The 144179-nt window shown below is 43.9% G+C and overlaps 1 protein-coding gene across 1 annotated transcript; it reads right to left on the reverse strand.

Moving 5' to 3' along the window:
- Nucleotides 1-3314: 3314 nt before the first annotated feature.
- On the reverse strand, nt 3315-115062 carry LOC144604274 (netrin-3-like). The gene is made up of 7 exons (XM_078418514.1): nt 114829-115062; nt 109716-110655; nt 59948-60136; nt 36233-36382; nt 31333-31386; nt 11430-11504; nt 3315-5959 (listed from the first exon to the last, which is right to left on the reverse strand). Exons 2-7 carry the CDS (start codon nt 110638-110640, stop codon nt 5628-5630), a joined length of 1725 nt encoding a protein of 574 aa, XP_078274640.1. The 5' UTR covers nt 110641-110655; nt 114829-115062; the 3' UTR covers nt 3315-5627.
- Nucleotides 115063-144179: the final 29117 nt, after the last annotated feature.

Here is a 144179-nt window from a genome sequence, read left to right on the forward strand (position 1 = left end):
ATGCAGCTGTACTGGTCATCGGTGAGACCACACTTGGAATTCTGTGTGTAGTCGCCCGGCTATTGGAAGCATGTTATTAAGTTGGAAACGATGCAGAAGAAACACCTGGGCTTGAGATATTGGAAAAAGTTGAATAGGCTGGGATCTTTTTCTTTGAAGCATAGGAGGCTGAGGGGGGATCTTACTGAGTTGCACAAGATCAAGGCGCATAAGATACAAGGGGCATGGATAAAATGAGTCCTCTGTCTTTTTCCAAGGCTAGAGGATTCTAAACCTAGAGGGCACAGGCTTAAGGTGAGAGTGGAGAGAATTAGCAGGGTCCTCAGGGGCAACCTTTTCACTTAGAGGGTAGTCCATATTTGGAATGAACTGCGAGAGAACTGAAGGTACTGAAGTGGATATAATTACGACCTTTAACAGAGATTTGGCCAGAGATAGGGATAGGAATGGTTTAGAGAGCACTGGGCCAAATGCAGACAAACGGGACTAGCCCAGTACACCAACTTCGTCGGCAAGGACAAGGTGAACCAAAGGGTATGTTTCCCTGCTGTACGAGTCAAATGAATGACTAGCTTTTACTATAGTAATAGTGCACAACCAATGCTTAACGGAAACGATTTGGTGAAGTTTTATTTTTTATATAAACAATAAAAAATATCATAAATAAGCTAAAATATTTTCATGCACATGTACACATTTCAGTTCTTGCAATACTGTTAAAAAAACACACATTGAAGCCATAAACTGGTTTCCTGGTGGTCTCGCAAGCCTTTAATTTTCTTAATGTTAACTGGGAATATTGAGGACTGCTCAATGTAAAACCAAAATTCGAGATATGGAAATACAAAATGCTAAAGTAAAGCCTTGCTCTCAAATCAAGATGTGGATTCCCAGGTGAAATTACATGCCAATCATGCACATCACAACCCTTTTGTAATGCTGATAGTGCACCCTGTGACCTTCTTAGCCGTTCTAATCACACTCTCCCTTCAGGGCAATATCACTTGAGCACACTAGGATCTCTGTGGCATCACATGCCCTCCATGCAGCATCTCCAAGGAAATGCCAATGTGCACACTAGGACCACCTTGGCATTGCTAATTGTGCACAGTGTGACTTCCATGGTAATGGCAAGGATTGATTTTATTCAGCAGGTTGTATTCTATTATCCTGGTCAAGCAAAAGATAAAATCCCGTTCTTTACTTTTGCACAACAGGTGGAAAGGATAAGAGTCCTACACAATTAAGTTATCTCAAATTTTGATTCAAGGTCATAATTCAGGTTACTGTCAAAGACAAACTATATGGACAGAACATCTACCTACAGTTCTTATTCATTAACAAATAACCTTCATAGATAGATAGATAGACCTGGTCAACGAATATGATGGAACGCCATAAAAAAAGCCATGGACCCAAAGTTAACACCTTCACTGATGGGGTTTTGGAACAACTCGCACGTCACTGCACAATCTTGTTGGTATATGTCTACTGAGATAGTGGTAAGATTGTACATCTTATTCTCCTGAACCAGATGACTATCATTAATTAAATCCCAGAATGGATAGTCAAAGGTTAGAGAAACAACAATTCCTCTTTATGAGGGTGGGTATATGGAACATCTGCCCGAAGAGTAGTTGAGGCAGGTACAAAAACAACATTGAAAATAAATTTGGACAGGCACGAAAGATTCAGAGAACTATGGGCCGAATTCAGGGAAATGGAACTAGCTTGGATAGGGAACATGGACAAGTAAGCTGAATGTTTTGTTTCCATGCTATAGGACTCTGATTTTATAGCGTCTGGTCAAATACTCTCAGGACATGGAATGCATGAGTTACACAGAGTAAACCTCTCTCTAGACTGAGTAAAATCTTGTCCTTCTGTTTATCTCTTAATCATGGTGTTCAAGTCACTCTTGGCTCAACACTAACACTGAGCAGGTCACCGGTTAATAGGTTGGCAAATTTAGTGAGATGGGAAGGTTCTACTGTAAATTGGGTTATTTGGAGAGTAGAGATCTCTTTGCATAGGGTTGCACACATTTCCAGGAGGGTCAACATTGGTTAGATGGAGTAAAACACTTTCTGCAGTGACCCGTCACATATTCTCAGGAGAGGGACCACATGGTTTGGATACAGAGTAAAGCTCCCTCCACACGGTCTCTTAGATGTGTCAGATTTAACTCAAGGAATTAATTCCTTACTGCCCCCAATAAATAGAGGACTGTGTAAATATTTTAATTACTTCAGAAATACACGTCTGCCTGAGAGAGAAACTTGATTTGTAAAGCGCAGGCTCCTAAAACCCAGATGTAAGAGGGAATGGGGGCAGAAGTCATTGGCACCTTTATCATTGGCACCAAAGTTACAAATTGACAGTGCAACTAGATGGTGTTTTGTTGCATTTGGTTGATCATGTACTGATTTTCAGTATACCATAGTTTTAGGATACAACACCAGCGATCAGCTGCAAGTAACAGAAATTGCAACCCATTTATATTAAAGCAGCACTAATACAGTTTATAATATCCCAGTTTTGCCTTTTTAATCGGTAAAACCAGTAGAAAATTAATATCTTAAGGATGTGTTTGACCTTTGAGCTATCCCCAACCTGTAATGTGTAGGGTTATGACACAGGTTTATCCTCTGCAAGGGCGCTGGATATATGGGACACATAATGAACATTCTCTGTCATGCAGCCTTCTGCACAAGTGCAAACAAATTAAAAAACCTGGGCAGCATTAAGATAATTGTGAAAATTTTCCAGAGGAAGGATCAAAAGAATCCAAAGAGCGAATGCACCTGCACTGTTTGTGTCAGCTATGCCTCAGTAGCTACCACTCATATCTGTGTTCAAGCATCACTCTAGGTATGTGGGTTGTTAATCCACTGCCATACTGAGGGATTGATCGCTGTCAGAGGGGCAGTACTGAGAAATGACTGCACAGTTGGCAGTCCATCACTCAGCCGTGAGAAGGACACTAGAGGAGGATCACTGCACTAACACATCAGCAGACTGGAGAAGCTGCTCCATTGTCAGAAAGGAACACATGTTCCACAGTCAGAAGGACTCTGTCGATGGGAAAGGTACGTTATTAAAGAACTGGTACTGTGGGTTATATTAGAACAATCTGTGTAGGAAGGAACTGCAGGTGCTGCTTTATACCAAAATTAGACATAAAGTGCTGGAGTACCTCAACAGGTCAGCCAGCATCTCTGGAGAGAAAGGATGGGTAACGATTCAGGTCGGAACCCTTCCTCAGTTTGAAGAAAACTTCCACCCCGAAACGTCCCCCATCCTTTCTCTCCAGAAATGCTGCCTGACCTGCTGAGTTACTCTCGCACTTGTGTCTATCTTCTTGTATTGGAACAATATTGACTCTTATACTCAATGCCCCAAACAATGAAGGCAAACATACCATATGCCTTTGTTACCATTAAAACTACTTGCATTGCCACTTTCTGCATTCTAAGGACTTGAATCCCAAGGTCTCTTTATACAGCAATGATGTTAAATGTCTTGCTATTAACTGTATACTTTCCCCTTACAATCGACCTCCCAAAGTGCAACACCTCACACTTGCTTGGATTCAACTCCATCTACCATGTCTCCGCTCATATCTGTAATTGATTTATATTTTGCTGTATCCTTTGACAGCATTCATCATTGTCCGAATCTCCATCAATTTTGGTATTGTCTGCAAACTTACTATCCAACCTATTTGCATTTTCATCCAAACCCTTGACATATATCATAAATGTAGGACATAAGGGCAGAGGTTGGCCATTCGGCCCATCGTGTCTGCCCTGCCACTCCACCTCTATCTTCCACCATGGGGGGAATCATCCACTCAGAATCCCAAGAGGCCAGATCTCCACTTGGTGAAATATACAACTTGGAGGCATAGCTTCAGAATAAGGCATCACCAATTTAAGTTGGAGATGAGGAGGAATTTCTTCTCCATGGTGAATCTCTGGAAAATCCTCTACCTAGAAATGGGTCGGGTTCTTGAACATATTCAAGGCAGAAATATATTATGTGAAGCAGGCACAAGAGTTCAAGACAAGATCAGGGAGGCCATGATAACGCTGAATTGAAGTCATGCTTGGTCGGCCCTATTGCCTACTATTTCAAAACAGAACTTCAATTATTCATAGGTTGCGAAAATGTAATAGTGAGATAGTGTTAGGATCGTATGTGAGTTGCTATTCATGATATACTCTGCAGTAACTGCACTGAACTGCTGTAGTGCATTTTGATAACGTGTTATGCTGAAGATGCAAGAAATGAACATGACCTTGAAGAATACAGGTGTGTTATTTTGAAGTACATTGAAATGACCTGCTCCTCCTCATCCAATGCTCTAGTTTGGTTCTTGGGGTACTGATTTCTTTGGGAAGCTTCAATGGCACTTTATTGTCACATGTACCCACCCAATCCCTAGCCCGAGGCCTCTCTCCGCTATGCCTCTACTCTCACCTTTGGGATTAGGGTCAAGAAAATATAGAGGAAAGGCCCTGCCTGCGTTAAACTTTCAAGGTCTGTAGTACTGTGTATGAAGTCGTGTTTGACAAAATTTTGCAGAGGTCATCCCTTGCACAAAACATACAAAACATACAAGGTAGGGCCGGAAACATGGCAACTTGTGTAATTTACTATTTAGACACTATTGTTCTTAAGTATGATTGTGCCTATGTATAGTAAGATTTTTACTGAACTGTACGCAAAAAAGAAATTTCACCATCCCTAGGTACATGTGACCTTGGTATTTACGGACCAGTTCACTGTAAATCATTTACTCTTTTGTGGATTCTGCATTTTAAGCGTGATACTTGCTCAAATCCATAGGTACTTTAATATTTTAAATTAAAATCATTAAAAAAAATACTCAGAGTTGATGGGTGCACTACTGAGACAAGGCTGATATCTTTGTAATTTGAGCATTTTGGGAGGTTGGTTTAGAGGTTCTCTGACAAAGTGACCAATGGTCATGGGAATGTCAGAAGCTGTTTAAAATGAAGGGTTGCATATTGACTAGAAGTTGTACGATACTGATGCATTTTGCAAAATCTAATTGAAACTGGATATTTTCAAATCACAGCTCAAAATACACAATGTTAACAATTAACTTGCTGCGTGCCAACAATCTGGCTGTAAAAATCTTGGAACCAGTCCATATTTACACTCTATGTTCAGCACAGCTGTCGGCCTCACATACACTACCACATTTTGTCTCGAATGTTAGTCATAACAGGCAAAAAAACTGATACTGTGTACTTCATTTGGGGTGAGGGGGTGGGGACAATGCACAGGACATGGAGGAAATGTCCTTCTGTCAGATACTAATGGCTCTGGGATCGGAGAACAACCCTTCTATGGCAGCCTGACCTTTGCTGTAGAAAGGAGTCAATGGGCACATTTAAAAAAGAAACATTCAATTTGCAAAGCATATTCAGCCAACAGTTTGTGTAACATGTGGTGAATATCGTGTCATTTACAGCCTCCTGTCTCCCCATCACAGTCTAATTCACCTTTCAGCAATGACTGAAAAGCATATTTTGAACCCAAAGTATGTTGGAATAGTGGCCCATGATGCTTCTTAAAGCTTTTCCAAAATTGATCAATCAAGCTTTCCCACATTTCCCTTTTTTCTCTTTGCGCTGGAATTTTCGAAGTCTTCTTGTCCACACATCTCGCCACTGGATGACAAGACTGTTTTTATCAGCCAGGAGACCTCCAAGCCTCTCAGACGTGCTGTCGAAGTTCCCCATCACCAGGTAGTTCTTGCTCATTTGGATTTTTGGGCACTTGCAAGCCAAGTCCTTCATATTGATCCACAAAGATTGGTCCGCCCGTTTGATCCTCTCGTCTCTGCTCTTATAAACTGATATGATATTCACAGTAAACTTTGCCCATTCACTCACTGTGTCCATATCCAGAACATTAACCTGAATGGCTGGGAAAGGTGAAAAAAGTCAGCTGTCAGATGTGACTCAGTCAGATTGTCAAGACATTAAGCAACTAATAACACGATTCACCAACATCTAAAAACAACTTCAGGAAAAATGTGGTATACAAGTGCATAGTTCCATTAAAATGGCAATGCAGATAGACAGATTGATGAAGAAGGTATATGGTAGAGGATTTGAGTACAGGAGCAAGGAAGTCCTTCTGCAGTTGTATAGGGTCCTGGTGAGACCACATCTGGAGTATTGTGTGCAGTTTTAGTCTCCTAATTTGAGGAAGGACGTCCTTGCTAATGAGGCAGTGCAGCATAGGTTCACGAGGTTAATCCCTGGGATGGAAGGACTGTCATCTGAGGAAAGATTGGAAAGACTAGGCTTGTATTCACTGGAGTTTAGAAAGATGAGAGGGGATCTTATAGAGACGTATAAAATCATAAAAGGACTAGACAAGCTAGATGCAGGAAAAATGTTCCCAATGTTGGGGGAGTCCAGAACCAGGGGACACAGTCTAAGAATAAAGGGGAGGCCATTTAAAACTGAGGTGAGAAGAAACTTATTCACCCAGAGAGTTGTGAATTTGTGGAATTCTCTGCCTCAGAAGGCGGCAGTGGAGGCAAATTCACTGGATGAGTTTAAAAGGGAGTTGGATAGAACTCGAGGGGCTACTGGAGTCATGGGATATGGAGAGAAGGCAGGCACAGGTTACTGTGTGTAGATGATCAGCCATGATCACAATGAATGGCGGTGCTGGCTCGAAGGGCCAAATGGCCTCCTCCTGCACCTATTTTCAATGTTTCAATGTATGCTTGCCTTCTTCTTCTTAGTGTGTGGGAATGTGTACGAGAGTTGGGATGTTATGTTAGATTGCACTTGGAATATTGTGTGCGGTTCTGGTCCCCATGCCAGAGAGGTGAAATCACCTAATCCATAACCATCCCTCGGGAATCACAGGAAATGATCGATACCCATCAATGGTCAGTCAAAGGGACTGATTGACATTCAGCTCTCTAATTCCATGGAATCACATGGACCAGTTGACACAGTGGTACATCAAAAGAGTTATAAGCCTATATCTTCTCACAGTGGGTCAGCAGCCTTCTGGAAATGTACACATCCAGGGTGTGAAATGAATATTTCTCAGCAGTGTTTGCCATGGAGAAAGACGTGGATGCAAAGAAATTTGGGGAAGTTAATAGTGATGTCTTGAAGAGAGTCCACATTGCAGGAGAGGAGGTGCTGGAAGTATTTAAATACATAAAGAAAGGTAGATAAATCCCTAGGAAATGATCAAGTGTACCCTGGGACATTGTGAAAAGCTAGAGAAGAAATTGTGGATCTGCTGGCAGAGATATTTGTATCATCGATTAGCATGGTCGAGCTGCTGGAATGCTGGAGGGAGGCTAATCGTGTGCCTCTATTGCGCAAAGGATAAGCCAAGGAACTACAGATCAGTGAGTCTAACATCAGTGATGGGAGTTATTGAAGTGAGTTTGAGACAAAGGACTACAGGGTACTTGGAATGACAAGGACTGATTGGGAATATTCTGCACAGCTTTGTGTGTGTGAAATCATGTCATAAATGTGAAATCGTTTTTTAAAGAAATGACCAAAAAGAGTGGTGATGGCAGTGTGGAACTTGTTGTCCACATGGACTTTAGTAAGGCCTTTGACAAGGTATGGCACACTAGGCTGGTTTCAGAAGGTTAGATCACATGGGATCCAGGGTGAGCTAGCCAAATGGATTTAAAAAAATAACGAAGGAGTCAGAGGGTGGTGGTTGAGGGTTGTTTTTCAGACCGGAGGCTTGCAAACAGTGTGTGCCACAGGGATCGGAGCTAGGATCACTGTTGTTTATCTACATTAATGAGTTGGTTAAGAAAGTAGGTGGGATGGTTGGTAATTTTGCAGATTAAACTAAAATTGGTGGTATAGTGAAAATGAAGAGGCTCATCTAAGATCACAATAGGTTCTTGCTCAACTGGACCAGAGGGCCAAGAAATAGCTGATGGAGTTTAATTCAGATGAATGCAAGATTTTGCACTTTGCTAAGACAGATTTGCTTAGAACTAACACAGTGAATGTTAGGGCACAGGGCACTGGAGAGTGTTGACGAACGGAGAGAATGAGGGTTGCCATAAAAGTGGCAGCACAGGTCGACAGAGTGATGAAGAAGGTGCTTGGCATGCTTGCTTTTATAAGTCAGTGTATCGAGTACAGGAGTTGGAATGTCACGTTACAGCTGTATTGGATAAGGCCACATTTGGAGTCTTGCAGGGAGTTCTGGTTACTCTGCTATAGGAAGGACGTCACTGTGGAACAGCATCCCTCTCCCCATCAGAACTGCCCCCTCCATCGACTCCTTTAAGTCCAGGCTCAAAACCTATTTCTACTCCCTAGCGTTTGAGGCTCATTGAGGAGGCGCTGTGAACTGTTTGCGTGCTACTGTATGTTTCATTTTTTTCCCTTAGTACCTAATCAGATGTACAGCACTTTGGTCAACGTGGGTTGTTTTTAAATGTGCTATACAAATAAAATTGACTTGACTTGACTTGACTTGATTAAACTGGAAAGGGTGATAAAATATTTATGAAAATGTTACCAGATCTAGTCTTGAGTTATAAAAAGTTATGTAAGGTGTTTTCTCCTTGGAGCATAGAAGTTGAGGGGTGACCTTGCAAAGCTTTATAACATCATGAGGGCACAGATAAGGTGAATAGCCACATTCTTTCCCCGCGGTAGAGGAGTCTAATACCACAGGGCATAGGTTTAAGGTTACTGGGGAAAGATTTAAAAAGGACTTGGGGAATATCTTTTTCACAGAGAGAAGTGTGTATATAGAAGAAAGTAATAGAAGCGGGTACACTTACAATATTTAAAAGACATTCAGATAGGTACTTGGATAGGGAAGGATTGGTGGAATATGGACCAGGTACAAGCAAATGGAATACTTTCAATTGGGCAGCTTTATAAGGAGGGTCAAGTTAGACCAAAGGCCCTGTTTCTCATGGAGTTATACAGTCAAACAGCGTGGAAACTTGCCCACACCGACCAACATGTCCCATCTACAGAAGTCCCACTTGCCTGCATCTAAACCAGTCCTATCCATGTACCTGTCGAATTGTTTCTTAAATGGCCTGATAGTCCCTGCCTCAACTACCGCCTCTGGCAGCTTGCTCCATAAACCCACCACCCTTTGTGTTTCTGTGTTGTGTAGTTCTATGATTCTGTGACTCTGAAGCACTTTTGAAGAATGATGAGCTTAGTCCCAAACCACTAATACCCTCGCAAATTTTCCCATCTACCAATTACTTCTCGATAAATAAAACCTAGGAATTTGCTTATAGAGAATCACAGGAACGATCATGGTCTATCTGTGGGCAATCGTAACAACTAACCCATGTCCACCGATGAGGAATCGCCTGATTCATATCCATCCCCGGTGTCATCAAAGGCATTCCTGGCGTCGTCAAAATTCATTCCATTGCAATGAAAGGTCCTGGCCCTGAAACTATTTCTCTTTTTACAGATGCTGTCTGGCCTGCTCATTGTTTCTGTAATTTTCTGTTTTATTTTATCTCTGGGGAATCATAGGAACTAATTGATATTATAGAGTATACAGCACAGAAACGGGCCCGTCGGACTAACTCATCCACGCCGACCAAGTTGCCTACCTGAGCTGGTCAATAGACAATAGGCAATAGACAATAGGTGCAGGAATAGGCCATTCAGCCCTTCGAGCCAGCACCGCCATTCAATGCGATCGTGGCTGATCACTCTCAATCAGTACCCCGTTCCTGCCTTCTCCCCATACCCCCTCACTCCGCTATCCTTAAGAGCTCTATCCAGCTCTCTCTTGAAAGCATCCAACGAACTGGCCTCCACTGCCTTCTGAGGCAGAGAATTCCACACCTTCACCACTCTCTGACTGAAAAAGTTCTTCCTCATCTCCGTTCTAAATGGCCTACCCCTTATTCTTAAACTGTGGCCCCTGGTTCTGGACTCCCCCAACATTGGGAACATGTTTCCTGCCTCTAATGTGTCCAATCCCCTAATTATCTTATATGTTTCAATAAGATCCCCCCTCATCCTTCTAAATTCCAGTGTATACAAGCCCAATCGCTCCAGCCTTTCAACATACGACAGTCCCGCCATTCCGGGAATTAACCTAGTGAACCTACGCTGCACGCCCTCAATAGCAAGAATATCCTTCCTCAAATTTGGAGACCAAAACTGCACACAGTACTCCAGGTGCGGTCTCACCAGGGCCCGGTACAACTGTAGAAGGACCTCTTTGCTCCTATACTCAACTCCTCTTGTTACGAAGGCCAACATTCCATTGGCTTTCTTCACTGCCTGCTGTACCTGCATGCTTCCTTTCATTGACTGATGCACTAGGACGCCCAGATGTCGTTGAACTCCCCCTCCTCCTAACTTGACACCATTCAGATAATAATCTGCCTTTCTATTCTTACTTCCAAAGTGAATAACCTCACACTTATCTACATTAAACTGCATCTGCCATGTATCCCGCCCACTCACACAACCTGTCCAAGTCACCCTGCAGCCTTATTGCATCTTCCTCACAATTCACACTACCCCCCAGCTTAGTATCATCTGCAAATTTGCTAATGGTACTTTTAATCCCTTCGTCTAAGTCATTAATGTATATCGTAAATAGCTGGGGTCCCAGCACCGAACCTTGCGGTACCCCACTGGTCACTGCCTGCCATTCCGAAAGGGACCCATTTATCCCCACTCTTTGCTTTCTGTCTGTCAACCAATTCATGTACCTGTCCAAACACTTTTTAAATGTTGTAATTGGACCCACCTCTCCGGCGTCCTCTAGCAGCTCTTTCCACACACCCACCACTAACATTTTCCTCGGCTGCAGTGTTTAGAACCAGAAAGCACAGGTTCTGTTAGGGGTTGGCTATTCATGACAAGGATGAAACTTAATTCCCCGAGGTAAGTGAATCTTCAAAATTTTCTCCAGAGCTGAATATTAAAGGCAGAAATGAATCGATATAGAATTCTGGGAGAATTAAAAGATATGGTGTTAATGCAGAAAAGAGGTGCTGAGGTAAAACATCAGGAACAAACTCATTGAATGTCAGATAGGCATCAGCTGTGGTTTTTACATTCAGTCGCAGAGGGAATTACCAGATTGGTATCCATCCCAGGGGTGTCACCTTAATCATAACCAAACAAGGAGAAATCACAAGTAATGATCTACGTGGATAGGAAAGGTTTAGAGGGATATGGGCCAAATATAGGCCGGTGTGACTAGCGGAGATCTTGGTTGGCATGGATGAGTTGAGCTGTGGAGCTTCTTTCCGTGTTGCATGGGTTTATGTCTTTATGACACTCCTTTAGTCTAGGATCCCAGAGAAAGTGGAGATCAGCCATTGTGCTAAGTGTTTTAATTTAGGATGTAAAAGTTTGTGGGAGATTTGAGATTACCGTAGTCTTTCTTGCAGTATTTTTTCATGTTAATCTTCAAGTTGCCTTTCACAGGTTTGCAGTATGATTCACAATCTGTGAATTAGAAAAAGGAATGTGATGATGAAACAATATACGATAAAAGGTAAGTTAGATAGCATATAGGGAGAGAATACTGGAGTCAAAATTACCGGCCAATGCCCTCTCATCATTATCCACTAATCAATAACCGTAACATTATTCCATTCCCATCATACAAACTTAAACAATGACGACACAGAGGTGGAAGGAGATGGATGATGTAAGATGATGTCCAGACATCAACATCCCTCGATGTCAGCAAAACAAAGAGCTAGTCATCAACTTCAGGAAGTAAGTTAAAGTACACAGCCCAGTCTACATCAATGGTACTGATGATAGTCAAGAGCTTCAAGTTCCTAGGTCTACATCTCACCAACAATTTGACCTGGTCCAACCACATCAATGCCAAGGCCAAGAAATTACACCAATGCCTTAACTTCAATACGAAATTTGCATGTCTCCAAGAACTCTTACCAATTTGCAGAGATGCAACATAGAAAGCATTCTGTCTGGATTTGGTTTGGCAACTGCTCTGCCTCCCTTTTGCAACTGGATCCTTGACTTCCAAAACGGCAGACCTCAATCAGTGAGGATAGGTAACAACATCTCCTCACTGACCATCAACACAGGTGAATCTCCTTGCTGTGTGCTTAGCCCCCTGCTCTACTCACTTGACACACATGATTTGTGGCTAGGTAGTGCTCCAAAGACAACTATAAATTCGCCAATGACACCACTGTGCTTGGCTGAATGAATTGCCAATGGTGGAAATGAGTCAGTGAAAAGGGGAGAGATAAAACTAGTGGTTGAGTGTTGCCACACCTCTCGCCCAAATTCAACAAGACCAAAGAACTAATTGTTGATTTTAGAAATGCGCTCGGAGGACCAAGTGCTAGATTTAATTGGTGGGTCGATAATGGAGATAAATCGCAACCTCAAATTCCTAGATTCAACATCTCAGTTTATCTGTCCTGGGCTCAGAACATAGATAGAATCACTAAGAAAGTGCACTATCTTCCTTGGAAGGCGTCCTGACTGGTTGCACCATGACCTTCCAGGGCGACAAAAGGCTGTAGGGTGTGGTGGACTCAGCATAGTCCATCTATGGCACAATCCTCCCCACCATCAAAAGCATCTACATGTGGTGCAGCTTCAAGACTTCACCTGCACTTCATGTTGCCTCAGCAACCTAATCAAGGAGTAGGAAAGAACTGCAGATACTGGTTTAAATGGAAGATAGACACAAAACTCAGCGGGACAGGCAGCATCTCTGGAGAGAAGGAATGGGTGACATTTCGGGTCGGGACTGAAGAAGGGTCTCGACCCGAAACGTCACCAATTCCTTCTCTCCCGAGATGCTGCCTGTCCTGCTGAGTTACTCCAGCATTTTGTGTTTATAATCAAGAAGTATAACTTGACTGGACAGCATGCAAATAAAATGTTTCACTATATCTTGGCACATGTAACAATAAATCATTCCCAATACCACGTGCATATCTGGTGTATCTAGAAATCTATTGATCAATTTCTTAGAAATATTCAGTAGCTTGGCCATTACAACTCTCTGTGATAACATTTCTATGCCCTCTGATGACAAAATTTCTCCTCATCTCATTGTAAATCTCTTGCACTGTAACTTTTTATTTTAGATAACTTAGTCAGGGGAAATATCCTTCTGGCTTGCAGTCTGTCTAGCCCTGTCAGAATTTTGTTTTGATTCGATGCCATGTCATTCTTCTGAAGTCCAGTGAAGGCAAACTGAGTTAACTTAAACTCTCCTCATAAGGCAGATCCTGCAAGCCAAGAATCCATTGGTAAATCTTCACATCCTCTATGCCAAATGTATATTTTCTTTGGTGAATAGACCAAAATCACACTCAATAGTACAATTATAGATTACCAAGGCCCCGTGTAATTCTAGCAAGATATCCCTGTTCCTGCATTCAAATCCTGTCGTCCTAGGGCCAACTTAACCACTTAATTTTCCTTTTTAACCACTTTCTTCACCTACATGTTTGTTTTCAGTGTACAAGAACACTCAAGTCTCTTTATACATCAATACTTCATAATCAACACAATTTGCTTTTCCCATTGAAGCTCAATCTGTCTACGTTGTCTTAGAAACCTCTGCATCTATCTTACATTTCTCAATTTCACCCAGTTTAATGTCACTGACAAACTTTGAAATCTCACATTGTTTCTTAAACCAAAACAGGCCAAGCATTGGTTCCCACAATCGTCCACTACATCACTGCTTGCCATATCAAAAAGGCCCCTTTTATCCCTACTCTATTTCATGTCTGCCAATCTATGTTTAATCCATGCCAATACTTGTCTCAATACCTTGAACTTTAACTTCACACACTGCGTGGGACTTCACAACAACATTCTGAAAATCGAAACACACCTCATTCACTGTTCCACCTGTCTGTTCTACCAGTAATACTCTCAAAAGTCTTATGGCTTTGATAAACTTGCTTTCCCTTACAGAAATCTGTGTTAGCATTATGCAGTTCTGTTGATATTTTCTGAGCGTCCTGTTATCTCTGTCTTTATAATAGGCTTTCTCTGAGGTTGAATTTATACTTCATCTCTGGCTTAGTGTTGAGAATATCACTGTATCATTGCTGCTCTGGTCACAAAGACACACTGCCCTAAACTCCCAGAGCTCACTATGTTCAACTCCTACTCCTGTATCTCCACCTGCCACATCATTCCTTTCCTGATTATTTCTCCCTGTTGTCAATAATACCTTGACCATCCCTCCATTAGAGCAGATAACAGTTGTAGCTCTTCACACTTGTTTTGCAGCTAGCAGTAATAACTGGTCTATAATTATTCTCAGTGAACATTTTTAAAAACAATATGCCGTTGTTATTTTTCTCCTCTGAAAAAGTTGCAGTTTCCTGGTGTACATTAGGCACTATAACTGCATCTTTTGTTTGAGGTTTTAGCACTGAGTCTGCAGATCTTTTCATGGCCATTTCACAATGTTTGCTAAGCTTTCGTCACTATTAATTACAGGACTTTTCGCTGATAATTTGTCATTAAGAAGGTCAATGCTGCATTAAGTGAAATGAGAGCAAGTGATTGATTACTTGACAGTTCCTTCTTTTACTGCTTGTAAGGCTGCAGGCTTCTGATGTGTGTGATGTGGCCCTACCATATCTTTCAGCTGAATCCAATTTGGCATCCATAATCCTTCAGAGAGTTCCACTGTTCATAAGTTTATAAGTCATGGGAGCAGAATGAATCCGTTCGGCCCATCAAGTCTACTCAGCCATTCAATTATGGCTGATCTATCTTTCCCTCTCAACCCCATTATCCTGTTTTCTCCCCATAACCCTTGATACCTTTACCAATCACAAAACTGTCAATCCCCATCTTAAAAATGCCCCATTTCTCAGCCTTCACAGCCATATGTGGCAATGAATTTTGTTCCTTCACAAGGTTGGCATTCTACCTCCACTTCTCTTGCAATGTGATTTCATTCTCTCCATGGACAGAGTTGAAATCTGAAGCTGGCCCATTTTTCTAATTATCTAAAGAATCTTCAAGTGAAAGAGAGCAGTCTGGTTGCCAACAGTGATGGAAGGTGAGGGAGGCATTGCATTGTAGTTCTAGGCCTTTATAGGGGGGACATAACAAAATTGTCTTTATACCTAAATATTGTGCATGCAATGTTCTATTTGAACTGTTTATTCATTATTTAATTTTAAATTAAAATTATGCTGGTAATTCAAATTCTTGCATGACTGAATTTAACATTGGCCAGGTTATGATGTTGCTCACACCAACAATGCAAAGGCAGATAAAACTTGTTGCAGTCGTTCAGATAATTCCCTTTCTAATGGCAAATGACTGCAGCCTATTGCATGCATTCATCCATTCTCTGCACTAATGTTGCTTGACTTATGCTATTGATCATGACCTTGGTGGGCTGTCTGCTGATATCTGGCAAAGTGAATCCCTAAGAATGAAGGAGAATGAGAGCTTTCAGGATACGTGACATTGACGACGAGGAAATTCTGAAACCTGTATCAAACTAAAGTGTGCTGCTGGGAGGGCTGCCTGCACGATTCTTCTTGAATACAGAGTCGAAGCAGCTTCTCTAATGTCACAGTGAACAGCAAACTGTGAGATTAGAAGACAACAAGAACTTTACAATGCATGGAAACAGCCTGAAGAGGGATTTAAAGTGGGCTGCTGTAGTTTCCTACTTTGAGTTGCGCTGCCTTATAATTGTCATACCATTGGAGCTCATGGCCTGATGGTGACATGCCTGCAAGATGATTAACATCACTGGGTACATGTCTGACATTGGAAACATGCCAGATGCACCCCTGTAGATCACGGCCAGGGGCACCCGATTGAATTTTGCAATGGAAGTGATCTGGAAATGCTCAAAATAGCAATTTACTCTGAATTAGATTGATTTTACCGCTAATAGTGCTGAAAAAGCTTGTGTTAAAATCTAACCTCGAGGTGTGCATTTCAACAATTTAAGAAAGATTACATTGCAGGGCTTCACTCTGCCTCTAACTGTGTGTCCTTGATCTTGGAGGTGTCATGTCAATGTCGTGGGTTGTGGCTGGTGGGTGCAGCACAAACAGGCTGTGTCTGGCCAGTGTACTGCAGCATGGCTGTGCTGGTCAGTGTGGTGTGCAGTGGGCTGTCCTTGGTCTGAGCAGCACTAAACGGCATGGTCAGTGCCGAACAGAAAGAGCTTTGCCTGGTCAGTGCAGCTGAGACATGTCAGGTATGAGCAGCCAGGATCACGAGACTCCCTTGAAACGTATCTGGATATAGGAGTACACTTAAATAGGAAATTAGGAGAGTAAAAATAAGCCATTAAATATCCCTACATACACAGGTTTGCATGCGCACGCACACACGAAAGAATACGGTATAATAATCCTTATATTCTTTGCAAATTATAGTACAATAAACCTCTGTACAATACAATATAATAAACCTCACATATTCTCTATGACACAAATAAATATTGCATTAACTATACATTATAGTATAATACATTTTGCTTATTTCTTATATATTACAGAATAATTTCACACATTTTTAGGTCACACATACAATAACATATGATATAATAGACCACATATTCTCTGAAAATAAGATACAAATAGAATCATTCTATATAAAGTACATGTTTTGCACACGTCCTGTGTAATAGTTTCATAACTCCCACAATACGGTATTATTATTTTAACATATATTCTGATCAATATAAGAGAAATCTTATGCAATCTATGTAATATGGAATAACCTTCACATTCTCCATATTATCATATGGTATAAAAATCAAACTATTTTCTGTATATGGTGACATTGCATAAACATCAGACTTTGCACATTACAGAATATGTTCACGCACAGAAAGATAATGGACAGTAGTAACCTGTTATGCACAATAAGCAAGGTATAATAGATCTTACATCCTCTGAAAAAGATATCATAAATCACAGATGCATAATTACTGACTGTACAATACAGTATAAGCCTCATATGCTCCCAATGCAATACACTTCTACAATTGCCATGACCACACAATGCAGTATAAATATTGCCTGTTTCTCACACAGACACAAAGACAAACTGAACAAAGCTATATAATCATGTGCATCCTATGTTCAATACATTATACTAGTGCAATATTGGGTAATAAACCTCATGCGTTGTGTACAGCACAGTATAATAAATCTCACAGCCTCAGTACAAAACTACACACAAAACTGAGAAAACTATCGATCTCAAACACATTCAGGAGTTGTACTTTGCCATGTCTACCTGGCCTTGAAATCTTTCACGAGTCACTTCTCGTAAATAGTTCTATCCCCCACAATAATATTATTCACTTCTCCCACAAAAAAGATTAAATATTTCAAACTCTTGGGTGCTGGTCATATCGTTAAATAAGAGAAATTTTTCTTGTCCGCCAAGCGTAAAGCAAAAAAATCATTTTTACTGTTTGTACTTTGTGCACAGTTTGACTTCATCTACAGAGTACAATGTGGTCATTCACACAGCTTTCTCTAGCCAGATATGGTGAGCAGGTGTACCTTAGGAATGTAGGCATAAAATAACAATAGTCTGGGCCAAGGTATGCTCCGAAATTGGGTAACTCTTTCTCTGAAACTTGAATAAGCGTATAGGAAATTATAAGAAATGCAACACATGTTGAACAGGTGCTGATCTACACAAGATTAAACACCTAAGAAGCTGTGGCAGTGTTGTGTCAATACATTCCTCACACACTCACTGAGAGTTAGTTGTGCTGTCCTCAGCTGTGCCTCAGAGTTAGAGATGTGAAATATTCTTCTTCAACAGGGTGAGGACTTGTTTTCACTCCAGCATTTTGATGAGTGGAAGACACCTTGCATGATGCCTTTTAAAGTGGGATGGCCACAACTTACCTGATGCTACATGGCCTCAGCAGAGTGAGATATTTTTCCAAAAGCAAGGGAAGATGATTGGAGACTACCCTGGACTACATGTGAATGCAGTCTCAAACTTGCACATCAACAAAATACTTTTGCCCAGAGCCCCCCTTAACTGCCCATGATAGTCCTTTCCCTACAGTAGATTTGTCAATCATGATTTCCCTTTGAAAAACTATGCTGACTGATCTTGCCACTCTCCCCTTGATGTTCTGCTTTAAATTTGACACAGAATATTTTTTGACTGTAGCATTGTCTTCACATCTCAGGTTAACCAGTCTATAACTTCCTGAAGATTGGGCAAAAATGCTGGAGTAATGCAGCATGTCAGGCAGCATGTCTTCAGAAAAGGAATGGGTGACGTTTCCGATCAAAGCTTGAGGTTAAATAAGTTGAGGCAGCATGTCTGGAGAAAAGGAATGGGTGATGTTTCCCGATCAAAGCTTGATCGTCTCCACATAAGATTGTCCCCACATAAGATTGTCCCCACATCTCAGGTTAACCAGTCTATAACTTCCTGAAGATAGACACAAAATGCTGGAGTAACGCAGCATGTCACGCAGCATGTCTTGAGAAAAGGAACGGGTGACGTTTCCGATCAAAGCTTGAGGTTAAATAAGTTGGGTCTCTATTCTTTGCAGTTTAAAGAATGGTGGTAGAATCTTCTTAAGGCATGTCATCGATGGCCATAAGGATATGGATTTGAGGCCTGGTAAGTCACAAGTCATGATCATACCGAATGGCAGCACAGGATGGAGTGCAGGTGACCTACTTTGGTCCCTATATCCTTGTGTCCTTTCCCAAAACCGGCTTTCATCAGAAATTACCAAACATTCTAATACTAATATATAATGATGTGTAACCAACTCCATAACCCTAACCAACGAGTCCCCCACAGATCTCATTCCCAGTGTCTTTACTTTGTCCCACTTTATCATTGCCACATTGCTTCCCACCTTCAATAAACTTTCCACAGTAGCGGAGTTGATACAAATGGGAAGCTGTTCAACTTTTGTATCATAATTTTTTCAACCTTTATACACCATACCAGAACAAAGATCACCCTAATCATCCTAATCATATGCCTCATAGGTGCACACACAATGGTCAAACTCCAAATCATCATTGACTCCTTCATTAAAACATATCAGAAAATGAGTCTTGCACTATACATTTGGGGCAGTCCCTCTACACACCTGCACTTCATTACACGATCCTGTTCGACAAATGATCCACAATGAGATCCTGCAATAGTTTACAAGTAATAATATATATATAGCAAAGAGCACCCAACAGAAACAATGATCCAGATGTGGCTATCAAGAGAAGTCATAGGTAGTATTACATCAAAGGAACAAGCATAATATTGCCAATAAAAGCAGGAAGCTTGAGCACTGGGAAAAGTTCAGAATTTACAAAGAAGAATCAAGACACTGACAATGAACGAGAAAGTAAAAACAAGATTATGCCAGTGAGAAAGCCAGAAAACAAATTATGAGAGCTTTTGTAATTATGTAACAATGAAATGATTAGCAAATTTAATGTGGATCTCACCCAAACTCCAACAGTTCAAATTATAATGCAGAATAAGGAAATAGCAGAAAAATGAAACAGGTTGGAGGCCAGTGTCTAGTGGAGTGCCCCAAGGATCTGTGTTGGGTCCACTGTTGTTTGTCATTTACATTAATGATCTGGATGATGGTGTGGCAAATTGGATTAGTAAATATGCAGATGATACTAAGATAGGTGGAGTAGTTGATAGTGAGGTAGATTTTCAAAGTCTACAGAGAGACTTGGGCCTTTTGGAAGGGTGGGCTGAAAGATGGCAGATGGAGTTTAATGCTGATAAGTGTGAGGTGCTGCATTTTGGTAGGACAAATCAAAATAGGACGTACAGGGTAAATGGTAGGGAATTGAGGAATGCAGTGGAACAGAGGGATCTGGGAATAACTGTGCATTGTTCCCTGAAGGTGGAATCTCATGTGGATAGGGTGGTGAAGAAGGCGTTTGGTATGCTTGCCTTTATAAATCAGAGCATCGAGTATAGAAGTTGGGATGTAATGTTGAAATTGTACAGGGCATTGGTGAGGCCAAATCTGGAGTATGGTGTGCAGTTCTGGTCGCCAAATTATAGGAAGGATGTCGACAAAATGGAGAGGGTACAGAGGAGATTTACTAGAATGTTGCCTGGGTTTCAGCACTTAGGCTACAGAGAGAGGTTGAACAGGTTGGGTCTTTATTCTTTGGAGCGTAGAAGGTTGAGGGGGGACTTGATAGAGGTTTTTAAAATTTTGAGAGGGACGGACAGAGTTGACGTGGGTAGGCTTTTCCCTTTGAGAGTGGGGAAGATTCCAACAAGGGGACATAGCTTCAGAATTGAGGGACAAAGGTTTAGGGGTAACATGAGGGGGAACTTCTTTACTCAGAGGGTTGTGGCTGTATGGAATGGGCTTCCGGTGGAAGTGGTGGAGGCTGGCTCGATTTTATTATTTAAGAGTAAATTGGATAGGTATATGGATAGGAGGGGATTGGAGGGTTATGGTCTGAGTGCAGGTAGATGAGACTAGGTCAGGGAGAATGGTCGGCGTGGACTGGTAGGGCCGGACAGGCCTGTTTCCATGCTGTAGTTGTTATATGTTATATGTTATATGTTATATGTAAGGGATCAGAGGAAGAAATCTTTTCACCAAGACATGGGTGCAATCTGCAACGCAGTGTCTAAGTGGGTGGTGGAAGCAAGTACTTCCACAACATTCAAGAAGTATCATGATGAGCACTTGAATTACTGAGGTATAGATTGAATGCTGGTAAATGGGATTAATATGGATGGGTAATTGATGGTTAGCATGGGCATGTTGGGCCAAAGGGCCTGTTTTCTAGCTTTGTGACTATATAACACTTTGACTCATATTATAACTGCAGATGCTGGTACAAATCGAAGGTATTTATTCACAAAATGCTGGAGTAACTCAGCAGGTCAGGCAGCATGACTCATTTTGACTCATATCTTTAGCTGAAGGCATCATTTGCCCAGTTCTATCTGATTAATTATTAACTAAGAGGGAAGCTGAATATTTCTGGTTGCAAATTGTCATGCATTGGTACTCATGGGAAGACATCAGTATAGCTTTTTTTTTAAAAAGAAGTGAAGCTGTGAAATGTTGATACATGTATTTGAAATTGAGAAGAAATACTATCAAAACTGAAAAAAAATCCAAAATATTTAGGTTTATAATACTAATTAATATTAATAATTCAAATTAAAGCTTCAAATGGGAGTGAACACTTTGCTGTGCTTGAAATTTTCAAATTTAATTGTAATTATTTTATGTAGGAAAAGAGCACATGTAGCATTGATAGTCCATTCCTAATTTTCTGCAAGGTGATGTTGAACCCCTTGGAAAGGTTATTTTTGAACTGCTACCATTATCTGGTGAAGCTACTCCCTTAAGGTATTCAACTAGATAGGGGGTGTCTGGTCAAGATAGGGAGTAACTTGCATGCGGAACTGTTCCCATGCATCTTGCCTTTCTTGGTTGTAGACCACAGATTTGGCAGGTGTTGGTGGAATTACTGTAGTTTCTGTTGGTTGTACACAGCCCTAAAGCAGCAGTGGCAGAGTGATTCGATGTTTGTAATGATTGAAGGGTTAACAATCAAAATAGCTGCTTTGTCCGGAGTAGTGTCAAGCTTTTTGAATGTATTTCAAACCACTCATCCGGACACGTAGACAAAGTACCATCACATTCCTGACTTTAGACTTTAGAAATATAGCGCGGAAACAGGCCCTTCAGCCCACTGAGTCCGATCCGCAATCACCCCGTACACCAACCTACACATGCTAGGGACAGTTTTACAACTTACCAAAGCCAACTAACCTATGTCTTCGGAGTGTGGGAGGAAACCGGAGCACCCAGAGAAAACCTAGGCCATCTTAGGGAAAACGTACAAACTTTGTACAGACAGTACTTGTAGTCAGGATCGAATCCGGGTCTCTGGTGCTGTAAGGCAGCAACTCTACCGTTGCTTACTGTGCCGCCCCTTGTGGTTTGGAGATTGTGGAAAGTCTTTCAGATCTCCAGAGTTGAGTCACTCACCGCAAGATATCCAGCCTCATGCCTGCACTTGTGGCTGCAGTAGTTATGTGGCTACTTCAGTAGACTTTCTGGTCAATGGTGGTGTCCCGCAGGATGTTGACGATGGGGGAGTTGGCAACAGTAATGCCACTGAATTTCAGTAGTAGATGGTTGGATTCTCTCTTATTGGAAATGGTCCAAAGAAAACCACTATCTGAGTGTTGCCCTCCAAGTCACACAATCCATATTGGAAACACATCAACCAGTGTACACTGTACACATAGGAGACTGCAGATGCTAGAATGTGGAGCAAAAAACAAACTGCTGCAGGAACCCAGCAGGGTAAGCAGCTTCTGTGGAGACAAACGGATATTCAAAGTTTTGGGTCGAGTACCCAGCATCACTTTCATCACACAGATTGCAGCAGATCAAAACCAGGCTTATTATTACCTTCTCCTGGGCAATTAATGATGGGCAATAAATGCTGGCTTTGTCATTGTACCTGTTGTTCTCAGAATTAATAAAAAATAAACATGTTTTCTGGTTCAATTTGTCATCTTTCATATTCATTTGCTTTTTAAACAGTAATTAGTTCCCTCAAAGCAGTTCAATATGTTTTTGAAGTTTAGATTAATGGTTAGAGCTGCACAAAGCTCCAAAAGCTCTAGTAAGAACGCGAAGGACGCCTGAATTTTCATAACAACACCGTCTTGACGCCAATGGATCACATGGGAAGGATCAAAATAAGCCCTGCCCACAAAATAGCTGAAATAACTCATGCCAAATGGCTATCAGCTTAGAATGCCCTTAACACACTGCATGTTGCTGTTTTCTGACACCAAAAATATTCAGGACCTATCAAAAACAATGAAGCATACCTTTAAAATCTTAAACGCACTAAATACCCTGAAATATTTAGGTACGCTTAAACATTAGAAAAAACATCAAAATTAATCCTTCATCTCAAATCAACTGCAAATCACTGGTCCAATCTTGCACAGGTTTCCTCACCGTAAGGAGTGAGGAGTAGCTGTAACTTGCATGGTCTGATTTTCACCTCTGGTTGCCTAGTTCAGTGAAGAGTCAATTGTCAGAAGAGCACTGAGAATCACTGAACATAACTTTAGGAGATGGAAATCCTGAAGATTCGTCCTGCAGCACAAAGAAATGTGTACAGTTCCAGGATCAAATACTGCCATTTCCTCAAAACTCTTGGATAGATTTATTGGTCTGCAGTTTAAGTAATTCCAAGTCATTTAAGGAACCTCTTTGCAGTTTAGCTAACATTCATCAATGATATTCTCGTGGCCTAATTTGGAACCACTTATGTATAGCTATTGGATTCTAATTTTCTTTTTTTCTACTATTGCTGCAGTACATCGTCTTAGACACCACTCTCTCCTTTTCCAAACCAGTACTCTGGCATGTTGTCAGTAACCTCACATTCAGTGCTTACTTTGGCACGTTCTGAATGTTTTCATCCACTTTCCCTGACTTGATGACTCTCTGAATTCTCCTGCCCACCAAACACTTGAATGTTTTAAAAGCTTTCTTCTTCTTCCTCATAATCCCCACTGAATCGCATTGGCTTCTGTTATTTTTAATGTGTTTTTGTTTTCAGATGTATGTCCACCATCACCTCCTCACATATTCCACTGGAGCTGAAGCAGCCTGCTACTCCCCGGAGCCTCCTCTGTCTATAACTCAGAACCCGCCCATTCAGCACCTCAGCTCCACTTCCCTACTTTAACTATATCTCTTGATATCGGAGACTAATAAAACTTTGCAAACTTATTTTTAAAACTCCAATTATCCCACCATCCACAGTCCTTTGGAGAGGAGGGGTTTAGGTTTCCAACACTTTCACCCCTACCCGACTCTAATTTTTCTGGATTTTCTACCTGGGAAATAGTTTCACTCTAATTATCCCATCAAATCCTGACATTCCCAATACTGCCAACATAGCACCCCTCAGTTTTCCATACCCAATTGAATACCAACAAAGTTCTCACAGTCTACCCTCACTCTCTAAAACTAGGGGTCATTCTGTGCTGCCCTCCAGCTTCAGATGCACTCTTCCTAATGAAACACTTTACCTCAGATGAGCTGTGGACAAGGCCCAGTGCAAGTGAAACATCACCTCCTGCTCTCGGTATTCCAGACCTACCACAGTCTCTATGTAGGGTAGGAGTCTGGAGTACAGAGAGCAGGGGGTGATGCTTCACTTGCACTGAGCCTTGACACATCTTGCCCAGATTAAAGAGTTGGGTAAATGCCTCCACTATAAAGCAATCTTGGTCTCATTTGTTAGCATTCCTATTGTATATTTTACCTGCACACAAACTTTGAAAGTTTCTTATATTCAGACTCCCAAATTTCTTTTCTTCTCTATTGGTCCTGGTTTTTCTTTCTTTAGCAACAATTTCAACTAGGTTTGGCTCCAAAGGAGATGACGCTTTCCCACAATGAATCCATGAACTGTGGTTTTCTATTCACCATCTCTCTCTCTATGTAGCTTAGTAGCTTTCCATTGCACATTCTCTGAGGGAGCTTAGGCTGAAAATTGTGTAGGCATTTACACAAAGCTACCTAATATCTATGGTGTCTGAGCACTGCAGAATTGAAAATGTTACCTCCTTGTTCAGAAAAGTAAGTAAGGTTAAACTTAACCTCAGTGGTGAGGAATATTTTAGAAATGGTAATTAGGGACAGAATGAGCAGTTATTGGAATAAGTATACAATGATTAGTGAAAGCCAGTAAAGCTAATTACTGCCCAATCAGTCTATTTATTGGTCATCGGTAAATTCAGACACACTGTCATTGACAATAGCTCCGACTTACCAGTAACTTGTTCATGTCATCCAAGTTATCCACTTGAGCTAGTCTTGCCTATATTTGGACCATTTTCTATCCATCCACAGTCCAAACGTCTTTTAAATGCTGTAATTTTCCCCACCGCCACTACGTTGGCAGCTTGTTAATAATAATAATAATATAATAATATAGTCCTTTATTCGTCCCACACCGGGGAAATTTACATAGACCCACCACTTTCTATATGAAAAAAATTCCCCCTCAGGTCCCCTTTAAATGTTTCCCCTTTCACCTAAACCTATGCCCTCTGGTTTTAGACTGCCTACACTAGGAAAAAGACTGTGACCCTAATGATTTTATATGACCATATAATGTCACTCCTGTGCCTCTTATGCTTCAAGAAAAAAGCCCCAACCTATCCAGTCTCTCCTTATAGCCCAAGGTTTCCAGTATGTCTTTGTGAATCTTCCCTGTATCCCTCCCTCTGGCTTTACATTTCACTCCTCTTCTCCTTATCTGACACCATTTTGTCTCCTTTTGTCTCATTTTCATCTCTAGCCTTTGTCTACTCATCCACCACTCAAACACATCCCTCACCTATATCCTCCTATCACTTGCCAGGCTTTATCCCGCCCCCATCTCTTTTCCAGCTTTCTTCCTCAATGATAATCAACTAATGAAAGGACCTGACCCAAAACTGCGTGTCCTGACCTGCGTGGGTTTTCTCCGAGATCTTCGGTTTCCTCCCACACTCCAAAGACGTACAGGTATGTAGGTTAATTGGCTGGGTAAATGTAAAAATTGTCCTTAGTGGGTGTAGGATAGTGTTAATGTGCGGGGATCGCTGGGCGGCACGGACTTGGAGGGCCGAAAAGGCCTGTTTCCGGCTGTATATATATGATATGATAAAACGCCACCTATCCATGTTCTCCAGAGATGCTGCCTGACCCGCCATTATTCCAGCACCTTGTGTTCTATGTAGGATTCCAGCATCTGCAGTTCCTTGTGTCTCCATCTAGTGCCTTACACTCATCAATCATCTTTGTCACTTCCTCAAAAAACATCAAGCAAATTTGTGAGACAGGACCTTCCCACACAAAGCCACACTGACTGTTCCAAATAAGTTTATGCTGATCCAAATGCGAGTAATTCCTATCCCAAGATATCTTCCTCAATAATTTCCACACCACCTATGTATTGCTCAGTTGCCATTAATTTCCTAATTTGTTCCTGTTGACATTTTTAAACAACGCAACGACACAAGAACAGAGTTCTCCAACTCTCTGGAATCTTCTAGAATCACAGAGAGTCATAGAAAGTCATCTTGCCCATGGCTAAAGAAGATACAAAGATCTCTGTTAAAGTCCCAGCAATTTCCTCACTTGCCTCCCTTAATCACTTGGGATAGATTCCTTCAGGCCCACAAAACATCCACCTTAATGTTTTTCAAGGCACCATAGTCATAGAGCGATACAGCACAGAAACAGATCCTATGGCCCAACTCATCCAAGCTGACCAAGATAACCATTAAAACTAATTTCATTTGCCCACATCTGGCCCATATCCCTCTGTATATCTCCTATCCCTTTAATATTCACACTAGATACCTCCTCCTCCTTAATATCAACATTCCCTGTGAATACCAACATACCTCACGCTTTCTGCAGCTTCGTCTATGTTCTTTCCCTTGCTGATAACTGGTACAAAGTACTTATTAAGACCCTCATCCTCTGGCTACAGGTATAAATTTCTTCCATTAGTCTTTGAGTGGACCTACCCTTTCCCTAGCGACCCTCTTGTTCCTGATATATATATATAAAATGCCTTGGGAATCTTAACAATTCTACATGCCAAGGGCATTTCATCGCCCCTTTTTTGCCCCTCCTAATTTCTTGTTTAAATTCTTTCCTATTTCCTTTATATTCCTCGAGGGCCTTGTCTTATTTTCAGCTTCCTAAACCTTACATATGCTTCCTTTTCTTGTTGACATTAGGGTACATGCGCATAAATCATTGAAAGTGGCTGGGTTTTAGAAACAGAAGCACAGAGTATAAGAACACTGGAGCAAAACAAAAACTGTTGCAGGAACTCAGCGGGTCAAGCAACATCTATGGAGCCAAAGGGAAAGTCAATGTTACGGGTCGAGACCCTGCATCAGGACTGAGTTAGGAAGAGACAATGATGTAAAGAGGTGAGAGCAATCTAGCAGGTGATAGATGAGATCAGGTGAGAAGGAAGCAGATGGAGCTCGGAGAGTAGGGGTGGAGCTGGGAGTCGGTAGCTAGTGAGTGATAGGTAGCGACAGATAATGAGAGAGAAGATGGAGTCAGGTGAGGGAAAGGAAGAGTGGAGGTGGAAGGTGACAAGCGATAAAGGAGGAAAGATGGAACCAATGGGGAGGGGAATGAGGGAGTTTTAGATTTTCGGAAGGGTGGGGGAGGGCAGAAGGAGAGAGGAAGCACTTGAGGTGTCCTGAGGTTGAAAAATTCAATGCTCATACAGAGCAAGGTGAGGAGTAAATGCTTTCCGATCCTGGCAGGCATAGTGAATTAACTCAGAACTTCAGAAGGTGTGGGCTCTCGCAGAGAGGCCATCTTGAAGCAGCCATTGTGAGAGAGGTAGTGTGTGGAAGTGGCTGTGAGGGTGAGAGGCAGTGAGGGAGGGAGGCAATGAGGGAGGGAGGCAATGAGGGAGAGAGGCAGTGAGGGAGAGAGGCAGTGAGGGAGAGAGGCAGTGAGGGAGAGAGGCAGTGAGGGAGAGAGGCAGTGAGTGTTTAAGTAGTACATGCTAAGGTTTTGGCTTGTGAGGCTTTGGTGAGGAGGCTGAAGAGAGGTACAGGTAAGAACAGGCAAGGTCTTTTAACTTTACCCGTTTAACTTTATTCAGCAAACTGAATGCAGCCAGGAAGGCAGTTTGAGCAGGTGCAGGATGTGGGAGATGAAACTACCAGTGTCCCTCTTCACTACACCTTTGTGAAGTATGTCCATCTGCAGCTCCTGACTGACCGCATAAGGAAACTGGAGTTGGAGGCACTCAGGATCATCCAGGATGCTAAGATCATTGTAGTTTAGTGATGTGGTCACACCTGAGGTGAGGGCAGCAGGTAGTTGGAGGGACTGGTCATTATTAGTCTGGATGGGTAAATAATTATCAGCATGAGTTATAAAGAGGGATTGGATAGACTTGGGCTGTTGTCTCTGGAGCGAAGGAGGCTGAGAGGTGACATGATAGTGGCTTATAAAATCAGCAGCGGCATAATTAGGATAGTTAGTCATAGTCTGTTTCATAATGCCTAGCTGTTGGAGGCAGGAACAGTAACAACACTAAAGAGGTTTCTGCACAGGAACCTAAATGAGGGATATGGAACTAATGCAGGCAAAGGGGATTGTAATAGATAGGCAGGGTGAATGGGTAGATGAGGTGGGCCGATGTTGCCTGTTTCTGTGCTCTATGACTAGTTGGCCGAAGGTCCTGATTCTGTATGACCCCATTAGTGGCTCAAATGAAGAGAAAGTTCGCAAGCAAGAGGCACAGGAGATTGGTTTGATGAAAATGATCAGAAAAACCAGCACACTAAGTTACTGGTCACACTATTCCACTGGTCATCAAGGGAAGAAATATCGCTTCAGGCACCTGAATGAAAATGTCCAACAGAAAATGCCATGACCGAAGGAACAGATGGGGAGAGAGCAGGAAGCTGAGTAAATTGAGTAAGCTGAGTCATCACATCAATAGGAAAATAAATCTCCTGGTTATGAACCACCATCATCACTTAACTGATGAATCGATTCTTCTTTATGATCAAAATTTGCAAAAAGCACCAAAGGTAACAAGTACTTTGCATCATGCCTGATGCTAGATGTACACATCACCAGATATCACACAACACACAGTAGTACAGTGCATAGTTCTATTGCCGCATCATACCACATAAGACAGAAATTATATTTTGAGCAAGAGAAACCAATTAGTCCCTTCCTTCGATTCGAGTGATACTTCACTGTTTGAATCAATCACTAAACTAAAGAAATTAGCATTTGTGAAAAAGTAATGTTAGAGAAATTCATGGATTGAAACGTGATAAATCTGTCACCTGATGACTGTCATCCTGAGGAAATTGTAATGGAAAACATTTTCAAAAATTCCATAAATTCTAGAATAGTTTCTCAAGGATGGAAAGTTTCTATAAAGTATAATCCCACTATTTCAGTAGGGAAACAAGAAACACCAGGCTAGTTATCCGAATATCAGTCATAAAGAACATGCTAGAACCTATTCAAAATGAAGTGGTAACAGAGCACTAAAAAAATAAACTACGATAAAATTGGATTAATATGAATTCATGACAACAAATCATATTTGACAAACCTGCTCGAGTATTTTGAGGTTGTAATTAGCAGAACACAGAACAGAAAAGTGGTGGATGTGGCACATTTGGACATTCACAAGCTCTTCAATAAGATACCTCATATGTTATTGGACAAAGCTGGAGTTCGGGGTAATGGTGGTAATATACTAATGTCGATTAAAGCTTGATTACAAGACAGGAAACAGGATATGGGTAAATGGGTCATTTTTGTACTGAGGCTGTGACCAGTCGTCTGCCATGGGAACTGACTGATGCTGGAACCCCAACTGTATCACTCATTTTGATGAGAGAATCAAGTGTAATATATCCAAGAGGCAGAGTGCCTTCAGGGTGATATAGACAGCTAGACGAATGGGTAGATCATGCAGAGAGCATATAATATGGAAAAAAATACAGTCATCCAATTTAGTGGAAAAAGTAGAAAGGCAAAGGATTTTTTAAATGGCAAAAGATTGAAAAGTGTTGGTGTTCCAAGGGAACTGGGTGTCCAGGTCTATGAATCAGTGAAAACTACAATGCAGATTCTACAAGCAATAAGACAGCAATTATTATGTTGGCCTTTATTGCAAGAGGTTTTGAGTACAATAATAAAAGGTACCTTACTTGAATTGTAGAAGGCTTTAGTAAGCCAGGTCTGGAATATTGTGTTATGTCTGATCTTCCGACTTCAGGAAAGATAGATTTGTGATATTGGAAGGACAACAAAGAGTCACTGTATAATTTCACCTGGGACAAGAGCTTTGCCCGTGAGGGAAAGTGATGCAGACCAGATTGATCTCTTTCGAGTTTTGAAGAATAGGATATGATCTCATTGAAATATACAACATTCTTCCAAATAGTTGATATTTCCCTGGTTGAGGCGGCTTTGGAAATGGGTCACAATTTTAAAATAAGGGGCCAATTCCATCACACGGAGAATAGTGAATCTTTAGAATTGTCTATGCAAAGGAGCTGTAGCGATTCCACCACCGAGTTAGTGGATGACAGAGACCGATAGAATGTTGGATGTTATGAGAATCAAGGAATATGGAACTAGAGCAGCATAGTGGTAAATGATTAGCCTTGCTCTAACCAAATAACAAAGCAGGTGCTTGGGCCAAAGATGCCTTCTTCTGATCCTATATCTTATGCACTTATCCTTTGTTTTAAACCATAACCTGGTTATAGAACTATTTGATCTGTTCATTAAATTGATGTAAAATCATTCTTCTGAGCTATGCTGAACCTGACAATCTGTTGCCCAAGATTTATTTCTCAATACCAGTTACGTGAATCACAGAGGTTACATCTTACATAGAAACATAGAAAATAAGTGCAGGAGTAGGCCATTTGGCCCTTTGAGCCAGCACCGCCATTCTGATCATGGCTGATCATCCAAAATCAGTACCCCATTCTGGCTTTTTCCCCATATCCCTTGATTCCCTTAGCCCCAAGAGCTAAATCTAACTCTCTCGAAAACATCCAGTGAATTGGCCTCCACTGCCTTCTGTGGCAGAGAATTCCACAGATTCACAACTCTCTGGGTGAAAAAGTTTTTCCTCATCTCAGTCCTAAATGCCCTACCCCTTATTCTTAAACTATGACCCCTGTTTCTGGACTCCCCAACATTGGGAACATTTTTCCTGTATCTACCCTGTCCTATCCTCTAAGAATTTTATATGTTTCTATAAGATTCCCTCTCATTCTTCTAAATTCCAGTGAATACAAGCCCAGTCGACCCATTCTTTCATCTTACGTCAGTCCCGCCATCCTAGGAATGAACCTGGTGAACCTACGCTGCACTCCCTCAATAGCAATAATGTCCTTCCTCAAATTAGGAGACCAAAATTGCACACAATACTCCAGGTGCGGTCTTACCAGGGCCCTGTACAACTGCAGTAGGACCTCCTTGCTCCTAAACTCAAATCCTCTCGCAATGAAGGCCAACATGCCATTAGCTTTCTTCACTGCCTGCTGTACCTGCATGCTTACTTTCAGTGACTGATGTACAAGCACACCCAGGTCTCGTTGCACCTCCCCTTCTCCTAATCTGACACCATTCAAATAATAATCTGCCTTCCTGTTCTTGAGGACAATCTCCTCACATAACTCAACGGTACAATTTCAACTGAACTGTGTCACTCACCCACAGGTTCCACAGTGCTGCTTGCCACCCACCTCGGCGATGCTGTTGGGATCTCTGTGAAAATGAACGTCAAGAATTGCTCAGCTGCACAACTGTGAGAACAACTTGGAATTAACTCATTGAAAGCCCCTGAATCTGACATGGCAGTTAAACGTCCAGAAACCACAGTGATTAGTTCAATCACCCATTAGATTCAATCTGTAGACTGTTCCACACATCTGAGCACCGGTGACTAACACTCCAAGAGAAAAACTGTGGTGAAGGGGGGAGGGTGTGATCACCCTGAGGGAGGAAGCAGGTGAGTAGGATGAGTGATAACAAGGATGGTGAAGGAAAGTGAAAGAGTAGGAGAGACGGAGAGTGAGTCTGATGAACCATGAAAATGGAAGATTAGAAAAATGAGAGTAAGTGACAGAACAAGTCTGAACAACAGAATATGAGTGTGAAAGACGGGAATGAGGGTATGAGGGACAAAGAGTTAGATCACAGATTAAATAGCAGAGACTCAACGGTTGAAATCTTGAAATTATTTCTGGTGTGACATGCTAGTAGGTAGAGGAACAAGATAGATCAAGTAAATGCAGGGGTGAGGGATGGGGTGAGAGTGTGAGGAACAGAGAGCAAGTGTGGAGAGAGTGAATGAGACAGGTGAGTGTGAAACACTGAGTTTGAGACACTGGAGGGATGCACATGATTATTCTTTTATTGTTCATAAATCTGCCTGTATGGCTGTTTGGCCGTGATCTGAAACAAATCCTTTCTCTTGCAAATGTTAATGAGAAGCCCAATGCTTGGTTGTTCCCTGTGCCTGGAACCAGCGGGTATCTACTGCACTTTATGTTTTTTTTCAGAAGGTTGCTCATTGCATGATGCATCAATTGGCTGTGGGAGGAGGTTGAGAGAATGGTTATAGACAATAGGTGCAGGAGTAGGCCATTCGGTCCTTCGAGCCAGCACCACCATTCAATGTGATCATGGCTGATCATTCTCAATCAGTACCCCGTTCCTGCCTTCTCTCCATACCCCATGACTCAGCTATCCTTCAGAGCTCTATCTAGCTCTCTCTTGAAAACATTCAGAGAATTGGCCTCCACTGCCTTCTGAGACAGAGAATTCCACAGATTTACAACTCTCTGACTGAAAAAGTTTTTCCTCATCTCCGTTCTAAATGGCCTTCCCCTTATTCTTAAACTGTGGCCCCTGGTTCTGGACTAAATTCCAGTGTATACAAGCCTAGTCGCTCCAATCTTTCAACATACGACAGTCCCGCCATTCCGAGAATTAACCGAGTAAACCTACGCTGCACGCCCTCAATAGCAAGAATATCCTTCCTCAAATTTGGAGACCAAAACTGCACACAGTACCCCAGGTGCGGTCTCACTAGGGGCCTGTACAACTGCAGAAGGACCTCTTTGCTCCTATACTCAACTTCTCTTGTTATGAAGGCCAACATTCCATTGGCTTTCTTCACTGCCTGCTGTACCTGCATGCTTCCTTTCAGTGACTGATGCACTAGGACACCCAGATCTTGTTGTACGTCCCCTTTTCCTAACTTGACACAATTCAGATAATAATCTGCCTTCCTATTCTTACCACCAAAGTGGATAACCTCACACTTATCCACATTAAACTGCATCTGCCATGCATCCGCCCACTCACACAACCTGTCCAAGTCACCCTGCAACTCATAGCAACTTCCTCACAGTTCACACTGCCACCCAGCTTTGTGTCATCTGCAAATTTGCTAATGTTACTTTTAATCCCTTCATCCAAGTCATTAATCTATATTGTAAATAACTGCAGTCCAAGCACCGAGCCTTGCGGTACCCCACTACGCCTGCCATTCTGAAAGGGACCCATTTATCCCCACTCTTTGCTTTCTGTCTGCCAACCAATTTTCTATCCATGTCAGTACCCTACCCCCAATACCATGTGCTCTAATTTTGCCCACTAATCTCCTATGTGGGACCTTGTCGAAGGCTTTCTGAAAGTCAAAGTACACTACATCCACCGGCTCTCCCCAGTCAATTTTCCTAGTTACGTCCTCAAAAACATTCCAGAGGGGTGGAAGGTCAGGAGGGATATAGGCCAAATGCAGGCAAATGAGACTAGTGCAGATGGAGCATCTTGGTCGATGTGAACAAGTTGAGCTGAAGGGCCTGTTTCCATGCTGTGTAACTCTATTACTCCATGCCTGGGACAGTTTCCATCGGCTGGGGATTACATAGGTGGTCTTTTGATTCTGTGACCGGGAAAGTTTCATTAGGCCGAGGGCCGAAATTCCTGGGATGAGAGGAAGGTTGTCCTACCAGGAGAGGCTAGATTAATTGGGTCTGTTGACTTTGGTGACAAGGTGTGAAATACAGTATCAGATCTCAATAGAAATTGACAACCTAGATGTTGAGATGTACTCGCCAGTGTGGAAGTCACCAACAAGGAGACATAGCTATACACAAGGGGCCAGTTAGTAAAAACCCAGGAGTCTAGAAACTTCAGAGGGTGGTAAATCTCTGAAATTCTCTTCCCCCAAGGATGGAAGGCTGGATTTAAGATGGATATTTAAGATGGAGTGAGAGAAATCTTTGAAAGAGCGAGGCATTGACAGTTATGAGGAATTGGCACAGAAGAGAAGTTGAGTCCATCATAAATTAGCCAAGATCATATTGAGTGGTTACACAGGCTTGAGGGGGCATGTGGCCACATCCTGCTCCAATTTCCTTGTGTTCTTGTGCTTTTCTAAAATTCAGTGGGTGATTGGAGCTGCTGTTTAGGGAATGCAACAAGGGCAGGGGCAAGGGCAGGAGATGGGTGGTTCATGTTGGCGACTGGGAGAATATCCATAGGCCGTGGAAGGAGCCTATGAGTGGGTAGATTGTATGACGGGGAGAGTGTCATTGGACTGGGAGAAAAGGTTCTGAATCTGTGAGTGGGGGGAGGGGTATTCTTGGATTGGGGAAAGCCTCAGCCCCTGCGTAGAGATGAGTCATTAAAATTGTATAGATATTGCTGCTTAATTAGTTCACCATTCAGAGATTAATGTTCCTCTCACTGCAAGCAATGATTTAGCGAGTGTAAAGTAATGCTTTGACATTTCAGCCTCAAATCAGAGCCAGTCAGAGCAATATGTCCAATGTATTGTCGGAAATCTTTGACAAAATACAAAGTGCAGCTGTGGCCTTGAACAACGCCAAGCATGGAAACGGTTCAGCAGAGTTCTGCATACGATTCCAAATGCAATGAAAGTGCAAGAAATGTTGGGAATGTTGGAAACTTTTGAAAAAGAATGTCATGTTGCTTTGATTTTTTGATGATTTTGAATCGTAGTCAAGGCTGGCTGAGACTGAGGAGATTTTGATTGTTGGAAAGAAATGGGAGTCCATTGGGAAGTGTGCTACGGTGAGGGACTGTCAGCATGCCCATTAAACAAAAACAGAGAACAGAGAAGGAAATTGCAAAGCACAGCTATGATGTGGAAAGCTGTTGGGCCAACAACTGGAAGTCGGGCAGCTGGGAGTGGGTGAAAATGACAAGTGAATTGTTTCAAGTTACAGAGTTGAGGTAGAGCCAATATACTAGGTAGAGCAGGAATGGTGTGGCTAAATTAATTAACAAAAAATACTCAAACTGTTGGAAACAATGGCTAGTCGTAGTATTATGGTTAAACATGCAGATTAAAGTAGCACCATCTGGAGCTATGTCTACCTGGTTCCAACATTGTGTACGGCCTAATCTTGCACTGGGCATTACATGTGATAAAACTGCCTCAGCGCCACTCAACAGTGAGGAGAATGGAGGTTCTTAGGCTTAGGTTTGGGTTTAATATTGTCATGTGTAACGAGGTACAATTAAAGGCTTTGTTTTGTATGTTATCCAATCAAATCAGATAACACTATACATAAACACAATCAAGCCAAACTCAAGTACAATAGGTAGAGCAAAGGGAAAGTTACAGATGAGGTAGAGGAGAATCGGACAGTACCCTAGCTTATGGAAGGACCTGAAGCCTGATAACAGAGGGGAAGAGGAGTTCTTGCAGGCAATGACTGGAGTTGTGAGGGAATGAGGTCAGAGAAGGAAACTGGGGAAGAAGAGAGGAAAGAGGAGGAGATGATTAGAGGTATGGGCAGTACTGTGGATGCAGATGCTGAAAGAAATGGAGAGTAATTGTTCAAGGACATGATTGGGAGTAGTCAGGGAGATGATTAGGGAGGAGTCCTGAGAACATTGCAGTGGAGTGATTATTAACAATAAAGAAGAAATCAACTTTCTGTTGGCACTATGACAAACAGTCCCGTGTATATTGGAAAATGTAAAATCCCCTACAATGACAACCATATTAGACTCTGCTTCTAGTTATCTTACACTGCATTCACCAATTACAACTCGTTTATTCATTTTATTAATGAGAACTGAGCAAAACATAACTCGTAAAATAAGTGTTGTGCAAATTTTGTTTGTTTATGACTCTGGTCTGATAGTTTAAAATTAAGACCTACCAAAGTCTAATGCTTTGCTCTTCTTCAGCCTTCTACAGAAAAGGTCATGAAATAATTGGAAGTGATTCTTAGCTCCTTCTCTGACCAAACCACCAACCAATTTGTCTCTGTATCTTGATACATTTAAATCATTGCCTTTATGAAATTTTATACATATATATATATATATATATATATATATATATAGTGTGTGGAAAAAAACTAAGAAGTTCCATACATAGATAATAAAATCCTGACTTTATTCTCATAATTATTTGTTATCTTCTGAAAATAGCTCAAAATGCAAAAGAAGACAAAGTGTGGTAGTTCCTATAGCTTGCTTGGAGTTCTGGATGCAGCTTTTTGACTTATTTCTAACCTAGATGAGGGGTCCGATTTAATAATGCAATAAAAGTGAAACTCACTGATACAAGGGGCAACAGGAGAACGGCTCTGCTGGTAACCCTTGGCACATCGGTTGCACGTGATGCCAGTCACGCCATCCTTGCAAGGACACTGTCCTGTTGTTTGATTGCATGTTTTACCCGCTGCTCCAACAGGGTGACAATCACAAGCTGTGGAGTAAAGGAAAAGCCACAAATTATTCAAAATCAGCCAAATACAAATGCTCCCCATCTTCCGATGCTTCAACTTACGATATTTTGACTGCGATGGTGCAAACGGCAGCGACCCTTAGCGAGCCGCAGCTCGCTGCCGGCCACGTGATCACGTGTATTCAATACATTTCAACTTACGATATTTTCGGTTTCTGATGGGTTTCTCGGAATGTAACCCCATCGTAAGTTGAGGAGCACCTGTACATTCATTTGGGAAGTCAGATAGTGTGACTGACCAAGGCAAACCCGTCCAATGGAACCTTTCTCGAAATATGCTTCTAAGTAAAATTATCAAAGAACTAAACTTAAAAACAGTCAAAGGGAGAACAGTTAAACTTTCTATTTATATTTTTGGTAAGAATAAGGATAGAAACTGCAGTTAGTTTCAAGACTCGAGCTCTTTCTCCACTGCCCCATCCAGCAGTCCATCAGGGGTCAAACGTGGAGTACACACAAAACAATAAAGCACATTGGCAGCACAGTGGAGTAGCAGTAGAGCTACTGCCTTACAGTGCCAGAGACCCGCGTTCAATCCCGGCTACTGGTGCTGTCTGTACGGAGTTTGTATGTTCTCCCTGTGACTGCGTGAGCTTTCTCTGAGTGCTCCGATTTGTCCCTAGTATGTTGGATATTGTCCCTAGTATGTTGGATAGTGTTAGTGCACGGGGTGATCGCTGGTCAATGCAGACGGTGCGCTGACATCCACGGTGCGCTGACATCCATGCTGTATTTCTAAAGTTTAAAGTCTAAAAAGTCACAAGTAAAGGCCCTTTGGCCCACCATGTCTGTGGTGAACATGATGCCAATTTAAACTAATCTCATCTGCCTCCACATGATCTGTATCCCTCCATCCCTGACACATTCACGTGTCTATCTAACTGTCTCTCAAATGTTGCAATTGTATCTGTTTCCACCACCTCCTCTGGCAGCACGTTCCAGACACCCACCACTCTGTGTAAAAAAACTGCCTCGTAAATGTCCTTTAAAATTACTTCCTCTCACCTTAAATTTATACCATCTAGTATTTGATAAATTTCACCCTAGGAAAAAGACTTTGAGTAGCTATGCCTATCTATGCCTCTCATAATTTTATAAATGTATATCAGGTTGTCTTTAGCATCCAACCATTCAGAAATAAACAATCCAAATTTGTCGAAAATCTAATACTCTAATCGAGCCAACAATCTGGTGAATCTCTTATACTCTCTCCAAAGCTCCCACATCCATCCTACAATGGGGTGCCCAGGACGGCACACAATACTCCAAATACAGTCTAACCCGTTTTATAAAGGTGCAACATGATTTCCTCTGAAACTCAATGCCCTGACCAATGAAGGCAAGCATTCCATAAACCCTTTTTTTATCACTCTATTTATTTGTGCTTTCATTCTCAGGGAGTTATGAAGTTTCACCCCAAGTTTCCTTTATGCATCAATGCACTGAGCCCTGCCACTTACTGAATACTGTCCTGCCATTCAACAAAAAATTGGGTTAGATTAAAGCTGACAGATTTGAGGTGACCAACAGAGTGGGAATGGGTCTACATTCGTCTGGAGAAGCCATAGTAGTTAGGAGCGTAGAGGCAGGCAGTAGCTTCACCATCAAGACTAAACTTCTCAGCAGTTCAATGGAATTAATGATGGGCTCATGGCTCTGTAACTCCCTTTGAAGGCTTCTCTGGTCAGTGTTTAAATTGTTCTGTGAAGATCTGGACTCAGGGGTCGCTGCTGTAACTAGGTCAGAGAAACTCCTCATTCTTGGAGTCTTCAATGCAAGAGCTGGAACAGACTACCAGGCCTGGAAGTGAACCACTGGCGAAAAACAGAGTTGGAAAGTATAACAGTAATAGCCTGCTGCTACTCAGACTGTTCAACATACATGAGTTACTCCAGCATTTTGTGAATAAACACCTTCGATTTGTACCAGCATCTGCAGTTATTTTCTTACATGACCTAATCATAGTCAATACCATCTTTTGTCAAACAAATCATCACAAAACTTATTGAATGCTTCCGTACTTTGAGGATTGACAGCTAATTAACTATCTTATTATCAGGAGCAATGACCAGGAAGTCGTGAGATTGACCAAGCCTTTGTATGGTGCAGAGTGCCAGACAGATTACAGGCCCACTATCTCCAAACTCAGTCTCTGCATCCACACTAAGAGGCAACCCCAGGGCATAAGTTTGAAACAACTCATTGTACACAAGCTCGAGGATGATGCGGTGAAGCCAAGTTTGTAGCAGAGCTTGAAGACCAGCTGTTTCATCTGAACCTTAATCCAATGATTGGAGGATGGCTGGGTCCTACTCAGAGACACCTCTACAGAACTGCCTGTGGAAAGCTTGGACCAAAGACATGGAAACAAACAACCAATTCATTGAAAATGATGAGGAAATTAAGTCTTTGCTTGGCAAGAAGCACAAACTTCACAGATCCTACCGACATCAAGTTCTAAAAAGAATGCCTTTTCCAACAATAGCAGTTCAAAAAAAGGTCCACAAGATGCAGGATCTGTGGTTCAATAAGAAGGCAGATGAAATACAGAGTGATGCTGATCAGAAAGACTTTAAACATTTCTATGTTTTTCCAAAATCTGTACATGGTCCTCATCCTCTGGTAGTTTATGCCTGCTGGGTGCACATGGAATGGACACTCATCACTGAAAAGGAGATCTTTGAGAGAAGGGATTACTATTTTAACACTGTCATAAACAGACCATCTACAAACCACTGCAAAAAAAACTTGCTCTTGCTGAACCCTCAGCCCTGTCAAAAGTTCAAAAGTCAGTGCCACAAATATTATGTAGTAAAGCTCCAGGAGCAGATCCTCTACCAGCAGAAATCTTCAAGGAAGGAGGGGTGACTGTTGATTGAGAAACTGACAGCTATTTCAGGTGCTGCAGAACAAGGAAAAAGCACCCCAGAACTTCAAGGACTCCTCAGTTACCCACCTATAAAAGTGCAAGAGGAACCATCAAGTCTGTGATAATCACAGAGGAATCCCTTTACTCTTAACCACAGATAAAATCCTTGCGAGAGTCTGTTAAACAGACTGATCATTCACCTTGCAGGAGGTCCACTCCAAAAAAAAATGTGGTTCCATGAAGGCCATGGAACAGTAGGCATGATCTTCACAGCAAGACAAATGTAAGGGAGGTGCCAAGAACAAAACTACAGCATGTTATCACCTTTGCCGATCTCACTAAAGCTTTCGAGGCTGCTTATCGTGAGGCCCTTTGGAAAGTCATGGCCAAGTATGACTGTCTTTGAAAGTGCACCATAATTACCTGACAGTTCCGTAACAATATGATGGCCAGAGAAATGGATGACAGAGAATCTTCAGACTTATTTCCGATCATCAATGTTGTGAAACAAGGCTGTATGCTTGCCCCACACTGCTTAATGATATTCTCTGCAGCACTGTTTGATGCCTACCCTGATGAAAAATATGGAATTTAATTTTGATACAGAACTGATGGTGTTCTTTTTAACTTAAGAAAACTCCCAGTCAAAACCAATGTAAGAGAAACTACCTTAAAGGTCTTCCTCTTTGCAGATGACTCTGCATTCAACGCAAGGCCATGCCTGTGTAGCCAGACACAGTTCCAACACCATTTTACATTCACCGATAATGCCATCGTTGTTGGAAGAATAATGGAAAATGATGTGTCAGAGTACAGGAGGGAGATTGCTAATCTGATTGAATGGTATCAGAACAGCAATCATGCTCTCAACATTAGTAAGAACAAGGAGAAGATGGTTGATTTCAGAATGGAAAGCCTGGGATCTATGGTCTTATCTTAATTGATGGAACGGCAGTGGAAAGAGCCAACAGTTTCAAATTCCTGGGCATGCACAGGAAGACTCTGTCCTGGATCCAGCACATTGATGCAATCATGAAGAAAGCTCATCAACGCCTCTACTTCCTGAAAAGATTGAGGAGATTTTGTATGTCGCCAAATTATTTAACTTCTTCAGTACGGTAGAGAGCATACTGACTGATTGCATCTCCGCCTGGTTCAGTAGCACGGATGCCCAGGAATGAAGGAGACTGGAGTGATAGACATTGCCTGGTGTATCATGGGTACTGGCCATTTACAGAAGTACTGCCTCAAAAAGGCAGCTGATATCATCAAAGACCCACACCACCCTGATCATTCTTATTTCACTAATACCATCGGGAAGAAGTTACAGGAGTATAAAAACTGTGACCTTCAGGTTCAAGAACAGCTTCTTCCCAGCACCTACCAGGCTCTTGAACACTGCATAACACCAACCATTATTTCAGCAACTAAGATCTTCTGTGGATTGTTATTCGGTTGCTCTACATACTTTGGCTTTCCACAATCATGGTCTGTTTCCCAGTATTATTGATTATTAATTTATTGTATTATTCATTATTGTATATTTACTGTGTTATTGTGTTGATGGGCCTGTGAAACTGCAGCAAGTAAGAATATAATTGTCCCATTGCTGGTACATATGACAATTAAACATTCTTGGCACTTGAAGCTCAGAAGTTGATATGCAGAAAAGCTGGACAAATTTAATAGTGGCAAATTTGGCCTCACAATTAGCACAAAGAGAACAGAAATTATGCATCAGCCTGCACCATACATCAATTGTTTTGTAAAGTTGCAACACAAAGTCCCAACTTATATATATTCTATGCCCTGACCTATGAAGGACATTATGCTAATTGCCTTCTTCACCACTACCTGTATACCTATCTCCCTGTGTTTCCAACTTCAAGGAACTATGGAGAATCCCAGATTCTCAGTTTATCAACATTCAATAGCACCCTACCATTAACTGAGTACATCCTACCTTTATTTGATTTACCAAAATACCTCTTCTCAAACTTAATGGAATTAAATTCCATCTGTCAAGACTCTGCCATGCTTTCCATTCTGATCTGTATCCTGTAGTAGCCTGAGAGAACCTTCCTTGTTATGCACAACAGCACCATCTTTGTCTCATCTGCCACGCTTGTTAATCATATTGCCTGCAATCCCATCCGTCATTAAAATGTATCACATAAGCCCTGGCACTGATCCCTGCAGAATACCACTGGTTTCAAATCTCCATTCAAAAAGCATCCTTTCATCACTGACTCAAAACGTCATCCATTTCTTCTCTCCAGAGATGCTGCCTGTCCTGCTGAGTTACTCCAGCATTTTGTGTCTACTTTCATCACTACACTCGGCCCTTCAGCAAGCCAATTTTGGATCCAATTAGCCATTGGATCCCTTGTGCTTTAGCTGAGGATGTAAATACCTCTGTTAGGACTCTAGCTATCTTCTCCCATGCTTCGCATAGCAACAGTACAATATGTCAGTGAGACCACGTGTGCAGTTCTGGAATCCTTATTAGGTAAAGAATGCAGTAGCGTTAGAGATTATCCATAAGAGATGCACCAGACTAATTCTTGGGATGAAAGGATTTCCCATCACAAACTCTACTGTACATTAACAATATTTCTCTATTTTTAACGTCAAGCTCTCAGCAATGAAGGTCAATATATTATTTGCATTCTTGATTACATTGCAACAATGGGATAATGTTTTTGTGTTTCTTGCGTAAGAGAACTTAAATCCCTCTGTACTTTAAAGAGATGTGCACGGCAAATTTTTGCACAGTGATGGGTGCCATGAACCTGCTGCCAGGGGAGGCAGTAGAAGCAGGTACATAGGGGCTTTTAAAAGATATTTAATCAGAAATATGAACATGCAGGGGATAGAGGGATACCTCTCATAATTGTAGATACTTCTACCAGGTCGTCCCTGTCCTTATAGTATTATTCCCTAATCTAGGGCAGCATCCTGGTTGACCTCTCCTGCATCCTCCACAGTCTCCACATCCTTACATTACCACATCCTCTGCTTCCACTGATGCGTTCTCTATTTGCACGCAAAATGGTTCTCCTCACTACTTAGTTATCCTCTCACTCTTTATGCCCTTACAAAAAAAGGGTTTTTCTTTGGTTTCACTTGCCAACTTCTGGGTATGTGGACTGTGAATTTGCACATGCATAATGTTGTAATGTGTAGGAAGGAACTGCAGATACTGGTTTAAACTGAAGATAGACACAAAATGCCTCGACCCAAAATGTTACCCATTCTTTCCCTCCAGAGATGCTGCCTGTCCCGCTGAGTTTCTCCAGCATTTTGTGTCTAACTTCTACATATGCTGTAAGGTACATTGTGCACTGTGTATACATTGCTACATGTATTATGTGCATCTGCTTCCCTCTTTTTTTTAACCAAATGTATGAATTCATCTGAAATTTATCAACTCACTAAATGATGCTCTGAACACCAGTGGATTCAATCTAAATATTCACCTCACGTTTGTATGAATTACTTTGGAAAATAGGAACACAGGACTTATATCTGCAAATCACATGGATATTTCTGGAAAGGATTTCTACGATACTGATGGGGAATTCATTAGTCCGAAACCCTTTCTCCATCTCACCATTGAGGAAAATAACATTATTATCAGAGAGATATACTGAGACTTTTAAGATTATATGATGGCTGAAACAAATCTTCACATTCATAAATTGATGTCAGATTCCTCAGAGAATGTTAACTAATTGCAAAACTATGGTGTTTGGCCAAAAAAACTTTTGTTTTAACCCACGGGTGAAGCATGGAGATTGGCATTGGAGCCATCTATCTTCTGCGACAGGTACACATCTCCTAACAGATGTTTTACCAACATCTTTGCCAGCTGATGGCTTTCCATAGACCTCTGGCAATCCTTTTATCTTTCTAAATATGTGCATTGCATTGACGAGCACATGACCTCACAGTTGGATGATTAACAACATGAGACTGCCTTTGAACAGGATTTCAAAGTAACTTGCAGACTGCTGCAGATCGAAGGTACTGAGGGAAACAGCAGGATTAGGGTAACCAGCTCTAGCACAGAACCACAGTGTGTGGGCAGGAACAGTTCACAACACTTTTCCAGATGAGTGCACGATTAAATGACTGTCGAAAGCTTATTTCATGGCCAACCAGATTGTTTTAATTTAGATTTTATGGGCATTAAATACATAAATTCTAATTTCTTTTCAAACTTTCTCCCTTTTGACATGGTAATATTGGCAAATTACATTTAGTCACACCCATCATAATACTCAGAGCTGCTGGCCAGGTAAAGTGGCTTGCGATGTAACATGAATTGGTGAGTAGGGCTTCACAGGTAAGAAGTGGGTGAATCGCACAGCGGTTGGTAGTGATTAGCAGGCTTCTGCGGCTGCAGTCACCATTACAAGCTACTTTACCCTGGCTACTGTCTAAAACTAAACTAAACTGTTCACAAACTTAGTAATATATTCTATCCTGAAATGAGCTTCACATCATTTATGAACAAGATCTCTCCTGGCAGGTTGACCACAAGATTAAGTCAAATGGAATGCATGACGAGTTGGTAAATTGGACCTAAAATTAGCTTCGTCACAGGAAAAAGAGGGTAGCAGTAGAGGGATGCTTTTCTGACTGGAGGTCTGTAACCTGCAGAGTTTTGCATGGTGGCTAATTTACCACGTGAGAATGTGAGGTCAAATGCAAGAGGAAACTATATATTAAACAGTAGGATCCTTAGAAACCACTGATGTACAGGAGGATTTCAGGGCAAAGGTTCATAGCACCCTGAAAGAGGTAACACAAATGGATAGGATGATAAAAAGGCATACAGTGTGCTTTCCTTCATTGGACAGGGTAATGAGTGCAAAAGGTAGAAAATTACTTTGCATCTTTATAAAACCTTGGTTAGGCCACATTTAGATTATTGCTTGCAGTTCTGCGCATCCTATTACAAGAAGGATGTGCAGAAGAGGTTTACCAGATTGCTGGCTGGACTAGAGTGTCTTAGCTAAAAGGAGAGGTTAGCCAAACTTGCATTATTTACACTGGAGCTTCGGGGTTGAGGGGAGAACTGATCACATTTATAAAGTTACGAGAGGCATAGATAGGGTAGTATTTTCCTTTGCAAATGTAAAATATTAGAGAGCATAGCTTTAAGTTGAAAGGGAAAAATTGTAAAGCAGATGTGCGAGGAAAATTTTGTTTTATGTAAAAGTAGTACATGCTTGGTACACATAGCCACGGGAGATAGTAGAAGCAGATATGATAGCAACGTTGGCATTTAAACAGACACATGAATAAACAGGGAAGAAAGAAATACGGACCATGTGCAGATGGAAGGCTTAGTTTAGATTAGCGGCATGTGTACAGATATGGTGGGTTGAAGAGCCTATTCCTGCACTGTTCTATATTGGGTGTTTTATGTATGTGCTATCACTAACACTGTCTACTTCCATTTAGTTAGTACGTTTGTTGTTGGTTTTGTGGTTGATAGTCTAGTTCCCAGTTAAAACTGTGAGATCTGAAGAAATAAGGGCAGAGGAGGTCATTCACATTCAGAGCATGTGCCACCATTCACTCTGATCATCATTCACTTCCCAGCTCTATCATTTGCTTCTATTAGCAGAGCTACAGCAAGATAGGGTGTAGTTCCAATCTTCCCCAATCAACCTCATTGTGGACACTGGACTTTCTGGAATTGTAACACTATTATGCAGCACTCTGGTATTTTTCTCTTTACACTACCTATTGTACCTGTTATGGTTTGATTGTATTCACGCATAGTATTATCTGATTTAACTAGATAGAAGGCAAACAAATGCTTTTCACTGTATCTCAGTGCACACAATAATAAAACAATTACATAAATGTACACGGCACAAGTGGTACTACATCGAGAGGGCTGTATTCAGTTTTTACCTTTAGACAAGATATAGTATCACTGGAGATAGTTCAGGAAAGGTACACTGAGATGATCCTGGGTAAGAGAGGGTCATCTTCTGAGGAAAGGCTGAACAGGTTTAGTCTGAACTCATATGATACAATATGATAGAACATTATTTATCCCAGGAGGGAAATTAGTCTGCCAATAGTCATAAAACACAACAAGATGCATGAAACATGAAATTAAAGTGACGAGTGGAAAGTTCGGGGGGGGGGGGGGGGGGGGGTAGGGGAGTCAGTCTACCCCATGGCAGAAGGGGGAGGAGTTGTACAGATTGATAGCACAGGGAAAAATGATCTCCTGTGGCATTCTGTGCTGCATCTTGGTGGAACCAGTCTGTTGCTGAAGGTATATAAGAAAATAACTGCAGATGCTGGTACAAATCGATTTATTCACAAAATGCTGGAGTAACTCAGCAGGTCAGGCAGAATCTCGGGAGAGAAGGAATGGGTGACGTTTCGGGTCGAGGCCCTTCTTCAGACTGAAGAAGGGTCTCGACCCGAAACGTCACCCATTCCTTCTCTCCCGAGATGCTGCCTGACCTGCTGAGTTACTCCAGCATTTTGTGAATAAATAAATCTGTTGCTGAAGGTGCTCCTCAGATTGACCAGTGTATCATGGAGGGGGTGAGCTGTATTGTCCAAGATACTCTGCAGTTTGAAGAGCATCCTCCCATCCAAGACCATCAGTGAATCCAACTCCACCTCCAGGAGCCTTCCTGATGAGCTTGTTAATACTGTTGGCGTCCGCGGCCTTCGCCTTGCCTCCCCAGCACACGACAGCGAAGTACATGGCACTGGCTACCATTGATTGAGAAAACATCTGCAGCATCTTACTGCAGACGTTGAAAGAGTGGAGCTTCCTCAGAAAGTTGTTTAGAAAAATGGGAGATCTTTTGACAAATATCAGATTCAAAGAGAGCTTGACAGGGTAAAGACTGAGAGGATTATGAGAGAGTTTGGAACCAGAGGGCATGGTCTCACAATTAAGGGATGGCCATTTAAAACTACGACGATAAAGAATTTCTCCTCTCAAAGGTTTGACATTTTGGAACTTACTGCCCCACAAGGGTATGGTGAGCACACAAAGTCAAAGAAAACATTAGATAAAAATAAATGGCTCACAATATTGCCAAAGTAACAGTGAACCTGAAGACTATGAAAACTTCAGAATTCAACAGGACAGGCTGAGATATCAAAAACATCAGAAACTTGTAAAAACATTTTCATTTATTTATTAGTTTTCCAGGATTTAGGTAGACTGGCATTTATTACCTGCCACTAATTGCTCTTGAAAAGGTAGGGGTGACCTGCTTTCTTGAATGGCTTCAGTCCTCATGAAGGTGATGCCACAGTGCTAATAGGAAAGTGCCCCCAGTGATGTGGAAGGAACAATTGTATCTGTACTGTACGCGTCCCTGAGGAAAACATGCAGATGGAGGTATTCCCATGCACCCAAAATCCTTGTCCTTGATGGTACAGACTGTGGGTATGGGAGATGTCAGCTTAACAACAGCCGCCCATTTTCTGTGGTACACACTACAGCTTCTGTGTGCTGTAAATCTTATCCGACTGTTCTTTGCCCCTGTTCCTTGTCAATAGTTGATACAGGTCTGCTTATGGAAAGTAAGCCTGCCATGTTCTGAGAATGAGTTTGGGTCACACATTTAATGCCCTTCTCCACCACTCCTGTTCATTCTTTCCTGATGCAAATTTTATCAATTTCATCTCCAACAGAAGTTCCAAAGCTTTGCTCTTTCTACAAAGATATGACAAGAATGATCAACCGTGATTGTTTAATCGAACATGTTTGTAGCTATTCTTCGAATTCCTGCCGTTTCACTTGATTGGCTATGGTTACTGATGTGGCTGATGAGCTGGGGGAGTGGAGGCTGCAACCACTTATTCTTATATAATACTATAAGCAGGTATGGTTCTCAGTTAAAGCTAGCAGTGTGGACAGATGGATTGCTTTTTCAGAGAGCTGTGTCTCGGCCTCAGCTGAAAAGCTGCCATTCCTGCAATCACAGCTGCTCCGTATTAAAGATAAATTATCACTGTATCAGTGAGAGTTTTGCCTCACTGCTGGGAATACTTTCAGATCTTGAACAAAACGGCAAGACTGCTCTGCAGCATAAATATTTTATAACAGATGACATCACAGAGCCCTTGCCATGGCTGGCCTGCTGTTCCAGGCTTGTCAGACACTTTGGAAAGTGTTTATCCTCCAATTTCACTTGGCCTCTAACGGCAACACAAAGATATCATTTCTGTCTGGGTTTAGCTCCATCTGCTGCAAAGCTTGTGACAGAGCGTGTGCTATATCCTGGACATAGGGTTCTATCTGTGAGACAGATAATGTCTCTGGTCACCGATCTGAAATCTAAACCAATAAGAGTGGGAATTGCCTGAGACTGGGAATTGTCTCATGGATGGACATCATTGAGCATGCAATATGCAATGCCACATTCAACTATCCATTAAAGGTGGACAAACATTCAGACAATTCAAATTTTGACCAAACCTGGACCAGGAAATGTGTGGAGTGGCAAGAGGGACAATCTTATGTTTGGCCTAGATTCACCATAAAAAATAAAAGCAAGAGAAAGCCATTTGGTTCCATTTTCCTAATCCACCATTCAATAAGATCATGGTGATGCTACACGAAAGCAATACCCCTTGATTTCCATGGTAACTAAATTGATTCCCAGGATCATGGGGTTGTCAACCTGAGTTATCTCAGGTTGCTGGTCTCTGACTGGGAGCTGAAAAGAGCAGCTGTAGTAGAAGATGTGACACCTGCTTCTCTATGCCCGATTCCAAAAGGTAAAGATTGAATGACAATGGTAAAGGAGAATGATAAAGAAGAGCATGCACTGACTTGTTGAAGGCAGATTATGGTCAACCAACCTGGCTGAAAATTTCTGATAGGTTAATAGACAAGGTCGATGAAGAAAATCTCGGGACGTAACTGTCATGGAGTCATACACCCAATCTGTAGGCCCTTTGGCCAACTCTTTCCATGCTGTCCATCAAGTAGGCATGGATACTAAATGTATGCTTACTTGATATCGACACAAGATGAAGCAAGGATGCAGTAATGGTGATTTCACGTGCACGATACAGTTTTGTTCCATTTACTTAATTTTGGTGTGTTCTTCCATCACTGGCAAGGCAAGGTCTATATTTAGAAATTGAATATCGAATAATACAGCACAGAAACATGCCATTCAGCCCACAATGTCTGTGCTGACCATCATACCGATTTAAACTAATCCTATCCGTCTGCACATGGTCTGTATCTTTCTATGCCACGACTGTTCATGTTTCACTTTTCAAATGCCTCGGAAACATCACTATCATATCAGCTTCCACCACCACCCTTGGCAGTGGATTTCAGGCACACAGCAATATCTGGTTTAAAAAAAGCTTGTCTTATAAATCTGCTTTAAATCCATCTTTCATCTTAAACTTGTTCTCTTTAGTATTTGATATTTCCACCTTGGGAAAAAGTTTGACTACCGTATATGTGCCACTCATAGTTTTATATACTTCTATCAAGTCTCATCTCAACCTTCGATGTTTCAGAGAAAACAATCCACGTTGGTCCAAACTTTCCTTACAAGTAATACTCTCTAATCCAGGCAGCATTCTGGTGAACCTCCTGTACCCTCTCCAAAGCTTCCACATCCTTCCTGGAATGGGACGATCAGAACTGTGCACATTACATCAGATGTGGTCTAACTAAATTTTATAAAGCTGCAACATGATTTCCTGACATAAACTGAATGCCCCAACTATTAAAGTCAAGCACACCATATGCCAACCTTACCACTCCATCAACTTGTATGGTTATTTTCAGGGAGCTATGGACACGCATCCTAAGATCCCTCTGTACATCAAGGGACCTGCCATTTGCAGAATACTTTCCTCTTAAATTTGGCTTCCTCAAGTGTAATGCCTCACATTTGGGGTGAAAAGCTGGAAAGATCAGAACCAATCAGGGCCAGCCACAAATGACCGCAGGCAGGGTGGTGCACTGGTAGGTCCATTGTAGGCTAGGGAAGGTGTAATCTCAAGAGGGATACAATGTAGTGAACTGTGGAACTGGTTACATGACTAGGGTGGGGGAAGGGGGCAAGGGGGGATGTGAGTGAAGGTAGAAGTCACTTAAAATAAGAGAATTCAATGTTCACACCACTGGGTTGTAAGCTACCCAAGCAAAATATGAGGTGCTGTTCCTCCTATTTGTCTGTGGCCTCACTCTGGCAATGGAAGCAGCCCATACAGAAAGGTCAGTATGGGAATGGGAAGGGGAGTTGAAATGGACAGGTGTTGCATCTCCTGCGGTTTAATTGCTGGAACTTATTTTCTCTAACATGCCTATTAACTCCCTTGCGATTCTTCTCTTGACTCTTCACAAGGGTAGTTTACAGCTGCTAATTAACCGACCAGCATAACCTTGGGTTGTGGAAGGAAACAGAAAGTTGCAGCTGAGACCTGCACACTCCACACGGACAGCACAGGTGAGGCACTAATTGTTGCACCATTGTGCCGTCTGTTGCTTTGGTGACTACACTGGGCTCTAAGTGCCTGGGATCTAAGTATCTAATATTGTTTGAGTGCCTGGTTCTTGGGTATCTGGAATCTGTTTCTCATTCCTGGATGTCTGGATACCCAATGTCTGGGTGGTTGTTGTCTGACCTCTTTGCCTGGTTGTGCGTGAAATGTTTCATTTTCTATGTGTATGTCCAGTGTCTGACACCTAACTCCTTATGTGCCTCAGGTATGTCCATGTGCCTGAATTTGTTTCCCCGATATCTGGGGTCCACGTGTCTGGATACCTGATGTCTGGATGTGTGATGACCCGAGTTCAGTGTCTATATTACTGTGTGCCTGGTACTTGGATGCCTGAGATCTACTGTGTATTTAATTTTCAGGTAGCCTATGTTGAGTATCTAGGTTACAAACATTGAATCTAAAACTGGAACAACATCAAATCCTCAGTATTATTTATTGGGCCAATTTAAATTTTTCTTGAATCTGCACTTTGTTCTTACTTGAAAGTTCTACAGTTTCAGTCCAAGGAATGTAGCAAAGTGAACAATTCTGACTAATTGTAGGTAACCTTTGCATTTCTCCTGGAGCTGAGACCCAGGGTAATCTGCAAGGCTGCCTGTGTGTTGGATGTCTGACGTCTGTCTGTGTGTGCCAGGATGTCTGAAATCTGTCTGCTTTATGTCTGGTGTCTGTGTCTGGATACTGCAGCCTGATTGTTTGAATGTCTGAGTGTCTTCACGTCTGGTGTTTGGGCATCTGGCCATCTGAGATCTCTACATGGGTGCTTGGTGGTTGCGTCTGGTGTTTGCTTCTCTAATATCTGACTGTCTGGGTACTCAGATGTCTGGTGCCTGGGTCCCTAATATCTGCCATCCAGGGATCGAGTATCTGATTCTCTACTATCTGGGTCAGTAATGTCTGGGTTTCTGGATGTCTGGTGTCTGGGGCGTGGATGTCTGGTGTCTAACTGTCTAATACCGGGTGTCTATAGATCCGCTGTTGAAGGGTCTTGGTGTCACGGGGTGCATTCCACCTTTGTATTTCTATTTCTTTCCTCATTGTGTCCTGGCATTACCTTGGTTAAATGTACAACTCTGATGATAAGATGAACCGAAGGGTTGATGTACAATTTTTTGGAAGGGGCTGATTGTTGGCAGTATGTTCAGTCTAGGCAGCCTCACACATTGTCCTGGATCTCAGCTCCAGGAGAGATTCAAAGGTTACCCTTCAGTCAGTCAGAATTGCTCAGTTTGCTCCATTTCTTGGACTGAAATTGTAGAACTTTCAAGTATGAACAAAGTACAGATTTAAGAAAACACTTAAATTAGTCCCATAAATAATACCAAGGATTTGATGTTGTTCCAGTTTTAGAATCAATGTTTGCAAACCAGAATCCTTCTACGAATTCCATTCCAACTCTCCATCTCAAATGTCAGTCTTTCCCTTTAATCAGTATTACAAATAAACGATTCCAAGAGGCACAGCTCTCGGTGTTGTTTGTCACTGAGGCTGCGATCCAGATATTAAACAAAGTGTGCACTACTTTGCCTTGGAGATACAGCATGTTCTACAAGCCTGAACAATCTTCACTGGTAAATCCCTTATGTCTGCCAGATTTTGGGTTGCATTCACTATCAAGCTTGGGCTTTTTAAAATTATTATTCTCTTGCATTTCCCTTTCCCCGTCTTGTTGGGGATGAAGCCCCAGGTGTACATTTTAACAATACAACAATGTCATAAGTTTATGTCATAGGAGCAGAGTTAGGCCATTCAGCCCCTAAAGTCTACTCCACAATTCAATCATGGCTGATCTATCTTTCCCTCAATCCCATTCTCCTGCCTTCTCCCCATAATCTTTGACACCCTTGCTAATCAACGAATGCACAAAACTAGACGGGCATAGGATATAACCCATGTTCCATGCCCATGGTCCAATGAGCTTTGTCACTCACAGTGAAATGTTTCAGCCACAGCTTGAAGGGACAAACTGATTGATGGAAGAGCAAGTGCCCAGTGCAGCTGCCCGGAATGGGTGTCGGCAGATCTTGTGAGTGGGCTAACCGCAGTCATCTGGAGTTACTCAATGGATCTTCTCAGGTCCCGTACAACAGGAGCCATCTCTCAGAAGTCCTCTCCGTGTTCTGCCTCATCAATTGTTTAGAGATACTTTGGCAGTTTATTCTGCCATCCAGCAGCAAGGGGGTGCCCAGTCTCTCTGCATGGGCATCCTCCCCCTTTACATCATGGACCTGGGGTGCAGAGTGTGGCATAGAGCAGTGGCGTCCAACACATTTCTAAGTTGGTTTACATACTCCCAGGGCGCCTGCCATTTCTGTGGCTCAGATTCTATGTCTGTATAGGCCATAAGAGGTAGCAGATCCGAATTTGGATTGTAAGAGGCTGTTCCTCAAATTCTGGTTGCATCTCAGCCCCACACCCCTGATCTTTGGTGACACAGAGTGATGGGATGTCAGTCGGAGGATCTCGTCAGTCTGCTCCTGGGTCTAGCCAAGACGGCCGCAGGGGCTGGAGTGGATCCTGGACAGGTACAGTCATGTGTTAAAGAAATCTACATACAAGTTCTAGTGAAAGTTATGTAAATTTGCAAAACATCTTTTAAAAATTTGGTATTACACTATAACATCCAATATGTTGACAGGAACAATCAAACAACAATTGGCACCTGGCTGGGTACAGAAGACTGGACCCAGTGACCAGATGATTACTCAAAGAACAAAGGTTCAGATTGGTAGTATAGGAGGAGGCCAGTGTAGAGTTTTTTTTAAGGGGGATTTCCAAAGCCAAATCCTTAGGCAATTAAGGCATATCTTTCAGTGGAATGAAGGAGTTGGATGCAAAAACAACAGAACAGTGCAAAGATCTTGGATATTTGTGGGAATGGAACAGCTTACAGAGACACAAAGTTAGGTACAAAGGTACAGAGACACCCGAAGGCCAACCATCCCCATCTGTTGTCCAGATCATTTGCTAACATTTCTTGACGACCACTGTAGGCTGCAACAATCCCGAGAGGTTCACTCCTCCAGGCGGTTTGCTGTTAATTCACTCAGACCTTCACTGTGCTAATGTAGTATATATAATGATATACTACACCTGGTGAATGGAATTGTAGAGTCTGTTTATCCAAGTTCCCCCAAAACACTTCTATTCCATTCTGCTCCCTGCTCACCTGCTCCCTGAGGGGATGAATTCACCATTAATGATGGAATGAATTAAAGGTGATTTTTATGTCTGAGTTCTTTTAAGGAGGAGAATAGGGAAATGATAAGGACAGAACTGTAGACAAGGCTAACATACACCAGTAAGACATTTGACAAAGTGCGGCATGGTAGGCTGGCCTACCATGAAAGTCAGCCACAAGGATCTGGCAGGTTCCAGGTTCCTTGGAGACAACAGGTTGGAAATCTGTAACAAGTTGTGTTCCAGAGACTGGTGCTGGAACTTCCATTGTTTGTAAGATATTGAAATGTTGAATGAGAATATAGGTGGCCTGATTCATAAGTTTGCAGATGACATTAATGTTGTGGAGTTGAAGATAACACAGGTGGTTAACCAAAGATATAGCAGGATATGGATCTGAGTCCAAGAACACGGAAACAGGCTCTTCGCTTCAATTTGCCCATGCCGACCAAAATGACCCATCTACACTAGCCCTACCTGCTTGCGTTTAGCCTATGTCCCTCTGAAACTTTCCGATCCATGTACCTGTCCAAATGTCTTTTAAATGTTGTCATCGTACCTGTCTCAACTACTTCATCTGGCAGCTTGTTCCATACACCTACCACCCTCTGATGAAAAAGAGGATCCCTCTCATCTAAAAACCTATGTTTCTTTATCCCCCAAAGCTACAGTTGGCATGGCTTAGATTCTGTGCTGTGTGGTTGCATCTTGAGTATGATATGAATAGAGCTGCATGGAACATGACATCAGTTTTTTTACCCCAAGTTCATCTTTGCTTAATACCTTTGCTTGTTATCAACATCACCTTGTTGTGGCTGAGAAAGAACATGGTTGCTTGGGCACTCCTTGCCACACGCATCCTCCCACTATCAACTTTTTTAAGGTTCAAAGATAAGTTGATAATTTTGCACAACTGCTCGCATAGACTAGAATATTCAGTTTGTCAAAAATGTGTTGCGGCACAGAGGGAATGTTGCCAGATGGGAATGATGAAATGGATCTCATAACATGTTGGCTGTTCTGCACTGCATTTCCTAATAAACAGCACTGCCAAAATTCCAGCCTATAACTCACTCCCGGGTATCTGTTTGTCTACTTAGAACACCCGACCCCCTCCCTGAGCCCCTCGATTAGATTCCAGCCTGCAATTCACTTCCCAGAGTCTCCCTCTGCCCTCTTCCTCTTGTAACATCTAACCTCCCCTGCCCTCCCTCAATATTACTAGTAATGTGGTATCAGCGCATCTACAGGCAAATGTCTACATCAGAGTTCATCAAGCTTGTTTACTACTAACTCTTGTTAACATGGAGATATTTAAAGCCATCTTCTCCAAGAAGGTTTTTTATGAATCCATCCAAAAATATGGTTGCAAATTTTTGAGAGAGGATGAAAGGTAAAGGAAATAAAATAAAAATCTTGAAACAGTCCTTCAAAAACATAGTAACAACATGCAAAGTTGGAAGTCTAAGAAACGTTCAGTTTATTTGAACACAAAATTTAATGAGAATATCTAAACCTCATCAGTGTTGCATTACTACCACAAAAGATAAGGGAATATGTTTTTGTTCAAATCAGACAAGTTCAGTGAAGGCTAATAAGAACTTCCAACAGTGACAAGCAACCTGGGGAAAGGACAATTGCAGCACAACCCGCACTGACCCCAAACATTGACAGCATTTGGTTAACATTGAGAGGAGATCAAGAGAGGCTAAAAGCAGGAGGCAAAACATGGAATTTGTGGGGTGAAGATGGAAGGGTATGATTTGGGAGGGAATTACAGGCTGGGACACGAAAGTAAAGGCTTTCATTATTTATAAATATAATAATTTATAGCAGAGGAATAACAAAATAATATTCAACAAGATGTGTAACAGACACCATTGGTGTCATAAACATGATGGGCCAAATAACCTCCTTCTGTGCTTAAAATGACTGATTCTATGATTTTATAACCAACCAAATTAATGGTACGGCACGATGGCGCAGAGGTACAGTTGCTGCTTCACAGCGCTAGAAACCCGGGTTCGATCCTGACTACGGGTGCTGTCTGTACGGAGTTTGTACGTTCTCCCCGTAACTGCGAGAGTTTTCTCCGAAACCTTCGGTTTCCTCCCACACTCCAAAGACGTACAGGTTTGTAGGTTAATTGGCTTGGTATAAATGTAAATTGTCCCTCGTGTGTGTAGAATAATATTAATATGTGGGGATCGCTTGTCAGCGCGGACTCATTGGGCCGAAGGGCCAGTTACTCTGTATCTCTAAACTAAACTAAATTTAATCAGAAGTTAATTAGGTCTGAAGAAGGGTCTCGACCCGAAACGTCACCCATTCCTTCTCCCCGGAGATGCAGCCCGTTCTGCTGAGTTACTCCAGCATTTTGTGTCTACCTTCGATATAAACCAGCATCTGCAGTTCTTTCCTACACACTTCCTAAACTTAATCAGAGCCTACTCTAAAACTAGACATAGAGCAGAGTTCAGCTCTTAAGAAAATGTTACTGCAATTGAGCTATTACAACATACATATGGCATAATGTCTTTGATGTTGCAGGAATAAACACTAACATTCTGAATTAATCTTTGTACTCTACCTAATCTTTATCGTACTCATATATTTCCAACTCAAGAGGGTGAGTAGCTTAGAATGGAACCTGCTAATGTCGCCCACCGCAGCCGACCTTGAGGGTGTGGGAGGCAAGCCCCTCGGTGCTTCTAACCGTCCTTTTGTTCTAACGTCCGCCGCCGTCACTGACTCCCTCCACCCTCCTCTCTGGTCCTCCGGGATGAACAGGGGCCAGGCTCGGCAGCTTCCCTCTCCAGGGGGGCTACTGGTTCGGCAGAGGGCAAGCTAGGCCTGCTGCTGGGGCATGGCAGAGGCCCACGGTCCATCGGGAGCTTCTGTCTAGGGTTGTTTATTGGAGTGCTAATCAGGAGGGTATCTCTGACCTGAACGTCATTGAACTTAGATCTTCACTCACCTGACTTCCTTTTGCAGACATGGTGTGAAATGGTTGACCAAGATGAGTTTCTGATCACAGATAACTTTCAGAATGTTAATGATGGAGGGCTTGGCGATGCTCACTGCATTAAACTTCACAAACTGATATTTAAAGACTTTCTGGTAAGAGAATGTAATTCCTTGCCACTTGTGCCAGGAATGTTATTGGTCACATGTCCGAATGCTGTTTATGTCTTGCTGCTTGTAGGCGTGACCGGCTTCCTTCACTGAGAAATTGTGAATGGAATTGAACATCGTGCAATCATTAGCAAACATCCCTACTTGTGACATTACAATGGAAGGAAGATCACTGATGTCCCATCACAACCTGTTTTGGCCTTGGACACGGCCCTAAAGACCTTCTACAATTATTTCCTGGGATTGTGATGATTGGTGTCCAACAACGCACAATCCTTTACCTTTGAGTGTGGTACAACACCAACAACTGCAGTGCTTAGTCCTTGAAATCCATTGACATCAGTTTTCCCAGGGTTGCCTGATGCCACTTTCATCAATAATGTCTTGATATCAAGGATATTGTTTATCGTATCGCTTCTGAAATCTTGGTCTTTGTTTTTTTTGGACTAATTCTTTAAATCATAGTCATAAAGCACAGAAACAGGAGTTATAGCCCAACTTGTCCATGCTAACCAGGTTGCCTAACTGAGATAGTCCTACTGGCCGGTCTCTGACCAATATCCTTCCAAACCGTACCTATCCATGTACCTGTCCAAACATCCTTTCAATGCTGTAATTGAACCTGCCTTTATCACTTCTTCTGCAAGCTCGTTCAATGTACCCACCATACTCTATGTGAACCCCACCTTTTAAATCTGTGCCCTCCAAGTTTAGATTTTCTACCTGTGGAATAGACGATGCCTGTTCACCTTATCGATGGGGGACTGAAACCCTGGTGGGGAAGTTTGCTAGTGCTACTGAGGAGGGTTTCAATTAGATTAGCAGGGAACAAAGATCCCAGATGAAAAGTTGCACCAAATATGGTAGTCAAAGAGAGCAAGATTAGTACACAGGACAGGCAAGAACACAGCAAAAAGGAAGGAATGACTGGTGGTTTAAATTTGATAAAATCCCTTGTGGGAGACTGCTCTAGAGGATTATGATGCATTGAATCCACAATTGGTAGTTTTGATTCAGACATGGCTTACTCATAGAAGACAAAGAGTAGTTATGGAAGGGTGTTTTACAGTCTAGAGGTCTGGGACCAGTGGTGTCATAAAGGAATCTTTAGGACCTAGGTGCTAGGACCACCATTGTTTGTCTGAAGAAGGGGCTCGACCCAAAACGTCACCCATTCCTTCTCTCCAGAGATGCTTCCTGTCATGCTGAATTACTCCAGCATTTTGTACACAATCTCCTCCATTGTTTGTGATATATAATCAACTTCTATGTAAATGTAGATGTGTCATATCATATCATATATATACAGCCGGAAACAGGCCTTCTCGGCCCACCAAGTCCGTGCCGCCCAGTGATCCCCGTACATTAACACTATCCTACACCCACTAGGGACAATTTTTACATTTACCCAGCCAATTAACCTACATACCTGTACGTGTCGGTTAGCAAGATAGCAGATGACACCAAAATTGGTTAAATTGTGGACGGTGAAGAAGTCTGTCTAACGGGATTGAGATCAGAAACAAAAATGGGCAGGGAAATGGAAGATGGAGTTAAATCTGAGCACGTGTGAGGTGCTGCACTGTGTGGAAGATCAAATGTGAGGGGAAAGTACACAGTTAATTGCAAGACCTTGAAGAGCATTAAGGTACAGAAAGATCTTGCAGTTCAAATTCATAGTTCCTTGAAAGTGGCAACGCAAGTAAATAGAATGTAAAGAAGCTGTTTGCCTTCATTGGTCGAGCTAATGAGAGTAAGAGTCATGAAGACGTTTAAAAACCTTATTAAACTTTGGTTAGGTCACATTTAGAATATTCTGCGATGGGTTGGAGAATAAGTTTGCAGATGACACCAAGATAGCTGGGGTCGCAGACTGTGGTGAAGGCTTTCCAAAGTGTACAGTGGATACAGATCGGCTAATGAAATGGGTGGAGAAATGATAGATGGAGTTTAATCTGAGCAAGTCTGAGGTGTTGCATTTTGGGAGGTCGAATGTAAGGGGAAAATATTCAATTAATGGCCTGACCCTTAACAGCAGTGATCTGGGGCTCCAAGTCCATAACGTCCAGATGCAGCTTGATCAGACTTTGGTTTAGCTGCATTTAGAGAATTGTGTGCAGTCTGGTGACCCCATTACAACAAGGATGTGGAGGCTTTGGAAAAGATGCAGAAGACGTTAACCAGAATGGTGCCGAGATCAAGGGGTATTTACTACAGGGCGAGGTTAACATTGTGGAGCTCGCGATCCCTGGTTAGAGACTGACTTCGGGAGCCCCACGCCGCAGGAGCTTCGATCGCTCCGACGCGGGGGCTTCGACCGTCAGATGCGGGAGCTTTGATCGCCCCGACTGCGGATGGTTCGACTGCCCCGACCGCGGGAAAATAAAGAGAGAAGTAGATTAGACTTTATTGCCTTCCATCACAGAGAGGAATGAGGGGAATCCGCTGTGGTGGATGTTTATGTTAACTTTTATGTAGTTGTGTGTCTTTTTGCTTTTTTTTAGTATGAATGTATGGTAATTCAAATATCACTGTACCTTAATTGGTACACATGACAATAAAAGACCTTTGAAACCTTTGAGGTTGGACAGACTTGGATTGTTTTCTCTGGAATGCCAAAGGTTGCAGGGGGACTGAGAGATGTATAAAGTTATGAGAGGCATAAATGGGGTAGACAGTCAGAACCTTTTTCCCAGGATGGAAAAATCAAATGCTTGACGGCATTGGTTTAAGTCGAGGGGTGCTTAGTTTAAGGAGATGCGTGGAGCCTGTTTTTTTACACTGTGGTGAGTGCCTAGAACTTGCTGCCAGTGGTGGTGGTTGAGGCAGATGAGACTGGCATTTAACAGGCTTTTGGATAGGCATATTAATATGTAGGGAATGGAGGGATGTGGAACCAAAAGTGGATCCATAATTGTTTGAATGAGAAAGCGAGGTCCCCAAACACCCAACTCCAATAGTGCTTCCAACTCAATGTGATGAACAACCTGATTCTGAGTTGAAAACTAACTTCAACGATGTGACACTTTCTTGGCAGACAAATAGCAACATTTCATATTCCATGAAGGCACTTGATCTAGATGTCTATTTAAAATATCCACGTCATGGCAGTTTAGAACTTGTCACATATTTGTTATGGTGAGTTTTATAGTGAGTCACACAGCGAGTACGATAAGCAAGCAAAATGCTCAACTCTTCTCACTTATTTATTATCTAATATAATCTGCAGAACATGTCTACCTTGAGAAGGCAAAAGAGACTCCAACAAACCGAACACTGGAAGAACTCAGCAGGTCAACAACAGGTGCTGATGCAAGACCTAGCACAAAATGTTGACCTACAACTTTTTCCTCCACAGATGCTACTTGACCTATCAAAATTTTCCATTGTTCATTATGCCTGAATCATAGTTATCTAAAAACCACAAAAAAGAATTGGGAAGCTCACTGTGGTTTATCAATGTGTCTCAACAAATATCTTTGTGTGACTGTCCATCTCACCCTCTAACTGTTCTCGTGCGTGCCTGAGTTGTGACAGTTTATCACTCTCCAATCAATATTAATAGCCATTTTTAATAACAAGGAACTACAGATGCTGATTTATATCAAAGATAGAAACAAAATGCAGGAGTAACTCAGTGGATCAGGCAGCATCTCTGAAGAAAATGGATAGGTGACATTTTGAGTGCGAGTCCATTTTCTCCAGAAATGCTGCCTGACCTGCTGAGTTTTGTGTTTATCTTTAATAGCTATCTGTCCCTTCATTCTGTTGCACATCCACATGGTTAGATTGTTCATTGCACATACCTCTGCAAGCTTTGCGGTGAGTAATAGCCTTGGTGAGGTCTCGATAGAATCCTTCCTTACAGTAGTGGCAATGTCGTCCTGCAGTATTATGCCGACAATTTAGGCAAACGCCACCGCTCTTTCGGCCGGAGAGCTTGTAAAGTTCCATGTTAAACCGGCATCGTCGAGCATGCAGATTGCAGCTACACGCTGAGGGAAACAAACACAAAATGTATCACACACAGTAGGCAGCTACATGGTCGAGCCCTTTAGTTGAAAGTATGAATTGGCCAATGATGTCCAACTTTGGAAGTGTGAAATGGGCAATGATCTAAAATGGCAATTATACAGAACCAGTATCTTACCATTCTCACACCTACGACAGGCCCAAAAATCTACCTGTTCTGAATACCCACTCAATCCTCATTCAACACAATTTCGTACGAACACAGACCTGGCTCTACCCCACTACCACTTTGCTTTATCCCCTGATGTCATGGATAGTGAGGAAGGCTGTCTTAACACTATTGGACCTTTTGCCCAAGACCCAGTATAAGTGTGATCAATAGAAATTTCCTTTAGGGAACTGTACATGTACACAAGGTTGAGAATTTCAGATTTATGCATATTAAATCTAGGCTTGTATACACTGGCTTGTATACACTAGGCTTGTATACACTGGAATTTAGAAGGATGAGAGGAGATCTTATCGAAACGTATAAGATTATTAAGGGGTTGGACACGTTAGAGGCAGGAAACATGTTCCCAATGTTGGGGGAGTCCAGAACAAGGGGCCACAGTTTAAGAATAAGGGGTAGGCCATTTAGAACTGAGATGAAGAAAAACTTTTTCAGTCAGAGAGTTGTGAATCTGTGGAATTCTCTGCCTCAGAAGGCAGTGGAGGCCAATTCTTTGAATGCATTTACGAGAGAGCTAGATAGAGCTCTTAAGGATAGCGGAGTCAGGGGGTATGGGGAGAAGGCAGGAACGGGGTACTGATTGAGAATGATCAGCCATGATCACATTGAATGGCGGTGCTGGCTCAAAGGGCCGAATGGCCTCCTCCTGCACCTATTGTCTATAAGTGTCTCGGGGATTAGGCATGAAAATGGAGCTGAGACCAATGGGCAGATCAACCATGACTGTATTTTAAAAATGGAAGAGGATCAAGGAGCTGTGCTACAAACAGCTACATCTTCATCACAGGAATTAAGCCAGTGACCCTTCTCTGCATTTCCTCCTTTCTAAATAACAGTTAAATTGTTTACTTCAGTCCAAGTGATCTTACAAATGGCCTGTGCACATATTTACATTTATGAACTCATCAATGCCTTGCCAATGTTATTCAAAGTGTGGTCTCATCAATGTCCTGTACATATTAAACTAAATATGGTCCCAGTAATGTCCTATACACATTACTTCAAGTCTGGCCTCACCAACGTATTATGCATGTTACTCCAAGCTTGGTTTCAAGAATGTATTGCACAATACTCGTGAACATAGAACATAGTACATGTACAGCACAAGAATGGAAATTTAAGAGTCAGGTGGCAGAAGTTAGTGGAGTTTCTATTATTAAGGAGAAGGAACTTGGGAGGCTGAAAGGTCTGAAGATAGATAAGTCACCTGGACCAGATGGACTACACCTTAGGATTCTGTATGAGGTAGCTTTAGAGATTGTGAAGGCATTAATAGTGATCTTTCAAGAATCAATAGTCAGAAGTGGGAAATTGCAAATGTTACTTCACTGTTCAAGAAGGGAGCAAGGCAAAAGAGAGCAAACGAAAAGCCGGTTAGCCTGACTTCAGTGGTTAGTAAGATTTTAGAGTCCATTATTGAATGGCAGAGTAGACTCGCTGGGCCGAATGGCCTAATTCTGCTCCTATGTCTGATGAACCACAACCCTTTCGACCCATGATGTCTTTGTCGAACATGATGCCAAATTAGACTAATCCTTTCTGCCTGCACGTGATCCATATCCCCCCCATTCCCTGCATATCAACGTGTCTATCTAAAAGCCTCGTAAATGTTACTATCATATCTGCCTCTACCACCACCCCTAGCAGTATCACAAATAAGAGGGCAAAGATTTAAGATGAGTGGAAGGGGTTTTAAAGAGGATCCGAGAGGAAAGTTTTTTTACATGGAATGATTAACTGGAATAAGTTGCCAGAGGAAGTGGTGCAATCAGTTACAATCTATAAATTTAAGAGGCATTTAAACTGATACTTAAATAGGCACACCATAGAAGGATAAAGGTTTAATGCAACCAAATGGGATTAGTGGTGGGCTGAAGACTATAACTCTGTGATCCCAATTATGCCTTGTACACATTTCAATAGACAATAGACAATAGACAATAGGTGCAGGAGTAGGCCATTCAGCCCTTCGAGCCAGCACCGCCATTCAATGCGATCATGGCTGATCACTATCAATCAGTACCCCGTTCCTGCCTTCTCCCCATACCCCCTCACTCCGCTATCCTTAAGAGCTCTATCCAGCTCTCTCTTGAAAGCATCCAACGAACTGGCCTCCACTGCCTTCTGAGGCAGAGAATTCCACACCTTCACCACCCTCTGACTGAAAAAGTTCTTCCTCATCTCCGTTCTAAATGGCCTACCCCTTATTCTCAAACTGTGGCCCCTTGTTCTGGACTCCCCCAACATTGGGAACATGTTATCTGCCTCTAATGTGTCCAATCCCCTAATTATCTTATATGTTTCAATAAGATCCCCCCTCATCCTTCTAAATTCCAGTGTATACAAGCCCAATCGCTCCAGCCTTTCAACATACGACAGTCCCGCCATTCCGGGAATTAATCTAGTGAACCTACGCTGCACGCCCTCCATAGCAAGAATATCCTTCCTCAAATTTGGAGACCAAAACTGCACACAGTACTCCAGGTGCGGTCTCACCAGGGCCCGGTACAACTGTAGAAGGACCTCTTTGCTCCTATACTCAACTCCTCTTGTTACGAAGGCCAACATTCCATTGGCTTTCTTCACTGCCTGCTGAACCTGCATGCTTCCTTTCATTGACTGATGCACTAGGACACCCAGATCTCGTTGAACTCCCCCTCCTCCTAACTTGACACCATTCAGATAATAATCTGCCTTTCTATTCTTACTTCCAAAGTGAATAACCTCACACTTATCTACATTAAACTGCATCTGCCATGTATCCGCCCACTCACACAACCTGTCCAGGTCACCCTGCAGCCTTATTGCATCTTCCTCACAATTCACACTACCCCCCAACTTAGTATCATCTGCAAATTTGTTAATGGTACTTTTAATCCCTTCGTCTAAGTCATTAATGTATATCGTAAATAGCTGGGGTCCCAGCACCGAACCTTGCGGTACCCCACTGGTCACTGCCTGCCATTCCGAAAGGGACCCATTTATCCCCACTCTTTGCTTTCTGTCTGTTAACCAATTTTCTATCCATGTCAGTACCCTACCCCCAATACCATGTGCCCTAATTTTGCCCACTAATCTCCTATGTGGGACCTTGTCGAAGGCTTTCTGAAAGTCGAGGTACACCACATCCACTGACTCTCCCTTGTCAATTTTCCTAGTTACATCCTCAAAAAATTCCAGTAGATTTGTCAAGCATGATTTCCCCTTCGTAAATCCATGCTGACTCGGAACGATCCCGTTACTGCTATCCAAATGTTCAGCAATTTCGTCTTTTATAATTGACTCCAGCATTTTCCCCACCACTGATGTCAGACTAACTGGTCTATAATTACCCGTTTTCTCTCTCCCTCCTTTCTTAAAAAGTGGGATAACATTTGCTATTCTCCAATCCACAGGAACTGATCCTGAATCTATAGAACATTGAAAAATGATCTCCAATGCTTCCACTATTTCTAGAGCCACCTCCTTAAGTACTCTGGGATGCAGACCATCAGGCCCTGGGGATTTATCAGCCTTCAGTCCCATCAGTCTACCCAAAACCATTTCCTGCCTAATGTGGATTTCCTTCAGTTCCTCCATCACCCTAGGTTCTCCAGCCCCTAGAACATTTGGGAGATTGTGTGTATCTTCCTCAGTGAAGACAGATCCAAAGAAACGGTTTAACTCGTCTGCCATTTCTTTGTTCCCCATAATAAATTCCCCTGCTTCTGTCTTCAAGGGACCCACATTTGCCTTGACTATTTTTTTCCTCTTCACGTACCTAAAAAAACTTTTGCTATCCTCCTTTATATTATTGGCTAGTTTACCCTCGTACCTCATCTTTTCTCCTCGTATTGCCTTTTTAGTTAACTTTTGTTGCTCTTTAAAAGAGTCCCAATCCTCTGTCTTCCCACTCTTCTTTGCTATGTTATACTTCCTCTCCTTAATTTTTATGCTGTCCCTGACTTCCCTTGTCAGCCACAGGTGTCTCTTACTCCCCTTAGTCTTTCCACCTCTTTGGAATAAATTGATCCTGCAACCTCTGCATTATTCCCAGGAATACCTGCCATTGCTGTTCTACCGTCTTCCCTGCTAGGGCCTCCTTCCAATCAATTTTGGCCAGCTCCCGCCTCATGCCTCTGTAATCCCCTTTGCTATACTGTAATACCGACACTTCCGATTTTCCCTTCTGCCTTTCCATTTGCAGAGTAAAACTTATCATGTTGTGATCACTGCCTCCTAATGGCTCTTTTACCTCTAGTCCCCTCTAGTCTATAAGTGTGGTCTCACCAATATGTACATATGTGACTAAATCGTGATCCCACCAATGCCCAAAGTACATTTCTCCAAGTGCGCATTCAGCAATGCAATGTACACACCATTGCAGTCAACAATGAGACTTTGCACAGGCTGGGTTCGTTGTCACTGGAACACTGAAGGCTGAGGAGTGACCTTATAGAGGTTTACAACATTATGAGGGTTACAGAACATAGTACAACAGAGGAACAGGCCCTTTGACCCACCATGTCTGCACCAACCACGATGCCAATCTAAACTAATCCCATCTGCTTGCATATGATCTGTATCCCTCAATTCTTTGCCTGCTCAAAGCTCAGTCTAAATATCTCTGAAGCAATGCTTTCATATATGCTTCCACTACTTCGTTCTCGGCACTCACCACTCTATGTACAAAGAATTTGCCTTGCATATCTCCTTTACACTTCCCCATCTCATCTTAATTCCTGGGGAAAAAATTATTTCCAACCACCCTATCCATGTAACAAAATTAAATCTACTTTTATCAGATCACACCTCAGCCTCCAATGCCTCAGAGAAAACAATCCAAGCTTGTCCAACCTTCCCTCAGATTCAGATAGGATTCAGATTATTATTCCTTCATCTTATTGTTATATACACCAGGGGGCAATTAAATTCTTAGTTGGCATGAAGCTCAGAGTTACGAGTAAAAACAATAAATAAAACAATAAATACAACTACGTTCTTCGGGCTGGATGTCTGAACTTTCAAGCTCCTGTACCTTCTCCCAGAAGGTAGAAGGAAGAAAAGGGAATGGCCATGGTGGAAAGCATCCTTGATGATACCTCTAGACTTCCTTAAGCAATGCACTGGGAATGTCGTCTGCAATCCTTCACTCTGTGACTGGAAGAGCTGGCAAAGTCATTAGCAAATTGGAAGCACCAGCCCCTACTCCCAGTGTACCTCCCCAATGTAATGTCTCTCACCTGACGCACATGGGAATTCTACTGCTCTGAGACCAAAAACTTAGTCTCAATCACTTTGTTTCCAGTCACTGCTCTTCATGCTCGTCACTGACCTCAAGGAATCAGAAAACCTGCTGAAACTTAATGCATTTGGTCTAATCTGTGCAACAGATGTTTCTGCACGCTCTGGGAAATACTACATGGGCAACACAGAGAGCATGTGCAGTTTGGGTCAACAGCACCGAGGCACTGGAGGGGAGGAGGTGATTATTCACAAATCACAGCCAGATGTTGGCTGTGCAGCCCAGCTCTGTTCACCAGCTCTGGTCCACGAACATAGGCCAGAACGCACACTGAGAGAATAATCACCTCCTGGTTTCTGTTATTAGAGTTAACAGAACAATGGGAGCAGGCAGACCAGGAGAAGCGTCCACAAATAATGTGAGAGGCTGGGTGAAAAATTAAGAGGGAGCAGTCAGTGGACAAGAGCCCTAAGTTATGGCAAAGGCAGTAAAGGGAATGTACCACCCAGCAGGTTAATAGTCTGTGATCAGTAAAACAGACACACTGACAGAATAAAGCTTCTTTTTCTTGATACCAAGACCGAATAAATATATATAACTGGGGTTTGGGTGCCTAGGATGGGTCATGGAGAAATCGGCCAATCCTTTCATTTACTTCCTCTGTATCCACACCATTAGTCAGATCCTCAAAAAAGTAATAAAAAACGAATGGAAAAATACTTATCTTTTATAAAGCCATTCTGTCAAATATGCTCTACTTTTCACTCTTTGGCTGCCCCTTCCTCAGTGATGGGACTCCATCATTTTCCTGACATCTGATGTTTGCCACCAGTTGTGGACCTCACTCTACTACATGCCATGCTGCACTCACTGTTCCTCAGTCCATTGGGACATTTCCAGTGCATTTGGAAAGGCGATCACCAATACATCCACTATTTCTGCAGATAACTCTTTCAGAAGCATTTCGTTAAACATGTAAATCAAATGTTACACATTTTAACCTGATGGAACTTCGCAACCCCAGTTTCCCCCTGATTCTAGAGCTATTTAAATTTGTCTCTTTTTTAACTTAATATGAAATACAATTATCTTATAGAAATCATACACATAAGACACAGAAGGTCACTCAGACCATGGTTTCAGTGCCAGTCAAAATAGAGTTACCCAAACTAAAACCTTCTTCCAGTCCTGGTCCATAGGCCCACAAACATGCCCCTTCAATAACTCAGGCGAGTAGTAATTCTGATGAGAGTTTCTGACTCTCCCACCTTTTTAGGCAATGAGTTCCAGATACTTACCACTCTCAGTGTGAATTCATCTTTCCTCATCTCCCCTCTAGTCTTCTTCTGGTTAGAGGTGGTTCTGCTGTAATGTGCATTTGCACAATGCAAAATTGGATGTAACACCATTCACGGTTTAGGGAGCACTATTTGCATTGCAGGGCCAAATCAGTTATGATTTTGATCGGGAATTATAGAACCATTTAAAAATTACTTTGGAAAGTGACAAACAGAAGAAAAAAGCTGTTTTGGTTTGTTTTTTTAAAGCAATCCAAGAGAAAAACGATTTCCATGTAATCATCCTTCAGTAATCTGACAATATTGTTTAAGAAATCAGACTGTCAGTTTCACTGCAGGTGGCTTTTGAAATTGACAAGCGAATGCCACTTGACACTTGTACAGTGATACTCTATTAAATAATGTAACATATACTTTTAGTACTTTGAACACATTGATAAAAATATAACACAGCAATTAAAAACACCTTTATGTCTTGCCGAGAAAATAACTTTTTTATTGCAAGTCTTCATCAGACTAATTGTGGGGGGGTTGATTGGCAGACAGTTGGACAAAGGCCAGAGATGCAAAGACAAAATGTGTGAGATAAGGATAGAGAGTTGTCAATTGTGAAGTCAGAGGAAGGAGTATACGTGGAAGGGGACGTGTGAAGGACAAAGGGGAGAAATGGATGCAAATCCAGGTGGGGCACAGGGGCGAAGATGGGGAGGGGGAGGTGGGAAAAGGGGGTTGTTTGCAGGATAGTTACCTAAAATTGTTCATTGTTCATACCATTATTGCAAACAACCCAAGTGGAATAAGAGGGGCTGTTCCTCCAGTTTGCGTGTGGCTTCATTCTGGCAATGGAACAGACCCAGGACAACACCTCATATTCAAAAACCCCCAACACCTGCATCCACATATCACTTGCCAGGATGTGTCCCTTCCCCACTTCTCTTCCAGCTAACCCCTTCCACCCCCACCCTCACCACAGCTCCTGATCTACCTCTGCCAGGTTCTCCCTTACACGATTAACTTGACTATTGACTATTGACGACTGTCAGCTAAAGCAGTCTTCAAAGAGATGATGAATGTTGTAAATCTGTGAAAATCTTTGTCATAGAAGACTGTGGAGGCCATCAATGGATATTTTTAAGGCATAATAGATAGATTCTTGATTAGTATGAGTGTTAGGAGTTATGGGGAGAAGGCAGGAGAATGGGGTTAGGAGGGAGAGATTGCTCAGCTATGATTGAATGGCAGAGTAGACTTGATGTTAAGCCATTGTTAAGCGCATCCAAGAAAGTTTTCTCAAAGAGTCCTCCTGGTGAAGGGGCAGTACCCAGCCTTACCTTAGGAAATGAAACTGGACAAGTTATGGAAGGATGGCTTAATTCTGCTCCTATCACTTATGACACTTATGACCTTATGACCAAATGCAAGACCTTAATTCGAGAACCAATCTTAACGCCTTCTACAATTACCCTTAATACTTATGGAATTATGGTCCCTATTCTCAAAGTGTTACCTGCGAACACTTCCATAACTTGTCCAGTTTCATTTCCTAAGGTAAGGCTGGGTACTGCCCCTTCACCAGGAGGACTCTTTGAGAAAACTTTCTTGGATGCGCTTAACAAATTCCACCCCATCTAAGTCCCTCGCACAAATCAACCTAGGTCAATATTGAGAGCAATAAAATCTCTCTTTTGCTCTTTCCTCATTGCATTTGCATGCATATCTATTCCTCTAATTCAAGTTGACGATTAGGAGGCTTGTAAAATAACAGCAGCAAAGTGATTATCCCTCTTTTACTTCTAAATTCCTCGATGGACAATACCTCCAGGGTATCCTACATTATGTTCTCCCTGATCAGTAGTGCAACTCTCGCTCCCCTTTCACATCTGAAACCTCTGCTCCCATAATAGAAAGGGCTAATTGATGATGAGTATTTAAGAGACAATTATAAAAAGATCGAATATTTATGTAAAGACTATAAATAATTTAGTTCAATCTGAAACTCGGGTCTTAAATTTGAATAAGACAATGTATGAAGTATGAACCATGACAGATTTAGAAACTATTAAAAGGTATGGCATAAACCAAAAATGGTAACATATTAAGATTTATTGTAAGATTTACAAGAAATATAGATCCCTATAGGACAAAAGAAATACTGGTATGGCTATGACCATCAAGCAGTTAAAGATTAAGATCAAAGGAATAGGCGTATAACCTTGCCAAATAAAATAGCTGTAAGTATGAGGATTGGGAAAAATTTAGAATTTAGCAGAGAACCAAAGACAGATATGGAAATGGTGAGTGGAATATAAGTGAAAGTTGGCAGAAAACACAAAAAGCTATTTATGAGCCTGGATAAGTATGTAACGAGAAAAAGATCAGCAAAAGTTAGCCTGTCATAATTAGGCAGATTCAAATCCTGATTAGTATATTGTCTTATAGACCAGGGTGCAATAAAATTCCTTGTTCACATGAAGCTCAAAGAGTAAACGGTATCTATACAGTAATGATAAATACAACAATAATTACAACAATAAGCTCTGTTATACCTGTTATAAAACAGGAGAATGGTGCACACTTGCAGTGGAATCAAAAATATTGGAAAATTGAAGTACAATAACAGAATAATTGAATGTTGTTAACATAGTGTTAAGAGTAAGAGTATGTGCAGCACCTCCGGGGCAGGGATGTGAAAGAGGTGATTGATTCCGGAGTTCAGAATGTTTGCCCCTCGATGTAACTATCAAAGACTTGAAAGCATAGCTATAAGGTGAGAGGGGCAAAATTTAAAGGAGATGTGCAGGAACATTTTTTTTTACACAGAGTGGTGGCTGCCTGGAACAAGGCCAGGGGTGGTGGAAGTAGATATGGTAGGGACATTTAAGAGGCTTTTAGATACGAACGTGGATATGAAGCACATGCAGGCAGAGGAGATTAGTTTAACCTGGCATCAGGTTCGGCATGGATATTGTGTACCGAATGACCTGTTCCTGTGCTGCACTATTCTGTGTTCTATATATCTGATGTCAGTGGGGAAGAAGTAGTTCTTAAGTTTGGACGTCCAAACTATCAAGCTCCAGTATGTTCTCCCAAAAGGTAGGAGAGGGAAGGGTATGACCAGGGCGGCAGGCATCCATGGCGATACTTCCAGCCTTCCAGATCCAATGCATCATGAAGATAAACTGGATGGAAGAAAATGACAAGCCTATGATGGACTGGTCTGTGTTCATAAGATCATAAGTGATGGGAGTAGAATTAGACCATACAGCCCACCGCCATTCAATCATGGCTGATCTATCTCTCCCTCCTAACCCCATTCTCCTGCCTTCTCCCCATAACCCCTGACACCAGTACAAATCAAGAATCTATCTATCCCTGCCTTAAAAATATCCATAGATTTGGCCTTCACAGCCTTCTGTGGCAAAGAATTCCATAGATTCACCACCCTCTGGCTAAAGAAATTCCTCCTCATCTTCATAAAGGAATGTCCTTTAATTCTGAGGTTATAGCCTCTAGTCCTAGATTCTCCCACTAGTGGAAAAATCCTTTCCCCATCCACTCTATCCAAGCCTTTCAATATTCGGTACGTTCCAATGAGGTCTCCCGTCATTCTTCTAAACTCCAGCGAGTACAGGCCCAGTGCCGTCAAATGCTCATCATATGTTAACCCATACATTGGTGATCATTTTCCAATATTCTATCGACTCTGGATCAGTTCCTGTGGACTGGAGGGTAGCCAATGTAACCCCACTTTTTAAGAAAGTAGGGAGAGAGAAAATGGGGAATGATAGACCAGCTAGCCTTACATCAGTAGTGGGGTAGATGCTTGAGTCGATTATTAAAGATGTAATAGCAGCGCATTTGGAAAGCCATGACAGATTTGGTCAAAGTCAGCATGGATTTATGAAGGTAAAATCATGCTTGACTAATCTTCTGGAATTTTTTGAGGATGTAAGAAGTAGAATGGATAAGGGAGAACCAGTGGATGTGATGTATCTGGACTGTCAAAAAGCCTTTGACAAGGTCCCACACAGATTAATGTGCAAAATTAGGGCACATGGTATTGGAGGTAGGGTATTGACATGGATAGAGAACTAGCAGACAGGAAGCAAAGAGTAGGAATTAACGGGTCCTTTTCAGGATGGCAGGCAGTGACCAGTGAAGTGCCGCAAGGCTCAGTGTTGGGACCCCAGGTATTTACTATATATTAATGATTTAAACTGCTTCTGCTGTCTCGGACATACCCCGCAAAGAGTGGGTCGCCCTGAACCGGCTCCGCACAGGGGTCGGCCGGTTCAACGTCAACATGCATCGTTGGGGGTTGCGTTCATCATCAGCCTGCGCGTGTGGAGCAGACCAGCAAACAGTGCAGCACGTCACTTTCGACTGCACTGTCTTCCGTCCCCCTGGTGGGGAGCTAGACCACACGGCCCTCGTTGCACTGGTTACAGCACCTGGAGGGCGTTACATAATTTCTGCTGCCTCAAACGCAAGAACGATTTAGACGAGGGAATTAAATGTAAAAGCTGGGTGGCAGTGTGAGCTGCGAGGAGGATGCGATGAGGCTGCAGGGTGACTTGGATAGGGTGGGTGAGTGGGCAGATGCATGGCAGATGCATGGCAGATGCAGGGCAGATGCAGTACAATGTGGATAAATGTGAGGTTATCCACTTTGGTGGCAAGAACAAGGAGGCAGATTATTATCTGAATGGTGTCAGATTAGGAAAAGGGGAGGTGCAACAAGACCTGGGTGTCCTTGTACATCAGTCACTGAAAGTAAGCATGCAAGTACAGCAGACAGTGAAGAAAGCTAATGGCATGTTGGCCTTCACTGCGAGAGGATTTGCGTTTCGGAGCAAGGAGGTCCTACTGCAGTTGTACAGGGCCCCGGTGAGACCACACCTGGGGTATTGTTTGGAGTTTTGGTCTCCTAATTTGAGGAAGGACATTATTGTTATTGAGGGAGTGCAGTGTAGGTTCACCAGGTTAATTCCTGGGATGGCGGGACTGACAGATGATGAAAGAATGGGTTGACTTGGCTTGTATTCACTGGAATTTAGAAGGATGAGAGGGGATCTTATAGAAACATATAAAATTCTTAAGGGATTGGACAGGCTAGATGCAGTAAAAATGTTCTCCATGTTGGTGGAGTCCAGAACCAGGGTTCACATTTTAAGAATAAGGGGTAGGACATTTTGGACTGAGATGAGGGAAACCTTTTTCAGTCAGAGAGTTGTGAATCTGTGGAATTCTCTGCCATAGAAGGCAGTGGAGGCCAATTCACTGAATGTTTTCAAGAGAGTTACATTTAGCTCTTAGGGCTAACGGAATTAAGGGATATGGGGAAAAAGCAAGTACGGGGTGCTGATTTTGGATCATATTAAATGGCTGTGATGGCTTGAAGGACCGAATGGCCTAGCGCTGCACCTATTTTCTGTGTTTCAAACACAGTCATTCCTGGGATCATTCTTGTAAACCTCCTCTGGACCCTCTCCAGGGCCAGCACATGCTTCCTCAGATATGGTGCCCAAAATTGCTCACAATGCACCAAATGTGACCTGACCAGTGCCTTATTGAGCCTCAGCATTACATCTCTGTTTTTGTGTAATAGTACTCTTGAAATAAATGCTAGCATTGAGTTTGCCTTCTTTCCATTCACCACTCTCTGCAGGCTCAGTTTGGTCAAAAGCAGAGTTGTTGCCTTGCCGGGTATTCATCTTATCAGAATACATCCAAGAGCACATCTGTGGAGGTTCCTTGTGAACTTGCTTTTTCAAATACCTAAGAAATGAAATACACTGGTGCATTCTTGATCATGGCATCGCAGGGAAGTGACCAGTTTGAAAACTATTGGACCCCATCATTGAGGAAGTCATAATTATAACAGAATTTTGGGAAATAATAATAATAGCATTGATTTATGAAAAAAATTATTGATAACATTTGTTCAAATGTTTGAGTTTATAATTAGTAGAAACTATAAGAGCAAGCAGGTCAAAATGGTGTAATTGAATTTTCAGAAGGTTTTCAAGAAGCTGCACAGAAGAGATTATTAAACAAAGTTTAGGAGAGTGAGGAATTTGACTGTCTCAGCAGAGCTTCTCCAGTCTAGTGAAATTTCATTGACCAAAAGGTTATCTCTCCTTTTCATTCTACAGATTGCCAAGAATCAAGAGAGTCAAAGTCAAAAGTGTTTAATTGTCAAATGTTCCGACAACGGAACAATGAAATTCATACTTGCAGCAGCTTAACAGGCTTTTAAACGTAATACACACAGATAATGTCTCACAATCAAAAATATTTTGCAGCTACTACAATCAGTCTGAAGTAGGGTCCTGGCCCAAAACGTCATCTATCCATTTTCTCCAGAGATGCTGCCTGACCCGCTGAGTTACTCCAGCATTTTGTGTCCATCTAAGGTATAAGGTTATGAGGAGTACATAGTGTAAATAGTTAAAAGTTGTTACCCATGTTAGGGATATAAAATACAAGATGGTATAATTTTAAGGTTAGAGATAGTTGTATTAAGCTGTGTCTAAGGCCAAAGCTTCTCAAACGGAGAGTGGTTGATATCTGAAATGCCCCACCAAACGAGGTAGTGGAATCAGATATAATTATCATGTCTGAAGCATTTAGAGCCCTACTTAAATAGGCATGGCATAGAAGGATATGGACTTTGTGAAGGCAAATAGGATTAGTGTAAATGGGCAAAACAGGTCAGCCTGGTTGCTGTGGGCTGCAGGGCCCAATTCCCCATTGTACATCGCTATGACAACAGGGCAATTGGACAAAATTATTCCAACTCGTCAGCGTGTTTGGGATCAGGGGCACAGTCCAAACATTCAAAGCCAGAGTACAGGAGTGAAGACATTTCCATACACACAACATGGAAGAAATTTGGAACTCTCTTCCATAAATTGCAATTGATGCTAGTTTAAATCTGGGAATAATAGATTTTTGTTAACTAAATATATTAAGATACATGGAGAAAAGGCACCTGTATGACATTAGGCCGTTATTAAGACTTGATCTCAGAATGACGGAATGCACTCAAGAGACGGAACGACTCCGGTGTTTCGTTCTTCTTAGTTTTAATTTAAAAGAAACAGGCCCATCGGCCCATCGAGTCTGCACCGACCAGTGGTCCCCGCACATTAACACTATCCTACACACACTAGGGACAATTTACATTTATACCAAGCCAATTAACCTACAAACCTGTATGTCTTTGGAGTGTGGGAGGAAACCGAAGATATCAGAAAAAACCCATGCCGTCACAGGGAGAACGTACAAACTACGTACAGACAACATCCGTAGTCAGGATCAAACCCAGGTCTCTGACACTACAAGCGCTGTAAGGCAGCAACTCTACCGCTGCGCCACCGTGCCGTCCCATGCCATGCCGTGTTCTTCGTTCTTTGAGACTTTAATGGGCAGAGAGAGATTTAGTTTGAATCTAACCCATATCTGCCCTGAGACTGCATGATAGGGTGGGAAGTGGGTATTTGTAGCTTACTTCTAACCTCCTGATATGGCTACTCTATTCCTGAAATGTAAATTGATACAATTCTTACCATTGCTGGCCCTCCTCATTTTTGAACAGGAATTGCTAATATCACATCAAAGTGTTGACTGTACCATGTGTAATAATGCTTAAAGAACCCAACCAGCAAACTGCTGTAACGAGCTACAATAGGACTCCTAACTTATTCACAGCTACCATTGGCTTCCACTTTACAAGCATCACAAAGACCTGCGCATGATTATCATCTGTTAAAATGCACGTTGAGCTGGCGCAACTACCTCTCAACAGGAGCCTGTCCATGGTGAGGGAGCTCCTAAAACTGTCGGCTGTTAAAATGGATTTATTTGAAGATTTTACGAGTTTCCTGAAAAAACGATTACTGTCGGACTCTAGAATTGAGACTGATTCTGTCAAATCCATTTTATAAGTTCTGTGTGCCTGGTCGGCTTTGCCTTGGCTGCCTCCTCTGATCCTTTAGCACGCAAGCATCTGCTTCCAGACTGCACGAGTGCAGACAAAGCTCATTCGCGGAATTTCAAACAGCTAATCATGGCACTGCTTTGGATTGTTGGGAGTCTGTTCCAGGGACACCACGCCTAACTCTCCCCACCCACCCCAGGGATCATATGAGACCCTGTGAGACCCTGTGAGTGCTTTAGCATAGTACTTATATTACTGAATTTGGAGACCAGCCCAGTCAAACTAGCAAAGTTCTTCTCATGAACATCTGGGAATGTGTAGCAGGAGATCTGACCTTCACAACAGCCAAGCAACAGCCTGACTCAGTTGTACTTGCAGAATCATACCTTTCAACCCACATCCAAATACGTCCATCATTACCCCTGGTATGCTCTGCTCCACCAGTAGGACAGAGCCACCAGCGCGTCTGGCATAGTGATATGCAGGCAGGAGGGAGTGGTGCTGTAAGGCCTCAACAGTGACACTGAATCATAAGCAGAAGGTTAAAGCACATGGGATCCAAGGCAAACTAGCTAAATGCGTCCAAAATGAGTTTTGATTGTATTGGTAATAGGAGGCAGACAGTGGTGGTGAAACAATGCCTCTGATTGAAAGCCGATGACCAGTGGAGTACCATAGGGATTGATTATGTGAATTTTGGTGTTTTTAATTGATATTAATGTATTGGATGTGAATGTCAGAGGTTTGATTAGTAGGTTTAGAAATAACACAAAAGATGTTGCTGTTGTGGGCAGCAGGGAAGGTTGTTCATGGGTACAGTACGATAGTAAGATATAGATCAGATGTAAAGTTGAATGGAGCATTGCTAGATGGAATTTAATCCTGACAAGTGTGACGTGATCCATTTTGGAAAGTCATATAGCCCAAACAGTCTTTCCAGGTGAAACAGTGATTCACTTCACTTGTAAAAATAGGAATAAAATGAAAATTCACCAAATTGATTCTGGGAAGGGGGTCTTTGTCCATTAGGGTAGATTGAGCACACTGGGCCTCCACTCTATTGAGTTTATAAGAACGAGGGATGCTCTTGTTGGAATTTAAAATTATTAAGGCAGACAGGGTTGATGCAGGGATGATGTTTTCTCTGACCAGGTGATGAAGAACCAGAGATCACAATCTCAAAATACGACAATGACTAAACAATACTGATTAAAAAATGTTTTTCACTCAGCGTATCTTTTGAATTCTTTACCCAAGCAGACTATGAAATCTGAGACCCTGAATATACTCAAGGTCAAGATGAATAAATTGTTAGATATTAAGGGAATAAAACAATAAAAGGTTATTGTGGGAGAGTACAAGAACAGTCTTAGTGAATGGTGGAGCAGGCACAAATGGCTATGGGGCATATTCCTGCTTCAATTTCTCACATCCTTATGTTCTTGCATGCTATCCGCCTTCCAAAAAAGACCATGTATTTTTTCCTTCCTCATTAATCGCATGCTAACTTTCTGTATTCACATAATCGTTGTACACACTAGGTGAATCAGGTAGCATCTCCAGAGGATATGGATAGGCAACGTTTCAGGTTGGGGCCATCTTTCTTCATGTCCTTCAAAGATGCTGCCCGACCATCTGAGTTACTCCAGCACTTTGTGTTCTACACTTTGTGGTGGATAATTTTTTTTTAAATCCATGGTGGGGGGCATAAAAACCAAAAGAACATAGTTTTAAGGTGTGAGATAGGAGTTTTAAAGGGGATCTGAGGGGAAAAAAAATTCTCACAGAGAGTTTTGATATCTGGAACTTGCTGCCAGATGAAAGATACGGATCTCATGCAGGTAAATACAATTCAGCACATATGTAAAATAGTAAGCACAGCCATTTTGGACCAAAGGGCCCAACTTGGTTCCGTACGATTCTATGACTCTACAGCTTTTACATTTGACATTTTGCAACACGAGGGCAGATGGCAAAACTTGCACAAGGAAATCAGAGTTTTATGGATGGGTTTCCAGAGGTTAGGAAGTCCAGGTCTAAATATGCCGTGAAAGGTTCATTTGAAATAACACTCAAGATGCTCAAGACCATCTCAGTCAAAGCAACCGCTTGATTCACACACCGTCCACCAATGCCATCACGACTGCAATGTGGTTGCACTGCGCTCTTCTTCTTAGGCAGTCCTTGAGGATCAAGGATGACTTGGTTCTACAATAATTTTGTGGGTTCTAAGATAACCAGAGGCCAATGTGAGAAACTGCAGCCACATTGACACTCCATTCTGAACTTTGTCACAGAAAGAGATTACTAGGCAGACAAAGCAACGATAATTTGATAGATCCTTCCAATCCTTTGTGGTTTTATGGCCAAGTTTGCGGATGATACGAAGAAAGGTGGAGGGGCAGGTAATGTTAAGGAAGCAGTGAGTGCGCAGAAGGATTTGGACGGGTTGAGAGAGTGGGCAAAGAAATGGCATATGTAATAAAGCATAGCAAAGTGCACTGTCATGCATTTTGATAGAAGATTGATTCTGATTGGAACAAGACCCGACACTGTCTTCTGGGCTCAATGTAACCTCTATAATATCAGTGAGTAGAAATGTGCCATGGATTATGAACAACAACTAGATTAAAATACTCCCATTTCCCTTTAAGTTAGTACTAAGGAAATGCTAACTACTCCACATGTGTGAGGCACGAGTGAATAGGCTTTTAAAATCGCTGCAGGTATTTCACTCAAATTGTACATATGCTCATTGTGTAAGTTGTAAAATTACACACTTAAACTGAGCATGCCCTCAGTACACATTTAGAACAGGTGCCCAGCAATAAACAGAGGCAAATGTTGGCTCACACACATCTAGCTATCAACTTACAATTAACAGCAGCACATTCATGTGGAAAATGCTGCAAACTTCAAAGCAGTGTTGAATGCAGGGGGAAATCGAAGCTTTCCCCTCCTTTGACCCGTTCAATTGGTGACTGGAGTTGCTGTTAACGATCACAGACTGCAATGTTGCCCTCAAACTCAGTCCCGTTAATTATTGCCCTTTTAAAACAGGAAGGTTTTGTGGTCCTTCAGTGCAGCAGAGTACATTCAAGCTGAGACAGAGAAAGACATTCTTAAAGATGGATTTTAGAAGGGTGAAGGGTGTTATGGTTTTGGGATGGGTCAACGCATTTGAACTGTAAAGGGAATGTGTAAGGGCAGAATCAGGGAATGATACCAATGGAGTGAGTTGCTCAGAATGCGTGGGAGTGTGGAGATCAAGATGGACATGTGCATGAGAACGTGTAGATATTGGAAAGGACAGGCGTGTGGGAGTGTACAGATATTGGGATGGACGGGCGTGTGGGAGTATATGGAGCATGTGGCACGGTGGGACAATAGTTAGTGTTCGTGCCTGCGCTGCCATTTTTGGTATCATTGGTTAATCATGGCCCCTGCATTCAAATTCATACCTTTTATATGTACCGTAAAAACTTAGGAAGTGATTAAGCACTATAGGACTCCTTCTCCAGGCATTCAGGCACGAAATGTTGCCTCAACTATCAAACCTTGCTTTCTCCAATTAAGACATTTTTAATCCAAAGTACATTTAACCTTGGATCTGATGCATGTTTACTTTCCTGATCAATTTCCCTGAATAACTCCTTCAAATGCGTTGCAAAAGTCCACGATCCAATGTGCCAACCTCATGATATCTCATCACTAGTCAAGCACTGGTGTTCCATAGTAAATCCCCGATTTACCCGTACCACTCTAAATGTTGATATACACTATTATACTGCATTTTTTGGAACTTCTTTGTCAGACTGACTGACCTGTGGCCAAAATGGTTTGGAAAAGGATGATCAGAGTCTGCATTATTTGAGCAAAACACAAAATGCTGGAGGAAGTCAGGCGGCATCTGGGGGGGCCAGGGTGGTGGATGGACTGCCGATGTTTCTGCTTGTGACCCTTCTTCAGACTGTTTCAATCAGTATCACCTGTCCCCCTGGAACCCTATACCACCGCACATTCTGAGCATCTCAATCCACTGATAACATTCCCCGATACCAATTATTTCTTCCCTGTTTCACTTAAGGATTCCAGATATGTTTTATTCTTCATATAAGATGCAGGAATCACCACCAATGCAAGCATTTATTGTCCATTTCTGCTTGTTGCTGAACTGAGGCATTTAAAAATCATCCACATTGTCAGGCCTACAAATAGCCAACACTTGGCAATAACCAAAGATTTCAAGCAATTGGGAGTATGATTGAGGGCTAATGAGGAAAGTATCTATTCCATTCCAATGTTCGTGAGGATCCAAAACTCACTGCACAAAACAAAACAAAATTGGATACAACAACTCTGAACAGTACTTTCTGCTACATACACTAAACTCTCACCCTCAGCCAAACCTTCTTTAGCCAGCAAGGCAATCATTTATTACAACTAATCACAATCCCAAATCAAGCGTTACTGAATTTGAGTTTTTTTAACTAAATTTCATTGAAGATTATGTTAGTGGAATACTTGGCACTAGTTTTTAGTTTTCTGCTACTCTGAGGCAGAGATTATTCAGGTAACACTATGAAAAGTGTAACATTTTGTGTTTATATTAAATACAACTTCTGGCAAAATCACTCATGCGAGAACGAATCTTGTTCAACAACAGATGACTTCACTGGGAATAATATGCTTCTCAAGATGCCAAGGAGGAAGCTGCCTCCATAAGTTTACCCTAATAACGACGTTTGCAGGGAATTCTTTCTTTTCCAATGTTGAATGTCTGTTTGCGCAAGCAGCGATTCCCATGTTCCAAGACAGGATTCAACAAACTGGATGACATATGGCTGGTTCTGTGGTTGGCCAGATATCAGTCTGGGCTGCAGTTTACAGTTTATAAAATTATGAGAGGCATAGATATGGTAGACAGTAAGAATCCCTCTCCCAGGGTGGAAATGTAAAAGACTAGAGGGCATGGCTTAAAGGAGATGTGCTGGGTAGGATTTTTACACAGTCAGAGGGGGCAGGCCCAGCAGTATGGAACATTGGCTTCTCTAACTTTAGATAGTTCCTCTCTCCCTCTCTTCCCCTCCCCCTTCCTAGTTCTCCTACTGTCTTCCTGTCTCCACCTATATCCTTTCTTTGTCCCGCCCCCCCGACATCAGTCTGAAGAAGGGTCTCAACCTGAAACATCACCCATTCCTTCTCTCCAGAGATGCTGCCTGACCTGCTGAGTTACTCCAGCATTTTGTGATACCTTTAATTTGTACCAGCATCTGCAGTTATTTTCCTACACAGTAGTCTTGATGGTGTGTTTAGTGTTCATGAGCCTGATGGTTGTTGGGAAGAAGCAGTTCCTGAACTTTGAGGTCAGTTTTCAGACTTCTATACCTTCCTCCCGATGGCAGGAGTGAAATGAGAGCTTGGTCAGGGTGATGTGGGTCCTTGATGATGCTGGCTGCCCTTTTGAGGCAGCGCCCCTATAGATCCCTTCAATGGTGGGGAGGTCAGTATATCATGATGGGCAGGCAGTGTCCACCACCTTTTGTAATCTCCTTCATTCCTAGGCATTCAAGTTGCCAAACCAGGCCATGATGCAACCAGTTAATATGTTCTACACCATACATCTGAAAAAGTTCAAGAAAGCATTTGTCAACCTACCAAATCTCCTCAATCTTCTAAGAAAATAGTGGCGTTGATGGTTTTTTATAATGCTGGGCCCAGGGATGATCTTCAGAGATTTGCACGCCCTAGGAACTTGAAGTTGTAACCATCTCCACCACCAATCTGCCGATGAAGACAGGTTTGTGGATCCTCGGTGTTCCTCTTTTAAAGTCAACAATCAGCTCCTTGGTCTTCCTGACGTTGAGAGCAAGATCGGTGTTCTGGCACCATTCAATCAGGCAATTGATCTCTCTCCTATACTCTAACTCGTTATTATCTGTAATTCGTCCAATAATGGTGTAATCGGAAAAATTTGAAGATGGGAGTGTTATTGATTATTCATTGATTTTATTATTGATTAAAGCTGCAGCAACTAAGAACTCCATTGTGCCATTGTAGATACTTTTGACACTCCAAGTTATACACTCTAGACAATCCAAGTATGTTACCTGGAAAAGATGTTCACTCAACTCGTTCCTCCCACAAACATTCAAATAATTTAATTGTCAGATGCAAATTGAATGTCAGCACATCTCACTTTGTGGTGAACAACAATGTACACATAAACCTGTTGAACATCCTAATCATCTGTAACTCTGCTTATTTCCAGTGTTTTGTAAAAATACCAGAATAGTAGCAATTCCTCTGTGATGTGGCAAGAGAGTATTGAGAGTGAAGGATTTGCAATCCTGAGTGAATGCTGGATGAGGCCATGAAGTTGGGAAAAACCTTCAGTAGATGTTGAATGGGATGCATTCAACTTCCCAACTGTCACCTCGTCACCTTGTTATCAGCCTGCTACATTCCACATACCTGACTTTAATGAGCTTACGGTATTTATAACAGACCGCAGATGGATTTTTTTTCTGCTGTTTAAAACTTTCATCAGCTAGGTTGAAGCCCTGCACCTGTGCCATCCTCTACAGAGCAAACATCATTCAGCAAAGGTATCTGTCAGTGCAATTTCAAATGATTTCATCTGAGTGACTGCCGCACACACCGAGCTGCTTTGTTACTCTGTCACTGGTGCAGAGCTGCTTCAGGCTACAGCCTCTCCCTGGGATGCAAAAGCCCCAAGGATTCACCCTGAAACACTGACGGTGCCGATCACACCTCTCACTGTGGGCGATGCAATGAAAGAGAAATCTTTCAGCGGTATCCCAACTCATTTGTAATGTACTGCCCGAATCACATGCAAACTCCAACAGAGGAAATCGCATTTTACCTCCAGTAAAAATCCACTCTGTTCTGCAGCCTGGAGGTTGCAACCAGTTGAATTTTAGAAAAATTAAGATACAAAAACAAATCAATTAATTTCTGCATATATCTTGCCAGTAGATAGGCAGCCTCCAGAGTGATGGGTTGATACAGGGCAGCTGCCTAATTCAGGCAACTGATGATTTGTCAGTAACTTGTCAGTGACTGTGACTTTGCAGGAACATTCCTGCTTTAAATCTGCAGGATCAATTCTATATTCCTGGTGTAGGAAGGAACTGCAGATGCTGGTTTACACTGAAGGTTTACACGGAACACACAAAATGCTGGAATAACTCAGCGGGCCAGGCAGCATCTCTGGAGAGAAGAAATGGATCTCTATATTCCTTGTGTCTGGAGTAATAAAAGGGCAGAGCTGTCAACGACAACATACTACAACTGCCAGGAGAAAGGGCAGTGAGTGGGTGATGTTACAGCAGACCAGGAAGCTGTTTTCCTCCCTCAGCTAAAGGATCAGCAGCATCACACACAGAGCATGTCCAGGACCAAAGATACATAACCTCAGTGGATAATATATCTCCAGCAATTTTCTCAATTCCATTCATAATCTTATATATCATTTAGATCACCCAAAGATTAACCAGTTCCTTGGAAATCAAGCCAATCTTTAATCACCAAACATCTTAAATAAACCCTGAAATTTAGAAACCAGGAAAAATGCTTGCTCGACTCCACCTTCAGAAATTTACAACAAAACATCTTAAAAGCAGCACACAAAGTCAAAAGTCAGTCAAAGAAAAGCACGAACATCTCCATTTCCCACTTCCTCTCTCTCATTCTCGAACCGCCCCTCTCTCAATCGGCCATCCCTCTCTTTAATTTCCTCACTTACTCTACTCTCCCCCTCCTGCTGTCTCTGTTCTCTCCCCTCTCTCTTATCCACCCTTTCTTCCTCCCTCTTTTCCACACCCATCCTTCCTCTTTCCCCCATTCTCCCATCCATCAAAATTGACTCTGCGGTGCAGCTCACGGCTCCAGCTCCAGGGCTTCATTTCTAATCTCCCCATATTAATTGTGTGGAGTTTCCTTGAGACCGCATTGCCCCCCCCCCCCCCCCCCCCCTCCCAGGAGCTCTGGCTTCTTCCCACATCCCAAATATGTAAATATATGTACGTTGGTAGTATAATTGGCCGCTGTAAGCGCCCCTAGAGTGCAAGTGTGAGATAGAATCTGGGAAGAACTGATGGGAATGTGAGGAGAAAGGAGTTAGTGTAAACTGTTTTTTAAATGTTCTTATGGACTTAAAGGGCTGAATTTCTGATTCTAGGGCTACATCTCTACTCTTACAATCCAACACCCTGTAACAGGGTCCAAAGAAGGTTTGTGACCTAAACGTCGTCTGTCCATCCCCTCCACATATGCTGCCTGACACACTGAGTTCTGCCAGCACTCCGTGTTTTACTCAAGGTTCCACCATCTGCAGTTTCTTGTGTCTCCATAACACTTGCTTCCTCACTACTTGCTGTAATTGTCTGACTCAGAAACAGCACACAATCCTACTGAGAGCAAATGTTTATTAGATTTTACACTCAGCCTCCCATAATTTTATAAACATTTATACGGCTTCATTCCCTTCAGGGAAAACCGTCTCAATTTCTCCTTATAAGTTGACGCAATGATAACCAAAAACACTAGGAAATTGCAATGACATGACTGGACTAAAATGTTCTATACAATATATTTACATTTTTATGAACTAGTTATATTCTGAAATTTTAAAAGATCACGGGATTCTTACATTGATCTGAGGACAACATGCAGCAGTCACTGACCCTTCCTCCTCCTGCATGTATGCCAGTGGAATGGGATTACTTGTGGTTTGGGATGGTACAGGCCCACTTCCCACTGGTGTCCGGAGACAGAGGGGACCATTGTGCTAATCCTCTGCCAGCTTCCTCCCTCACTCCTATGGAACCTTTCCCACAGCTGCTCTGTGGCTGTCTATAGAGTGCTCTCCAAGTGCTGACTCACTTCCAAACAGTCATCACCCAATCAAAAAGCAATAAACTGCTGGTGCTGAAAACCTCACAGAAAAAAATGAAAATGCTGGAAATACTCACTATATCAGGTAGCACCCAAGGTGTACAAGATCATGAGGGGCATGAATCAAGTGACTGCTCACACTTTTTTCCCAGGGAAGAGGATTCTAAAACTAGACATAGGCCAAGGTGAAAGGGGAGATATTTAAGAGGAACCTCAGGGACCTCTTTTTCACTCAGAGGGTAGTCCGTATCCAGCATGAGCCACCAAAACATAGAACATTAAATAGTACAGCAGAGGAACAGGCCCTTCAGCCCACAATTCCTGTGCTGAACATGATGATGAGACCAACTTTTTTCTGCCTGCACATAATACATATATCTTCATTTCCTGCATATCCATGTGCCTACCCAAAGGCCTCAAATACCACTATCATATCTCCCTCATTCATCACCCCTGGCAGCGCGTTGCAGACACTCACCAACCTGTGTAAAAAACATGCCCCGCATAGCTCATTTAAAATTTGCTCCTCTCACTTTAAAGCTATGCCATCTAGTACTTGATTTTTCCCATCATGTGAATTTTATATACTTCCATCAGGTCGTCCCTCAACTTCCAGAGTTCCAGAGAAAACAATCAAAGTCTGTCCAACCTCTCCATGTAGCTAATATCCCCTAATCCAGGCATCATTCTAGTCAACCTCCTCTGCACACTTTCCAAAGCCCCCACATCCTTCCGGAACTGCACACAATATTCCAAACGCAACCTAACCAAAGTCCTATAAATCTGCGTTATGTCTTCCTGCCTATTAAACAATGCCCAGCGAGTGAAGGCAAGCATACCATACGTCTTCTTTACCACTCCATCTGCTTGCGTTGCCACTTTCAGGGAGTTATAGACTTGGACTCAAAGATCTGTCTGTAGAAGAAGCTATAGAAGCAGATACAAATGTGACATTCATGATATTTGGACAGATACATGTAGCAAAGGTTTAAGAGTGATAATGGACACATGCAGGCAAATGGGACTAACACAGAACGCCAACTAGGCTGGAATGGACAAGGTGGGCCAAAGGGCCTGTTTCTGTGCTGTATAGATTTATGACACTGTGACTCTATTTCCAGAGGATCAATGCTACATTAAGGACAATATAACATTCTGGATCCTAGGACCTGCGTTCTAAGATTGTGGAAGAGATGGCTACAGAGTTAGTCAATGCATTTATTGGTAGCTGGAATATGTGCAGATTCTGGAAAGGTTCCAGTTGATTAATATACATTCAAGAAAGGAGGGAGTTGGGAACTATCAACCCTGAACATCAGTTCAGAATATTGAAAGGGACATTAGTGGGTATAATCAATGTTATTTTATAACATATAACATATAACAACTACAGCATGGAAACAGGCCTGTCCGGCCCTACCAGTCCACGCCGACCATTCTCCCTGACCTAGTCTCATCTACCTGCACTCAGACCATAACCCTCCAATCCCCTCCTATCCATATACCTATCCAATTTACTCTTAAATAATAAAATCGAGCCAGCCTCCACCACTTCCACCGGAAGCCCATTCCATACAGCCACAACCCTCTGAGTAAAGAAGTTCCCCCTCATGTTACCCCTAAACCTTTGTCCCTCAATTCTGAAGCTATGTCCCCTTGTTGGAATCTTCCCCACTCTCAAAGGGAAAAGCCTACCCACGTCAACTCTGTCCGTCCCTCTCAAAATTTTAAAAACCTCTATCAAGTCCCCCCTCAACCTTCTACGCTCCAAAGACCCAACCTGTTCAACCTCTCTCTGTAGCCTAAGTGCTGAAACCCAGGCAACATTCTAGTAAATCTCCTCTGTACCCTCTCTATTTTGTCGACATCCTTCCTATAATTTGGCGACCAGAACTGCACACCATACTCCAGATTCGGCCTCACCAATGCCCTGTACAATTTCAACATTACATCCCAACTTCTATACTCGATGCTCTGATTTATAAAGGCAAGCATACCAAACGCCTTCTTCACCACCCTATCCACATGAGATTCCACCTTCAGGGAACAATGCACAGTTATTCCCAGATCCCTCTGTTCCACTGCATTCCTCAATTCCCTACCATTTACCCTGTACGTCCTATTTTGATTTGTCCTACCAAAATGCAGCACCTCACACTTATCAGCATTAAACTCCATCTGCCATCTTTCAGCCCACCCTTCCAAAAGGCCCAAGTCTCTCTGTAGACTTTGAAAATCTACCTCACTATCAACTACTCCACCTATCTTAGTATCATCTGCATATTTACTAATCCAATTTGCCACACCATCATCCAGATCATTAATGTAAATGACAAACAACAGTGGACCCAACACAGATCCTTGGGGCACTCCACTAGACACTGGCCTCCAACCTGACATACAATTGTCAACCGTTACCCTCTGGTATCTCCCATTCAGCCATTGTTGAATCCATCTTGCAACCTCACTATTAATACCCAACGATTTAACCTTCTTAATCAACCTTCCATGTGGAACCTTGTCAAATGCCTTACTGAAGTCCATATAGACAACATCCACAGCCTTGCCCTTATCAATTTCCCTGGTAACCTCTTCAAAAAATTCAAGAAGATTAGTCAAACATGACCTTCCAGGCACAAATCCATGTTGACTGTTTCTAATCAGGCCTTGATTATCCAAATAATTATATATATTGTCCCTAAGTATCTTTTCCATTAATTTTCCCACCACAGACGTCAAACTAATAGGTCTATAATTGCTAGGTTTACTTTTAGAACCTTTTTTAAACAAAGGCACAACATGCGCAATGCGCCAATCTTCCGGCACCATCCCTGTTTCTAATGACGTTTGAAATATTTCCGTCATAGCCCCTGCTATTTCTGCACTAACTTCCCTCAATGTCCTAGGGAATATCCTATCAGGACCTGGAGACTTATCCACTTTTATATTCTTCAAAAGTGTCCGTACCTCCTCTTCTTTAATCCTCCTAATTTCCATCACTACTCTACTTGTTTCGCTTACCTCACATAATTCAATATCCTTCTCCTCGGTAAATACCGAAGAAAAGAAATTGTTTAATATCTCCCCCATTTCTTCCGGCTCAGCACATAGCTGTCCACTCTGACTCTCTAATGGAACAATTTTACCCCTCACTATCCTTTTGCTATTGACATATCTGTAGAACCCCTTGGGGTTTACTTTTACATTACTTGCCAAAGCAGCCTCATATCTTTTTTTCGCTTTTCTAATTTCCTTTTTAAGATTCCTTTTACATTCTTTATATTCCTCAAGAACCTCATTTACTCCCTGCCGCTTATATTTATTGTATATCTCCCTCTTTTTCCGAACCAAGTGTCCAATTTCCCTGGAAAACCACGGCTCTTTCAAATTATTATTCTTTCCTTTCCACCGAACAGGGACATAAAGACTCTGTACTCTCAAAATTTCACCTTTAAATATCCTCCATTTCTCTATTATATCCTTTTCATAAAACAACAATTTCCATTTCACTCCTTTTAAATCCTTTCTCATCTCCTCAAAATTAGCCTTTCTCCAATCCAAAATCTCAACCCTTGGTCCAGATTTGACCTTCTCCATAATGATATTGAAACTAATGGCATTATGATCACTAGACCCAAAGTGCTCCTCAACACATACCTCCGTCACCTGACCCATCTCATTTCCTAACAGGAGGTCCAACACTGCCCCTTCTCTGGTAGGCACCTCTACGTATTGCTGCAAAAAACTATCCTGCACACATTTTACAAACTCCAAACCATCCAGCCCTTTAACAGAATGTGATTCCCAGTCTATATACGGAAAATTGAAATCACCCACAATCACCACTCTGTGCTTACTACTAATATCTGCTATCTCCTTACATATTTGCTCTTCCAATTCTCGTTCCCTATTTGGCGGTCTATAATACACCCCTATAAGTGTTGCTAAACCTTTCTCATTTCTGAGTTCCACCCAAACAGCCTCCTTAATTGAGCCTTCTAGTCTGTCCTGCAAAGCACTGCTGTGATATCCTCCCTGACAAGCAATGCAACACCCCCACCTCTTGCCCCTCCGATTCTATCACATCTGAAACAATGAAATCCTGGAATATTTAATTGCCAATCGCAACCCTCCTGCAACCATGTTTCACTGATCGCCACAACATCATACTTCCAGATGTCAATCCAGGCTCTAAGCTCATCCACCTTTCTTACAATGCTCCTAGCATTAAAATATACACATTTAAGGGACCCATCATTTCTTATTCTCAGTTTATTTCTTTTCCCTTCTTTCTCTCCTACATATTGGGTCTGAGTGTTTCCCTTTTCTGCCTCCTGCCTCACACACTGCCTATTAGCTATCTGTGTTTGAGTCCCTCCCCCCAACCGTACTAGTTTAAAGTCTCCGCAGTTATTTTAGCAAATCTCCCCGCCAGGATATTGGTTCCCCTCGGGTTCAGATGCAACCCGTCCTTTTTGTACAGGTCATACTTCCCCCAGAAGAGGTCCCAATGATCCAGAAACTTGAAACCCTGCTCCCTGCACCAGTTCCTCAGCCACGTATTTATCCTCCACCTCACTCCATTCCTATTCTCACTATCGCGTGGCACAGGCAGTAAGCCTGAGATTATTACTTTGGAAGTCCTTTTTTTTAACTCTCTTCCTAGCCCCCTGAATTCTCCTTTCAGGACCTCTTCCCTTATCCTACCTATATTGTTGGTACCTATATGTACCACGACCTCTGGCTCCTCTCCCTCCCCTTTCAGGATATCCTGGACACGCTCAGACACATCCCGGACACCGGCACCAGGGAGGCAAACCACCATCCCGGTCTCCCGACTGCGTCCACAGAAACGCCTATCTGACCCCCTCACTATAGAGTCCCCTATTACTACTGCTCTCCTCTTCCTTTCCCTACCCTTCTGAGCAACAGGGCCGGACTCCTTGCCAGAGGCCCGGGCACCGTCGTTGCCCCCAGGTAGGCTGTCCCCCCCAACAGTACTTAAACAGGAGTACTTATTTCCAAGGGGTACAGCCACCGGGGTACTCCCTAGTCCCTGCCTCTGTTCCTTGCCCCCCCTAACAGTGACCCACTTGTCTACCTCCCGTGGTCTAGGAGTGACCACCTCCCTGTAACTCCTATCTATAACCTCCTCACTCTCCCTGATCAGACGGAGGTCATCAATCTGCCGCTCCAGGTTCCTAATACGGTCCCTTAGGAGCCCCATCTCGTCACACCTGGCGCAGATGTGGATGTCTGGAAGACTATCAGACTCCCAGATTCCCCACATCTGACACCCAGAACAAAAAACTGCCCTGGCAGTCATACTCTCCAAACAAAGCCCCGCGCTCGGTTACTAAACCTACCGCCCGGCCGCTACTCCAACCGCTCCAACCGCCCACCCAAAAGAACTGAGTGATCTCCTGGGAGAGGCGAAAAACCGGATAAAAAACCCAGGCCAATTTGGGGAAAAATCCGGGAAATTCCTCTCCGACCCCAAGCTAGGCGATCGAAACTAGTCCGGGAGATCACACAGGTCTTACTCCTTACTATCCCCACACAATCCCCACACAATCCCCACACACTACTTCCCAAGCAACACAGCTTGGTGCTGCTTGCTGCTGCTGCTGATTGCTGCTGCTGCTACTGCTGATTGCTGCTGCTGCTACTGCTGATTGCTGCTGCTGCTACTGCTGATTGCTGCTGCTGCTACTGCTGATTGCTGCTGCTGCTACTGCTGATTGCTGCTGCTGCTGCTACTGCTGATTGCTGCTGCTGCTACTGCTGATTGCTGCTGCTGCTACTGCTGATTGCTGCTGCTGCTACTGCAACAAATCAAATTTAACAGACTTGAAAGAGAAATCAAATTTAACAGACTTCTTTGAGGATGTAACCAATAGCTAAGCAGTGGATGTGGTGTGTTTTGGATTTCCACAAGACATTTGATTAGGGGCCATATAAAAGGTTCCTGCACAGGTTTACTGTGTTAAAGGGAGCATATCACTTTGGAAACGTAATATGTTACACAGAAAGCTGAGAACAAAAATAAACAAGTCATTTTCATGTTGGCAAGTGGGAACGAATGGGGAGGCTCAGAGGTCAGTTGTGGGGCCTCAGCTATTTATAATTAATATTAATGACAGAAAAAGGGACTGACTGATGTATACAAATCTGCTGCTTATACAAAGATAGGAAGGCAAGTTGTGAGAAGATGGTAAGATGTCTGGTTGGAAAAATGATGACAGATGGAGTGTGATGAGGGTAAAAGCAAGGTTATTCTGCAGGGACTGGCACAGGCGTATGCTCACTTTACGTCAGAAGAATGACTGGTATAAGGTTCTAAAAGGGAATGACAGAATTAGTGCCGAGATGCTATTTCCTCAGAATGGAGAATTTGTATGATGGGTACAGTCTGATGATAAGGAGTTACCATTTAGATCTAAGATTAGGTGGAATTTCTTCCCAGAGGGCTGTGAATCCTTGGAATTCTCCAACTCCAGTATAAGATTCCAAATGAAACAGGACAAGTTCTTCTTAGAACGAATGAGGCTATGAAGAGATCTGATGAATCTACTGTATTTAAAATTATGAAAAGTGTGAAGAAGAGTTGGAGAACAAGTTCCCTTTGGTGAAGGGGTCAAGAATGATGGGACATAGAAAGTATGTGATTGGCAAAAGAACCACAAGTGACATGGGAAAACGTATTTAGAAGAGTGGTTCAGCGCTGCTGGTGGATGCAAGGGAGAAGATTCAATTGCAGAGTGCAGCAGAGATCTGGATGAGTATCTGAGGGAAAATAATACCTAGGCCTGTGAAAGAGATCAGAGGAGTGGGACTAGCTGGATCATAGAGTTGTACAGGGTGGAAACAGGCCCTTCAGCCCACCTGTCCATGTCGACCATCTATACTAATTCCATTAGCCTACATTAGACCCATATCTTTCTTACCCAAGTACTTGCCGAAAAGTTTACAATTGCACCTGATTTCATCATCTCCTCTGGCAGCTTGTCAATATATTCACCAACCACTGTGTTGAAAACATTACCCTTAATTTTTCCTTAAAGTGATCCCATCCCACCTTAGATCTTACCTAGAGCTGATGGACTTAATGGGGTGAATAGCTTCTTTTTGCATTGTAACCATTCTAAGAGGAATCACACAATCCGAGTAGAAGCCAGAAGCAGTAACACGCATTGTAGTCAACCCATGGGGATGCATTGGCTACAGGGGAGGAGGAGAGTGTGCCCACATTCATTTGCAGGGGCATCCAGGTAATGACCAGTGAGATAAGTGACAGGAGGGAGTCAGCTTACTAAGAGGCAAGGAAACCTCCCCAGTCAGACTTTATGTACAGCCTGGTAGAGGTAGCTACAGCAGTCTCCTCGGAAATAAAGCAATAGGAAATGGAGCATTAAAGCAGAGATGCAAAGATCCAAAAACAAACAGAAAATGCGGGAAGTATTCAGCAGGTCATGCAGCAACTGTGGAGCAAGATCCCGCCTGATCTTTTAATGTCAGATTTCCAACATTTTCTGCATTTTCCATCTCCCACTGATTTTTTTCCCTGTCCACTGGCCTCATTCATCTCCATCCAGACAGATGGGCCAGGCAAGCTTCTCAGAAGTGGCATCAAAACCATAAGTGTCGGTCTCACTCAGTAGCTATCACTGACAAACCCCCGCCTCTCTGCAACTTGAAAACTGCTTGTTTTTCACTTTTCCCACTTCCGATAAAAGGCCAATGACTTGAAACATCAATTCTGCTTCACTTTCCGCAGATGCTGTCTGACCCAATTGCCTCAGCAGTAACTCCGTCGAGTTACTCCAGCCGACACAAGGAACTGGCTTACAAATAAAACCACAAAGTGGTGAGTAACTTAGCGAGTCAGGCAGCATCTCTGGAGAATATGGATAGACAATGTTTTGGGTCAGGACCCTTCTTCACATTGACTAAGCTGAAAGAGGAGGGGAACAACATAGCCTGATAGGTGGACACAGGTGAGGATGGTTTTGAAAGGCAGATGGTTGGTCAGAGGCCAAAGATAAAAGACAAAAGGTGTGAGATACGGATAGAAAAGGTGAGAAATTGTGAAGCCAGAGGAAGGAGTATAGGTGGAAGGGGAGAAATTGATGCGAGTCCAAGTGGGGCACAGGGACTTGAGTAGCACTCTGAGTTCTATGCAAGATTCCAGCACCTGCAGTTCCTTATGTTTGCCTGCAGTATTTTATGTTTTAACTGCAGGCGTTTATTTAACTTCAGCGGAAGGTAATTTTGTTATAATTCATTATAAAGCACGTCATTAACCTTCATCAATTAAAATGAGACAGTCAAGATGGATTTAGAACATTTTCATAACATACAGAACAGGATTGCACAGACCGTTTGTCCCATAATGCTAATCTAACTAATCTAGTCTGCCTGCACGTGATCCATATCCCTCCATTCCCTGCCTATTAATGTGCTGTAAATGCTGCTTGCACATTACTATTGGATCGGCTTCCACCACTTTTCGTGGCACTTAATGCTCTGTGTGTAAAAAAAAAAACTTGCCTCATAAGCCTTGTAAATTTAATAGGGAAAGTCATGCCCTATTCCATTTGTCTGAAGAAGGGTACCAACCCAAAATGTCATGACTATTTCTCTCCACAGATGCTGCCTGACCCATTGAGTTCCTCCAACACTTTTTATTCTCAAGACTCCAGTTCTTCGTGTCTCCTACGTGTCAGCTGCAAGTTGCCAGCTATTTGCTCATTGGGTTGTCAGTTCAGCTGACAGCAGTCTCCTGTCACCTATCAATCACAAGCTTTCACAGAGATGACTGGCTGATGACCAGAAAGAGAATGCGGTGGTACCTCCTCACTTACCCTCTGACGTAACCACAGCAGCGGCAAAAATTATCCAACATAATTATCCCCAGATCTTCGGCAGATATCAGTGCTGGAGGAGGTGGAGGTTTACTTAATGAAACAAAGCAGCTTGAGCAGTCCCAAGTTCTACATTTCTGTGTGAGCGGGGTTTGAGAGGGGTTTGAATTGTGCTTTGAACAACACTGGCTCAGTGTGAACAAGGGGGTTGTGCCAGGTGCCACTGACTGATGAATCTAGCCCAACTCACAATAACATTCAAGACCTTGAATTGAAACTCTGAAGCAGTAACACAATAGTAATCTGAGCAGCTGCAGAAGTCATTAACAACCACCGCTTCCTTTCAATCTGCCCTCTGTCTCAGAACAATTGGTAAAAAAAATGAAAAATAAGGCTACTTTGAAAGTGGGTGTAATAGGTTGTCTGAACAGTAAGAATTCTGATCAAGCACGGTGTTTATGGACATACAGCGTTTTTTTCAAGAACTGCATGGAAATGTGTATTCCCTTGTGGCATGGAGCAATGGTCAATGTCTGGCACTGTCCTCACTCAGAAAACAGTCAAGGTTTGGGGGATTGTGCTGGAGGGTGGCAGGGAGGGAGAAGGAATTGAAATCATAAAATAGCACAAACAAAATTCCCAAAACTCTGAGGCAGGACATCAATGCCAAAAATGAGGCCCCAATCATTTGTTTAATGTCTGCGTAAAGCAGGAATAGATGACGATGCCTTAGTCAAAAAATGTGCATCATAAGACCAGTGCTTTTTCGTACAAAGAAAGGTGCCGGGATGCATGATTAATAAGCATACGTGTCACTTGACTGGAAAACGGAATAATAATATTGAACTTTTTAGAGGTATCACAAAAAAAGCACAGCGCATTGAGGTGGTCAGAGTGAAGGGCAAGGCTGGCAGCCGTAGGGAACTCTGGTTTAGGATATCGAGGATCAGACAGGATCAGTATGTTTTTACATACTTGGCTAATAAATTAATTACAATTACAATTTCAAGGTGAAAAGCCAGTCTTTTTGCGACGGCAAGGTAGTCCAAAACTAGAAGGTATGGGTTTGAGATGAGCAGAGAAAGATTTTAAATGGACCTAAGTAGCAACATTTTCACAGAGGGAGGTGTGTACATGGAACAAGCTGCCAAAGGTAGTGGTAGAGATGGGTACAACTACATCATTTACAAGACTCTTACACAGTTACATTGATAGGAAAGGTTTGAACACATAGCAGCAAGGCACAGCCACAAGGGACTAGCTCAGTTAGGCAATCTGGTCAGCATAAATGAGTTGGATTAAAGGGCCTGTTTCTGTGCTGTATAGCTCTATGACTGTGATTCTAGGATTCTGGACAGGAAAAAGAATAAGTTAGATGTTAGCTAAAGCAGTCAGGATCAAGCAAAGACCTTGAAGGGTATAAATGATGTACCAATACACTTAAGAGGATGATCAGGAGGGCAAAAAAAGAACACGAGATAACTTTGGCAGATAAGGTGAAGGAGAATCAAAAGGGATTCTAGGTATAGTAAGGGCAAAAGGGTAACTAGGGAGGAATAGGACTCCTTAGGAAGCAACATGGATGGCTATGTGTCGGGCCAGAGGATAGTGGTGAGGTTTCATGAAAGAGTGACAAAGGTAGACAGGGTTTTGAAGAACATGTTTGGCACACTTCATTGATTAGGCACTGAATACAAGCATTGGGATGTCATGGTACAGCTGTACAATTCATTGGCAAGACCACACTTGGTGTATTGTGTACAATGCAGGTCGCCAACCTATCGGGAAGTTGTCATTAAGCTGAAAAGGGTCCATTCAGCTGGAAAGGGTGCAGAAAAGATTCACCAGGATGCTACTGGGAATGGGCTTAAGTTATAGGGAGAGGTTGAAAAAGCTGGGGATTTTTTTCCCCAGGAGCACAGGAGACTTAGATGTTATCTTGCAGAAGTATATAGGGGGGCATAGATGAAGTGAACACAGTCTCTTTTCCCCTAGGTAGGGAAATCAAAACCATAGGGAAAAGACTTAAGAGGAATGGAGAAAAATTTAAAGGGGAGCTGATGGGCAACTTTTTCACACGGAAGGGGGATGAAACGAGTTGTCAGAATTAGTGGTAGAGGCGGATACTACTATATCATGTTAAACACATTTGGACAGGTGCAAGGACAAAAAATATTTTGAGGGATACAGGAGGCATCTTGTTGGCATGCTTTCATGCTGTCTAATTCCATGACTTTATGGTGAATGAGATGAGATGCGTTCATTCAAGGCCTCACCTACATCCTTTGGTTCCTAGCACGAATTGTCACCTTTGTCCTTAAGTGGCCTTACTTTTTTTTACATCCTCTCTCTCGCCTTTTCTATACTGAAAATGCTTTGGGGTATTCTTTAATCCCGTTCGCTAATGGTACTTTGTGATCCTTTTTTTACCATCCTAATTTCTTTTTAAATACACCCTTTTTTCTCCTCACATGTTGAAGATAAACATTCTTCCTGGCTCATGGACCACAATCAGTGAGATTTGGTGACAAAACATCCTCCAGGATCATTCTCTAAACCAGTGCCGAGGTTGCATTGTCAGCCCCAAACTACATTATATATACACTCAACACCCTGCAGCCAAATTCTGCTCCAGCTCCATTTACAAGTTTAAAGATGGCACCACTGTAGTGGACTGAAATTTGAACAATGGTGATCTGGAGTGCAAGAAGGAGGTAGAGAGCTTAGTAGCACCGTGTCAAGATAGCTCTTAAAGATAGCGAGGTCAGGGGGTATGGGGAGAAGGCAGGAGCGGGGTACTGATTGTGAATGATCAGCCATGATCACATTGAATGGTGGTGCTGGCTCGAAGGGCGAATGGCCTACTCCTGCACCTATTGTCTATTGTCAATTGTCTATTTCATTCTCTCCCTCATTACCAGCAAGAGGAAGGAGCTAGTTTATTGACTCCTGGAAGTGTGGTGGTGTACACACCCCAGGCAGCATCAACAGCGCTGAAGTAGAGATGGTCGAGAGTTAATATCACCAACAATTTGTTCTACCCCAACCACATTGAAGCTGGCCAAGAAAACACACCTCGCCTTCTGCTTCATCAGAAAGCAAAAGAAATCCGACATGTCTCCAACGACCTTTAACAACTTTTACGGATTTTTTTAAAATTGCAGTTGGGAAAGAGTTACTCAACGTAATACATCCACAGCTCTAGAAGAACATATCCAGGCACTTTGGAAACATGGCGAGGATTCCTGACGCCACTACTAATGCGCACTATGTTCTCACACCCTGAAAACAAACTCCAGCTCTCTTCCAATACCATGACCAACTACTTTAAATCTAGTTTTTGAACCTCAATTCTATTTAGGTTCCATGTAATTTTGTAGAGTTAGATTCATAGGATCAGTTCCTGTGGACTGGAGGGTGGCCATGTAACCCCACTTTTTAAGAAAGGAGGGAGAGAAAACACAGGGAATTATAGACCAGTTAGACTTACATCAGTAGTGGGGAAGGTGCTTGAGTCGATTATTAAAGATGTAATAGCAGCACATTTGGAAAGCAGTAACAGGATCGGTCACAGTCAGCATGAATTTATGAACCGGAAATCATGCTTGACTAATCTTCTGGATTTTTTGAGGATTTAACAAGTAGAATGGATATGGGAGAGTGGTGTATCTGGACGCTCAAAAAGCCTTTGACAAGATCCCACACAAGAGATTAGTGTGCAAAATTAGAGCACATGGTATTGGGGGTAGGGAATTGACATGGATAGAGAACTGGTTGGAAGACAGGAAGCAAAGAGTAGGAATTAACAGGTCCTTTTCAGAATGGCAGGCAGTGACTAGTGGGGTGCCGCAAGGCTCACTGCTGAGACCCCAGTTATTTACAATATATATTAATGATTCAGACGAGGGAATAAAATGTAATATCTCCAAGTTTGCGGATGACACAAAGCTGGGTGGCAGTGTGAGCTGCAAGGATGCTATGAGGCTGCAGGGTGACTTGGATAGGTTGGGTGAGTGGGCAGATGCATGGCAGATGCAGTATAATGTGGATAAATGAGAAGTTACTGTAGATTAGTGTAATGGTGTCTTTGGATCATTATCCAGGCGTAAGGCTTCTGTTATTATACGGTCAGCACAACAGTTACCCACTTTGGTGGCAAGAACAGGAAGGTAGATTATTATCTGAATGGTGTCAGATTTGAAAAAGAGGAGTTTCAACGAGACCTGGGTGTCCCTGTACATCAGTCACTGAAAGTATGTATGCTGGTACAGCAGGCAGCAAAGAAAGCTAATGGCTTGTTGGCCTTCATTGCGAGAGGATTTGAGTTTAGGAGCAAGGAGGTCCTACTGCAGTTGTACAGGGCCCTGGTGAGACCACACCTGGAGTATTGCGTGCAGTTTTAGTCTCCTAATTTGAGAATTCTTGCTGTTGGGGGAGTGCAGCGTAGGTTCACCAAGTTAATTCCCGGGATGGCGGGACTGACACATGAGGAAAGAATGGATCGATTGGGCTTATATTCACTGGAACTTAGAAGGACGAGAGGGGGCTTATAGAGACATATAAAATTCTTAAGGGATTGGACAGGCTAGATGCAGGAAAAATGTTCCCGATGTTGGGGGAGTCCAGAACCAGGCGTCACAGTTTAAGAATAAGGAGTAGGCCATTTAGGACTGAGATGAGGAAAAACCTTTTTAACCTAGAGAGTTGGGAATCTGTGGAATTCTCTGCCACAGAAGAGTGGATATTTTCAAGAGAGAGTTAGATTTAGCTATTACAGCCAACGGAATCAAGAGATATGGGGGGAAAAAGCAGGAATGGGGTACTGATTTTGGGTGATCAGCCATGATCATATTGAATGGCAGTGCTGGCTCGAAGGGCTAAATGGCCTAGTCCTGCACCTATTTTCTATGTTTCTAGAGGCCTTAGAGTCCATCTTTCCATGCTGAAAAAGATGCCAATCAAAGCTGACCCCCATTTGTCCATATCCCTCTAAATATTTCCTATCCTAACTCAATTAAGTTGCTCCTCAGCCTGCTCTGTTCCAAAGAAACCAACTGCCTCCTATCCAAACATTCCCCATAGCCCAGATCTTCCAGACCTAGCAATTTCTTCATATATCCCATCTGCGTAACAAAGTAGATAATGCAATTGTTTCTTGGATCATTCTCGATCTGCACCATTTCACTCACCCACTTAATCTATCCAGGCCCTTTGTGTGCCACTCACAACTTACTTCTTCTCCAAAGTTTGCATCAGCAGCAAATATTGATCCTCTGCATTCAGTCCATTTATTTAGGTCATTTGTAATGGTCTGTAAATAGTTTAGCCCAAGCACGTAATGTATGACACCCTACTAGTCACTGATTACCAACCTGAAAAATGTATCTTCACTTTGTCTTCACTCAGTCTGTAACCAGTCTCTGCCTGTGCTGATCTTAAGTGGATGAACAGGCTGGAGGACTTCTATATTCCTAGGCAAAACTGCTGTGGTAGCAGGTTGCAAGTGGCATAGAGAGGGTAATACATCCCTGGAAGATTGCTTTGTGTCAGACATATTTCATTGGCAACTTGTGCTCTCAGCTGCCACTTGCCTTTAATACAATTTACATACAAACCAGGAATCAGGGAAACAGTGTCTATAACCTGTCATGAGTCTCTGTCTGATGTGAACTCAGCCATACATTGTGCGAAGCCCTAATCCATCTATTCTCTTCATTTACTGGAGGGTATTGTGACTGACGCTCTTCACCACAAAAGTATCTTCAAATAAATATTCTAAAACCATGACCCCTTGACTCCAACTTTCTAAACCTACTTCAATGGATCTTGAGGATGTGTTCGATGACTTCACTGACAGTAGAGGAGCTGCCCCTGCGACAATGTGGCCCAGCAAAGCCTCAAAGACTTCATTCACTCTCTGTCACCATTTTGTTAGCTGGATTCACATTATAGCTCCAGATTGGGTCTTAGTCAGTCTCACTAGAGCCACAGATGGTAAACCAAATCCAGTCAAGTTCATGGATAAGTTTATTTGCAGTTGGTGTTGTCATCCAAAGACCAACCATAGTTGAGCATTGAGCTTAAAATTAACCTGTTTTCTCCTTCTCCGTTCTGACAAAGGTCTTCAACATGAAATGTTCACTCTAGTTCTCCTTCACAGATGCTGCTTGACCTAGATTTTTCTGTTTATGTTTTAGATTTCCAGCATCTGTAGTTTTTGATTGTGTATTCAATAGACAATAGACAATAGGTGCAGGAGGAGGCCATTCGGCCCTTCGAGCCAGCACCGCCATTCAATGTGATCATGGCTGATCATTCTCAATCAGTACCCCGTTCCTGCCTTCCCATACCCTGACTCCGCTATCCTTAAGAGTTCTATCCAGCTCTCTCTTGAAAGCATCCAACGAACTGGCCTCCACTGCCTTCTGATGCAGAGAATTCCACACCTTCACCACTCTCTGACTGAAAAAGTTCTTCCTCATCTCCGTTCTAAATGGCCTACCCCTTATTCTTAAACTGTGGCCCCTTGTTCTGGACTCCCCCAACATTGGGAACATGTTTCCTGCCTCTAATGTGTCCAATCCCCTAATTATCTTATATGTTTCAATAAGATCCCCCCTCATCCTTCTAAATTCCAGTGTATACAAGCCCAATCGCTCCAGCCTTTCAACATACGACAGTCCCGCCATTCCGGGAATTAACCTAGTTAATTAATTAATTAACCTAATTAACCTACGCTGCACGCCCTCAATAGCAAGAATATCCTTCCTCAAATTTGGAGACCAAAACTGCACACAGTACTCCAGGTGCGGTCTCACCAGTGCCCGGTACAACTGTAGAAGGACCTCTTTGCTCCTATACGCAACTCCTCTTGTTATGAAGGCCAACATTCCATTGGCTTTCTTCACTGCCTGCTGTACCTGCATGCTTCCTTTCAGTGATTGATGCACTAAGACACCCAGATCACGTTGTACGTCCCCTTTTCCTAACTTGACACCATTCAAATAATAATCTGCCTTCCTATTCTTACTTCCAAAGTGAATAACCTCACACTTATCTACATTAAACTGCATCTGCCATGTATCCACCCACTCACACAACCTGTCCAAGTCACCCTGCAGCCTTATTGCATCTTCCTCACAATTCACACTACCCCCCAGCTTAGTATCATCTGCAAATTTGCTAATGGTACTTTTAATCCCTTCATCTAAGTCATTAATGTATATCGTAAATAGCTGGGGTCCCAGCACCGAACCTTGCGGTACCCCACTGGTCACTGCCTGCCATTCCGAAAGGGACCCATTTATCCCCACTCTTTGCTTTCTGTCTGTCAACCAATTTTCTATCCATGTCAGTACCCTACCCCCAATACCATGTGCTCTAATTTTGCCCACTAATCTCCTATGTGGGACCTTGTCGAAGGCAGAGAATTCCACAGATTCACAACTCTGACTGAAAAAGTTTTTCCTCATCTCAGTTCTAAATGGCCTACCCCTTATTCTTAAACTGTGGCCCCTTGTTCTGGACTCCCCCAACATTGGGAACACGTTTCCTGCCTCTAACATGTCCAACCCCTTAATAATCTTATACGTTTCGATAAGATCTCCTCTCATCCTTCTAAATTCCAGTGTATACAAGCCTAGTCGCTCCAGTCTTTCAACATATGATAGTCCCGCCATTCCAGGAATTAACCTAATAAACCTACGCTGCACGCCCTCAATAGCAAGAATATCCTTCCTCAAATTTGGAGTCCAAAACTGCACACAGTACTCCAGGTGCAGTCTCACTAGGGCACTGTACAACTGCAGAAGGACCTCTTTGCTCCTATACTCAACTCCTCGTGTTATGAAGGCCAACACGGCCTTCACTGCCTGCTATACCTGCATGCTTCCTTTCAGTGACTGATGCACTAGGACACCCAGATCTCTTTGTACATCCCCTTATCCTAACTTGACACCATTCAGATAATACTCTGCCTTCCTATTCTTACCACCGAAGTGGATAACCTCACACTTATCCACATTAAACTGCATCTGCCATGCATCCGCCCACTCACACAACCTGTCCAAGTCACCCTGCAACCTCATAGCATCTTCCTCACAGTTCACACTACTACCCAGCTTTGTATCATCTGCAAATTTGCTAATGGTACTTTTAATCCCTTCATCCAAGTCATTAATGTATATTGTAAATAGCTGCGGTCCCAGCACCGAGCCTTGCGGTACCCCACTAGTTACTGCCTGCCATTCTGAAAGGGACCCTTGTGTTTTTGCGCTATCCAATTCTACTGTTATGTTGGGAAAGGCAAATTACAACATAGAGTCCTACAGCACAGAAAGAGGCCCTTCGGCCCATTGTGTCCGCGCCGCCCGTTACCAAACAGTCTAATTTTAATCCCATTTTCCCACATTTGGACCGTAGCCCTGAATGTTGTAACATTTCAAGTGCCCATCCAAATGCCTCTTAAACGTTGTGAGTGTTCCCGCCTCCACCACCACCCCAGGCAGTGAGTTCCAGACTCCAACCACCCTCTGATACAACAGTATTAGGCAATCCTTTAAAGGCTAGCTGGTTAGAGTTCAAGATCAATGATATAGATAGCAAGGTTCGACCTGTGAGGACGAATGATACGGATGACAAGGTTCAGGAAAGTTGAATGACAGGAGAAGACAGGGAATTTTTCACACAAATAAAGGAACAAGGTTTAGGAAGCTAAAATTAGACAGGGCTCTTGAGGAATAGAAGGAAAACAGGAAAGTACTAAAATAGAATTAGGGTGCTAAAAGAGACCATGAAATTTGCAAGTATGATTAAGGAGAATCCCAAGGTATTTCATGTATATTGAAAGTGAGGTGGCTCATGACTACAAGGATCCACTCACCAATAAAGGCAACAAATTATACCGGAAGCCGAAAGTAGGTGAGGTTCTAAACTAATACTTCACATTGGTATTCACTAAGAAGGATATGGATGACGATTAGATAAGGGAGGGGATGTGTCGATATTCTAGGGCGTGTTGGTATTGGATGTATTGCAAAACATTAAGGTGAGTGTCCCCAGAATCTGATAGAATCTATCCCATGAAACTGCGGAAGGGAAGAGAAGAGATTGCTGGATTTTTGACAGAAAACTTTATATCCTATTTAGCCACAACCAAGGCCCCAGAGTATGGGGAATAGACAAAAGATGTTTCTATGTTTAAGAAGGGCCACAGTGTTAATCCAGGAAATAATAGGGCAATGAGGCTCAGGTCAATGGTAGGGAAATTATTGCAAATGATTCTTGAAGATAGGATCCATACTTCTGGAAGAGTGTGATTTTATTAAGGACAGTCAGCACAGCTTTGTATGTGGGAGATCCTGTCTCACAAATTTGATTCAGGAGATGACAAAGATGAGGCCAGTGGAGTCATTGAACTATGCAGCATGAAAACAAGCCCTTCGGCCCAACTTGTCCATGCTGACCAAGTTGCTTAACTGAACTAGTCCCATTTGCCTGCACCTGGTCCATATTCCTCCAAACCTTTCCTTTCCGTATACCTGTCTAAGTATCTTTTTAAAGTCGTAACGATACCTGCTTCTATAACTTCCTCTGGCAGCTCACTCCATGTCTGCACCACCCTCTGGACTTTAGTACAGCATTTGACAAGGTATGTCATGATACACTAGTCCAAAAGTCATACGAGATCCACGATGAGGCAAGATGGCGGCGCGCACGGACGCAGCGGCTCACAGCTCTCCCTTTCGGTGCGTTTTATGTGTGTTATCTGTGTTATGTCTGTTAGTCAATTTTAGTCATGCAAACCAGGCAAATCAGGCAAATCCTACCTACAACCGAAAGGATCTTCTGATCATAGGATTCCAGTGCAATCGGGACCTTGTGCGCGAATTTCCACACCCGCGAAATATACCGGAAGAGATAGCCAGGACACCGGGCGCTCCGTGGATAGTTGTCGGCGCGAACAGTCGTCGCAGGCGGAGGAGAAACAGGAAGCAAAAGCGAGGATGCCGGTCCGGTATACTTGCCAAGCTAAAGAGACAGCCACACAAACCACCACTACCCAGCATGTTTCTCACCAACGCCAGATCCATCATCAACAAAATGGACGAACTAAAACTACAGATATCAGCAAACAAACTCGTGGAGGACTGTTGCATTCTCTTAGTAACAGAGACATGGCTTCATCCACTTATCCCAGACGGAGCCATTGAGCTAGCCGGGCGTACAGCGTTTCGTTGGGACAGAAACATCGACTCCGGTAAGAGCAAGGAGGGGGGGGGTTATGCATTTACGTGCACAACAACTGGTGCACTAACATCCAAATCATAGATAGCCACTGTTCTCCTGATCTGGAGTCCCTAACAGTTAAATGCAGGCCTTTTTACCTTCCTCGCGAATTTACAGGGGTTATAGTAACAGCAGTCTACATCCCACCGAATGCTAACGCTAGCACAGCTTTAGGCTACCTGCTCGGTGCAATAAACTCACAACAGAGCACATATCCAGAAGCAGCCCACATCATAGCCGGGGACTTCAATCATGCAGACCTAAAGTCAGTTCTCCCGAAACTTGAACAACACATAAGATGTGCTACCAGGGGGAAAAACACACTAGACAAGGTTTACTCAAATATTAAGAAGGGTTTCAGGTCAGCACCACTACCACACCTGGGGCAGTCAGATCACCTGTCCATATTCCTAACTCCAGCATACACCCCACTCAGGAGGAAAGCTCCAGTCACCATAAAGACTGTTAAGACATGGACTGAAGGAGCATCCTCGCAGCTGCAGGATTGCTTCGAAAGGACCAACTGGGATATTTTTGAGGATCAGGACTTGGAGGAGTACACATCAACTGTACTTTGCTACATCCAAAACTGTGTTGACAATGTCACCGTCAACAAACGCATCCGGTTGTATCCCAATCAGAAACCCTGGATGACAAAGGATGTCAGGTCTCTCCTCAAGGACCGTAACACCGCCTTCAGGTCTAGTGATAGAGCTCTATACAGTGCTGCTAGAACCAACCTGAAGAGAGGCATCAAGGATGCCAAAGCGTCCTACAAGAGGAAGATTGAGGACCACTTTACCAACAATGACCCATGGCGGGTATGGCAAGGCATCCAGCACATCACCAACTACAAGACCAGCAACCGCACGACTGCCGACGGCGACGCCTCGCTGGCAGAGGAACTTAACTGTTTCTTTGCTCGTTTCGAGGTGAAAGCTACAGTGGCAGACATAACACCCTCTCCAGCACCTGACAGCAACACCTTCACTGTGCAGGAGTATGATGTTAAGCGCGTGCTCAGAGCAGTGAATCCCAGGAAAGCTGCAGGCCCCGATGGTGTGCCGGGCAGAGTGCTGAGGGAATGTGCAGACCAATTATCTGAGGTCTTCACAAAATTCTTCAACCTGTCCCTTTTAAAATCCACCATCCCTCCCTGCCTGAAGTCCGCCACAATCATCCCACTGCCGAAAAAGTCTGTCATCAGCGGTCTTAACGACTACCGTCCGGTAGCACTCACACCGGTCATCACAAAGTGCTTCGAGAGACTGGTCCTGCAGCACATCAAAGCCAGCCTCCCACCCACCTTCGACCCACACCAGTTTGCCTACAGAGCAAATAGGTCTACAGGTGATGCCATCGACACTGCTCTTCACACTGCACTGACCCACCTTGAACACCAGGGGAGCTATGTGAGGATGCTCTTCCTCGACTTCAGCTCTGCCTTTAACACGGTCATCCCGAGCAGACTGGTCACCAAACTTTCCGACCTTGGATTTTCCCAAACCATCTGCCAATGGATCAAGGACTTCCTGACCAACCGCCCCCAGACCGTCAAAATAGGCCCTCACCTCTCCTCCACCATTACACTGAGCACCGGCTCACCACAGGGCTGTGTGTTGAGCCCCATCCTTTACTCCCTCTACACTCACGACTGCGCCCCCACCCATCCCACCAACACCATCATCAAGTTCGCGGATAACACGACTGTGGTTGGACTCATCTCAGGAGGAGATGAGACAGCCTATAGGGATGAAATCCAAAGGCTGGCAGCATGGTGTTCAGTGAACAATCTGGTCCTGAACTCCTCCAAAACAAAGGAACTTATAATTGACTTTAGAAAAACCAGTGTAGAATACGACCCACTCTACATCAATGGGGTCTGTGTGGAAAGGGTACCCGCTTTCAGGTTCCTGGGTACGCACATCGCAGAGGATCTTACCTGGTCTACCAACACCATCACCACAGTAAAGAAGGCACAGCAGAGACTCCACTTCCTGAGGATCCTCAGGAAAACCAACCTGCAGGAGAAGCTCATGTTGTCCTTCTATCGCTGCTCCATCGAGAGTGTGCTGGCATACTGTATAACCACATGGTATGCCAGCTGCTCAGAAAAGGACAGGAAGGCCCTTCAGAGGGTCATCACGACGGCCCAGAAGATCATCGGCTGCTCACTGCCCTCCCTGGAGCACCTGTTCAGCCTACGCTGCCTCAGTAGAGCAGGCAAAATAATAAAAGATCCATCCCACCCCGGCCACCGTCTGTTTGTTCATCTGCCCTCTGGTTGACGTTTCAGGTCGATCAAATCCCGAACAAACAGACTTAAGAACAGTTTTTACCCCAAGGCCATACGAGAACTGAACACTACCTTTGCACTAGGCAACACCGTTAAAAAATCTTGTACTTAATATAATTGTATTTATGTATTTATTTGTTTTTGCATTTATTGCATATATGTTTGTACGCACCGTCAGGATTGGCTATTTTTTAATTTCGTTGTACTCGTTGCAATGACAATAAATGAATATTATTATTATTATTATTATTATTATTATTATTATAAGTTGGACACAAAATTAGATTGTTTATAGAAGGCAGAGGTAGTGGTGGAGGGCTGGTTTTCTGTCTGGAAGTCTGTGACCAGTGGTATTATGCAAGGATCAGTGCTGGAACCTCTATTGTTTGTTATATGGATGATTTGGATGATTAGTAAGTTTGCAGATAACACAAAAATTGTTGCAGTTGTAAATAGAGGAAGGTTGGCAAGGATTCACTAGGATAGTAACAATAATTAATCAGAATATCAATTTTCTTAAAGTAACACTCAACCAACTTAAAGGAATAATCAACCATCTCACACAGTAACCACTCAATGACCAGTGAAATTAAGTATATTCTCAGACAATGATCAATCATCAAAAACAAAGATCAGAGTAAAACCAACAATCAGATTAATAATCGATTATCGGAATAAGAATCAAGGACCTGAACAATGATCAACGATCAGATTAATGATCACTCTGTAATAATGAGACGACACTCTTCCATCTTTGATTGTTGTTAGGAATATCAATTTCTGTTCCATGATGAAGTAATAATCGAACATCAAAAGGAAGAATCCACAATCAGTTCCAGTCAAAGATCAAAATAAGAAACATTTCCAAGTAACAGTGTATGAGAGTTTTGGGTTACCTGAAATTGTAATATTCAGCATTCATACCACTGCAGAATATGAGATGTTGTTCCTCCAGTGTGTGTTTGGCCTCACTGTAGCAATGGAGGAGGCAGAGGGCAGTCAGGTCAGAGTGGGTGGTCACAATGCTGTATCAAGCTCCTAATTACATATCATTTCAACTCCTTTTCCCATTCCCATGCTGAGCTGCCTGTCTTCAGTCTTCCCAACTGCCAGCTAGAAGAGCAATACCTTGCATTCCTGTTGCTAAGTCTACAACCCAATGGCATGAATATTGAATTTCTACAAACTTAGTATTCCTTTCCCATACCCACCAGTCCACCCAAAATCTCTTGCCCTTTTCACTTTCCCTATTCCTTCTCCCCCCCCACCCTCAGCTCCAACTGCCCATTATTCCCTCTCCCTCCACATCTAGTTCCACAAATAACCTGCCAGCTCCTGCCCCACCCTCCCCTGCACTTCTATACACCAGCCAACCTTCCTTGTCCCCTGCCTCATCCCCCACCCCTATTCTGATGCAGGTTTTGACCTGAAATATCAACACATCCCTGAGCAGCTGAGTATTTTCAGAATGTTTGATTTTAATTTCAAATCCAGTCACTTTATCCAGTGGAAAGCAGCGTTTCATCTTTTTTGCCCCAAATCTTCCCCTTTGTTCCTAGTTTTCCCTTATTTTTCCAAATTCACAGCTCTCGACCATCCCCTCACTTTCCCTCGCCCTTATCTCATATTCATCTCATCACCCTTACCCCTCCCCTTCACAACTCTATTCACTAACACCCCCTCCCCATATTTACTGACATGAGTGACGTAGATTGGAACTGAAAGGCAAATAATATTTAACATGACAAAGGGAAGGCTGGAACCACGAGAAGCCATGACCAGAACTCGGCAAACGCATTGATAATCAGTGGAATTAATGAGATTAAGGAAGTGAGAGTCAGGAGCACAGCAAATTCGGAGCCAATGCAAAGGAATGATGGAGGATTGTGTGCAGAAAGTGTGAAGACTCATGCTAAACCTCTATCAAACTCTTGAGATATTCAGCAAACTTCATCCTTTAAATACACCTTCATTAACATCTCAATGGGATGGCATCTGCCACCAGCAACACTTTAAAAATCTTCAACAACTTGCCGTGGCACAGGCCCAGTGAATGCCCCCACCCCCACCCTCAGCCCCTTTGTATTAGCGTGTGAGAGCTCACACACCCTGCCTGTGCATCACAAGCTGCTCTGACAGATTGCACCTGGTGCAGGCCAGCTGTACAAGGCCCTGGTGGGCAAGGCATTTACCAGCCACCAGTGCCTGCAGTGCTCCACGACCAGCGCTCAGCATAGAGGAACGAGATAACAAACACCCCCAGCAAGAGAATTATTTCTCATTTCACACTAAATCGAGCATCCCTTTCCTGCAAAGCATCTGATGAAAGGTGTGCAAAATGTCATGCTGAAGGTTGTAAAGAGAGCTGTTTACAAAGGAGGGAGGAAAGTGTTTCAAAGGGCCTGTCATGACCTCAATATGTTCCAAAAGCTCACAGCCAATGCCGTTTTTTTTCTGGTACTGCTCAAGGCCAGGTGGAGTGTTTAGCACAGGGACTGAGATTTGTTCTTGCCACAGAGCAAGAACAGCCTTTATTTGTATAAATTCCACATGAAACATTGCCAGGGCAGGGACAGCACAGCTTGATACTGATTAAAGCTCCTTTTACAGTGTCCCATCACACACTCTGTGGGCAGGGACTGCTTGATCACATGCTCACGATCACAAACCTGTTGACCTATGGAGATTGGACAGGCCTTTTAACCCCATCCCCCAAAAGAACAATTGGGGAAATGTTGCAAACTGTGGGTAGAGCAGCAGTGGTTGGAATCCCCGCTGGAGGAGGTGAGACCTATAGTGTAGACCACGTGGACCTCTTTGGGATTCTAGCTGAACCTGACAATGAAAAGCTGGATGATTAAATGAAAAGAGAGGATATGGAAGACAGCACTCGGCTGGAGTGTCAGACAAGACTGTGATCCATGTCCTAGTTTTGGTCATACACCAAGATTACACTTTCATGCTTTTTCTGCCAAGATTCAGAAGTAGCTCATTTATTTCTGCTGGGACAAGGGAAACATACTCATACAGAAGAAAATTATTCGGCCAACACACAGGTCTCACTACACAAGTGGAACAGACGCACAAGTCTCACTACATCTTCCCTCTTCTTTTCTCCTCATCTCTCAACATTCTGATAATAATTTGCCTTCCTGCTTTGCCACCAAAGTGGATAATATTGTATTGCATTGCGTCTGCCATGTTCAAAGGATACTGGAGCCTCTCTAGGTCCTCCTCACCGCTCACATTCAAATCCTGCTTTGTGGTGTCCATAGACTTAAGATATTACATTGAAATTCCTAAATCACCTCTTCTTTCCTCAGATGTACTGCCCAGAACTGAAAAAAACTATATTATCCCACAACTATGGACATGGCCTGGTTTAAAAACATCATCATTCCCTGCTCTCTATATTCCAGACTCCTGCCACAAAGACCAATTTTCCAGAAGCCTTTTCCAGCATCTGCACGTGTTCGAATGTTTTATATACTCAGATTTTCAAAGCATTTTTCTTCTCTACAGTTATTAGTTCTTTCTTCTTTAGAAACTATTCTTTGGCACCAAAGATGACATTGCCCTCACATGAATCTGTGTCCTACTTTCCCATTTACTCCCTCATTCTATGTCCCTGGAGTCCCCTCAATAAATGTTGAGAGACAGATCACTATTAATTTACTAACATTTTTAATAAACACCGAATATTTCAGTTTTGAACAGACCCGGAAGCTTATGAACCTCATGCAGCCAATCAGAGTGCTGCCTGCTACCCACGTTTGCTTCTACCACTCATTCCAACCTAACAACTGATCCTCTAATGAATGGCCTCAGCTCCACTTTGGCAGGTCTGTTCGAATGGAACTTCACCCAACGACAGCTGAATCCCACAAGGGCAGTGCCTGCCTGACGGGCACTCTTGGTGTCTCAACATGGTGTGACCAGTATTGGGAGACTTGTGTTGTCTCAGTGTGACCGTGTTGGGGGTCTGGTGTTGTCTCAGAGTGTTGATCAGTATGGGTGAGACTGGTACTGTCTCAGCGTGACTGTGTGGGGATGATGGTGTTGTTTCAGGGTGAGGGAACAGGGTAGAGAGGCAGCGGCCGCCCACCTGGAAATCGGCCACGGCGTACTGAAAGGTGTCATCGTCGGAGGCCCGGTGGAACTCCACGCGGACCCCAGGGTGTTGCCTTTGTGCGGGGAGGCTGGTGTTGTCGGGGGGGGGCTTAATCAGTGTGGGGAGGGTGGTGTTGTATCGGGGCGTTGATCAGGGTGGGGAGGGTGGTGTTGTCTCAGGGTGAGGGAACACTGTAGGGAGGCTGATGTTTTCTCAGGTGGGGAGGGTTGTGTTGTCTCGGGGGCGTTGATCAGTGTAGGGAGAGTGGTGTTGGCTCAGGGTGTTGTCTCGGTATGGGGAGGCTGGCATCCCGGGGTGTCGATCATTGTGGGTAGAGTGGTGATGTCTCAGGCATTGATCAGTGTAGGGAGGCTGGTGTTGCCTCGAGGCATTGATCAGTGTTCATCCCGCCCCGACCACTGCACTCACCGAGGCACTCGTTGGGTTCGCGAGCAGTCGCCCTCTGCCAGGGCCGGTCGTAGTGGAAGGGTTTGCAGCGGTCGCAGTCTGCTCCGGCCGTGTGGTGCCTGCAGTCACACACCAGCCGGCCCTCCTTGTCCTTCAGGCAGCGCGACGCGTGCCCGTTGCAGCGGCAGCGGCCGCCCACCTGGAAGTCGGCCACGGCGTACTGAAAGGTGTCGTCGTCGGCGCCGGCGCCGGAGGCCCGGTGGAACTCCACGCGGATGTCGGTGGCCGTCACCCAGTCCTGCAGCACCGGGCTGCTGTCGAAGTCCTGGGCCGAGGGCCGGCCGTCCAACGTGCTGAAGGCCACCAGGCCGCCGGGCAGCGGCTGAGGGGCGGCCAGGGCGTCGGAACACAAGGCCTCCTGCTCGTTCTGCTTGGTGACGGTGGCGCCGGCGGCCGTGTGGTAGAGGCGGCGGCACTGCGACGAGTAGAACTGCAGCGGCACCCATGTGCGGCCGTAGTCCATGGACTTGAGGATGGCCATGGAGTCCGGGCGCGCCGAGCAAAAGTGTAGGCTCACGTAGGTCACCTCGAACTTCTTGTGCAGCGCCAGGCTGAGCGACACGTTGTGCGCCGCCCGCCCCACCTCGGCCGAGCGCCAGCAGCTGAGGTTGTGCGCGTTGTGCGGGTCGGTGAGGAAGGTGGCGGGGTGTGCGTCACACGCGCGGCACAGACGGCGCGCCCCCGCCGGGCACACGCTGCCGAGGGGCGCGCCGCACGAGCTCGACACCCGCACCTCGCGCCCGAAGCCCGCGTTGACGAAGTCGGGCACACAGCGCCGCGGCTGGCCGGCGTTGTCATAGCAGGGGTCGGGGGGGCTGAGCTGGGCCGCGAACACGCCCAGGGCCCAGGCCAACAACAACAGCAGCACGTTGTCCACCCGCACCATCCTCGCTCCCGGGACCTGTGGGCGAGAGCAGACCGTCAGCACCGTACCCGGGGTAAGAGGGCGGGCCAGGCCTAGCACCACCCGGGGTTGGCCGACCGTGAGCACCGGCACGCCAGGGGCAGGGCCGGGCTGGGGAACACATTCGGTTGCCGCACTCTGTCGTCGAGTCGAGCTCTGAGCGGACGCGACAACGGTGTGAAAAGCGAATAGAAGTACGAATAGACTCGCCCGCTGCCGTCGGACGAAGGAGGACACTCGCCCCACGGAGAGGTCGGCGCGGAGCGAGTGGTGGAGGCGAGGTTGGTTGGGGCCTCGAGGACCGGCTGAGGCGGATGGGCAACGCCGCCGAGAACTAGGGGAGAGGGAGGAGGGGGGACGAAGGAATGGGTACTTTTTGTTGTAACTTTGTCGTGCCTTTGTGGCGGCTCTTTTGTGTGCTTTGTATGTAAAAACAAAGACTTTCACTGCATCCAGTTCGGTACAAGTGACAATAAAGTATCATCGTCGCATTCAGAGGCGGGAAACGGTTGCCGAGCCGGGCAGCGGCGGCGGAGGGAGGAGCGGTACCGGCCGAGCCTCGGTCAGCGGGGTTGCCAGGAAGAGTCTCCCGGCTGAATGAAATCTTGCCCCCTGTTTCTCTCCCCGCGCAGGCGGCTCAACTTTCCCAAAAGTCCAGACACAAGTGTGTGCAATTGTGTGAGTGGCGACGACAGGATCGACAATCAGAATCTTTTTTTCCCAGGGTGGGAATGTCACAAGACCAGAGGGCAGAGGTCTGTGAGAGGGGCAACGTTAAAGGAGATGTGCGCAGCAAGCATTTTTACACAAAGGGTGGTGGGTGCCTTGAACAAAGGGTGGTGGAAGTGCAAGTGGACAGTGCTGTATTCCTCAGCGTTGGACCTTGGACCAGGTGGCAATTATTAGGCTTTTTAAAATTTTCTGTTTTTCCGATCAAATTCAGTGGAACCTTTGTGGATATTTACACACGGAGTCAATCAGGTGCTGGTCCCAGCTCTGTTTTATTGCCCCTGCCTCAGCAACACTCACACAATGCCCTTCTCCAAGTCACAAGGACTCTGCCTACCTTGCCTCAGGTTTACTGCAACTTACTTTTACTGTTACACTAATAAGGAGATTGCTTCCTTGCCTCTGTGGCACTGAATCCCGAGCTGCACATTTTAGAAAATTGTTTAAAAAAAGATGAAGTTGTTCCAGATGTGTGTGACTTGCTGAAGTTAAACAGACATAAGTGTGTGTCCAAAGCAGCTGAAATTAAACACAGTTCTCCAAGGCGAACAGACCAAAATGATTGAGAGGGAGGGCAGGTCAGATTATTTAAAGTCATGTCTAATAACCTTGGCAAAATCCCAGTGTGTTGAGCACCAGACACAGCAGAAAGTCTCACCACCCAATGCTGAATCAATGACATTGGATGGATGGCTTTTATCTTTGTTATAAGTGCCTTCAGTGCAAAAAAACGAAAATCCATCAGGCTCCCAGTTACTACACTGCAGGAATAAATCAGTTTGAGTGGGCTGCCTCTTGATTGGGTACCTTGCAATTTTCAGTCACAGATAGGAATACCTAAGAAATATGGGGCTGGAATGTAAGGAGAATGAGGAGCACAAAGCAGCAAAAGAACTAACATTTGTGATCACTGCTAACTAAATAATGTATAAACATTGGAGGGTGTTTGAATTATAGCAAGTGAAAGTAGATGCATGCAGATAAATAAGTGAGCCTTTTCTATTCATTTTTCAGGAAAGGTGGGAGATGTTGCACTTGGGGAGATCAAATGTAAGGGGAAATACACAGTTAATGGCTTGACCCTTAGAAACATTGATATACAAAAGGATCTTGGGATCCAGGTCCATAGATTCCTGAAAGTAGCATCAGAAGTGGAGAGAGTGGCCAAGAAGGTGTCTGGTATGTTTGCCTCCGTCTGTCGGGTCATTGAGTAAAAGAATCAGGAAATCACGTTACAGTGTTATAAAATTGTGTTAGGTCGCATTCAGAGTTTTGTGTGTAGTTCTGGCCACCCCATTACAGGAAGGATGTGGAGGCTTCGGAGAGGGTGCAGAAGTGGTTTGCCAGGGTGATGCATGGATTAGAGATTATTAGCTACAAGTAGAGGTTGGACAAACATGGATTATTTTCTCTGGAGCATCAGAGGCTGAGGGGAAACCTGATGGAAGTATTTAAAATGGCGAAAAAATAGGTAAGGGTGAAAGTCAAACTTTTTCCCAAGGTGGAAATATTGGACTCGAGGGCATTGGTTTTAGCTCAGAGGTGGGAGATTTAAAAGAGTGTAGTCGGTGCCTGAATGTACTGCCAGAGATGGTGGTGGAAGCAGACACAATAGTGGCTTTTAAGAGGTTTTTAGATAACCACATGGATGTAGAGGGATATGCATCATGTGCAGGCAGAGATTTGTTTAACTTGCACCATGTTTAGTGCAGTAATTGTAGTCCAAGGGGCTCTCCTGTGCTGTATTGTTCTAAGAATGTTATCGGAGCTGCATTTATTCTGGCGAGTGAGGAGTATTTTATCATGCTTCTTCCTGTGCCTTGTGGATAAAGGGAAGGCTTTAGAGTGTCAGGAGCTCATTCACTTGCTGCAGAATAGCTAGTCTTCACCTGCTCTTGGCTACAATATGTGGCTAATCCAACTGGGATTCTGATTAATGATAACTCCCAGGGTGTTGTTGAGGGAGTTTGCAGTAGTAACATCAAAGATAGATGGTTAGGCTCCTTTTTTTGTAGATAGTCATTGCCTGATACTGTGCTATGTTTTAGGATCTGGACGTGGTTGGAAAGCGGGAAATTATTGTTGAATCCTATTTGCCCTTGGGATAAATTAGGATGTATCAAACAGGATGGATAAAGGAGATCTAGCAGATGTAACATCTTTGGATTTCCAGTTACAATTGGGTAAGATGCCACATAAAAAGTCGTTGCTCATAATACCACGTCAGGGAAATATACTGATATGGACGATGAACAGCAGGGGCCTAGGGGTGCAGGTACATAGCTCCCTGAGGTGGTGGACTGAGTGGTGACAAATAGGGTGGGTGCAGAGGGGGCTGCGGAAGGGAGCAGGTGCACCATTGGGGGGGGGGGGCATGGCACGTACATTGCGAGCAAGGGGGCAGGTGCACTGGGATGGAGGGGGGCAGGTGCAGCATGGAGGGGCGGGTACACTGCGGGGGGGAGGGGGGCAGGTGTAGCATGGGGGGCGGGTACTGCGGGGGGAGGGGGACAGGTGCAGCAGCATGGGGGAGAAGTGAACAGGTGCATCGCGAGGGGGTGTGGGGGGCGACAGGTGCACCGTGGGCAAATGCGGTACAATCTCGAAGGGCGCGCTTACAAAACGGTGCAACTGTTTGCAGGAAGATTTGCGAATGGACGCGTTTGTCACTAAAGTTTCAATTCTGCTTTGTTTCAATCATTTTGGCGATATTATCACCGTTTTCTCGGCAATTTACATGTGTATTTTTTCAGGAATGAATAAACTCGGTTATTTGCCTAATAGGGACAGTTGTGAGGGTTTAGCGGGGGAGAGGGGAGAGGCCCTGGTTGAAACATCGAGTCGGGGCGGTGAGCGCATTGTTCAGAGGGAGTAGACCCTGCAAGTTCTCGCCCCGCTCGCTGGAAGCAGAGCGAGGCGGATCAGGAATTCACAGAATACTTCACAGGAACACCGTGTGAGCAACAAAATCAACGGGGAAGATCGCTCACACATACTGCGAGCTTGGCAGAGGGGACGCCACCCAGGGCAGCGACGGGATCAGTGCGAGTGAGGGTCAGTGTCGGGACCCTGCACCGAGGGACCCCGGGCTGAGGGCTAAAGGTCCGGACCACGCACCGAGGGTCAGTGTCGGGACCCCGGGCACCGAGGGTCCCCGACCTGAGGGGTGGCATTCAATGCGGTTGCCCCGCTTAGGTGTGCCTTCTGACCTCGCCCGGCAGGACGGGGTCCCGGGAAGAGTGGGGGCTGAGAGAGCGTGGGGAGAGGAAAAGCGACGAGGGGGGAGAGCAGGGAGGGGGGAGCGGCAGCGACTAAAACAAAGAGCAGATGCTGGAAAGAGCCGGGTTGGGGATATGGGGGGGGGGGGGGTTCGGTGCAGACAGGGCGGTCTGGCTGCAGGTACCGGTAGTCGGCGAGAGAGCTCGGCAGGGAAAGACTCACCGTGTTACAGGAGCCGGTTGGTTGCTCGCGTTCCCGGACGGCAGCTGCGGCTTGGCGGAGGCACTGGAGCCAGCGATAGCAAATCCTCCGATCAAGCGGCGGGCGGCGGAGACTGCAACAGCGGCTCGACGTTTGACAGCTTTAAAGGAATCAGGATGGGAGGAACTCAAATAACCCAGAATATGAAAGGCTGGTGCCAGCAAATGGGGCGGCTTTACACAGCACAGCCGCAGCTGCGCGGAGGGGCGAGACCACGCCAGGACCAGAGGGACCACCTGCCGGCGACCGGGTCCCCCGCCAGAGAGAGAGACCACCTGCCGGACACCGCGGCACCCAGAGAGGGAGAGGACTCCTGCCCGTGACTGGGACCCGCACCAGAGAGAGGGACCGCAATCCCGACATTGGGACCGCCACAGAGAGAGAGAGAGCATCTGCCCGATCTCACACTGTCGTATAGGACGCCGCTTGTGGATTTCGTCCCATCCTTTCACCCGCCCTAGAGACGGGGAGGAAGATAATGCCCACGATTAGGATCGCAAACAATTAACCCCAAGGAGACCAGGTTACGGAGAATGGGACCACTACCCAATTGAACCTACTCAGACGGGATACCACCTGCCCAACTGTGCACCCTGCACATGATCCCACACAGAGGCGGGAGGAAGACCACCTGCCAGGAATCGGGACCCCAACTCAGAAACAGAAAGGGAGACGACCTCTCCAAGAGTGAGCCTTCACTGTCTGTTCCACCAACATAATCAGGAAGTCCATCGACCAGAGAACAGGACGCTGCCCCCTCTCCGGACTCTACATAGAGGGGACCGAGACTACTACCCAAAATTTGGACGCTTACCTCGAGATGGATAGAGAGACCACCTGCTTGTGCACCTGCAAGCCAAGCCCTGAGATCCAATCACTCATATCAGCAGAGCCTTGGGCCCCACCAATAAACCCAAAGGCCCCAACAGCACTCCACCACTTGTAAACCTAACGTCAACACCTCCCACTGATCACAAGCCAAATGGCTCCCATCCCCCACTCTACTGGGTCGTGGCCAAGATAGAGAGCCTAAGGTGATGGACCATGCAGAAGCTGAGACTTCCATCATCACCTTCTTGCCTGTCTGGGCACACTGCCCAGCCCAGTGGAAGCTGTGGATTAATGAATCTATTGCCTCACTGAACACCACATTCTCTTCAGCTCCCAACAATCACAACAGATTATAAGATGCAGAGAGGCAGCCTTGTCTCAGTGGCTGCTGCTGGGCCTCTGAATTAGATGACTGCACGATATCTAATCCGATATTGTAGTGGCATACAAAGAAAGTGTTTCATTGATGCAGGGGCAGTGCAAGAGAGCTGGCATCTTGGAAAGGCACCACTGACACAACTTTAAGGAATGGTCAACACAGAAAGAACACGAGTGAACCAGTATTAACTGAGATAGACACAAAATGCTGGAGTAACTCAGCGAGTCAGGCAGCATCTCAGGAGAGAAGGAATGGGTGACATTTTGGGTCGAGACCCTGAGTTACTCCAGCATTTTATGCCTACCTTCGATTTAAACCAGCATCTGCAGGTTTTTTTCCTACAGTATCAATGGAGAGTTGGATTGCCCAGTAGGAATGACAATGAGGGAGATCAGCACTGTTACGTGGCCAGGTCTGAGGATCTTCTACACAGGATGTACTTGGGAAACACTGAATTGTATGGGATATTGCTAAATGAGTGCCTTACTGTCAATGTGATAGTCCTGAGAGAGTACCAGTCTGTTGGTGAGCTGGGCACTGCTGTGGGCAGGATGTGGGGAGTGCTGTATTATTAGAGGAGTAATTCCAACTGCCTCGGTGGAGCAGCATGAAGGAGAACAGAAGATAGACACAAAAAGCTGGAGTAACTCAGCAGGACAGGCAGTATCTCTGGAGAGAAGGAATGGGAGATGTTTTGGGTCGAGACCCTTCTTCAGTCTGGAACATCACCCATTCCTTCTCTCCAGAGATACTGCCTGTCCCGCTGTTATTCCAGCTTTTTGTGTCTATCTTTGGTTTAAACGAGCATCTGCAGTTCCTTCTTTCACATGAAGAACAGTCCTGATCGTGGCGCCATCTCTTGGATGAGATGTTAAACTGATGCCCTTGTGGATTTAAAGGCAATTGTGTCTGTGGCACAATTTCCAGTGGAGTTCTTCAATGTCTTAGCAAATATTTATCCCTCAACTAAAATCACATCTGGTCAAACCAAAATTCTGCAGATGCAATAAATCTTTAACAATAAAAAAAAGAAAATGCAGGAAATGTTTAGCATGCCATCCAGAATTCTGTTTCTCTTTTCAAATATGTTATGAAATGATTCAATGAATTTCTGGTTTTACAGTAGACTGTTCACATCAGGCATTGTACAAATTGCCCATTATCTTCCCTGCATTACAATAGTGCCTCAATGTCAGAAGCTTCTCATTGGTTGCAAAGCACTTGGGAAGTTTCAAATCTGTCCTTTGTCTTTAATCAGCTTTCCCTCCCGTACATCAGACGATATTTATTACTACACTTTCTAAAATGCAGAGTGTACTCTTATGTTTAATCTGTCTTTCCTTTTCTGGAGAAAGCAGCCCGAGCCTGTTCAGTGTAAAACTCTGATAAGTATTTTCATTAAATTCAGGTATCTTCCTTATGAATCTGTTCTGCCCCCTCTCCAGTGCCTCCAGTCCTTGAGGGGATGTGATCAGAAATGTTCACTGTGCTAGAATGATCTAACCAACTTTCCCTGTGAGTTTAAACTAACTTCCCTACTTTAGAAATAAACTCCGTTTATGGGTTTGCCTTTTTTTATGGGCATGCAATGTTTCACAACCTTTCGTCGACATTACTGTCCCGCTTTCCCAGTTAGACGTAAATTTTTATGGGTATATAAACGCCCATATTCGACTGACAGAATGCTACATTTTGCATTTGCCCGCACTGACATTTATTTTCTTATGTCTGCACTTGCAAAATCTCAGCTGTCCAAGGGGCCGGCCCCATTACCACTCCGTGGGCCGCATGTCTGGGTGTGGAATAGTGGGAATGCTGACTATGCAGAACATAGAACAGTACAGCAGAGGAACAGGCCCTTCGGCCCACAATATCTGTGCCAAACATGATGACAAGTTAAACAGGCATCACACCTCTGCCTGCACGTGATCCATTCCCTGCATATCCATGTGCCTATCTATAAGTCTCTTGAACATTACTGTCTCATCCGCCTCCATCACCATCACCCGCAGCACATTCCAGGCACCCACAACTCTGTAACAATTTTGTCCTGCAATTCTCCTTTAAACTTTGACCTCTCACTTTAAAGAAATGCCCTCTAGTCTCTGACATTTCCACCCTGGGTGTGGAGGCTTTGGAGAGGGTGCACAACAGGTTGACTAGAATACTGCCTGGATTAGAGGGTGTTAGCTAAAAGGAGGTGTTGGACAAACTTGGATTGTTTTCCCTGGAGGACCAGAGGTTAAGGGGCAACCTGATGGTTTTATATAAAATGATGAGGGGCATAGATAAGATAGATGGTCAAAGTCCTTTTCCCAGGGTGGAAATGTAAAATACTAGAGACCGTAGGTTTAAGGTGAGAAGGGGGAACGTTTAAAGGAGATGTGTGAGGCAAGCTTTCTATACAGAAAGTGGTTGGTTCCGGGAATTGCCAGAGGTGGTGGAAGCAGCTATGAGAACACGGATCTGTGCTGGGCCAATGTTGTTTGCCATCTATATCAACAATTTGGATGAGAATGTACAAAGCATGCAGATTATACCAAAGTAGGCGGTATTGTAAATAATGATGATGGTTATCAAGAATTATAAGAATTTTGATCAGCTGGGCAAGTGGGCTGAGAAATAGCTAATGAAATTTATCTGAGGTAAGTGTGAGGTATTGTACTTTGAGTATTCATACCAGGGCAGAACATCCCAGTGAATGGTAGAGACTTGGAGAGTATTGTAGGGATCAAGGAGTACAGGTATATAGTTCATTGAAAGTGACCTTGCAGGTGCGTAGAGTGGTGAAGAAAACATTTGGCACACTGGCCTTCATCAGTCAGGTAACTGAGTATAGAAGTTGGAAAGTTATGTTACAAAATTTGGTGAGGATGCACTTAGATTATAGTATAAGAAAATAACTGCAGATGCTGGTACAAATCGATTTATTCACAAAATGCTGGAGTAACTCAGCAGGTCAGGCAGCATCTCGGGAGAGAAGGAATGGGTGACGTTTCGGGGTCTCGACCCGAAACGTCACCCATTCCTTCTCTCCCGAGATGCTGCCTGACCTGCTGAGTTACTCCAGCATTTTGTGAATAATACTTAGATTATAGTGTTCTGTTTTGGTCACGCTGTTGTAGGATAGATGCCATTAAGTTGGAAAGAGCACAGAAAAGCTATACGAGGATGTTGCCAGGACTTGAGTACCTGAGCTGTAGGGGTGGTGGGCAGGCTAGGACTTTATTGTGCATAAGGCTGAGGGGTGACCTCGTAGAGGTGCAGAAAATGATAAGCGGCATAGATAGGGTGAATGCACACTGTCCTTTTTCCTAGGGTAGAGGAATCAAGAATTAGAGGGCATGGATTTAAGATGAGGGGAAATTTAATAGGAGTCTGAGGGGCAATTTTTTCACAGAGTGTGGTGGGTGTATGGAACAAGCAGCATTAGGAAGTAGTTGAGTCAGGTGCCATAACACATTTGGAAGACATTTGAATAGGTGCATGGATAAGAAAAGGTTAGAGAATAAGGACCAAATGCAAGCAAACAGGGATAGTGTATCTTGGTCGGCTGGTCCATCGTGACTTGCCAAAAAATAATTTAAATTTCATACCAACTCCCAGCTGATGGTCCACAGCTCTCCAGTTATCAAATGTGCTCGTAATTTTGTACCTTATATAATTCTATTTTGTTTCATACATACTTGATTTTACTTCACATGTATTGTATCTTATGTACTACTTGTTTCATATATATATTCTTAACCGCATCACAAAAGTGCTTCATTTTATAACTTACGCATTGCCTACATTGGTCACATATATTCTCTGCATATCACATGCACTTCCATCACTATATTGTACCATATATATCCCATCTTATGTAGACACAAAATGCTGGAGTTATGTAGACACAAAAGGTCTCGATCCGAAACGTCACCCATTCCTTCTCTCCAGAGATGCTGCCTGTCCCGCTGAGTTACTCCAACATTTTGGGTGTACCTTCGATTTAAACCAACAGCTACAGTTCTTTCCTACACATTATGTCTCATCTTATTTCTGTTGCAATGAATCTGCTTTATATACTGTCATACAAACTCTGCATCGCAAATAATCTTTGTATTATCGATACATATACCTGGAGTATCCCACAGCAGTTCTCCCCTGCGCTGCACTGATGGGTCATCGTGGACTCTGACAAGGCTCCTGTTCTTTGGGAATTTCCCAGCACGGATGTTCTGCCCTGATGCCCTATATCATATCATATATATACAGCCCTTGCTGGGTTAAACCAGGTAAAACAGTGCCTTGAATGGCAGACAGTGCCTCCAGGCGAAGGTCAGGCAGATTCAACTTTTGAATTCTGTTCAATGCTTTAAAGAAGTGTGTGAGTATGTTAATCATTAAAATGATAACAATATTCATTTTGTAAGTGGGTAGTAATTGTTACAGATTGTGAATGTCTTTGGATAACAGTGACAGCTCAATGCTGCAGAGCAAGGGGCAGGACCATACCATCAGTTGGAGCTGTTGTGTGAGTGCAGCGAGCTGCTGACACTGCGATTGGTCCCAGACTCCAGTCAGGCCACTCATGGTATTGTTCCTCAGCTGCCTTGGTGGCTTTTGAATTCATGTCTCTGGATCAATGGTTTAAAACTCGAGCAACTGGCGCAGTCATTTTACCACAATACTCTAATCTTTATGTGAAACGGATCTTGGTCAGTATGGACGAGTTTAAAGATACAGCATGGAAATAGGCCATTCAGCCCAATGAGTCACCGATCAACTATTCACACTAGTTCTATGTCCTACACACAAGGGGCAATTTCCAGAAGGCAATTACCCTATAAACTTGCACATCTTTGGAATGTGGGAAGAAACCGGAGCACCCTGAGAAAACCCACGTGGTCACAGGGACAATGTACAATCTCCACATGGACAGCACCCATGGTCAGGATTGAACACGGGTCTCTGGTGCTGTTAGGCAGCAGCAGTGCCACTGCATCGCCCACTGCCGGATGTGTTGGGCCCAGGTGCCTGTTTCCGTGTTGAATTACACTATGGCCCTTGGTTTAATTTTATTATTGTAACACACTGAGGTACAGTGAAAAGCTTTGTTTTGCATCCTATCTAATAATATACAATCAAGTCAAACTCAAGCACATTAGAGCAAAGGGGAAGATACAAAGTGCAGAATATAGTTTGTTCACTTACATGTAGCAAAGCGATTTAAAAAAGTGGAGAGATTCTATCGGATGATAGTAGATCTGTCTCTAGGATGAGACTGCAAAGAATCACCACGCTCTGGCACTATCTTCCATCCCAGTCTATGACTGCCTCAGAAGAAGAGATATCATAAAGAAGCATTGAAAAACTTTATAAATCACTAGACGAAGTGGACCCGTTGGGCCCAAACCTCTCTTGCATTGGTGCAGCACCCTCTCCTTCCTCCCCTCCCCCTCCCTCCTCCTTCCTCCCTGTCCCTCCCTCCTCCATCCCTCCTCCCCCTTCCCTAGGAAATAGATTTAAACTTTAAAATATGATTAACTTTAAAAATATAACACCGTTTTCAATGAAACTTCTCCCATTAGCACCAAAAGGATGACGGTGAGTAAGGTGGGCCTACAATTGTTGCGCTGTCATGTACAATTTTGGCTGTAGTTCAGGAACAAACAAACAAATGAGAGTTTTAGTATATAGATGTCATATGTGGAATATTATCTCTATTATTTGTTCCAGGGACAGCACACTAACCCTGTGAGGAGCGATTGATTAGACTAGGCCTACATTCTCCAGATTTAGAAGGATGAAAGGAGATCTTGAAAAACTTACTCGACTTTAAGGCTGGATGCAGGATATATCCTTTGCTAAGGAAACCAGCCAACTTGCAGGCCACTTTAGAGAGATTTCCAGAGGATGGTGTGTGTGTGTGTGTGTGTGTGTGTGTGTGTGAGAGAGAGAGAGTGTGTGTGTGAGTGTGGAGGTTATTGGGAAAATATCCAAGGTGTAGGATTAATCTCCTCTTAGGATCGAGGAAGTCTGTGTGAATCTGCAGCTCAGTAAGGTGCTTGACATGGTCCCACATAGGAGTTTGGTCCAATGGGTTAAATCCCAAGGGATTCATGGGTTAAATCCCAAGGGATCGACAGGTTAGATGCCATGGGACAACGGTTAGATCCCAGGGGACAATGGTTAGGTCCCAAGGGATCCATGGGTTAGATCCCAGGGGACAAGGGCTAGATTCCAGAACACAAAGGGTTAGATCCCAGGACACAATGGTTCGACCCCATGGGAAACTGGTGTTGAGACAACAACCTTTCTCTCAATGTCAGCAAGACAAAGGAGATAGTGATCGACCTCAGGAAGCGAAGTTGTACACATACCCCAGTTTGCATTGATGTCGCTGAAGTAGACTTGGTTGAAAACTTCAAATTCCTAGGAATCAATATCACCAACAACTTCTCCTGGACCACCCATATTGAAGCAACAACCAAGAAAGCACACCACGCTTCTACTTCCTTAGAAGGCGTAGGAAGTTCGGCATGTCCCCTACAACACACACCAACTTCTATAGATGCACCATGGAAAACATTTTATGAAGATGTGATAGCTTGATTTGGGAAAAGCTCAATCCAACACCGCAAAAAATTACAGCGAATTGTGGACGCAGCCCAGACCATCACACAATACTTATTGATTCCATTTATACCTCTCGCTCCTTCGGCAAGGCCAGCAGCATATTCAAGGACGAGTCACACCCTGGCCACTCCCTCTTCTCCCCTCTCCCATCAGGCAAAAGGTATAGAAGTGTGAAAACACACACCTACAGATTCATGGACAGTTTCTTTCCAGGTGTTATCAGGCAACTGAATCATCCTACCACAGAGAGCAGTATTGCACAATTATATACCTCATTGGTGACCCTCGGACTATACTTGATATGACTATCGCTCTTGATAGTGAGGAGTATAGGATATTGATCATTTAGTAAGATGCAGTGAGCAATGGCAGGCAGAGTTTAACCCTGATCATTGTAGGGTACTGCATTTTGTAAAGAAGGCTATATGGAGTGATGGTAGGACCTGAGGAAGTACTAAGGAACGAAGGGACCTTGGTGTACAAGTCCAATGATTCTGGAGATGGCAGCACAAACAGATAAAGTGAAGTAGTATCCAGGATTCAACCTTCATTACCCAGGTCATAGGATATAACTGTAGAGGGAGGTCAGGGTATAACTTTATAAAACATTGGCTAGGGCACTGCAAGAAAACTGAGCAATTCTGGGTCACCACACTGCAGGAAGGATGTGGAGAGGAGATTCACCAGGATCATGCCTGGGATAAAGAATTTCAGACATCTGGAGAGGCTGATTCCTGTTTTCCTTGGAGTGAAGGAGGCTGAGGAGGGAGCTGGCAGAACTTTATAAAATTATGAAAGGTATAGATCAGGTCAATGGCAGAAAGCTTATCCTCTTAGCAGCGGTGTTTAAAATTAAAGAACACAGGTTTAGGATAAGGGGTAAGAAGTTTAGAGGGGATCTGAGGAGGATATTTTTCACCCTGCAAGTGGTTGCAAACCATTGCCAGAGGGAGTAGTGGAGGTGAAGTATCTAGAAAAGCACCTGAATTGCCAGGGCTGCAAAGGCTACGGACCAAATGTGGAGAAAGGAGATAGTGTTGATGTGTATTGGACATGGGCATGGTGGGCCAAAGAGCCAGTTTCATTGTTGCAATACTCGATGACTTGATAGCATTCTTTCAGGATATATACTCTCTTAAGTGTAGACATTCTGGCAATGGCCACTGTCTTAGAAAGTTACTCATGGTGATTTTGATCAAACACTGAAGGACTGCAGCAATTCATCACAATGTTCTTTATCCCAATTAAGGGAAAGAGGGAAGTTTTTCTGCACAGTGTTTAGTATCTGGAATTCCTGAGGACAGTGGAGTCAGATACAATCTTTATGTTTTAAGAGACATTGAAATAAGCTCTTAAATAGGCACGGCATAGAAACATATAGACCTAATGCAAGCAAGATGGGCTGAAAAGTCGGCATGGACATGATGGGCCGAAGGGGACGTTTCTGTGCTGTACAACACTGACTATCACTCAAATTAGGAAATGGCAAGAAATGATGGCCTTTGAACTGAAAGAAAATATACTCTAAAAAAATCTAAAAGCGCTGGGAATATTTAGTGGATCAGTCAACATCGGACAGAGATGAAAGCAGAATTAATGCTTCAGCTTGTTAGTCTTTCATCGGAAATATTATCAATAATGGGCTGTGCTGGCGTTGACAGACCTTCTCTACCCCGGGGTGGAGCCTGAGCCTCCACACGGACTAACACCTTGATCGCATCCCACCCTCACTCCTGCCCCCTCGATCCAACGTTGTTCCAGCGAGGTTTCACCCCAGCTGAAAGGACACATCGTCTTCTCATTCCGACCTGCCGTCGTCTGAACTCAACAAGTCCACTGATTAGGATTTCCAAGTCTTCTCTCGCATTTTCCAATACTTTGAAATGTTCAGATAATAATTCTGCATGTTCACCACCACCTCTTGGCTTCCGTCACTGCACTATAAGCCCTGCAATCTCTCCTGGGGTCCACCTGCCCCAGGTCACCTCTTTTGTTTCCTTCACCCACACCCCCAGCTGTCTAACAGTTGCAGCCTTCTGACTTTGTCCTGACCTTCGGTGCTGAATGTGTGGAGTTTGCATGCTCCCCTGTGACCGGTTGAGTTTCATCCCGTGGGTTGGTGGGTCAGTTGCTTCTCGCGTGTGGGTGAGAAGTAGGAGAATCGGCAGAGAATGGATAAATGGGAGAAAAGGGAAAATGGTGTGTTTGTAGTGAGCCAGTGTAGCTCGATGGCCTGAATGGCCTCTGTGCCATGTGGAATATGGAAATAATTGAAACTTTAAACTTGTTCTCGCTGTGACGCTTCCAGTCCTGAAGTCAGGTCATCAATCTGAGATATCACCTGTTTCTTTAGGCACGGACGCAGCCTGACCCACTATGCCGGGCCTGACCCCTCCATCCCGGGTCAATCCCTTGTCTCATGTCAGCCACCTGTATCCAAGGTCTGCCCCCCCCCCTATCCCGGGTCTGACCCCCCCCCCCCTATCCCGGGCCTGACCCCCCCCCCCCCCTATCCCGGGCCTGACCCCCCCCCACCATATCCTGATCTCGGGTCAGTTCCCTCCACCCCGGGTCGGGTCACCCACTGTCCGGGCCGGTCTCCGTGCCCTGGGGCGGTGCGGAACGGATTCCCCGCCTGTGTCTGGCCGCAACAGTCGGTGTGGAACCGAAAGTAAACACGGATCAGAGGAATTCCTCCTCTAGTCCAAATATTATCCCGAGGAGCGGCTGTAGATTCCTCGCCGGCGGTTCACCAACTGCGTTTATTATTTTAATTTTACATCCGCCAAAGGAATTCGCAGGGCGGAGAGGGGAGAGAGGGAGGGGGCGACCTGCTCGCTGGGTGGGCTGCGGGGGAGAGATTGCTCTCGCCCCCCGCCGCTCTCCCTCTGCCCGACACTGACACCATCGCCCCCGCCTTGCTCCCTCTCCTCTGGCCCCTCTCTTCCCCCTGCTCCCTCCCCCTCCCTTTCCACCACCCGCTCACTTCCTCCCGCTAGCCCCTTTTCCCCTCAACCCACTCCCCGTCCCTCCTCCTCCGCTCATTCTCCGCCTCCCTCTCTTCACCATGCTCCCTCCCGCAACTCCGCCTCCACTCTCTCCCTCCTCCACTCCCTCACAACTCTCCCGCCCCGATCCCTCTGCTCCCTCTCCCCTGCTTCCTCTCCCCGGTCCTTTTTCCCTCCGCTCCCCATCCATCTCCACTGCTCCCTCCCTCCTCCGCTCTCTCTCTCCCCTGCTCTCTTTCCCCTCCGATCCGTCCCACCCATCCCTCTCCCCAGTTCCCTCTACCCCCCACCCCCGCTGCCTCCCGACCCCACCCGCCTCATCTCCTATACAAAACGTAACAAAATTATGAGGGGCATTGATAGGGTAGACAATCAGAGTCTTTTTTTCCAGGATGGGAATGACCACGGATAGAGGGCATAGTTTTATTGGTATTGGTCTATTAATTTCAGGTGTACCGATATGCAATAAAAAGCTTTGTTTGCGTGCAATCCAGTCAAATACTATACACGAGTACAATTAAGCCATACCCACTACAACAGGTGGTGCAAGAGGAAAAAAACCCGAGCGCAGAATATAGTCTCACAGCGTTTTAACATTCGTTACAGAGAAGTAGGCAGATACAGAAAAGTGCAAGGGATGCAATGAGGTAGGTTGGGAGATTGGATCTACATCCTATCTTCAGGGAGAACTGTCCAGTAGGAAGTGATATCAGTGGAGAAGAAGCTGTTCCTCAATCTGGTGACACGTGCTTTTAAGCTTTTCTACTACCTTCTGCCTGTCAGGAGAGGGGAGGAGGGTCTAAACAGGAGGAGAGTCCTTCATTATGTTGGCTGCTTTCCTGAGGCAGTTGAAGTGTAGATGGAGTCGATGGTGGGGAGGCTGGTCTGTGATAAACTAGGCTATATTCACAACTCTGCACATTCTACAACTTTGGACAGTGCTGTTCCCAAACTAAGCAGTGAAGGATCCTGTTTGGATGCTTTTTATGATCTATCTGTAGAACTTGGTAAGCATTGTTTGGAGATATGCCGAACTTCCGTCATCCTCTGAGGAAGTAAAGGCCTTAGACAGTAGACAATAGACAATAGGTGCAGGAGTAGGCCATTCAGCCCTTCGAACCAGCACCACCATTCAATGTGATCATGGCTGATCATTCTCAATCAGTACGCCATTCCTGCCTTCTCCCCATACCCCCTGACTCCGCTATCCTTAAGTGCTATATCTAGCTCGCTCTTGAATGCATTCAGAGAATTGGCCTCCACTGCCTTCTGAGGCAGAGAATTCCACAGATTTACAACTCTGAGTGAAAAAGTTTTTCCTCATCTCCGTTCTAAATGGCCTACCCCTTATTCTTAAACTGTGGCCCTTGGTTCTGGACTCCCCCAACATTGGGAACATGTTTCCTGCCTCTAACGTGTCCAACCCCTTAATAATCTTATATGTTTCGATAAGATCCCCTCTCATCCTTTTAAATTCCAGTGTATACAAGCCAAGTCGCTCCAGTCTTTCAACATACGACAGTCCCGCCTTTCCGGGAATTACCCAACTTCACTTTGTAGCCCATTACAATCAACAGGTGTCCTTGTCCTTGTGCTTAGACTGGATCTCTAGCTTGGTCCCAAGTTGTCTCTTGCATCCTTAATGCCTTTGCAAAGGTTATACATACATTTCTTGTACCACTCACATTTGTGTAGGAAGGAACTGCAGATGCTGGTCTACACTGAAGATAGACACAAAATGCTGGAGTAATTCAGCGGGTCAGGCAGCAACTCAGGAGAAAAGGAATAGGTGACGTTTCAGGTCGAGACCCTTCTTCAGACAGAGTCAGGGGAGAGGGAGACACTGAGATAAGGAAGGGTAAGGTGTGAAAATGAAACATCAAAGGAGATGGTGGTCAGGGAAAATGTGGAATAGTGTGAGGCCTAGCACAAATTGGAGGAACAGCCCCTCATATTTTGCTTGGGCAGCTTACACTCTAGTGGCCTCAACTCCGTCCAAGGACCCCAAGTCTTTTCAGGTGAGGCAGAAGTTCACTTGCCTCCATCCTCATCTACTGTATCCGCTATTCGGCGAGATCAAGTGCAGGCTCAACGATCGTTTCGCTGAACACCTCCACTCAGTCCGCCTAAACCTACCTGATCTCCCGGGTGCTAAACACTTTAACCCCCCTCCCATTCCCACACTGACCTTTCTGTCCTTGGCCTCTTCCATTGTCAGAGTGAGGCCCATCGCAAATTTGAGGAACAGCGCCGCATATGTTGCTTGGGCAATTTACACTCCAGCGGTATGAATATTGACTTCTCTAACTTCAAGTAAGCCTTGCTTCCCCTCTCTTCATCCCTCCCCCTTCCCAGTTCTCCGACCAGTCTGACTGGCCCCCTGATTACATTACTTCTCTGTTTGCTTTGTTGTCACCTTCTCCTAGCTAACATTGGTCTATTCCACATTTTGCTTGAGCTTCATCTCTTTTGATCTCTTACACTTCCTTATTTCTGTAACACCTCTCCCCTGACGCTCAGTCTGAAGAAGGGTCTCGACCCGAAACGTCACCCATTCCTTCTATCCAGAGATGCTGCCTGTCCCGCTGAGTTACTCCAGCATTGTGTCTATGAATATTGACTTCTCTAACTTCAAGTAACCTTTGCTTTCCTCTCTCTCCATCCCTCCCCCTTCCTAGTTCGCCAACTAATCTGACTGTTCCCCTGATTAAATTTTATTTCTGTGTGCTTCATTGTCTCCTTCTAGGTAAAAATCATCTATTCTATATTTTCCTTGATCTTTGCTGGTTTTGTTTTCACACCATACTCTTCCTTATCTTGGTGTTTCCCTCTCCCCTGACTCTCAGTCTGTAGAAGGGTCTCGACCCAAAATGTCACCCATTCCTTCTATTCAGAGATGCTATCAGTCCCACTCACTTTATTATCTTTAAATACTTATAGAAACTTTTAGAACAGAGAACACAAGTACTGGCCCTTTGGTCCACCACATTTATGTCAATCCACCGGCCTGCACTGGTCTGAATCATTCCATTCCTTCCCTCTTGTGTTCTGAGTCAACTTTGGCTTCTGCTCTAATATTTCCTCTTTAATCTTTCAGCGATTCTTTCCTCCATCGAGTGTGACACAACAATGATGTTACATGGGATAGACTTAAACCCGATCTGGCAGCTGAGAGCCAGCCTCACTGAGCCACAGCAGCAGAAATGATGTCCCCCACACTGTCGGTAACCTCACAGCCTGGCTTATTCCCCACTCCAGCATCAACCACCCTGTCTGGGCTCTTACCACTCCTGCGATGATGTTACCCGCCCTCAGGACTCCCCTTGCACGTGCCCAGGTCTCTCTCCATCTCACATCCCCAGTTGCCTGTTGGGATTCTGTGCAGTAAAAAATGCATCAGCTTTGCTCTAGTTTTCTTTCCTGACCACTCTCACTCAGATCTTCTCTCTACATCAATGCTGTTTACTCTTTACAACTCTCTGACACTCTAAAGTTCCCCCATGTCGGGACTGTAACATTTTATTATTCCTCTATCTATGCAGCCCTGGTTGGGGAATTAATCTCAAACTTGCTGCTGCAGGGTCTCACCTCAAACCTCTCAGCCATCTCCTGCTGAATGCAGGACAACTAGCAGTCTTTGTTTTCGATTGTCAGCATGGACATTGTATTCCTGTGCTGTACTATTCCATGTTCTGATGGTATCACAATGTAGATTCCAACACACTGTAAACCCCGGACAACTCTTCAACACAGGAAACACAGACAATAGGTGCAGGAGTAGGCCATTCAGCCCTTCGACCCAGCACCACCATTCAATATGATCATGGCTGATCATCCAAAATCAGTACCCTGTTCCTGCTTTTTCCCCACATCCCTTGATTCTGTTAACCCTAACATCTAAATCTCTCTTGAAAACATCCAGTGAATTGGCCTCCACTGCCTTCTGTGGCAGAGAATTCTACAGATTCACAACTCTGGGTGAAAAAGTTTTTCCTCATCTCACTCCTAAATGGCCTACCCATTATTCTTAAAATGTGACCCATGGTTCTGGACTCCCCCAACATTGGGAACATTTTTCCTGCATCTAGCCTGTCCAATCCCTTAAGAATGTTACATGTTTCTGTTAGATCCCCTCTCATCCTTCTAAATTCCAGTGAATACAAGCCCAGTCGACTCATTCTTTCCTCATATGTCAGTCCCGCCATCCCGGGAATTAATCTGGTGAGCATATAATCTGACATAGAGTTTATTAATGCCGGCATCCTTGTCAAACTCTATTAATGCCGGCATCCTTGTCAAACTGATTCTATCCTGCTCCTACGGGAGAGACAACATTCTTAATGGAGAGTATGGGGACGCAATTTTGAGAAAAAAAACCATGGCTTCCTGCTATCCTGCAGGGCTGCCACTTGATGGCGCCCAGTACCCGTGCTTGTGTGGAGAGTGCAGAATTTTTGCAGTGAAACGTAGTCGGTACTTTGCGAGAAATAAAACAGGCTCGCAAATGGTTATCTAAGATTTCAACAGGATTATTCGTGTAATGTAATAATAATTAATCCTTAATAAATGAATAATAAAAATATTATAAGTAATGATTACATTGCCTATAATAATGATTACACCACAGGGCATAGTTATAAGTGAGAGGGGAAACGTTTAATGGAAATGTGCAAGGCAAGGTTTTTTTACACAAAGGGCGGTGAGGGCCTGGAACGCATTGGAGGTGGTGGTGGTGGAGGCAGATACGATTAAGAGACTTTTAGACAGGTACATGGAAGTGCAGAAAACAGAGGGATTTGGATCACGTGAAGACGGATGAGATCAGTTCAGCTCGGCATCATGTTTGGTCCAGTTCCTGCACTGTACTATGTTCTATGCCGATCCAGTCACTCCAGCGTCCACCCAGACCAGAGACCTCCGCTCAATCTCCTTCCTTTTTCTCTCCCCCAACCTCACCAAGAAAGGCAATCACCAAGATATTTTCACATATCCCTGTTTGAGTTATTCACAACATTTTAATTTAATCCCTGACTCTGGATCCTCCCACACCCAGGAAGATTCTTTCATGTCTCCTTGCGCAAATTTGTAAGATTCTTTTGTAAGAATGTGAAGGGAAAAATCCCGATATAGTTTGAAGAGTAGAATTCTCCCAGCCAGGCTGTCACAGTTGCATTTCCAGGTTAGTTCAGTGGAAACTCGTCATCGCACCTGTGGGAATTCCATTCAGTCACTAATAGTCATTAGTAATGCTGACGACAAGACTGTCACAGAAACAAGCTGGTCACCAGTGTTGTTCAGGAGGGGAAACCTGCCAACTCCCCCCGACTTGTCCCTGTGCTGCCTGCACCCACCTATGCCGAGCTTCAGTTTGAAGCCAGATAATCAGGCAATGAAATCTGGCTTACCCCAGATCCCTAAAATAAAAAGGTCCCTGATCCTCCCAGCAATACGGGGAGAAAAGATGAGGTACGAGGGTAAACTAGCCAATAATATAAAGGAGGATAGCAAAAGTTTTTTTAGGTACGTGAAGAGGAAAAAAATAGTCAAGGCAAATGTGGGTCCCTTGAAGACAGAAGCAGGGGAATTTATTATGGGGAACAAAGAAATGGCAGACGAGTTAAACCGTTACTTTGGATCTGTCTTCACTGAGGAAGATACACACAATCTCCCAAATGTTCTAGGGGCAGGAGAACCTAGGGTGATGGAGGAACTGAAGGAAATCCACATTAGGCAGGAAATGGTTTTGGGTAGACTGATGGGACTGAAGGCTGATAAATCCCCAGGGCCTGATGGTCTGCATCCTAGGGTACTTAAGGAGGTGGCTCTAGAAATAGTGGAAGCATTGGAGATCATTTTTCAATGTTCTATAGATTCAGGATCAGTTCCTGTGGATTGGAGGATAGCAAATGTTATCCCACTTTTTAAGAAAGGAGGGAGAGAGAAAACGGGTAATTATAGACCAGTTAGTCTGACATCAGTGGTGGGGAAGATGCTGGAGTCAATTATAAAAGACGAAATTGCTGAGCATTTGGATAGCAGTAACAGGATCATTCCGAGTCAGCATGGCTTTACGAAGGGGAAATCATGCTTGACAAATCTACTGGAATTTTTTGAGGATGTAACTAGGAAAATTGACAGGGGAGAGTCAGTGGATGTGGTGTACCTCGACTTTCAGAAAGCCTTCGACAAGGTCCCACATAGGAGATTAGTGGGCAAAATTAGGGCACATGGTATTGGGGGTAGGGTACTGACATGGATAGAAAATTGGTTGACAGACAGAAAGCAAAGAGTGGGGATAAATGGGTTCCTTTCGGAATGGCAGGCAGTGACCAGTGGGGTACCGCAAGGTTCGGTGCTGGGACCCCAGCTATTTACGATATACATTAATGACTTAGACGAAGGGATTAAAAGTACCATTAGCAAATTTGCAGATGATACTAAGCTGGGGGGTAGTGTGAATTGTGAGGAAGATGCAATAAGGCTGCAGGGTGACTTGGACAGGTTGTATGAGTGGGCGGATACATGGCAGATGCAGTTTAATGTAGATAAGTGTGAGGTTATTCACTTTGGAAGTAAGAATAGAAAGGCAGATTATTATCTGAATGGTGTCAAGTTAGGAGGAGGGGAGTTCAACGACATCTGGGTGTCCTAGTGCATCAGTCAATGAAAGGAAGCATGCAGGTACAGCAGGCAGTGAAGAAAGCCAATGGAATGTTGGCCTTCGTAACAAGAGGAGTTGAGTATAGGAGCAAAGAGGTCCTTCTACAGTTGTACCGGGCCCTGGTGAGACCGCACCTGGAGTACTGTGTGCAGTTTTGGTCTCCAAATTTGAGGAAGGATATTCTTGCTATGGAGGGCGTGCAGCGTAGGTTCACTAGGTTAATTCCCGGAATGGCGGGACTGTCGTATGTTGAAAGGCTGGAGCGATTGGGCTTGTATACACTGGAATTTAGAAGGATGAGGGGGGATCTTATTGAAACATATAAGATAATTAGGGGATTGGACACATTAGAGGCAGGAAACATGTTCCCAATGTTGGGGGAGTCCAGAACAAGGGGCCACAGTTTAAGAATAAGGGGTAGGCCATTTAGAACGGAGATGAGGAAGAACTTTTTCAGTCAGAGAGTGGTGAAGGTGTGGAATTCTCTGCCTCAGAAGGCAGTGGAGGCCAGTTCGTTGGATGCTTTCAAGAGAGAGCTGGATAGAGCTCTTAAGGATAGCGGAGTGAGGGGGTATGGGGTACTGATTGAGAGTGATCAGCCATGATCGCATTGAATGGCGGTGCTGGCTCGAAGGGCTGAATGGCCTACTCCTGCACCTATTGTCTATTGTCTATTGACCTAGTGTTGCTGGTAACTTTGTCCAACCATGGGAATGGCACTGATGTGAATGCCCTGTGAACTAGCATCAACTCGATGGTCTGAATGGCCTCATTCTATGCCACAAGGAAATGCGGAATTGCTGTTTCCCCAGCTGGCATATCTGAAACAAGAGTCACCGTCCTAACATGAGGGTTCAGCCTTTCAGGACAGTGATGAGAAGAAAGGTTTGATGAATCTCTGGTCCTCTCCACCCACTGAGCCTCAGTCACTGAGTTACTCAGAAGAGGGATTAGTCGTGAGGGGAATGGGTCTGTAGTGAAAGGTGACACTGAGGCAACCACAATCTTATTGCGTGGGTGAACAGGTGAGGGACTGAGTCACTTCTTTTCCCCTGGTTGTGTGTCCACTGGGAGAGGTGACCTGTAATACTCGCCTGAATGTTGGTGAAAGAGATTCCACCCGGACTTCCTGAGCAGAGTTGGATAAGCAGGCACAAAGCATGCAGTGAAGAGAGAGCAGGGCTATGGGATTAACTGAGGCATTCTTACGGAGCTGGCAGACAGCCCTGCCAGCTCAGAGGCTGCAACGTTTCCAGGCTTTGTGTCTGGTATCAGTTTTATTCTCCACTCCCTCCCAGCCACAGACATTGATGCTGGGATTCTTGCACCTGGGTCTAGCCATTCACTAAATGATGGATAACAGGGTTCCACACCCATCCTTGTGAAATAACTCCTACTATGCCTCAGTCTCGCCATCACCCTGCTCTTCCTTTCTGCTTCTAACATCTTGTTTCAATTTGATGTTTCTCAGCTGCTTGTACCATCTCCACATGGTTTTGTCTGGACCTACTGTGTGCCAACATCAAATGCCTCATGAAAATCAAAATATATGACATCTATTTTGCCTTATCATATCTCTTCAGAGAATTCCCAGCATAATAACCATGATGAACTTCCAGAGTGCCTGTGTTTTCCAGCTTCCTTCCTCCCAGCAAGTCCTCATCATTTCTTCATGCTTAGATTGAAAGATGCCTCCTACTTTTCACAGTAAAATGACTCATCCACAATTCCCCAGAATTGCCCCAAATCATTACTTCATTTCTCAAAGCTTCCACTTAAAATTATCAGGCCTGAGCAACCCCCCCCCCCCCCAATACGCTAACAGAGATTTTATAAAGCCACAGGAGTCGCTGCCTCAGAAAGGCAGCCAGCATCATAAACACACACCACCCTGGCCACACAATATATATATATCTTGACAAATAAAGATATCTTGAATCTATGTATATATATATATATATTTCTCTTATATAAATATATAAAAGATCATACCATGTATGAAAACATCAGGTAGTGCAAAAGAGAAAATAAACAGAGTGTAGTATAGTGTGACAGTGCAGAAAAAAGTGTAACGACCACAAAGAAGTAGGTTGGAAGATCAGAAAATCATCCTTGGCATATATTCAGTCGTCTGAAAACAGTAAGGAAGACGTTGTTCCCCTTAATCTGGTAGCATGTGGTTTCAAGCTTTTGTAATATAGGATCCTAGATGAGAGACCATGTACACAGGACTTCTAAGTATCTCAGTGTCTACCAAACAGTGTCAGGCTCTGCAAGCACCCAAGGTATGTGTCCATGTAAACACAGGTCCCAGGTGTATGTTCATGTACACATGGGTCCCAGGTGTATGTCCATGTACACACGAGTCTCAGGTGCATGTCCATGTGCACACAGCCCCCAGGAATGTCCCCATGTATACACGGGTCCCAGGTATGTGTCCATGTACACATGGGTCCCAGGTGTATGTTCATGTGCACACGACTCCCAGGTATGTGTCTGTGTGCACAGGGATCCCAGGTATATGTCCGTGTACACACGGATCCCAGGTATGTGTCACTTCGCATGTTTCCATGTTTACCAACCTCTACAGATGCACTCTCGCAGGAATCCTATCAGCTTGCATGACAGCTTGGTTTGGGAATAGCTCTGCCCAAGACTAAGAAATTGTAGAAAGTTGTGGATGTAGCCCAGTCTGTCATACAGCCCAGACTCCCTACCATTGTCTCCATCAGTGAGCGTATGTCATAGTCACTGTGCCCGGCCTATAGTTAGAGTTCCAACCCTTGATTTGCATCCCACTGCACCACCTAGGAATCTCTATGCGAGGATTTTAAAAAGTCCTGTTTAATAAACCTAACTTGGAGAGGTTCACCATAAAACTATTTGGTTCACAGACATCCTTCAAAGCAGGTAATCTGCTGCCCTAACTCTGTCTAGCCTGTCTGCAGTCCCATCAAGCCTGTGTCTGTAGTCCTGACTCCATCTAGCCTGTGTGTCTGGGTCCTGACTCAGTCTCGTCTATGTTTCTGGGTCCTGATTCCATCTAGTCTGTGTGTAGTCCTGACTCCGCCTAACCTGTATCTGCCATCCTGACCGTCTAGCTGGTGTGTGCCATCCTGACTCTGTCTAGCCTGTGTCTGCAAGCTGACCTTCTAGCCTGTGTCTGGGTCCTGACTCTTATCAAAGGCCTTCCATACACACCAATGGAGAGAGGAAGGAGTCCTCTCGTGTTCCTTCTTCCTCAGACTGGCAGCTTGGTTCTCACTTGGCGTATACACACAGGATGGATTATATATACCCTGCTCTGCTTTGTCATATTTGCCAGCCCCTCAAGCATCTGCTCTTTGAAGATCACCCATTGTTCCATTTCAGTTTTAGTTGCCGATCTTTGATCCCATGTTACTTGGTCAGATTCCTCTTGCCCACTGAACACAAGTCTCTGCCAATGAAGAGCTTTTGACTGCTCCTTCCCCTCTCCATTGTTTATGAGTGGGCGTGTAGAAGGTCTCTGATAAGATGGCACGCAAATAGTTATTAAATAAATTGTAACACATAAAAATGGTGGACTGTATATGGAGGACTTGCTCTAATTATGCAGGCTGCTGGTTAGATTCCACTGGGAAATTATGTGAAGGTTGGATTTGCCTCTCTAAGGAAGCAGATACTTGCAGTCAGGGGAGTTGAGTGCTCACCAGACAGCCCGGGGACGGAAGGTTTGTCAAATTAGCAGAGATTATACTGACAGAGGATTGAGAAATGTAACATTAATGGTCAGGGAGTCAAGAACCAGGAGGCAGTGCCTGAAAATAAGGTGCCAGCCATTCAGGACCGAGTCGGGAAGACATTTCATCATGCAGAGGATAGTGAACCGTTCACTTTCTCTACACCAGAGGGCAGTGAGGACCAGTCCCTGAGCAGATGCAAGCAGAGACTTATAGATTGTTAGTTATTAAGGAAATCAAGTGATTGGAGTTAGTACAGGCATTAATGCTGCAATAAAGGCTGAACCACGACATTGAATACGGTTTAACTCTACATTGGGTAGTACAAGTGCTGACATATCAATAGTGGGGGCAAGAGGGATTGAATGGGAGTAGTTATAATTGGTGTAATTATCCGTGTGCATTTGTGTGCACGTGCATGTGTGTGTATTCACGTGCAAATATGCGAGTTAAAGAATATAACAACAGGATTTCTTTTGGTCTGGAGCTCACTTTGAACATAGAACAGTACAACAGAGGGCCAAACCCTGTCGGCAGGTGTCACAGGTTATGGGGAGAAGGCAGGAGAATGGGGTTAGGAAGGAGAGATAGATCAGCCCTGATTGAATGGTGGAGTAGACTTGATGGGCCGAATGGCCTAATTCTATTCCTTATGAGACCCTTCAGCCCACAATGTTTGTGCCAAACATTATATATAGCTGAACTGACCTTATCTTCCTGTACATTATCCATATCCCTCCTTTCCCTGCACTTCCATGTGCCTGACCAAAAGCCTCTTAAACACCACTATCATATCTACCTCCACCACCACCCCAGGCAATGCATTCCAGGCCTCCACTGTCATAGTCTTGCAGTCGAACGAACCGCCAGCCAATGAGTTTTGAGGCATTTGTTTGAACTTAAGTAGATAGGATTGTGTCTATACACTTCAGAATTCATTATACTACTACCATCAGCAGTTGTATCATCAATGAAGATAAGTGAGTCAGTACCTTCAGCAGCCATACGGTGTGGGACGAATAAAGGAATATATTACATGCCCAGGCCATAACATCCCCACCACCGTGTTTCGCAGATGAGGTGGTATGCTTTGGATCTTGGGCAATTCCTTCTCTCCTCCATACTTTGCTCTTGCCATCACTCTGATGTAAGTTAATCTTCGTCTCATCTGTCCACAAGACCTTTTTCCAGAACTGGTTGCCCTTTTAAGTACTTCTTGGCAAACTGTAACCTGGCCATCCAATTTTTGGGGCTAACCAGTGGTTTGTATCTTGCAGTGTAGCCTCTGTATTTCTGTTCATGAATTCTTCTGTAGACAGTGATCATTGACAAATCAACACCTGACTCCTGAAGAGTGTTTCTGATCTGTCGGGCAGGTGTTTGGGAATTTTTCTTTATTATAGGGAGAACTCTTCTGTCTCCAGCTGTGGAGGTCTTCCTTGGTCTGCCAGTCCCTTTGCAATTAGTAAGCTCTCCAGTGCTCTCTTTCTTCATAATGATGTTCCAAACAGTTGATTTTGGTATGCCTATGGTTTGGCTGATGTCTCTAACAGTTTTATTCTTGTTTCTCAGTCTCATAATGGCTTCTTTGACTTTCATTGGCACAACTTTGGTCCTCATGTTGATAAACAGCAATAAAAGTTTCCAAAGGTGATGGAAAGACTAGGTGCTGGAGCTCTCTTATACCTGCATTAAGGAGGCAATTAAACACATCTGAGCAATTACAAACACCTGTGCAGCCATGTGTCCCAAACATTATGGTGCCCTGAAATGGGGGGAGTATGTATAAACACAGCTGTACTTTCTACATGGTGAAACCAAAATGTATAAAAATTACCTTTAATAAAATCTGGCAATGTGCACTTTAACCACATGTGATTTTTTTCTATTACAAATCTCAAATTGTGGAGTACAGAGGCAAATAAATAAATGATGGGTCTTTGTTCCAAACATTATAGAGGGCACTGTATCTCCATTAAACTTTCCTGCTCTCACCTTATAGCAGTGTCCTTTAGTGTTGGACATTTCCACCCTGGGAGAAAGCTTTTGACTGGCTACCCTATCTATGCCTATCATAATTTTATACACTTCTATCAAGTCTCCCCTCAACCTTTGACATTCCTGAAAAAACAATCCAAGTCTATCCAACCTCTCCCGTTAGCTGAAACCCTCTAATCTAGGCAACATTCTGGTACACCTCCTCTGCACCCTCTCCAAAGCTTCTACGTCTTTAGTGGGGTGACTGGAACTGCACGCAATATTCCAAATGCGGCCTAACCAGTCCTATAGAGCTACATCATGACTTCCTGACTTTGATAAGAGCACCTCAGACCTGGGTTCAATCTGATCTCCTGCGTTGTCTGTGGGGAATTTGCACACTCTCCCTGTGACTGAGTGTTTCCCCGGGTGCTCCAGTTTCCTTTCATGTCCCAATGGATGAGTTAGTTGAATGCTGTAAAATGTGATGATGGTGGTAGGCGATTCTTGATTTGTATGGGTGTCAAGGGTTATGGGGAGAAGGCAGGAGAATGGGGTTAGGAGGGAGAGATAGATCAGCCATGATTGAATAGACTTGATGGGCCAAATGGCCCAATTTTTGCTTCTATCACTTATGATCTTATGATTCAGAAGGAAGTTGATGCTCTGGTGAGGTCAGTGGGGGAATGGGATGGTTACGATTGCACTGGAAGCTAGAATAGACTTGATGGGCCAAATGGCCTCTCTCCACGTCATGAGAAATACGAGATTCACCTTGTGAGATCTGGACTGTCTGCGTTTAGAATCTGGTGCAGGGGTCACACAGCTGGGGTAGATGATGTGACCATCTTTAATCCTTCTGGTGAGACTGCTGCCACACTGGACTCCCTCCGACTCCCTCCTGCTCTCCTTGTGTGAACCTCTGGAGTCGCCAGGCTCTCCGCTGCCACCTCCGCCAGCTCAGTGACACAGCTCCCCAGGCCTCAGGTCCGGGTTACTGAGCACTAACGGCCGCCTGTCTGTGGGGCCTGACATCACGTTCCCCGATCACCCTGGAACCGAGCTGAGTCCATCAGACACACCGGCCCTGGCTCAGAGTAAAGTTGCGGCTGCAAGCCGCTGGGTATTTTTAGTATTTGCTCAATTTCACACATACTGGTGAGGATCTAGATTAGACATCAGCACTGCCTGTGTAACACACCAAGGGTGCAGCCCCGTCACCAGCACAGAGCATCCGAGAGTCGGCAGGAACTTGCTGCAGACAAGGCAGCTCTCACTTTCCTGATGGTGGCGACACTTCAGGAATATTTATTACTGTGAAGTGCTTGGCCAGGCTACAGTTCGTAAGGTGTAATAGGAAGTGAACATGCAGCACAGGAACAGGCCCTTCAGCCCACTATGTCCATGCCAAACATGATGCCAATTTAAACTAATCTCTTCTGCTTGCACATTATCCATATCCCTCCATTACCTGCATATCCATGTGCCTATATGAAAGCTGTATCTGCCTCCACCACTACCCCTGGCAGCGTGTGCCAGGCACCCACCACTTTGTGTAAAACAAACCTGTCCCGCGTGTCTCTTTCAAACGTTGCCCCCTCACCTTCAAACTATGCTGTCTTGTCTTTGATGTTTTCACCCTGGGAAAAGGATTCTGACTGCCTACACTTTCTATGCCTCTCATAATTTTATATATTTCTACCAGTTCTTTCCTCAGCCACCGGCGTTTCAGAGAAAACAATCTGTCTATCATACTTCTCCCTGTAGCTGATACCCCTGAAAATTTACTTTCTTTCCCTGTGTACCGTGAGCTGCTGTCCTTGTGGGGAAGTGTCTCCAGGATCACCACGCTGACACTTCACCTGAGTGTGATGTGTGAATGATTCATTTCAGATGACCAGTGCAAGTGATGCTGTGTGGCCTTGCAGAATTGTCTATTCTCGCCCAGGGGCATGGGGATAATTGAGGAATCCAAATGTTAACCTTTAGCCATGTCCAGGAGAATTGCTGTCTCCTTACATAATGGTTTTATAAGTTAACAACCACATGGACTGCAACCCTCAGACTGTGGCAATAAAAGGCCTCCCCCAGAGCCAGGAACTGTCCTGGGAGGGGGCACTCATCTTTTGTACAACGTTTGAACAACAAGTATTCCCTTATTGCTCACCAGTATTTGTATTTGGTTGGTGAAGCAGGTAGAGCTGCTGCCTCATGGCTCCAGAGACCCAGGTTCAATCCTGACCTAGGGTGCTGTCTGTGTGGAGTTTGCACGTTCTCCGTGTGACGCTCGGGTTTCCTCTGGGTGCTCCGGCTTCCTCCGACATCCCAAAGACATGCTGGTCAGTGGGCTAATTGCCCACTGGAAATGACTCCCAGTGTTCAGTTGAGGGGGGGGGGGATCTGGGGATTTGGGAATGTGGGATTAGTGTAAATAGATGGTCAGTAGGGCTTGGTGGGACGAAGGGCCCGTTTCCATGCTGTAACACTGTGACTAGTTTTTCTTCATCTCTTTATATCCCAAAGTTGCCCAATTGTTTATTCTACCTTATTCATTTCTGAGTAATGAAATAGTTCCATCATTTTAGCGATGTTGTTGAGATGGACCAGTTTTTAGGTCCATGTTGCTGGTACTTGTACGTTGCGACTTTGGAGTTTGCTGTAATGGTGAGCATGTCACTGTTGATGCATATTGCCGACCAGATGTAGGATGTCTCCCAGCCTCACAGACAAGCTATTTAATTGCTGCAGTAACTGGGACCAGTGCTGGAGTTGCTTTCCACATGGCCGCCATTTTCACTCCAGAATCAGCAGCGTGGAACTGCCCAACTCCCCTGGCAATCGATGCCCTCCAGCCATGACTCTGGCTCTCACCTTGTGCAGGTAAACCCAATTCCAGACTGTGGTGGGATTGACTCCAAAATTCCTCCTCCGTTCCGTGACGGCCAATGATGTAGGCATTGCTGAATCGCCCACCTCCTGTGAGGCATAGAAACAGAAACATAGAAAATAGGTGCACGAGGAGGCCACTTGGCCCTTTGAACCAGAACCACCATTCATTGTGATCATGGCTGATCATCCACAATCAGTAACCTGTGCCTGCCTTCTCCCCATATCCCTTGATTCCACTAGCCCCTAGAGCTCTATCTAACTCTATTTTAAATTCATCCAGTGAATTGGCCTCCACTGCCTTCTGTGGCAGAGAATTCCACAAATTCATAACTCTGGGTGAAAAAGTTTCACCTCAGTTTTAAATGGCCTCCCCTTTAGTCTTAGACTGTGGCCCCTGGTTCTGGGCTCCCCCAACATTGGGAACATTCTTCCTGCATCTAGCTTGTCCAGTCCTTTTATAATTTTATACGTCTCTAAAAGATCCCCTCTCATCCTTCTAAACTCCAGTGAATGCAAGCCCAATCTTTCCTCATATGACATCCCCGCCATCCCAGGAATTAACCTCGTGAACTTACGCTGCACTGCCTCAATAGCAAGGATGTTCTTCCTCAAATTAGGAGACCAAAGCTGCACACAATACTCCAGATGTGGTCTCACCAGGGCTATACAACTGCAGGACCTCTTTACTTCTATACTCAAATCCTCTCGTTATGAAGGCCAATTAGCTTTCTTCACTGCCTGCTGTACCTGCACGCTTACTTTCAGTGACTAGTGTACAAGGACACCCAGGTTTCATTGCACTTCCCCCTGACCTAATCTGACACAGTTGAGATAATAATCTGCCTCCTTATTTTTGCCGCCAAAGTGGATAACCTCACATTTATCTACATTATACTGCATCTACCATGCATCTGCCCACTCACTCAACCTGTCCAAGTCACCCTGCAACCTCCTAACATCCACTTCGCAGTTCCCACTGCCACCCAGCTTTGTATCATCTGCAAACTTGCTAGTGTTACTTCTAATTCCATCATCCAAATCATTAATATATATTGTAAATAGTTGCAGCCCCAGCACCCACTCACCACTGCCTGCCATTCTGGAAAGGACCCGTTTATTCCTACTCTTTGCTTCATGTCTGACAACCAATTCTCTATCCATGTCAATACCTTACCCCTAATACCATGTGCTCTAATTTAGCTCACCAATCTCCCGTGTGGGACCTTATCAAAGGCTTTCTGAGAGTCAAGATACACTACATTCACTGGCTCTCCTTCCTCCATTTTACTTGTCACATCCTCAAAAAATTCTAGAAGATTAGTCAAGCAGGATTTCCCCTTCATAAATACATGCTGACTTGGACCAATCCTTTTACTGCTATCCAAATGTGCCGTTATTACCGCTTTAATAATTGACTCCAGCATCTTCCCCACCACCGATATCAGGCTAACTGGTCTATAATTCCCCGTTTTCTCTCTCGCTCCTTTCTTGAAAAGTGGGATAACATTAGCAGAGATAAAGCCCCTCCTATGGTGGTCCAGGTGTGTACTATGTGGTGCCCATGCAGCACAAGGACTGTGGGAAGCTAGAGGAAATTGCAGATGCACTGGCTGAGATTTACCGAGTCATTATTAAATACAGGTGAGGTGCCCGAAGACTGGAGGGTGGGAAATGTGCATCTTTTCAAGAAGGGCTGCAGGGAAAAGCCTGGGAACCACAGGCCAGTGAGCCTAACATTTGCGGTCAATAAGTTACTAGAGAGTGTTCTAAGGGATACAAATATGCATTTAGATTGACAAGGGTTGATGGGAGATAATCAACATGGTTTTGTATGTGGGAGAGCGTGTCTCTCGAATCTGATTGAGTTTTCTGAGGACGTGACCAAAAAGGTTGATGAAAGTAGAGCTGTACACGTTGTAATATGGATTTCAGCAAGGCATTCAATGGTTCCACATGTTAAGCTGCTCTGGAAGGTTAGATCGTATGGGATCCAAGGAGAGAGCTGGATGGATAGAAAATTGGCTTCATGGAAGGAAGCTGAGGTGATGGTGGAAGGTTGCTTTGCGGACTGAAGGCCTGTGACTAGTGGTGTGCCTCAAGGTTTGGTGCTGGGCCTATTGCTATTTGTCATCTACATCAATGATATGGATGAGAACATGCATGAATAGTAAGTTTACAGATGACAATAAAGTGGGTGGTATTGTAGAGAGTGAAGATGGTTGTCAACAATTGCTGCAGGATCTTGATTGGTTATTGGAATTTAATACAGAGAAATGCGAGGTGTTGCATTTTGGGAAGTCTAACATGGGCAGAACCTACACAGTGAATGGTAGGGCTCTGGGGTGTGTGCTGACCAGAGGGTGCTATGAGTGTAGGTACATAGTTCCTTGTGGCGTCCCAGGTAGACAGGGTAGTTAAGAAGGCTTTCGGCACATTGGCCTTCATCAGTCAGAGTATTGAGTACAGATGTGTACCCTCCTTCACCAGTTCTCCCACTCGTATTCCTGTCTCCTACTACATCCTATCTTTGTCCCACCCCCTCCCCTGACATCAGTCTGAAGAAAGGTCTCGACCCGAAACGTCACCCATTCCTTCTCTCCCGAGATGCTGCCTGACCTGCTGAGTTACTCAAGCATTTTGTGTCTACCTTCATATTGAGTACAGAAGTTTGGAGGTGATGTTGCAGTTATATAAGATGTTGGTGCGGCCACATTTAGGGCATTGTCATCAGTTTTGGGCACCATATTATAGGAAAGATGTTGTCAAGCTGGAAAGAGCGCAGAGAAGATTTACGAGGATGTTGCCAGAACTCGGGGGCCTGAGCTACAGGGAGAGTTTGAGCAGGCTATGACACTATTCCTTGGAGCGCAGGAGGATAAGGGGTAATCTAATAGAGATGTACAAAATCATGAGAGGAATAGATTGGGTAAATGCGGAGTCTCTTGCCCAGAGTAGGGAAATCGAGAACCAGAGGACATAGGTTCCTGGTGAGGTGGGATAGATTTAATAGGAACCTGAGGAGTAACTTTTTTACACGAAGGGTGGTGGGTAAATGGAACTGCTGGAGGAAGTAGTTGAAGCAGGTACTATCACAACGTTTAAGAAACATTTAGATAGATACGTGGAAAGGACAGGTTTAGAGGGAGTATAAGAAAATAACTGCAGATGCTGGTACAAATCGATTTATTCACAAAATGCTGGAGTAACTCAGCAGGTCAGGCAGC

This window comes from Rhinoraja longicauda, chromosome 21 (genome assembly GCF_053455715.1).
Source record: "Rhinoraja longicauda isolate Sanriku21f chromosome 21, sRhiLon1.1, whole genome shotgun sequence".
NCBI lineage: Eukaryota > Metazoa > Chordata > Chondrichthyes > Rajiformes > Arhynchobatidae > Rhinoraja > Rhinoraja longicauda.

Coding starts and splice junctions, on each gene's coding strand:
- LOC144604274 (XM_078418514.1), bottom strand. CDS start 110,640: ATGGTGCGGGTGGACAACGTGCTGCTGTTGTTGTTGGCCTGGGCCCTG. Junction 31,387..36,232: donor TCCTGTTGCCCCTTGTATCA/GTGAGTTTCACT, acceptor TCATTTTCACAG/AGATCCCAACAGCATCGCCG. Junction 5,960..11,429: donor ATACTGCAAGAAAGACTACG/GTAATCTCAAAT, acceptor CACCTTTCCCAG/CCATTCAGGTTAATGTTCTG.